The 144,179-nt window shown below is 33.3% G+C and overlaps 2 protein-coding genes across 2 annotated transcripts; both read right to left on the reverse strand.

Moving 5' to 3' along the window:
- Positions 1 to 106,456: 106,456 nt before the first annotated feature.
- Positions 106,457 to 107,612, reverse strand: LOC139863538 (uncharacterized). The gene is made up of 4 exons (XM_071852161.1): positions 107,504 to 107,612; positions 107,180 to 107,233; positions 107,026 to 107,090; positions 106,457 to 106,930 (listed from the first exon to the last, which is right to left on the reverse strand). The coding sequence occupies exons 1-4, from the start codon at positions 107,610 to 107,612 to the stop codon at positions 106,457 to 106,459; spliced, it is 702 nt and encodes a 233-aa protein (XP_071708262.1).
- A 217-nt stretch (positions 107,613 to 107,829) lies between these two features.
- Positions 107,830 to 109,393, reverse strand: LOC139863539 (uncharacterized). The gene is made up of 2 exons (XM_071852162.1): positions 108,962 to 109,393; positions 107,830 to 108,573 (listed from the first exon to the last, which is right to left on the reverse strand). The coding sequence occupies exons 1-2, from the start codon at positions 109,391 to 109,393 to the stop codon at positions 107,830 to 107,832; spliced, it is 1,176 nt and encodes a 391-aa protein (XP_071708263.1).
- Between the last annotated feature and the right edge of the window lie 34,786 nt (positions 109,394 to 144,179).

Genomic DNA, 144,179 nt, shown 5'->3' on the forward strand with positions numbered 1-144,179 from the left:
TTTATATAATTTGTACCCTTTGTATAATCATCTTAATAATACACGCAAACCAACGTGTACGCTTCTCAAATAGCATACGTCCGTTAAAAGGCTAGCGCTCTAGCTCGGATGGGGATGTCAAGCCCTATGGATCCATATACTACTACTCGCGCCCACCAGTTCTTATAACTGGCAGTTACTAGTTACCAAAGCTAAGGGATTTTCGGTTCAAACTCAGTGTAGAATTTAGTATGTACTTGTATCCATTGAGTTTAAAATAAATTGCATGTATTCTCAGCCCAAAAATATAGATTGCAAAAGCAATTAAAAAGGGAGCAAATGAAACTCACGCATATAAATATTGTATATTGGTTAATAAAGCATTTGCATGTATTCTCAGCCCAAAAATGTAAAGGGTAAAAGGGATCTCATGAAACTCACTGTTTAATATTGATATACAATATTGCAGGAAAGCACGTAGACGCATCGGAGATGATAAACACGAGGTTTGATTCACAAAAAAATACCCCCGAACATTACCCATAACCTCTTTGGCAATAACCCATAATTTCCTTAGCTCTAGCTTGCTCGAAAACTCATTTTGAAAATTACTTGGACAGCACTCCGTCGTAATATTTGATGTACATTATTATTTTTGTATCGCAAAAATAATAACACTAATAATAAAAAAAATAATAAGATTAATAATAATCTTATTAATAATAATAATAATAATAATAATAATAATAATAATAATAATAATAATAATATAAATAATATAAATAATAAATAAAATAAATACGGAGTAATATGTATGTGTGTGTTTTTTTTTTTCTTTACTCGACAGAAAATGTTGCAATTTATAGAACCTGGCCTGAAATCTGGAGTCATGCGACTCGCATGGAAATGGCCTTCTGGCCATGCGACTCGCATGAGGACCAGGGACAGCTCACATTGTTTTGGCCTCTAGTTTATCGACATATTTTAATATAATATTTATAATATATAATAATTTATATAATTAATTATATATTATATTAAATTCACGTGCATAGTTGATTTGTAATTTTAGTTTCGATAAGTCGTACGTCATCACTCGACTTATGTCCCGGTTCCGGTTTTTCGAACGTCCTATCGTATACTGAGAAAACTTGTACTTTACGTTTCGTGAATCGTACCTTTGTCAAAATATAGTCTTAAATCATCCATAAACTATACCACTCAAGGTATAACTTATACATTTAAGTGTTTTGGTCATTTACTTCATATCAAAAATGGTTTACTGTAGCAAAGTTACTGTAGCAAAGTCAATTTCACTGTAGCAAATAGTGATTTTCGAAAACACTGTAGCATTTTGGGTACTGTAGCAATTTGAAAATACTGTAGCAAATTAGTGTTTTACTGGTTCATCTTAAATGCTTTAGTTAACTTATCTAAATATCAATCGAATTAATAAACGAATGTTACTATCGTTTACTAAGTAACTTGAAATTATATATATGTATATATCTTTTTAATATATAAATCAGTTTTTAAATACACATTGAAAGTTATATATAAATAAATTTTAATAATAAATATTTCAACTTATCATATATATTCAAATAGATATTTAAACCAATAAGTTTAATGTACGGTATCAAACAATTAATACATTGTTACCTTTTCAAGTTATAGTATATATGTATCTATTTACATATAATTGTTCGCGAATCGTCGAAAACAACCGAAGGGTATTTAAATATATAAAATTAGTTCAAAAATTTTGAGATTCAGTTTTACAGACTTTGCTTATCGTGTCGGAAATGTTAATCATACAAAGATTAAGTTTAAATTTAGTCGAAATTTCTGGGTCATCACATCGGGGGTTGACGATACATATAAAGTTCATCGGGGTTGGAATTAGATTTCTCTATTTTTATGCCCTTTCCCTTATTATTTTCTTTTGCCTTTTTAAATTCAGTTGGGGTAATTTCTATAACATCATCGGAATTCTCGTCAGAATCCGATTCATCGGAGAATTGGTAATCCTCCCAATATTTTGCTTCCTTAGCGGAAACACCATTGACCATAATTAACCTTGGTCGGTTGGTTGAGGATTTTCTTTTACTTAACCATTTTATTATTTCCCACACCGGTTCTATTTCTTCATCCGGTTCCGATTCTTCTTCCGGTTCCGATTCTTCTTCTGGTTCCGACTCTTCTTCCGGTTCCTCTTCGGGAACTTGTGAATCAGTCCACGAATCATTCCAATTTACATTTGACTCTTCATTATTATTAGGTGAGTCAATGGGACTTGTTCTAGAGGTAGACATCTATCACATAATATCAAACGCGTTAAGAGATTAATATATCACATAATATTCACATGTTAAAAATATATAGTTTCCAACAAAATTTGTTAAGCAATCATTTTTCAAGTAAACACGGTCGAAGTCCAGACTCACTAATGCATCCTAACAAACTCGTTAAGACACACTAATGCAAAATTCTGGTTCTCTAAGACCAACGCTCGGATACCAACTGAAATGTCCCGTTCTTATTGATTAAAAACGTTCCATATTAATTGATTTCGTTGCGAGGTTTTGACCTCTATATGAGACGTTTTTCAAAGACTGCATGCATTTTAAAACAAACCATAACCTTTATTTCATCAATAAAGGTTTAAAAAGCTTTACGTAGATTATCAAATAATGATAATCTAAAATATTCTGTTTACACACGACCATTACATAATGGTTTACAATACAAATATGTTACAACAAAATAAGTTTCTTGAATGCAGTTTTTACATAATATCATACAAGCATGGACTCCAAATCTCATCCTTATTTAAGTATGCGACAGCGGAAGCTCTTAATAATCACCTGAGAATAAACATGCTTAAAACGTCAACAAAAATGTTGGTGAGTTATAGGTTTAACCTATATATATCAAATCATAATAATAGACCACAAGATTTCATATTTCAATACACATCCCATACATAGAGATAAAAATCATTCATATGGTGAACACCTGGTAACCGACATTAACAAGATGCATATATAAGAATATCCCCATCATTCAGGGACACCCTTCAGATATGATATAAATTTCGAAGTACTAAAGCATCCGGTACTTTGGATGGGGTTTGTTAGGCCCAATAGATCTATCTTTAGGATTCGCGTCAATTAGGGTGTCTGTTCCCTAATTCTTAGATTACCAGACTTAATAAAAAGGGGCATATTCGATTTCGATAATTCAACCATAGAATGTAGTTTCACGTACTTGTGTCTATTTTGTAAATCATTTATAAAACCTGCATGTATTCTCATCCCAAAAATATTAGATTTTAAAAGTGGGACTATAACTCACTTTCACAGATTTTTACTTCGTCGGGAAGTAAGACTTGGCCACTGGTTGATTCACGAACCTATAACAATATATACATATATATCAAAGTTTTTTCAAAATATATTTACAACACTTTTAATATATTTTAATGTTTTAAGTTTATTAAGTCAGCTGTCCTCGTTAGTAACCTACAACTAGTTGTCCACAGTTAGATGTACAGAAATAAATCGATAAATATTATCTTGAATCAATCCACGACCCAGTGTATACGTATCTCAGTATTGATCACAACTCAAACTATATATATTTTGGAATCAACCTCAACCCTGTATAGCTAACTCCAACATTCACATATAGAGTGTCTATGGTTGTTCCGAAATATATATAGATGTGTCGACATGATAGGTCGAAACATTGTATACGTGTCTATTGTATCTCAAGATTACATAATATACAATACAAGTTGATTAAGTTATGGTAGGAATAGATTTGTTACCAATTTTCACGTAGCTAAAATGAGAAAAATTATCCAATCTTGTTTTACCCATAACTTCTTCATTTTAAATCCGTTTTGAGTGAATCAAATTGCTATGGTTTCATATTGAACTCTATTTTATGAATCTAAATAGAAAAAGTATAGGTTTATTGTTGAAAAAATAAGTTACAAGTCGTTTTTATAAAGGTAGTCATTTCAGTCGAAAGAACGACGTCTAGATGACCATTTTAGAAAACATACTTCCACTTTGAGTTTAACCATAATTTTTGGATATAGTTTCATGTTCATAATAAAAATCATTTTCTCAGAATAACAACTTTTAAATCAAAGTTTATCATAGTTTTTAATTAACTAACCCAAAACAGCCCGCGGTGTTACTACTACGGCGTAAATCCGGTTTTACGGTGTTTTTCGTGTTTCCAGGTTTTAAATCATTAAGTTAGCATATCATATAGATATAGAACATGTGTTTAGTTGATTTTAAAAGTCAATTTAGAAGGATTAACTTTTGTTTGCGAACAAGTTTAGAATTAACTAAACTATGTTCTAGTGATTACAAGTTTAAACCTTCGAATAAGATAGCTTTATATGTATGAATCGAATGATGTTATGAACATCATTACTACCTTAAGTTCCTTGGATAAACCTACTGGAAAAGTGAAAAATAGATCTAGCTTCAACGGATCCTTGGATGGCTCGAAGTTCTTGAAGTAGAATCATGACACGAAAACAAGTTCAAGTAAGATCATCACTTGAAATAAGATTGTTATAGTTATAGAAATTGAACCAAAGTTTGAATATGATTATTACCTTGTATTAGAATGATAACCTACTGTAAGAAACAAAGATTTCTTGAGGTTGGATGATCACCTTACAAGATTGGAAGTGAGCTAGCAAACTTGAAAGTATTCTTGATTTTATGTAACTAGAACTTGTAGAATATATGAAGAACACTTAGAACTTGAAGATAGAACTTGAGAGAGATCAATTAGATGAAGAAAATTGAAGAATGAAAGTGTTTGTAGGTGTTTTTGGTCGTTGGTGTATGGATTAGATATAAAGGATATGTAATTTTGTTTTCATGTAAATAAGTCATGAATGATTACTCATATTTTTGTAATTTTATGAGATATTTCATGCTAGTTGCCAAATGATGGTTCCCACATGTGTTAGGTGACTCACATGGGCTGCTAAGAGCTGATCATTGGAGTGTATATACCAATAGTACATACATCTAAAAGCTGTGTATTGTACGAGTATGAATACGGGTGCATACGAGTAGAATTGTTGATGAAACTGAACGAGGATGTAATTGTAAGCATTTTTGTTAAGTAGAAGTATTTTGATAAGTGCATTGAAGTCTTTCAAAAGTGTATAAATACATATTAAAACACTACATGTATATACATTTTAACTGAGTCGTTAAGTCATCGTTAGTCGTTACATGTAAGTGTTGTTTTTAAACCTTTAGGTTAACGATCTTGTTAAATGTTGTTAACCCAATGTTTATAATATCAAATGAGATTTTAAATTATTATATTATCATGATATTATCATGTATGAATATCTCTTAATATGATATATATACATTAAATGTCTTTACAACGATAATCGTTACATATATGTCTCGTTTAAAAATCATTAAGTTAGTAGTCTTGTTTTTACATATGTAGTTCATTGTTAATATACTTAATGATATGTTTACTTATCATAGTATCATGTTAACTATATATATATCCATATATATATATCATCATATAGTTTTTACAAGTTTTAACGTTCGTGAATCACCGGTCAACTTGGGTGGTCAATTGTCTATATGAAACATATTTCAATTAATCAAGTCTTAAAAAGTTTGATTTCTTAACATGTTGGAAACATTTAATCATGTAAATATCAATCTCAATTAATATATATAAACATGGAAAAGTTCGGGTCACTACAAAGTTGACTTTTGTTGACTTTTGCATGTCGATCTCGAGCATTAGGATTGTGATACACTACGACTTGACCTAAATTGTTAGACAGATATTGACCAACATATAAATATATATACTTATTATAGGTTCGTGAATCCGAGGCCAACCTTGCACTTGTTAAATGACGTTATATGTATTTTTACTATGAAATACAGTATGGTGAGTTTCATTTGCTCCCTTTTTAATTGCTTTTGCAATATATATTTTGGGCTGAGAATACATGCGCTGTTTTATAAATGTTTTATGAAATAGGCACAAGTACTAAAACTAATTCTACGTGGGTTTAAACCAGAAATATACCCTTAGCTTGGTAACATTAAACTACTTGTCTATGTACGGTAGGCGCGAATCCTAAAGATAGATCTATTGGGCCTGACAAACCCCATCCTAACTATGGGATGCTTTAGTACTTCGAGGTTATTTTAAACACACCTGATCTGGTGTACTTCAGAGGGTAAAACATGAACGTTAAGGCTTGTTACCGGGTGCCTACAACTTATAGAATACTTTTATACACTTGCGAGTGTATATATATTTATAAACGGAAATCTTGTGGTCTATTAATATATTGAAATGATTGATATGATAAACCTATGAACTCACCAACCTTTTGGTTGACACTTTTAAGCATGTTTATTCTCAGGTATTAAAGAAATCTTCCGCTGTGCATTAGCTCATTTTAAGGATATTACCTGGAGTCATTCATGACATACTTTGAAAGACGTTGCATTCGAGTCGTTGAGTTCATCAAGATTAATATTAAGTCAATTATAGTTGGATGTAATATGAAATGGTATGCATGCCGTCAATTTTTGATGTAAAGAAAGTTTGTCTTTTAAAAACGAATGCAATGTTTGTAAAACGTATCATATAGAGGTCAAATACCTCGCGATGTAATCAACTATTGTGAATCGTTTATAATGTATATGAACGGGTCCTTTCAGTTGGTATCAGAGCGGTGGTCTTAGCGAACCAGGTCTTGCATTAGTGTGTCTAATTGATAGTTGTTAAGATGCATTAGTGAGTCTGGACTTCGACCGTGTCTGCATGTCAAAAGTTTTGTTTATCATTTTTAGTCGGAAATCATCTACTTACCATCCTTAGGAAATTACCTGCTTATCATTCTTAGTCTAGACACGTCTTGCTGCATTGATTGCATGAATAGTGTATAGACAAAATTCATATCTTAGCGTATCTGCTAAATCATATCTTATCGTATCTATTACCGTAAACTTTGCCTGACATATTCCGTAAATTCCTCCGTAATCTATGAAATCTTTTGATCTATATATATATATATAGATATTCTATGTAGTTAGAATACCACTCGATAGCCGGAAAATCATTTCGTATCAAAAAAATCCTTTATCAAATCGTACGAAATGGAATTCGTCATCAGTTCAAGTTCCTCGGATTCCGAAATGGAATCCCACTCAAGCTCCGAAAGCAGTGTGACTGGAATGGATCAACCAATCAGCCATCATCTATTCTGGATGAATTGGGGATGGGTCCGTAGCCTCCTTAATCATTGGAGACAAGAAGAAGGCGATCCTTTCCATCCACCACATTGCCCTCTTGGCAATGAACCTGAAGCACTTACCGGCGAACCTGTCCGAAACACCATTTTCTCTCTCATTTCCAGAGTATCTCGTCATGATTATATACTCCACCAAATTCTAGATCTTATTTATCCGCTCGTTCGAACCGACAATCACCCCGGTGCAATAGAAGAAGTCAACGAGCTTCGCGCTCGGGTAGTGGCTTTGGAGAATATGGTGCAAAGGTTACAAACACCAGCAGCAGCACCAGCAGCATAACCAGTACCACCATCAACAACATCAACAGTACCATTACCACCACCAACAACAACCGCATCGCAAACCTCAACTTCACAATCTGTCCCACGAGCATCGACGTCATACGCCATGTAGATACCAAGGAATACCACAACGATGAAGTACTGATTCATAACTTCATTGGGAAAACATTCTATGACGATTATGTAATTTCTAAAGTTTAGAAATTAACCATAAATCAAATGAGTTTAATTTAATATTAACTCATTAAATCTATATTACATCTGAAGAAATATACACATATATATTTCCATAAAGACTGTAATAAAATTCTTTTGTACAAAATATTAATTGTGAAATTTTTTTTTAACGGGTAGGTAATACCCGAGAGATATATAAATTCACAATTAATATGTTACATTCTTCGAATCTGATTCAGCAAATCATCCATTATACTCCCTACTTTCACAACAATATACATTCTTTTATAGAAATCAAAACAACCATACTCATTCAAAATCTAATTACATATTCTGATTTTGAAATCTCAGAAATTCGATTCAAGATATAACCGAAATCATCACTCTTATATTTCTACATCTTTCAAAACTATACTTTGACTTCAAAACTGTCCTAGAACCTCATTTCTATTCATGGAACTCACAAAAATATTTGTATCATTCAAAATCTTAGAACATCATATGTATATTAACAATTACAATATGTGTTCAAACACTTCGAAATTATTAAAGACATGCGAGATGATGATCCAACCACACATTACCCACTGCCATGCACCTGAAAAGCTCTCGAAACCAAAGTTATAGTTTAACACGTATCCGTGTCAGATCCTTTGATATTTATTACCAAATATAATTTTTCAATCTCTTTCCAAAATAGACAGTTTTGTCATAGCTTCAACAAATCACCTTCATTTGTTTATACGAATAAACCTTATTATAACAATTACCCCTTCATCATTGTTACCGGGGAACCTTTCATATCTCGCCACATTAGCAGTAAACTTATCAACAACTTCATTAACCTTCGACTTAAGCCTCTCCGAAAAGCCACTATACTTATTCATTAAAACCCCATCATGTACTCACCTACATCCTGTAACAATAATTATCACACCAACTACTGGGAATTAGCAATCAGTATTTTGAATTTCGCGACAATTTTACGTCAAAAGTTATATGTATACATATAACGTCTATCTCCTAGACTTACATATTTCGAATGTGAATTTTCTGAAAAACATCCCAAACTATGAACTAGTTCTCCGAAATTGGAAAAATGCTGATGAAGCAGCAAAAACTGTAAATGACTTTAACAGTCAAAAGTTTGATGATAAAGAATAGTATGGTGGTAAAGCTGAGAAAAAGAGAAGGTTTGAAACTGGAAAACGGATTGAGCAGACCATGAAGGAGGCTGTGGACAAATCACAAAGACTAAACCTGCCTTCAAAGGATTCAAATGATTCAGTGTCTACTGAAATAGTTAGCAAACACCTTACTTCTTATTCTAAACCTTCACAGACAAATCTTCTTCATCATCCATCTATGTTAAGAATTATAAGATATTATCGTATCTTTTATTATAAATATCTTCGATATTCCTGAAGATATTTTCACAACTATTCTTATCCAAAATCTTCTATCTATTCGCAATATATGCGTTACAACATAAAAAGAAACTGTGTTAGTTTCTAAATTCTGAAGAAAAAAAAAATTCGAATTTAAAATAGGAATGTTTTTGAAGTAGTATTGGGAACTGAAGCATGAGTTAGTATAATATAATGACACTTGATCAATGTGATTATATTACAGTAAGTCATACTGAGTTTCTAATGGAATGTGATGATTCACAGAACATACCGTCATCATGTACTATTTACACGACTCTTACATTCTACCCAATTTCCAAACATATTAAGAACATATCATCTTGATAGCTCTATATTTTAGGATATTCTGGTAATTTGCCAAATCAAGATCGTGCCATTACGATTTTCTTCTTGGAACATTAACTATGTTCATCCAAAAATTCATATCTACAAATTATGGACCATTATCCGCTTGACTTAAGATGGGGAAGAGAAAACGAAAGCATGAAGCTCCGAAATATAATGGAGAATATAAAGCCCGATAACAACCCCGAAATTACAAACCTTGTATATCAATGCGTATAGCAATATAAAGAAACGGGAGAATGAAAAACACAATAACCCCAAGGTAATGGTAGAAGAAAATAACTTCCTCCGGTGGTAGATGAAAAAGAAGAATGACAGATATGAAAGTTAAGAGTATATCAAGAATCAATACTGGATGAAGCATATTAACGAATGCTTTAAAGTATAAATTGGGGAGAAAGACTAGAAGGTGTGAGCTGTGGAAATAAAGAAACGAAGGGGTGGATTTATAATAAAATATCAGACAGAGAAATCGAGACAGATTATCGCATTTAATCAAATAAGATCCTGATTTCCTTAATCGCCAAAGAACCAGATCTTATTGCAAAGATTTTCTTTAAATTCCATGAATTCCGAAAATCAATCATAACTACGTCATCGGTTAAAACGAATATACGTTTACTCATTTCACTCTCTTGCGATAGCTTCACTTATACTCTTCGCGTAATCAAATTGTTTTATCTATATTACTCAATGGTGATAAAACTCTATTTATCAACTCATATTCGTCATGAAAATATTTTTAAAGTTAGCCATGACGACCTCGATCAAATTTCGGGACGAAATTTCTTTAACGGGTAGGTACTGTGACGACCCGGAAATTTCCGACCAAATTTAAACCTAACCTTTATATGTTTCCGACACGATAAGCAGAATTTGTAATGTTGAATCTCAAAAAGTTTGGAACTACATTCATGTAATCAATTACCCTTTGACCGTGTTCGACGATTCACGAACAATTATGTGTATATAGATATGTATATATAATATATAATAACTGAAAAACATTAACAAAGTATTTGATATATATGATGCTTTACATGAATGTATTTGTTTCGATATATTTATCGACAGAATTAAGAGATAATATAAAATGATTGAATTATCAGATACATTATGATATGATTACGGGCCAATGTTATGAGGTTCACTGTGATTTAAGAAATCTATTCTTTTTGACAATATTCGGAAAATGGTAAAGTGATCTATAAGTAAGAACGTGGAGTGTAAATAACTTAGATGTTGAATATCAACAAGTTAAGTAACTCGACATTTTTCATTAAGATGATTTCATACGTTTATTAAACCTTTGGACTTTATCCCATGCTTCACCAACAGACTGTAATTTAAAATTTTGAAACCTATTATGAATATATATAATTCTACTTTTCTAAAATGTTTTATGATATAACGATTTAAATTAATATTAAATATATTTATACGCGTATTATACGTACATAGTTTTATACTTTTACTATACTTTAACTTTACTTTTACTTTACTTTTACTTTACTTTAACTTTAATAATTCATACTTTAATAATTCACTTTAATAATTCATACTTTAATAATTCACTTTAATAATTCATACTTTAATAATTCGCTTTAATAATTCATACTTTAATAATTCACTTTAATAATTCACTTTAATAATTCATACTTTAATAATTCATTTTAATAATTCATACTTTAATAATTCACTTTAATAATTTAAAAATCTATTATAAATAGAATTCAATAGGTTTCATTATTTCATAGAAACTGAAAAATATATTTCTCTAAACTCTCTCAATCGAATTACATACATATATATATATAAATATATTTATATATATATATATATATATATATATATATATATAAATATATATATATATATATATATATATATATATATATATATATATATATATATATATATATTTACTTAGTATTATTTCAAGATATTATTAGTATACATAAAATACTACGATGGAGTTATATTCAGACGATTTCAAAATAAGTTTTCAAACGGGATAGAGCTAAGGAAATTATGGGTTATAGCTATGGAGGTTATGGGTATTGTTCGAGGGTATTGCTCGTGAGGTCAACCTAACGTTTATCATTTTCATTGCGTCTACGTACTTTCCTGCAATATTGAATCACAATATTGATACGTGAGCATTCATATCTTATCTTTTATATATTAATAGTGTATCCCTGACTAGTGCTCGAGTATATATGATTATGCATGTTTGTATGCTTAGTTTCGTCGTTAAATAGTTTATGATAAATCACAAATTTGATACATATGCTACTGAGATAAGGTATATGATATGCATGTCGTTGAAAAGCTAAAGAAAAATTAATAACTTTTCATTTAGAAATCGTGTGGGTTCGATGAACGGATTAAAAGATATGGTCAACTGAATTATTATTAATTTTAATATTATTATTAAAACGATTATTATAATTGTTATCAGTTGATGTTACTACTAAAATTATCTTTATTACTAAAAATTAATATTTTTATTGAAACTATCATTTTATTATTTTTATCATTATTATTATTATCAATATTATTTAATCAAATAAATATGCGTACAAAGATATTTTTACCACACGTAATATAATTACATTAATAATACATACCATTATATTTTTATGATATTAAGTGAATTTTATAAATTTTATTACTTGAGATATATAAAAGTATATTTTTATCATATATAAATTTAAATATAAATTTTTATTTATTAATAAATGACTGGTATTATTTAGTATAATAAGATCTGATAAATATATTTGAATATATAAAACGACTATATATAAGTTATATAATAAATATGTATAGATTTTGGAAGTCATTTTGGGTCAAGTTGACTTTTGTTGACTTTTGCATTTCGATCTCGAGCATTAGGATTGTGATACACTACGACTTGACCTAAATTGTTAGACAGATATTGACCAACATATAAATATATATACTTAATATAGGTTCGTGAATCCGAGGCCAACCTTGCACTTGTTAAATGACGTTATATGTATTTTTACTATGAAATACAGTATGGTGAGTTTCATTTGCTCCCTTTTTAATTGCTTTTGCAATATATATTTTGGGCTGAGAATACATGCGCTGTTTTATAAATGTTTTACGAAATAGGCACAAGAACTAAAACTAATTCTACGTGGGTTTAAACCAGAAATATACCCTTAGCTTGGTAACATTAAACTACTTGTCTATGTACGGTAGGCGCGAATCCTAAAGATAGATCTATTGGGCCTGACAAACCCCATCCTGACTATGGGATGCTTTAGTACTTCGAGGTTATTTTAAACACACCTGATCTGGTGTACTTCAGAGGGTAAAACATGAACGTTAAGGCTTGTTACCGGGTGCCTACAACTTATAGAATACTTTTATACACTTGCGAGTGTATATATATTTATAAACAGAAATCTTGTGGTCTATTAATATATTGAAATGATTGATATGATAAACCTATGAACTCACCAACTTTTTGGTTGACACTTTTAAGCATGTTTATTCTCAGGTATTAAAGAAATCTTCCGCTGTGCATTAGCTCATTTTAAGGATATTACCTGGAGTCATTCATGACATACTTTGAAAGACGTTGCATTCGAGTCGTTGAGTTCATCAAGATTAATATTAAGTCAATTATAGTTGGATGTAATATGAAATGGTATGCATGCCGTCAATTTTTGATGTAAAGAAAGTTTGTCTTTTAAAAACGAATGCAATGTTTGTAAAACGTATCATATAGAGGTCAAATACCTCGCGATGTAATCAACTATTGTGAATCGTTTATAATGTATATGAACGGGTCCTTTCAATCTAACTGTGGACAACTAGTTGCAGGTTACTAACGAGGACAGCTGACTTAATAAACTTAAAACATCAAAATATATTAAAAGTGTTGTAAATATATTTTGAACATACTTTGATATATATGTATATATTGTTATAGGTTCGTGAATCAACCAGTGGCCAAGTCTTACTTCCCGACGAAGTAAAAATCTGTGAAAGTGAGTTATAGTCCCACTTTTAAAATCTAATATTTTTGGGATGAGAATACATGCAGGTTTTATAAATGATTTACAAAATAGACACAAGTACGTGAAACTACATTCTATGGTTGAATTATCGAAATCGAATATGCCCCTTTTTATTAAGTCTGGTAATCTAAGAATTAGGGAACAGACACCCTAATTGACGCGAATCCTAAAGATAGATCTATTGGGCCTAACAAACCCCATCCAAAGTACCGGATGCTTTAGTACTTCGAAATTTATATCATATCCGAAGAGTGTCCCGGAATGATGGGGATATTCTTATATATGCATCTTGTTAATGTCGGTTACCAGGTGTTCACCATATGAATGATTTTTATCTCTATGTATGGGATGTGTATTGAAATATGAAATCTTGTGGTCTATTGTTACGATTTGATATATATAGGTTAAACCTATAACTCACCAACATTTTTGTTGACGTTTAAAGCATGTTTATTCTCAGGTGAATATTAAGAGCTTCCGCTGTTGCATACTAAAATAAGGACAAGATTTGGAGTTCATGTTTGTATGATATTGTGTAAAAACTGCATTCAAGAAACTGATTTCGATGTAACATGTTTGTATTGTAAACCATTATGTAATGGTCGTGTGTAAACAGGATATTTTAGATTATCATTATTTGATAATCTACGTAAAGCTTTTTAAACCTTTATTTATGAAATAAAGGTTATGGTTTGTTTTAAAAATGAATGCAGTCTTTGAAAAACGTCTCATATAGAGGTCAAAACCTCGCAACGAAATCAATTAATATGGAACGTTTTTAATCAATAAGAACGGGACATTTCAGATATCAACCTTAAGGTATAACGTTTGATTAGTTAATGTCTAACTTGACATAAAGTATGTTTATTAATATAGCAACTATGTTGACAGTGACGATTTTCGAGAAAAGTTCCTATTTCTCAAAAGTTTCTATTTTTGGAAACCTACTATTTATGAAAAACTTCCACTTATGGTAAGCTTCTAGTTTAAGAATGTTCGGGTTATAATTCTTAACAAAGATGTTGTACAATCTCGCCCAAACTTCGTCGCTGACATGCAAGTCACTCGAATGATCTATTGTTACCGAGCGGCCCAGGATCTCTTGACCAGAATCTAAGTCTTGGCATTCGAGATCCACAAGCGTCCCATAATGGTAACAAGGATCACCCTAGGTCACAAGTAGCGGTGATGTTTGTAGTCTTTCTACGCTATCTTTAATTATAACCTTTACGTTAGGTGCGTATATACATATATATTCATTAATTCGATTTTAATTATAACTCCTATATATTAATTCATAAAAATACTTTTATAATTTTTAGTAACATATATTACTAATTATAACATGTTATTTATTTTAATTTTAATTGCATTAATTTATAACATTATTTACATGTTTCGATAAAAAAATAATAAACTGAAGTAAATAGTAAAAAGTAAAAAGTAAAAAGTAAAAAGTAAGAAAAAATACTTACTATTAGTAATTCTTCAAAGAGAGAATGAGAGAAATTTTGGTGTGAGTTTGAATGAGAAATGAGGGGTATTTATACTTGAAAAAATTAGGTAAAAAGAATAAAATAATTAAAAGAAAAAGAAATATTTTAATTTTTAATGGGATTTTAAAATTCAAAAGTATTAAATGTTAGGTCATGGGATAATGCACAAAATAAAATAATAAAAGTAGTTTTACATTATAATTTTTAATTAAAAAGTAATTTATTTATTTATTTTATTAAAAAAATCATTTATTTTAAGGATTTTTTTTATATTTTTTTTAAAATAAACAAATTTATTTACTACTTTTCCAAGAATATTTGTCAATATTTTTTTTTAATTCATAATAACAATACTGATAATAAAGATATTAATTATTGATATCTTGTTTAAAAAGGATATTAATAATAATAATATTAATATATCAAATTAATGCGTAATTATTTACAAATAATTGTTCGTGAATCGTCGGAATTAGTCGAGGTTAAATGAAATCATATAAAGATTTTTGTTTAAATTTTGCCGAAAATTTACGGGTTGTCACACTATAAATAACCATATACACTCAATCAGACACGATGGGCGGGATATTTATATGTACGAATAATCGTTCATTTAACTGGACACGAGAATGGATTAATAGTCACTAGAATTATTAAAACAGGGGTGAAATTATGTACAAGGACACTTGGCATAATTGATAACAAAGTATTAAAACCTTGGGTTACACGCAGTCGATAACCGGGTGTAATTATTAAACAAAGTATTAAAATCTTACTACAGTTTAACTCCCCAATTAGTTGGAATATTTAACTTCGGGTATAAGGATAATTTGACGAGGACACTCGCACTTTATATTTATGACTGATGGACTGTTATGGACAAAAACCAGACGGACATATTAAATAATCCAAGACAAAGGACAATTAACCCATGGGCATAAAACTAAAATCAACACGTCAAACATCATGATTACGGAAGTTTAAATAAGCATAATTCTTTTATTTCATATTTAATTTCCTTTATTTTATATTTAATTGCACTTCTAATTATCTCACTTTTATTGTTATTGTATTTAATTGCACTTTTAATTATCGTACTTTTTAATTATCGCAAGTTTATTTTATCGCACTTTTATTTATCGCAATTTCATTATCGTTATTTACTTTACGCTTTAAATTAAGTCTTTTATTTATTTAATATTTTATATTTTGTTTTAACTGCAACTAAAGTTTTAAAATCGAAAAATCGGTCATTAAACGGTAAAAACCCCCTTTAAAATAATAATATTACTTATATATATATTCGTATTTTTATAAAATAAAACTAATATAGCGTTAAGCTTGTTTAAAAGATTCCCTGTGGAACGAACCGGACTTACTAAAAACTACACTACTGTATGATTAGGTACACTGCCTATAAGTGTTATAGCAAGGTTTAAGTATATCCATTCTATAAATAAATAAATATCTTGTGTAAAATTGTATCGTATTTAATAGTATTTCCTTGTAAAATTTAATAGTATTTTATACCACTTAGCTTTGACATCAGTCGCCATGTGGTCAGACTTATCCTAACCATGAGAGGATCTGTCTCGTAAAATGGGGAGGGCGCCGTGCAAATTAGCTTGATAAGACTAATGAATCAGACCCCCAGTAAGGATAATCTCCTTAAAGATTAAAAATCAGCTTTTAAGCCTGATATTACTCAATCCTTGAGATTGACTTTAAAGATTGAGAATTACAAACTCATGGAATTCGATGATATCTAAACTCGAACTTGAACGAGAAAATATTTTGATCAAATTACAAACCGATTTGTTTTCTGAAAACCTATTTTCAATGCGTTCATTACCATTGAACGAAAAATCCAGAGAATTCATCAGAATTCATTAGGTCACCTGAACCAAATCGGGTGTCAACCGTAAGAACAGTGGTTGCATAGCATGGTCGAAGACAGGACCTTGTGCCAGACCAGAAAAATTATAGGATGATCTTTACTATTGCTCCTATAAAGGATAGTAATAGCATCCGACACATTTTAGACCATGAACAAATGCATGTCATTAGACATTGCCTTAACAGTTTCTTGTTCATCGCTTTCCTTTACAAACGGAAGGTAGTTTACCGAAAGGTAATATACGGGACAAGTAAACTGGACGTGTTGCTTTCCTAATACAAGGTTAGCAAGTGGGTGACACAAAATCGTAAAGTTTTGAGCTAAAATTTTAAAATCGAAAACCCACAAAACCCACAATAACATTTTGCAACACTGGTGAAGGGTTATTCCGGAAAACTTATCTAGGATAAAAACTAGATTGAATTTTCAAAAGATCAAATGTTTTCATAAAGATCCAATTTCCTAACGGATCTAAATTTTTATAGTCATGTGAGACTGTAAACCACATCGTTACTATCATTGTTCATAACCGTCGTATTGAAATCACTGATGTACAAAGTGTGAAGAATAAAGAAGTGATTCAAGTATGTTTCTATTTCAAGACTATATTGCTTGAGAACAAGCAACGCTCAAGTGTGGGAATATTGATAATGATAAAAACGAACACATATTTCATAGCATTATCCCTCAAGAAAGACAAGATTTTAGTTGCAATTGTTCTATTTACAAGTGATATTCGTTTAAATAATAAAAGGTGAAGACAAAAGGCAGATTCGACGATTTGAAGACGCAAACGACCAAAAAGCTAAAAAGTACAAAGTACAATCCAAGTGGTTCAATATATTGATGAGAAACGTCTAAAAATTACAAACGTACAAGCCGCAAAACGCAAAGTACAAGATATTAAATTATACGAAAAGGCGTTCGAAAATCCGAAACCGAGACATGAACCAACTTTCAACGCTCGACGCAACGGAGCTGAAAGTACAAGTCAACTATGCACAAGAATATAATATAATATTTAAATAATTCATAATAAGAATAATAATAAATAATAAAAAGTTGTTAATTGATCATAGTTAAGGGGTCATAAGTGAAAATTTCAAATCAACATTTGCCTATAAAACGAGACTACGGAGAATGAAGAAAGACACACCTTTTTCTCTTTTCTTTTCTCTGTAAACATAATATATATATATAATTTTAATTATAATTTTAATTTAAGTTTAATAATAATTGGGTTATTGTAAGAATGTTTTACGGGTTTTAAGTCGGAATTCTGTCCGTGTAACGCTACGCGATAAATAATCACTGTAAGCTATGTTTTTCCTTTTTAAATTAATGTCTCGTAACTAAATTATTATTATGCTTATTTGAGCCGAAGTAATCATGATGTTGGACTAAATATTAAAGATTGGGTTATTGGATTTTGTACCATAATTAGGGTATGGACAAAAGACCGACAATTGTGGATATTGGACCATGGACCATTAATAGATGGGGGGTATTGTCTAATCGAATGACAACTCTTTGGAGTCTGTCGAACCTATCTTCAAATTAGTTAATCTAATAATTATTAAATGATTATGCATGTCCTATTTAGTGACGTTTATACGACATCTTTTACAATCATTTAATTAATCAATTGGGTTGGGTAATTTATTATTCATTCTGGCCAAGTGGGTAAATTAATAATCATGGACTAATTAAAACAAGGGTGGATTACACACAGTCGATAACCTGGTGTAATTATTAACAAAGTATTAAGACCTTGTTACAGTTCGAATCCCCAATTAGTTACAATATTTGACTTCGGGTATAAGGTTAATTTGACGATCATTTTATAATTATGATCGATGAACTATTATGGGCAAAAACCAGATAGGTATCAAATAAATCCAGGACAAAGGACAATTAACCCAGCATAATAAATTAAAATCAAAACGTCAAACATCATGATTACGGAAGTTTAAATAATCATAATTCTTTTATTGTATTTCTCATCGTACTTTCATTTACTCGCAATTTTATTTATTGTCATTTTAATATTGTTATTTATTTTACGCACTTTAATTATCGTCATTTATCTGTACGCTTAAAATATAAAATCGACGAACCGGTCATTAAACGGTAAATCCCCCTAAAGTTACCTATAATTACTATATCTAGTTTAACTACTTAATTAACTAATTTGACCTAGTAAGACACCCAATAATAGTGTCCACGGATCGACCTCCCGGACTTTACCTTAGCTATATTATTACACGATAGGTATACTTTCCTTTTGTGTTTAATTTAATTTAGGTGATTTCCTATAGTAAATAAATACAAAACTGATAGCCGTTTCATTCATACCTTCTAGAACACATCACGGGCCGATGAGGATTAATCCCGCGACGGCACCTTCAAAGCTTGCCGCGCCATCGGTATAGAGCTCCCACATTTCGAGTGGTGGCGCGGGAAGTTGTTCAGGGTCGTCAATTGCCGGCATGTCGGGGGCCGTTTAGGCCAAATAGTCAGCCATCACTTGCCCCTTGATAGCGCTTCTAGCGCAGTATGAGATCTCATGTTCACCTAGCTCTATGGCCCATTTGGTCAGCCTACCTGATATCTCGGGCTTGTAGAGTAACTGCCGAATAGGTTGATCAGTGAGTACCGTTATCGGATGCGCTTGGAAGTACCTGCGCAGGCGTCGAGTGGTGACGACAAGCGCGTACACAAGTTTTTGATGGGGTGATAATTCAGTTCGCTTCCTGACAGTGCTTTGCTGAAGGAGTAAATTGGCATCTGGGCGTCCCCTCGTTCAGCAACTAAGACGGAACTAACAGCCTCCCTAGATACCGCAAGATAAAGTATCAGAGTTTCTCCTGCAATCGGCGCTGTTAGTGTTGGGAGGTCTTTGAGGAGCGCCTTCATCTCCTGGAACACCTTTTCTGCCTCGTCAATCCACTAAAAATCTGACTTCTTAGTGCAGTCCTTCAAAGTGTTAAAAAACGGTAATGATCTTTCAGCGGCCTTGGACAAGAATCGCGTTAATGCGGCTAACTTCTCATTGAGGCTTTGAACTTGCTTCTTTGTTTTAGGAGAGGGAATTTTTTCAATCGCCTCTATCTTCTTCGGGTTAGCCTTGATTCCGCGCGGAGTCACAATGTGCCCCAAAAAGTTCCCTTCTTCTTCTCCAAAGCTGCACTTGGCCGGCTTGAGCTTCATGTTGATGCTTCGCAGCGTGTTAAATGTTTCAAGTATGTCGGCCAACAACTGTTCCTCGGTGTTGCTCTTAATGACGAGGTCGTCAACATACGCCTCAAGGTTGCTCCCTATCTGCTTAGCGAATTCTGTATCGATAGTGCGTTGATACGTAGCGCCCGCATTCTTCAATCCAAAGGGCATCTTAGTGTAACAGTAAATCCCTTGGTCCGTGTGGAACGCGGTTTTCTCTTAATCCTCTTCCGCCATTTGTACTTGATGATATCCTTTGTAGGCGTCTAGGAAGCACTTGAACCTAAAACCAGCAAGCGACTCTACCTTCCAGTCGATTTCTGGTAAAGGATAGTTATCTTTGGGGCAAGCTTTGTTGATGTCTTTGAAATCAATGCAGAGCCGCCATGTTCCATCTGACTTTGCTACCAGCACAGGATTGGCTACCCATGTCTGATAGTTTACTTTTTCCAGTATGTTGGCTTTAACCAGCTTATCCACTTCTCTGTGCAGCCACTCGCTTCTTTCTGGGGCCATTGGCCGCTTCTTTTATTTAATTGGGGTCAAGTTGATGCTGGCGCGGAGGTGATGCTGCGCTATCTCTCGTGGTACTCCAATGATGTCTGCATCGCGCCAACAAAACACATCGAAGTTAGTGATGAGGTTATTCCTCAGCTTTTCCTTAGTCTCCTGTGTGAGGCTTCCCCCTATTTTTACCTTCTATTCTGGATACTCGGGATTGACTATAACCCACCATTCATTTGCGCCCTTTTCTTCGGGAGTAGCACTACCCTTATCATTAACAGATGTGCACAAAGCGTCCAGTGGCGTTGACTCAAGTGTGGCGACTCCTTGATCAGTCAGGAATCGGACCATCCCATGAATTGTAGATGGTATGGCGCCAAATTTCTGAATGGAAGTCCCTCCCAGTATAGCATTATACCTAGAGTACGAGCGTACAACGCAGAACTGTAGGCTCTCGGTGCGCCTCTTTGATTTATCCCTGCTGTCTCTCAACTCTAGCTTCAAATCCAAGATTCCGATGGGCCACGCTGACTCTCCGGAAAATCCGGACAAGGCTGTAGTCGGAGGTTTAATGGTTCTCCTCACTATTGTAGGTAGCTGTCGGAAGCAATGCTCGTACATGATATCGACACTACTGTCATTGTCTATGTGAAGGCGCTTGATGGCGTGTCCTGACTCTGGCAGATATCCCTGCACTACAATTGGTGCGCAGGAAGTGTTGAACGCCTGTATGGCAGGAAATGATATCTCCATCGTGGTCGAGCCTCTGGCAGCGCTAGCTTTGCTCTTTATTCCTTGCAGCGGTAGGTAGTTGGCCATTGAATGCACTTATTTTTTCGTGACAGGTGCCTGTGTAGAAAAAATAAATGAGAAGTGGACATATAGAAAAAAGATCAAATCAAAACCTTTTAACTTGTATGTCCCACAGATGGCACCAAATGATCAAGCATAGAATAATCGGGTCGGGTTCGGTCCATGCTTGACATCAATAAGGGGGGATTAAAGGATCAATTGAGTTTAACTCTCCGGTCCGGAGTACCGTGAATAACCCCTTGCGAGATGATGATTTCAACAGGGGTGGTTAAACATCAGACCCACCATCAGCGGGTAGTCCGGTCCTTGATGGCTCGCGATATAGTGTAGGATTTATGTTCGAGGAACGTCACCTGTGTATCAAGGATGTCTAGTGCAATGCTATGAATCTGGTAGCGCGGGTAAGAGTGGCGCGATATAGATAGCGCACCTGATCCGTACGAATATACTAAAAATAGTATGTGTTTAATTTCCTGAAAAGAATCAGCCCCCAACCTTGTGATTGGAGTCCGTTATTTATAGCTACAGTGTTGTTCGTTCATTGGAGCCACGTATTCTACGTTACTTTTGCATGTTCTGCCTGGTAACCTAGTGGAGGGGACCAGGGAATAGTACTACTACCTTTTTTCCTGCCTGTCGGCCTTTCGTACAGAGGCCGGGGATAAGTACAAGACACATCATCTTCTTCCAGCGCGCCATCATCCAACTGGCACCCATAGTTCACATTTACTTGCGCCAAGAGCGCAATAGTGTGGAGGGTATGTGCATGGTGCAAGTGTGATGCGCAACACGAGCCAATCGGGTATGCGTATCATTAGTTAACTAATCCACCTTAATCTACTCCTCGATTCACTAATTGAGAGTTTTGCTTCACTAAGCCTTTTCTCCAAACCCGGTGGAGATCCAATTTACAAGTCTTGTACTCTTTGTAGACAACAAACCTAATCTTTCTATCCCTTTGAAAGATTACCTCTTACTTAGATCAACTTGTCTTCACCTTGGATAAGTATTAATCCCCAATGGAATTAATCAACTTCCTAGTTCCCTTTAAGGAAGATGATAGCTAAGCTAGCTTATGCTTCTAGTTACAAAGTACAAGACTCACCATTTTAGTGATGAAAATCCTAAGACAATTCAAAGTATAATACAACACTAAGTAAACTCACAAAGATTGTAATTTTATAGTAAGTTTACAACACTTATACAATCTATGAGATCATAGAACTTTTCTTGCTAATCACAAATATATATGAATTTTGATCTTGTGATTCTTTGATGAATTAGAGTCGAAGCATGCAAGAGGGTCAAATCTTCAAAGCTCTCCAAGTCTTGCTATTTATATAGAGAGACAAAAAAAATAGCCATTGCTTCGGCTCAGCCCATGGTCGACCGTGGGTTAATCACACGTTGTCAAGTCATTTTCACATAGCCATTGTATGGCCATTTGAATCCATTCAAACCTGATTCTTTGGCCTCTTTACTTCATTTAATACATGCGAAAGATACCCAACATCCTATACAAGTACTATATGCATTAAGTGCATGATTCTCCTTGGTTGTATTCTTTTGATAGTGACTTGTCATAACCAAAGAGGGAAGTCCAACATTCTTGGATACATGTCTTGATAACCAATTGAAGTAATCTCAGATTTGTCATAATCTTTTGTTTGTTTTTAACACACTTGCTTAAGTCCTATTGGTTGGTCAACATGTCACTGATGACTGTTAGAACCCTAGGAATTACATAGATAGTATGCCAAACCTTAGAGTGGTGGGATATGACGAGGACTATAAATATCCTACCAAGGCATCCTTAGAAGTGAGGCATCACACATAGCCGAAGTACCTAAGAGAGTTCAAGAGAGTTGTAGAATTAGTCAATCTTGACGCTTTGACTAATTCTCTCAACATTCATATCAATATACACGATATTTATACGTATTTGGACCTAACACGTGGTATCAGAGCGGGACCTTCAACGAAACGAAGGAGATCCTTAAGAATATCGTGTGTATCTTCAAAACACCTTCATTCTCGTATTCAAATCTTCAACCGAATCTTCATCCAATCTTCAAATCTTCATCGAATCTTCATACTCATCTTCACAGCAAAGTGTTAATCGCTACATACAGTTACTAATCCATTTGTTTTTTGTGACTTATTTGATCGATTCATGAATTTTGTATTCATAGCTACTTGAGGAAGATGATTCGGTATATGCATATGATTCGGTATATGGTTCCTGTTTTGGTTTTGCTTTGAATCACATTCGGTATTTGGTTGACACATACTTGAATCGTATTCAATAACTGATTCGGTTTATTGTACTGGTTGTTTCACTCTGATTCTAATTCAGTTCATCTGATTCAGTGTTCATTCAGTATATAATTCGGTATCGATCTTTATCTGATTTGAGAACTGACAGTTACAACATTCGGTATTGGATCACATTCGGTACGAGTAGTTATTTGGCCTGATTTACCTAGTTGGACTTACTGAATCTGGGCTTACCGGATATTCTAAGACCAACAAGCAACTTTCAGCCCATTTACCGAATCTGAGTGCAAACTTATCACTTTTAGTCCCTGACATGTTTCAAGATTTTGCAACAGTAGTCCTTTACCGAATCTGACCACAATTTTGTCAGATTTAGTCCCTAACAGATTATCAAAATTTACAAGAGTGGTCCCTTACTGAATCTGGACTAATTGTGCAACATTTTTCACTAGTTCAAAGTTAACGAAAGCCAACAAAACGTCCAAAAGCAAAATTTGATTCACGAGAATCATATTTTGAGGGGTAGAAAAGGCGATATTATTCGATATTATTCGACTTTTCGTATACAATGACAACTGATTCAGTGATTTCAAAGCTTCAAGCTCAAATTTCAAAAATGAGTCTACTTCTTTCTCAAAGCAAAGTGAGAGAAGAGAAGCTCGAAGCAAACGTGTGTACACTACAACGAAAAGAAAGAACGTATAAAGAACATAGTGCTTGTGTCATGCTAATCATCAAAGGACTCAAACAAGAAAAGGAAGATTATCTTTCTGAGATTTCCTAATTGAAAGATCAAATTTCAAAGATGGAGTTCAAATCATCAAAGAATTCTTCATAGGAAGAATCATTACCACATCTGAGACCCGAAATGGTGTCAATTGGAGTTAATACTGATACGATATCAGTAGTGGATGAACAAATGACTACGATTCTGGATTCTCCTCAAACGGTTGAGAAGAAGGTCATCAAAAAGGAATCAACTCCTCCTACAGTTTCTAAACCCAAGACAACATTTTCCTCAAGCAAAAAGATATATTCAGGTTACGAGCCCAACGTGAATCGTTCGTTTTTGAAAAACACGTATGGGAATAATGGAGAGATTACGGGTTATCGCGATCATTATGGTTTGTTTTCACACAAACCCAAGAAGCCATTCATAGGTCCGAGAAAAACCCCTCGTACCAAAATTGATCTTGTTTCCAAAATTTCAAAGTTTCAACTTCCGAAACAAGTGTAAAGTGATAAAGGCGCAATCAAAAGTTACACCACACCAGATTCTTCAACAACAACCAAATACTCTTTTCAAGAGTTGCTCAAGTTTAAGCCACGGTCCATGATTATGGCTAAAACTTCATTCTCTTCAGTACCACCGGAATTACTCTCTCAAGCTAAACCAAGTATTCCATCAAAGTGGAGTGAAGAATCCATAGATGCAATCGATGATACCTATAAGTGGTATTTTAAACGACGATGATTTGACTTCACTACGGTTTCTATATACTTCTGTATGGGACCCGCTATTCAAAGAGATGTTAAACATCACATTTACCTTGACTGCCGTAACTTGTCAAGGGGGAGAAAGTTTTCTTACTTCTAGGGGAGCACCAGTTTTTCTTTCTAGGGGGAGTGAACACATGCTTACCACGATTCCTGACTCTGATACCCTAATTAAGTTTTCGCATTAGTCCAGGAGGAGCTACGCATTAAGATTCAACGACAGTTACCTTTCATAGGCTCTGATACCTTTTCCTTCTTAGATTAAAATATGCTTAAGAGTTAATCACATTTTGAGGGGAGATATAAGGGAAAGTGCGAGGTCTTCAGCAATTTGCAAATTTAAAGAAGATTCTCAAGAAGTCCGTTAAAGATTCAAGAATTCAAGAAATTCAAGTTCGTCAACAACGACAACATACATAAATCGAAGACTAGAATAGTAGTTTTATTTTTTTTGTATGTAATTAGTAAGGATGCTAAATTTTTGCACAATATCGATGCAAAGGGAGAGATTGTTAGAACCCTAGGAATTGCATACAAGCCTTAGAGTGGTGGGATATGACGAGGGCTATAAATATCCTACCAAGGTATCCTTAGAAGTGAGCCATCACACATAGCCAAAGTACCTAAGAGAGTTCAAGAGAGTTGTAGAATTAGTCAATCTTGACTCTTTGACTAATTCTCTCAACATTCATATCAATATATACACGATATTCATACGTATTTGGACCTAACAATGACAATAACCTAATCAATTACTAAGCATGATATTATTTATCCTTAAGCTTACACATGGATTAATTAGATGTGTTTATGATATCTTACTTAGTGAAACAAATAAGTTCAATTAAACATGTTGTAAGACATTATGTTAATCAAGACTAAACCATTCTTAGACATGTTGCTAAACTTAAACATGTCTTCTTTTGATATCTTATGTGTGACAACCCGAAAATTTTCGACCAAATTTAAACTTTAATCTTTATATATTCCCGACACGATAAGCAAAGTTTGTTAAGTTAAATCTCAAGAATTTTAAACTGTGTTCATACATTCATTATAACCTCGACCAAATTCTGACGATTCACGAACCGTTATATATAAATAAATATATATATATATGTATATATATATATTATAACTTGAGAATATTAATAAAGTATTAAACGTATAATACTGTACATGAACGTATTTATTTCAATATGTTTATCGATGGATTTAGAAGATAATATCAAATGATTGATTTATCAGATACATTGTGATATGAATACGGGTCTATGTTATGAGGTCCACTGTGATTTAAGAAATCTATTCTTTTTGACAACATTCGGAAAATGGTAAAGTGATTTATAAATAACTTAGATGTTGGATATTGACAAGTTAAGTAAATTAACGTTTTACATTAAAATGATTTTATACGTTTACCTAACATTTAGACTTTATATCACGTTGCACCAACAGACTGTAATTTAAGAAAAAACTTGAAACCTATTATGAATATATATGATTCTACTTTTCTAAAACGTTTTATGATATAACGATTTCCATTATTTTAACCTTTAAACAAAATGATTCTTAAATATATTTAGTTTTGGAAAATAAAATTATCATATTTATTTGATTTAGTTTCAAACGTACAAAAATGTTTTCAGTTTAAAAAGAACTTTATTATTAAAACATATATAACTTTTATAAATATCTAGAACCACTTTTGACAACTTATTACTTAACCAGTATGATAAAGATAATGATATTTATATTTTATTTTATTAAATATATATAACGATTTAAATTAATATTATATATATTTATACGCGTATTATACGTATATAGTTTTATACTTTTACTATACTTAAACTTTACCTTTACTTTATTTTTACTTTACTTTAACTTTAATAATTCACTTTAATAATTCATACTTTAATAATTTACTTTAATAATTCATACTTTAATAATTTACTTTAATAATTCATACTTTAATAATTTACTTTAATAATTCAAAAATCTATTATAAATAGAACTCAATAGGTTTCATTATTTCATAGAAACTTGAAAATATTTTTCTTTAAGCTCTCTCAATCGATTTACATATATATATATATATATATATTTACTCCGTATTATTTCAAGATATTATTAGTATACATAAAATATTATGACGGAGTGCTATCCGAGTGATTTTGAAATTGTTTTTGAGCGGGATAGAGCTAAGGAAATTATGGGTTATAGCTATGGAGGTTATGGGTATGGTTCGGAAGTATTGCTCGTGAGTCAAACTAGTGTTTATCATCTTCGTTACGTCTACGTACTTTTCCTACAATATTGAATCTCAATATTGATACGTGAGTACTCATAATTTAACTTTTACATACTAATAGTGTATCCTCGACTAGTGCTCGAGTATATAGGATTATGCATGTTTGTACTTTTGATATTGCCTTTAGTTAGGTTATGTTGAATCCTGAATTAGTTATATATGCGGTTGAGATAAGATATAACATATGCATGTCATTGGAAAGATAGCGAAAAATTAAGAACTTTTCCTTTAGATATCGAATGGTTTCGATGAACGGATTTGAAGTTATAGTCAATCGAATTTTTGTATTATTATTAAAAATGATTATTATTATCGTCATTATTATCGTCGTTCTAGTTTAATCTTATTATTATTATTATTATTTTTATTATTATTATTATTATTATTATTATTATTATTATTATTATTATTATTATTATTATTATTATTATTATTATTATTATTATTATATTTATCAATAAAAGGATTTATCATTAAAAATTGTTATTTTTATTATTATTACTATCGTTATTATCGTTAAAGTTATAATTAGTATTATTATTATTACCTAATAATTATTATTATTATTATTATTATTATTATTATTATTATTATTATATTTATCAATAAAAGGATTTATCATTAAAAATTGTTATTTTTATTATTATTACTATCGTTATTATCGTTAAAGTTATAATTAGTATTATTATTATTATCTAATTATTATTATTATTATTATTATTATTATTATTATTATTATTATTATTATTATCATTATTATTATTATCATTATTAATATATATATATATATATCATTATTTAAATGGTTATTGTTATTGTTATTATTATTATTATATTATCATTAAAATAATTATCAGTATTATCGTTAATAATGTCATAGTAATTATCATTATTAGTATTATTGTAATTAAAACTAATATTAGTAACACCTAATTATTTTGATTACTATTATTATCATTATTATGAACACGATATAAAAGACGATTAAAAACTATTAAACGAAACGATTAGGAAATAATGAGTAAGAGTATCATGATGAAATTAAAATATTATAAGATATTGATTTAGATAAAATTATCATTTTTATTATTTTTATTATTACTATTATTATTAAAAGTATCGTTAGTATTAAAACTATCATTTTAACAAAAACTATCATTTTAATAGAAATGTCATTGTTACTATAAAATATCATTATTATTATCATTTTAAATAGAATTATTATTTTAAAAATAATATTAAAAAGTATCATAAATATTAAAGTTATCATAATTAGAATTATCGTTTTATCATAATGCATCTTAGTAATTATAAATATTGATATTTTTATAATAATAATTATAATTACTAAATAATACAACTTTTACTTACTATTATTATAGATATTATTTTATCAAATAAATAGGTGATACAAACATATTTTACTACGTGTAATAAAGTACTTTAATAATACATATCATATTATCTTTATGATATCAAATGAACTCTATAAATTTTATTACTTAATATATATAAAAGTATATTTTATTATATAAATTTTAATATAAAATTTTATTTATTAATAAATAAATTATGTTATTTACTCTAATAAATCTTTTAAAAATATAAAAATATATATATATATATATATATATATATATATATATATATATATATATATATATATATATATATATATATATATATATATATATATAAGACGACGATGTTTAAACTATATAATAATCATGTATAAATTTGAAATCATTTTGAGTCAAATTGACTTTTGTTGACTTTTGCATATTAGTCTCGAGCATTAGGATTGTGGTACACTATGACTTGACCTATTTTGTTAGACGAATATTGACCAATACATAAATATATATAATTAATTTAGGTTCGTGAATCCGAGGCCAACCTTACACTTGTTCAATGATGATATATGTATTTTTACTACAAAATACAGTATGGTGAGTTTCATTTGCTCCCTTTTTAAATGCTTTTGCAATATATATTTTTGGGACTGAGAATACATGCGCTTTTATAAATGTTTTACGAAATAGACACAAGTAATCGAAACTACATTATATGGTTGAATGAACGAATCCGAATATGCCCCTTTTGCTTGGTAGCCTAAGAATTAGTAAACCGATCTACTAATTGACGCGAATCCTAAAGATAGATCTATTGGGCCTAACGAACCCCATCCAAAGTACCGGATGCTTTAGTACTTCGAATTCGTTTATATCATATCTGAAGGATTTCCCGGAATGATAGGGGATATTCTTATATGCATCTTGTTAATGTCGGTTACCAGGTGTTCACCATATGAATGATTTTTGTCTCTATGCATGGGACGTATATTTATGAGAACTGGAAATGAAATTCTTGTGGTCTATTAAAATGATGAAAATGAATGATTATGATAAACTAATGAACTCACCAACCTTTTGGTTGACACTTTAAAGCATGTTTATTCTCACGATTGAAAGAAATCTTCTGCTGTGCGTTTGCTCATTTTCAAGATATTACTTGGAGTCTTTCATGGCATATTTCGAAGAACGTTGTATTCGAGTCATTGAGTTCATCAAAGATTATTATTAAGTCAATTTATAGTTGGATAATGGATATTATGAAATGGTATGCATGCCTGTCAATTTTCGATGTAAAGAAAGTTTGTCTTTTAAAAACGAATGCAATGTTTGTAAAATGTATCATATAGAGGTCAAATACCTCGCGATGTAATCAACTATTATGAATCGTTTATAATGTATATGAACGGGTCCTTTCAGTTGGTATCAGAGCGGTGGTCTTAGCGAACCAGGTCTGCATTAGTGTGTCTAACTGATAAGTCGTTATGATGCATTAGTGAGTCTGGACTTCGACCGTGTCTGCATGTCAAAAGTTGTGCTTATCATTTCTAGTCAGAAATCATCTGCTTATCATCCTTAGGAAATTACCTGCTTATCATTATTAGTCTAGACACGTCTTGCTACATTAATTGCATGAGTAGTATAAAGATAAAAATTCATATCTTAGCGTATCTGCTAAATCATATCTTATCGTATCTGTTACTTTAAACTTTGCCTGACATATCCCGCAAATTCCTCCGTAATCTACGAAATCTTTTGTTCTACATCTATGGATATTCTATGTAATTAGAATGCCATCCGATAACTGAAAATCATTTCATATCGAAAAATCCTTATTCAATCGTACGAAATGTAATTCCTCATTAATTCAAGTTCCTCGGATTCCGAAATGGAATCCCACTCCAGCTCCGAAAGCAGTGTGACCGGAATGGATCAACCAATTAGCCATCATCTATTCTGGATGAATTAGGGATGGGTTCGTATCCTCCTTAATCATTGGAGACAAGAGGAAGGCGATCCTTTCCATCCACCACATTGCCCTCTTGGAGATGAACCTGAAGCACTTACCGGTGAACCTATCCGAGAAACCATTTTCTCTCTCATTTCCAGAGTATCTCGTCACGATTATATACTACATCAAATTTTAGATTTTATTTATCCGCTCGTTCGAACCGACAATCACCCCGGTGTAATAGAAGAAGTCAACGAGCTTCGCGCTCGGGTAGTGGCTTTGGAGAATATGGTGCAGAGATTACAAACACCAGCAGCAGCACCAGCAGCAACGCCAACAGTACCATTACCACCTCCAACCACAACCGCGTCGTAAACCTCAACTTCACAATCTGTCCCATGAGCATTAACGTCATACGCACCATAGATACCAAAGAGTACCAACAACAATAACTGACGAAGTATTAATTCATAACTTCATTGGAGAAACATTCCGCGACGATTATGTAATCTCTAAAGTCTTAGAGATTATCTAATCTAGCCCTAACCATAAATCAGTTAAGTGAACCAAAATGATAGAAGGAAAAGTAGAAACCCTGACCAGAATGGTGCACGATTTACAAACCAGATTTGTTTTACCAACAGCATCAACAGTACCGTTAGCATTACCATCACTGTCAGTGCCGTCAGCATCATTAGAATCAGCAGAACCTGTAACATCACAAAACTCCGTCAGTTAAAGAATCACTGTGGAAATCATTACGAATCAATAACACGTATACTGTATCAACGAGTTATGAATAATTAACTCATTCCCTCTGAAGAAATTATATGTATATTTTATATATATATTTTGAAATAAAAATAAATCTTTCCGTGCTAAGCTATTGTGTGTGAATCTTAACTACTCGGTTAATTCATATTACAAATATGCAATAATGTACGTCCTTCGCTCGTAACTTAACCATCGTTAACTACAATCTCTGTCTCAATTCAACAATTTTCAATTCCTAATAAATCAAGTATATATTTGATTTTACACTTTCATCATCGATGTAACCGAAACTTTTCAGATAACATCATTCGTACTTTGCGAAGTTCACAATAATTTAACGAAAACCAACCTCACGCCTCAACAAATAACGAAGTATTATAATTTCAATATTATTGAAGAAATACTTATGTAATCTCTAAAGCCTTTAAGTGATTATTCAATTCTAGTTCCAACCGTAAATCGAATGAGTTTAATTTAGTATTAACTCATTAAAATCTATGTTACATCTGAAGAGAATATATACATATATATTTTCATAAAGACTATAATAAAATTCTTTTGTACAAAATATTAATTGCGAAATTTTTTTTAACGGGTAAGTAATACCCGAGAGATATATATATTCACAATTAATATAGTACATTCTTCGAATCTGATTCAGCAAATCATCCATTATACTCCCTACTTTTACAACAATATACATTCTTTTATAGAAATCAAAACAACCATACTCATTCAAAATCTAATTACATATTCTGATTTTGAAGTCTCAGAATTCAACTCAAGGTATAACCAAAATCATCACTCTTAAATCCTTACATTTTTTTTAGTTATACTTTGACTTCAAAACTCTGCTAGAACATCACATGTATATTAACGATTACAATCTGTGTTCAACCCTTCAAAATTCTTGAAGACACTTCAAATAATGAGCAATCGAGATGATGATCCAACCACATATTACCCACAGTTATATACCTGAAAAGCTCTCGAAACCAAAGTCATAATTTAACACGTATCCGTGTCAAATCCTTTGGCATTTATTAGGAAAATAACCTTGCCATTTTGTTTCAAAACAGCAAATTTTGTCACAGCTCCAACAAGTCAACTTCAACTTTTCAGTCAGACTAACCTTATTATAACCTTGAGATATACACCATCGTTACCGGGAAACCTTTTACATTCCACCACATTATCAGCAGATGTACCAACAATTTCATTACCCTTTGACTTTAGCCTCTCCAAAAAGTCATTATAGTTATTCATTGAAACCTCATCATTTACTCATCTGTATCTTGTAACGAGAATTGCCATACGAATCAGCGGGAATTAGCAATCAGTATTTTGAAATCTCGCAGCATGTCCACGCTAACAGTTATATGTGTATATATAACGTCTATCATCTGGACTTAATTTGAATGTGAAGTTTCTGAAAAACACTCCGAACTACGAACTGGTTCTTCGAAAATGGAAATATGCTGATGAAGCAGCAAAAACTATAAACGACCTTAACAGTAAAAAGTTTGATGATAATGAATAGTGTGCTGGCAAAGCGCAGAAAAAGAGAAGTCTTGAAACTAGAAACCGGATTGAGCAAAGTATGAAGGAGGCTGTGGACAAATCACAAAGACTGAACCTGACTTCAAAGAATCCAAATGATTCAGTATCTGCCGAAGTCATTAAAAAATACCTTGCTTCTGACTCTAAATCCCTTCGGACAATATCCTTCATCATCCTCTGATATTAGAAATCCTAAGATATCATCGTATCTTTCATTATAAATATCCTCTATATTTCTGAAGATATTTTTATAATTATTCTTATCTAAAATCATTTATCTCTTCACGCTATCTATATTACATTGTAAAAGAAACTATTTTAGTTTCTAAATTCTGAAACATTCGAGTTTAAAATAGGAACATTTTTGAAGTTGTAACATCCCGCGTTTTTCCGTTAAATTTATTTTTAACACTATCTTTTTTTTTTTAAATAATACCTTTCGTTATTTAAATTCGTAGTTTCCGTTGACTAACGTTCATAATAATTCCGTCATTTAATTATAACATCACTCGTTTACTCGAGCGTTTTTTTTTTAAATATTCGTTTGGTTAATTCCCGTATCCGCTTTGAAACTTGAGGGACCGAGGTTACCAAGTGGGCAAACTAGTTGACTAGGTCAACTAGTCAACCCACCTCATCCACCCATTCACTTCCACTCACCTCCTCATCTCTTTCGCTCCTTTCTCATCTTCCATTTTTGAACTTAAACACCCAACTCACAAAAATCATCATCTAAATCCGGATCAAGAGGCAAACATCAAAACAAATTACATTTTCGTGATCCTCTCTTCATCCTCTACATTTTGGTACCAATTTCATCTCATTTGGGTAACATTTCTAAAACTCTAGATTTCTCTAAATTCGTGTTTTTGACTTGAAATGGTGTTAGTTAGTGTCTATGGCTCGTGTGTAACATGAATATATATTTTGTTTGCTCGATTTGTTGTTTTGAGTAACTAGTTTGAACATTTGAAATGGGTTTGCTTAATCTTGCATTTTGGAAGATTAAATGTTGTTTGATTGTTAAAGTTCATGTTTTAATTGTGTTACTAGTATCACTAGCTTCGTTTTGATGCCTAGGTTGATTAAGAAAACTTCAAACACATGATTATTGATTTTTGTGAATTTTGGTTAGGGTTTGATAGACTTTGAAATGAACTTTTGATGCGTTGAATGATTGTTAATGTTGTTAGTAAGTGTTTAGATGCAATGTATGCTTAATTACCTTCGAAACGGCATATCGTATGTGTAAATTGGATTCCCGAATCATAAAATACGTTTTACGAACTTGAAACTTTGAAAATAAATCTTTCTTGATCAATTGACGAGTTTTCGGTTATTGTAATTAATGTTTTTGCTTGTGAAAGGTAGTTAATTGTATTCCTTGTCAAAAGAGCTTTCCAATGATATAAGATGCGTATTCTAAGTGTTTACGGTTTGTGTTTTGTGCTAAATTGAATTTTGGATCAAGACTTGAACTTTTGAAACTGACCAGGTACCAGGCCACGCCTAATGTCGCGGCGCGACACCTCTGGCCGCGGCGCGGCAATAGCCGTGTTTGGGTTCTGACCTACTTTGTCAAATTTTGAAAAATGTTTGCTATGCTACGCACCTCTGATTCACATGTAACTTGTTCTAACATGCTTATATATGAATAAAAACCTCAGAAAAATAGTTCGGGACCCGACCCAATCCCGTTAACTTTTTCGTTGACTTTGACCAAGTTTGACTTTTAGTCAAACTTAACAAAACACTTATACAATTGTTCTAATCTTATTTTATACTTGATTCTTGCATGAAACTTGACAACGTGATTCACATGCTATATAATCGAGTCGTAATGAGCCATAGGACTAATTGAACACATTTTGCCCGACCTTGTGTCGTAACCGGTTAATTGATACAACTTACTTGTTTAGGTCAAGGCTAAGCAACAATCATGCACACGTTTACTTTGTGAAGTACTTTTATAATCGTGCACTCGAGGTGAGATCATAGTCCCATCTTTCAACAACTTTTATGCTTTAAACTATGGGATGAGAAACATATACGTATCATACTTTTACACTTGAACACAAGTACGAAAACGAACATTCCACGTACGGGTTTGAACAAAAAGCCTCAATTCAATTATCATTAGTTACACTTGCAGGGTGTAAACGTGAACTTATATTATGTGATCACATGGGCTTGACGAGCCTCATTCGGACGGTTCGCTACCGTTAGCGGATGAAATATATTTTCGGGTCTAGTGTATGTTCTAACACTACGCAAAGGGTGCAAAACAGTTAAGTTTGATAATTGAGTGCCCGGGATACAAACAACAACTTTGGAATGCAAATGATTTTGATAATCATCTTATATTAAATCTTGTGGTTCAAAAACAACGTTTACAAACACCTATGATTTCACCAACGTTTTTCGTTGACAGTTTTCTATATGTTTCTCAGGTTCATACTTGGCTACTTGATACATGCTTCCGCACACTTTGATTACTTGCTTGGAGTCAAGCATACATACATACATACATACATACGCTAGTGATAGCACCTTTGGATTCAAACTTTTGTCTACATACTTTCGCTATTTATAGAAAACCGTGATTTTTCAACTAATTATGTCGCAAGTTATTTCATTTATACTTTATACTCTTGTAAACTTAAACTTATCGTCGAACGGTTTTGTAAACTAAACCTTGCAAGCATGATACGTTTCAAATGAACGCGACATAATATTGGTCAAACGAGTCTCATATAGGGACTACGACCACGTAACGGGACCGAAGTAATCAGCGCCGTCAATGACGATTTGGTCGGGTCGCTACAGATGGTATCAGAGTGTTGGTTGTAGGGATCTAGGATGTGCATTAGTGTGTCTGACAGAGTCGTTAGGACGCATTAGTGAATCTAGACTACAACTGGATAGTTAGCCATTGCATTCTGACATACATTTGCTATAGATAGCACTTACTTGACTACTTGTGCATTATACTTGAATCATTCTTAGGCAAACTTCTTAATGGTAAAAAGTTTTCATCATACGAACTCGTATTCTGCAACTTTCTGGTAACACGCGTAAATTCAGGATTCATACCCGTAAGGATGACGACGACTTCATTAGTCACACTTGTTCGGGAACTCTGTCTCCCAGATTGTTATTCGCCACCGTTTCAACTTACTATCGGTGTCACACCGGTGTACCTTACTATCTACCACTTCTTGTTACTGCCATCACTACTCTAGGTGAGTATCGTCGTCACTACTTATCACTACGATTGCGTACTACTCGTTATCATGATTCGTTGCTCTTTTCGCGCCTAAAGACATTATTGTTTGACTTGAACCGCATTGATGTGAACAATCATTTATACACTTCCCTCAGGGAACGCTTCTTTAGAGTTGCACAAATTCTTTCGATTCAATACGAGTCACGTTAGAGATGCCGTTGCACTTTGTTCATTTTAGATCTTCACGGTTACACGAACTCGAATCTATGGAGTGATGTGGGAATGGAGGTATGAGTTAGCGTAATATAACGACACTCGATCAACGTGGTTATATTACGGTAATTCACACCAAAGTTCTAGTGACACGTGATGGTGATTGGACTCGATCAACCTAATCACCACCATGTGCCATGTAGATGACTTCATTTTTCTTGTTTGAACATCCGACAACTCCGAGAATACTGATAACAACTATACCCGGGACACATCGTCGATTATTATCAAACCATACTTATGCTTCCGAATGAATGAAAAATTCCTTCGACTTCAACCATATGCTATACGTGTATACTATCTCGTTTTCGCACAATTTTATCGACGAACTACAAAATGCTTGGTATGCTCACATCGAGGGGGAAACCTCTCTCGCTTTACACTCGTACTTCCGTTTAAGGAAATATTTTATCTAAATTCTCAATGGAGAGAGAGACTCTTCACACTATACTAGTATTCGCCTCGAGGGTGAATAGTCCTATCGAACATTTTCGGAAATCGATAAATCTTTCGCGGCGCGAAATACTTGAGAAACAAAAACTTGTTCCAACAAACGTTTTCACGTCCTAACAAACTCTTTCAAATATACCTTAAGGAAATGTACCTCGTTTCGGATCGAGATTCTCATTTCACTTCTAGATTTTGGAGTGCCTCACAAAAAGTCTCGGGACCACGTTTAGACATGAGTACTGCACATCAACCACAACCCGACGGACCGAGCAAACATACGATTCAAACCTTGGAAACCGTAATACGAATTTGTGTTATCAACTTCAAATTTACTTGAGAAAAGTTTTTGCCTTTAACCAAATTCTCTTACAACGATGGTTATCATTCAAGTCTTAACGTCACACTTTCGAGGACCCGTATAGCCGTAATTGTCGTTTTCTTAAATTGTTGAACCGAAGTAGGTGACAAGCGAACCACCGGACCCGAAATCGTTCATGAAACAACGGAAAATTTTTCAATTCCAAGAAAGGCTCAAGGCGGATCGTAGTCGCCAAAAGAACTATGCCGATGTTAGACGTGAACCTCTCGAATTCCAAGTGGGTAACCGCGTAACGTTAAAGTCGCACCTTGAAAAGGTGTAATCTGTTTCGGGAAACGTAGATAGCTAAATCCACGATATTTTTAGTCCTTTTAAAATCCTGGGGCGTTTTGGACCCGTTACTAGCCGTTTAGATTTTTCAACTCATTCGAGTCTCCGTTCATCCTAAATTCTACGTATCAAACTTAAAGGCGTGTCTTGCGAAACAAGAACTTGTTATCCTCTTCGACGAACTTACTATCAACGATAAACTTCACTTCCTAGGAGGACCGGTTGAAACTATAAATCGTGAAACCAAACTTTAAATCAACGTAAAATTCCGACTGTCAAAGTTCGTTGAAATGCCCAAGGAAGTACCTTCACATATCCGTAGAATTTGCAACGCAAGGTTTCGAAGAAGAAACAACAACTACTACTTCCAACTAAATTTCGGGACGAAATTTCTTTTAAGGTGTAGGTAATGTAACATCCCGCGTTTTTCCGTTAAATTTATTTTTAACACTATCTTTTTTTTTAAATAATACCTTTCGTTATTTAAATTCGTAGTTTCCGTTGACTAACGTTCATAATAATTCCGTCATTTAATTATAACATCACTCGTTTACTCGAGGGTTTTTTTTTAAAATATTCTTTTGGTTAATTCCCGTATCCGCTTTGAAACTTGAGGGACCGAGGTTACCAAGTGGGCAAACTAGTTGACTAGGTCAACTAGTCAACCCACCTCATCCACCCATTCACTTCCACTCACCTCCTCATCTCTTTCTCTCCTTTCTCATCTTCCATTTTTGAACTTAAACACCCAACTCACAAAAATCATCATCTAAATCCGGATCAAGAGGCAAACATCAAAACAAATTACATTTTCGTGATCCTCTCTTCATCCTCTACATTTTGGTACCAATTTCATCTCATTTGGGTAACATTTCTAAAACTCTAGATTTCTCTAAATTCGTGTTTTTGACTTGAAATGGTGTTAGTTAGTGTCTATAGCTCGTGTGTAACATGAATATATATTTTGTTTGCTCGATTTGTTGTTTTGAGTAACTAGTTTGAACATTTGAAATGGGTTTGCTTAATCTTGCATTTTGGAAGATTAAATGTTGTTTGATTGTTAAAGTTCATGTTTTAATTGTGTTACTAGTATCACTAGCTTCGTTTTGATGCGTAGGTTGATTAAGAAAACTTCAAACACATGATTATTGATTTTTGTGAATTTTGGTTAGGGTTTGATAGACTTTAAAATGAACTTTTGATGCGTTGAATGCTTGTTAAAGTTGTTAGTAAGTGTTTAGATGCAATGTATGCTTAATTACCTTCGAAACGGCATATCGTATGTGTAAATTGGATTCCCGAATCATAAAATACGTTTTACGAACTTGAAACTTTGAAAATAAACCTTTCTTGATCAATTGACGAGTTTTCGGTTATTGTAATTGATGTTTTTGCTTGTGAAAGGTAGTTAATTGTATTCCTTATCAAAAGAGCTTTCCAATGATATAAGATGCGTATTCTAAGTGTTTACGGTTTGCGTTTTCTGCTAAATTGAATTTTGGATCAAGACTTGAACTTTTGAAACTGACCAGGTACCAGGCCACGCCTAATGTCGCGGCGCGACACCTCTGGCCGCGGCGCGGCAATAGCCGTGTTTGGGTTCTGACCTACTTTGTCAAATTTTGAAAAATGTTTTCTATGCTACGCACCTCTGATTCACATGTAACTTGTTCTAACATGCTTATATATGAATAAAAACCTCAGAAAAATAGTTCGGGACCCGACCCGATCCCGTTGACTTTTTCGTTGACTTTGACCAAGTTTGACTTTTAGTCAAACTTAACAAAACACTTATACAATTATTCTAATCTTATTTTATACTTGATTCTTGCATGAAACTTGACAACGTGATTCACATGCTATATAATCGAGTCGTAATGAGCCATAGGACTAATTGAACACATTTTGCCCTACCTTGTGTCGTAACTGGTTAATTGATACAACTTACTTGTTTAGGTCAAGGCTAAGCAACAATCATGCACACGTTTACTTTGAGAAGTACTTTTATAATCGTGCACTCGAGGTGAGATCATAGTCCCATCTTTCAACAACTTTTATGCTTTAAACTATGGGATGAGAAACATATACGTATCATACTTTTACACTTGAACACAAGTACGAAAACGAACATTCCACGTACGGGTTTGAACAAAAAGCCTCAATTCAATTATCATTAGTTACACTTGCAGGGTGTAAACGTGAACTTATATTATGTGATCACATGGGCTTGACGAGCCTGATTCGGATGGTTCGCTACCGTTAGCGGATGAAATATATTTTCAGGTCTAGTGTATGTTCTAACACTACGCAAAGGGTGCAAAATAGTTAAGTTTGATAATTGGGTGCCCGGGATACAAACAACAACTTTGGAATGCAAATGATTTTGATAATCATCTTATATTAAATCTTGTGGTTCAAAAACAACGTTTACAAACACCTATGATTTCACCAACGTTTTTCGTTGACAGTTTTCTATATGTTTCTCAGGCTCATACTTGGCTACTTGATACATGCTTCCGCACACTTTGATTACTTGCTTGGAGTCAAGCATACATACATACATACGCTAGTGATAGCACCTTTGGATTCAAACTTTTGTCTACATACTTTCGCTATTTATAGCAAACCGTGATTTTTCAACTAATTATGTCGCAAGTTATTTCATTTATACTTTATACTCTTGTAAACTTAAACTTGTCGTCGAACGGTTTTGTAAACTAAACCTTGCAAGCATGATACGTTTCAAATGAACGCGACATAATTTTGGTCAAACGAGTCTCATATAGGGACTACGACCACGTAACGGGACCGAAGTAGTCGGCGCCGTCATTGACGATTTGGTCGGGTCGCTACAGAAGTAGTGTTGGGAGCTGAAGCATGAGTTAGTATAATATAATGACACTTGATCAACGTGATTATATTACAGTAAGTCATGCTGAGTTTCTAAATGGAACGTGATGATTCACAGATCATAACATCATCATGTGCCATGTTACACGACTCTTGTATTCTACTTAATCTCTAAAATATCAAGAAAATATTTCTTGATGATTCGGCTTTTTCCAAAGTATTCTGGTAATTTGACAAGTCAAGATCGTGCCATTACAATTTCCTTCCTAGAACAATAACAATGTTCATTCCAAAATTCATATCTGCGAATTCTGTATCATTAAAAGCGGTGATTAATCGCAAGAAGAAGAAACAAAATGTAGTGACCCGAACTTTTCCATGTTTATATATATATTAATTGAGATTGATATTTACATGATTAAATGTTTCCAACATGTTAAGCAATCAAACTTGTTAAGACTTGATTAATTGAAATATGTTTCATATAGACAATTGACCACCCAAGTTGACCGGTGATTCACGAACGTTAAAACTTGTAAAAACTATATGATGACATATATATGGATATATATATATATATATGGATATATATATAGTTAACATGATACTATGATAAGTAAACATATCATTAAGTATATTAACAATGAACTACATATGTAAAAACAAGACTACTAACTTAATGATTTTTAAACGAGACATATATGTAACGATTATCGTTGTAAAGACATTTAATGTATATATATCATATTAAGAGATATTCATACATGATAATATGATGATAATATAATAATTTAAAATCTCATTTGATATTATAAACATTGGGTTAACAACATTTAACAAGATCGTTAACCTAAAGGTTTCAAAACAACACTTACATGTAACGACTAACGATGACTTAACGACTCAGTTAAAATGTATATACATGTAGTGTTTTAATATGTATTTATACACTTTTGAAAGACTTCAATACACTTATCAAAATACTTCTACTTAACAAAAATGCTTACAATTGCATCCTCGTTCAGTTTCATCAACAATTCTACTCGTTTGCACCCGTATTCATACTCGTACAATACACAGCTTTTAGATGTATGTACTATTGGTATATACACTCCAATGATCAGCTCTTAGCAGCCCATGTGAGTCACCTAACACATGTGGGAACCATAATTTGGCAACTAGCATGAAATATCTCATAAAATTACAAAAATATGAGTAATCATTCATGACTTATTTACATGAAAACAAAATTACATATCCTTTATATCTAATCCATACACCAACGACCAAAAACACCTAAAAACTCTTTCATTCTTCAATTTTCTTCATCTAATTGATCTCTCTCAAGTTTTATCTTCAAGTCCTAAGTGTTCTTCATAAATTCTACAAGTTCTAGTTACATAAAATCAAGAATACTTTCAAGTTTGCTAGCTCACTTCCAATCTTGTAAGGTGATCATCCAACCTCAAGAAATCTTTGTTTCTTATAGTAGGTTATCATTCTAATACAAGGTAATAATCATATTCAAACTTTGGTTCAATTTCTATAACTATAACAATCTTATTTCAAGTGATGATCTTACTTGAACTTATTTTCGTGTCATGATTCTGCTTCAAGAACTTCGAGCCATCCAAGGATCCGTTGAAGCTAGATCCATTTTTCTCTTTTCCAGTAGGTTTATCCAAGGAACTTAAGGTAGTAATGATGTTCATAGCATCATTCGATTCATACATATAAAGCTATCTTATTCGAAGGTTTAAACTAGTAATTACTAGAACATAGGTTAGTTAATTCTAAACTTGTTCGCAAACAAAAGTAATCCTTCTAAATTGACTTTTAAAATCAACTAAAAACATGTTCTATATCTATATGAAATGCTAACTTAATGATTTAAAACCTGGAAACACGAAAAACACCGTAAAACCGGATTTACGCCGTCGTAGTAACACCGCGGGCTGTTTTGGGTTAGTTAATTAAAAACTATGATAAACTTTGATTTAAAAGTTGTTATTCTTATAAAATGATTTTTATTATGAACATGAAACTATATCCAAAAATTATGGTTAAACTCAAAGTGGAAGTATGTTTTCTAAAATGGTCATCTAGACGTCGTTCTTTCGACTGAAATGACTACCTTTACAAAAATGACTTGTAACTTATTTTTCTGACTATAAACCTATACTTTTTATATTTAGATTCATAAAATAGAGTTTAATATGAAACCATAGCAATTTGATTCACTCAAAATGGATTTAAAATGAAGAAGTTATGGGTAAAACAAGATTGGATAATTTTTCTCATTTTAGCTACGTGAAAATTGGTAACAAATCTATTCCAACCATAACTTAATCAAATTGTATTGTATATTATGTAATCTTGAGATACCATAGACACGTATACAATGTTTCGACCTATCATGTCGACACATCTATATATATTTCGGAACAACCATAGACACTCTATATGTGAATGTTGGAGTTAGCTATACAGGGTTGAGGTTGATTCCAAAATATATATAGTTTGAGTTGTGATCAATACTGAGATACGTATACATTGGGTCGTGGATTGATTCAAGATAATATTTATTGATTTATTTCTGTACATCTAACTGTGGACAACTAGTTGCAGGTTACTAACGAGGACAGCTGACTTAATAAACTTAAAACATCAAAATATATTAAAAGTGTTGTAAATATATTTTGAACATACTTTGATATATATGTATATATTGTTATAGGTTTGTGAATCAACCAGTGGCCAAGTCTTACTTCCCGACGAAGTAAAAATCTGTGAAAGTGAGTTATAGTCCCACTTTTAAAATCTAATATTTTTGGGATGAGAATACATGCAGGTTTTATAAATGATTTACAAAATAGACACAAGTACGTGAAACTACATTCTATGGTTGAATTATCGAAATCGAATATGCCCCTTTTTATTAAGTCTGGTAATCTAAGAATTAGGGAACAGACACCCTAATTCCAACCCCGATGAACTTTATATGTATCGTCAACCCCCGAAGTCCTTAAGTTGTAACAATGACCCGGGAACCTCTAAACCACCAGGTTTTTCTAAACCAATGTGGAAAACGACGGCTGGTATTAGGGGAACATCATATATCCCTAGAAACTTGGCAAAACAAACCAAAACCGAAGAAGAAGAAACAAGCGAGTCGGAATAAGATAGTTGTATTCGTGTAGTGTAATATATGTAATATAGTGTGCTTATGCTTTATGATATATGTAAAAATTGCTTGTATTAATAAGTATTTTTTTTATGAATCTAACTCTTGTGTATTTTACAGTATAAAAACACAAAATGGATAGACAACCCAATATTTTAAGAGACCTACCCGGAGACATGATTGATGAAATCTTGTCTAGAGTCGGTCAGAATTCTTCGGCACAACTATTTAAGGCGAGATCAGTTTGTAAGACATTCGAAGAACGTTCCAAGAATGCCTTGGTTTATAAAAGGCTTTCGTTCGAAAGATGGGGGATATCACATTGGGAAATCCATAAGTTACGATGTGTTTACTTTGACGCATATATTGCGGGGAATCCAAATGCTATTTTACGCAATGGGTTAAGAAATTATTTTGACTCAATATATTCGAATATTGGACTTCGTGATTTAGAAAAAGCGGCTAACATGCAACATAAAGAAGCATGTTATGCTTACGTATTAGTAATGTTCGCTTCTCACCAAAGTGAGAACAAGAACATCGGCTACAACTATTAAACAAAACGTTCCCACAAGTGACGGAGTCGGTAATTGGGGTAAGAAATGAGGTTTTTAGATTGTTACGGGACTGTTGGACATTACATAACCCTCGTCCCTTTGACGATGTTACAACACGCTGTCTTATCAACGGCCATAACGGTTATGTTCCACAAGACCAAGGATGGGAAGTAGCCCTAGTAAAACCAGAATGCATGACTTGTTTCTGGACGTATGAATTACGTGTCTTTATTGCCTTTGCTGAATGACTTGTGTACTAGCTAGAATTATCTTCACAACCATCTTGTATCAAATTTATTGTGTGCTATATTTCATGCTATATGTAAAATAAGCGGTATTGTAAGTTTGTAAAATATTGTGTAAAAGTTTGAACGCGAAATATTATTATAATCAGTTTTTTCATATAGAATTGTAGTAGTTGAATTGTATATTAGCTACTAAGTATGAACTTAACGGGTAGGTACTACCCGAATTTAAACTTATAAAACGCTAATATGAAGAAAAAGCTTTTATAAATGAGTTCATATTATGCTACGAAATACTATTAACTACTCTTAATATTCTGTATGATTAACTTATTCCATTTGACTATTTTGAAGGAAATGGCACCGACTACTCGACACACCGTGAATATGAATGAAGAGGAATTCCGTACTTTTCTAGCTTCAAACATAGCCGCAGTACAGGCTGCGCTACATACCAACAATAACCTCGGATCTAGCAGTACAGGAAATCGTGTAGGATGCACCTACAAAGAATTCACTGCCTGCAAACCTTTGGAATTTGATGGAACCGAAGGACCGATCGGATTGAAACGGTGGACCGAGAAGGTCGAATCGGTGTTTGCCATAAGTAAGTGTACTTAAGAGGACAAAGTGAAGTACGCTACGCATACCTTCACAGGTTCTGCGTTAACATGGTGGAATACCTATCTAGAGCAAGTGGGACAAGACGATGTGTACGCACTACCGTGGTCAGCATTCAAGCACTTGATGAACAAGAAATACAGTCCCAGAACCGAGGTCAATAAGCTCAAGACAGAACTTAGAGGGTTACGAACCCAAGGATTTGATATTACCACGTACGAAAGACGATTCACAGAATTGTGCCTATTGTGTCCGGGAGCATTCGAAGATGAGGAAGAGAAGATCGACGCATTTATGAAAGGATTATCGGAAAGAATCCAAGAAGATATAAGTTCACACGAGCCCGCCTCCATACAACAGGCATGTAGAATGGCTCACAAACTAGTGAACCAGATTGAAGAAAGAATTAAAGAACAGACTGCTGAAGAGGCCAATGTGAAGCAAGTCAAAAGAAAGTGGGAGGAAAACGGTGATAAGAATCACCAATACAACAACAACAGCAATTACAACAATAATCGCAACAATTATCCCAACAATCGCAACATCAATCGCAACTACAACAAACGGCCCAACAACAACAACAACAACAACAACAACAACAACAACAACAACAATAGCAACTACAACAATCATCCCAACAACAATAATAACCGCAACAACAACAACAATCAGAAGCAGCTATGCCAAAGGTGTGAAAAGTATCACTCGGGGTTCTGCACCAAATTTTGCAACAAGTGTAAAAGAAATGGTCATAGCGCGGCGAAGTGTGAGGTCTACGAACCAGGGGTTAATAGAACGAAAGGAACAAATGGTGTCGGAATGAGTAATGGTGGAGCAAGTAGTGTCGGAGCAAGTTATGCCAATGTAGTTTGTTATAAATGTGGAAAACCGGGCCACATTATTAGAAATTGCCCGAACCAGGAGAACACGAATGGACAAGGCCGCGGAAGAGTTTTCAATATTAATGCGGCAGAGGTACAGGAAGACCCGGAGCTTGTTACGGGTACGTTTCTTATTGACAATAAATCTGCTTACATTTTATTTGATTCGGGTGCGAATAGAAGCTATATGAGTAGAGATTTTTGTGCTAAATTAAGTTGTCCATTGACGCCTTTGGATAGTAAATTTTTACTCGAATTAGCAAATGGTAAATTAATTTCAGCAGATAATATATGTCGGAATAGAGAAATTAAACTGGTTAGCGAAACATTTAAGATTGATTTGATACCAGTAGAGTTAGGGAGTTTTGATGTGATAATCGGTATGGACTGGTTGAAAGAAGTGAAAGCAGAGATCGTTTGTTACAAAAATGCAATTCGCATTATACGAGAAAAAGGAAAACCCTTAATGGTGTACGGAGAAAAGGGCAACACGAAGCTACATCTTATTAGTAATTTGAAGGCACAAAAACTAACAAGAAAAGGTTGCTATGCTGTTCTAGCACACGTCAAGAAAGTACAAACTGAAGAAAAGAGCATCAATGATGTTCCCATTGCAAAAGAATTTCCCGATGTATTTCCGAAAGAATTACCGGGATTACCCCCACATCGATCCGTTGAATTTCAAATAGATCTTGTACCAGGAGCTGCACCAATAGCTCGTGCTCCTTACAGACTCGCACCCAGCGAGATGAAAGAACTGCAAAGCCAATTACAAGAACTTTTAGAGCGTGGTTTCATTCGACCAAGCACATCACCGAGGGGAGCTCCTGTTTTGTTTGTCAAGAAGAAAGATGGTACATTCAGGTTGTGTAACGACTACCGAGAATTGAACAAACTTACCATCAAGAACCGCTACCCACTATCGAGAATCGACAACTTATTTGATCAACTACAAGGCTCGTCTGTTTATTCAAAGATTGAATTACATTCCGGGTATCATCAAATGCGGGTGAAAGAAGATGATATTCCAAAGACTGCTTTCAGAACACGTTACGGTCATTACGAGTTTATGGTCATGCCGTTTGGTTTAACTAATGCACCAGCTGTGTTCATGGACCTTATGAACCGAGTGTGTGGACCATACCTTGACAAGTTTGTCATTGTTTTCATTGATGACATACTTATTTACTCAAAGAATGACAAAGAACACGAAGAACAATTGAGAAAAGTGCTAGAAGTATTGAGGAAAGAAAAACTGTACGCTAAGTTTACAAAGTGTGCATTTCGGTTGGAAGAAGTTCAATTCCTCGGTCACATAGTGAACAAAGAAGGTATTAAGGTGGATCCGGCAAAGATAGAAACTGTTGAAAAGTGGGAAACCCCGAAAACTCCGAAACACATACGCCAATTTTTAGGACTAGCTGGTTACTACAGAATGTTCATCCAAGACTTTTCCAGAATAGCAAAACCCTTGACTGCATTAACGCATAAAGGGAAGAAATTTGAATGGAATGATGAACAAGAGAAAGCGTTTCAGTTATTGAAGAAAAAGCTAACTACGGCACCTATATTGTCATTGCCTGAAGGGAATGATGATTTTGTGATTTATTGTGACGCATCAAAGCAAGGTCTCGGTTGTGTATTAATGCAACGAACGAAGGTGATTGCTTATGTGTCTAGACAATTGAAGATTCACGAACAAAATTATACGACGCATGATTTGGAATTAGGCGCGGTTGTTTTTGCATTAAAGACTTGGAGGCACTACTTATATGGGGTCAAAAGTATTATATATGCCGACCACAAAAGTCTTCAACACATATTTAATCAGAAACAACTGAATATGAGGCAGCGTAGGTGGATTGAATTGTTGAATGATTATGACTTTGAGATTCGTTACCACCCGGGGAAGGCAAATGTGGTAGCCGATGCCTTGAGCAGGAAGGACAGAGAACCCATTCAAGTAAAATCTATGAATATAATGATTCATAATAACCTTACTACTCAAATAAAGGAGGCGCAACAAGGAGTTTTAAAAGAGGGAAATTTAAAGGATGAAATACCCAAAGGATCGGAGAAGCATCTTAATATTCGGGAAGACGGAACCCGGTATAGGGCTGAAAGGATTTGGGTACCAAAATTTGGAGATATGAGAGAAATGGTACTTAGAGAAGCTCATAAAACCAGATACTCAATACATCCTGGAACGGGGAAGATGTACAAGGATCTCAAGAAACATTTTTGGTGGCCGGGTATGAAAGCTGATGTTGCTAAATACGTAGGAGAATGTTTGACGTGTTCTAAGGTCAAAGCTGAGCATCAGAAACCATCAGGTCTACTTCAACAACCCGAAATCCCGGAATGGAAATGGGAAAACATTACCATGGATTTCATCACTAAATTGCCAAGGACTGCAAGTGGTTTTGATACTATTTGGGTAATAGTTGATCGTCTCACCAAATCAGCACACTTCCTGCCAATAAGAGAAGATGACAAGATGGAGAAGTTAGCACGACTGTATTTGAAGGAAGTCGTCTCCAGACATGGAATACCAATCTCTATTATCTCTGATAGGGATGGCAGATTTATTTCAAGATTCTGGCAGACATTACAGCAAGCATTAGGAACTCGTCTAGACATGAGCACTGCCTATCATCCACAAACTGATGGGCAGAGCAAAAGGACGATACAAACGCTTGAAGACATGCTACGAGCATGTGTTATTGATTTCGAAAACAGTTGGGATCGACATCTACCGTTAGCAGAATTTTCCTACAACAACAGCTACCATTCAAGCATTGAGATGGCGCCGTTTGAAGCACTTTATGGTAGAAAGTGCAGGTCTCCGAATTTTTGGAGTGAAGTGGGGGATAGACAGATTACGGGTCCGGAGATTATACAAGAAACTACCGAGAAGATCATCCAAATTCAACAACGGTTGAAAACCGCCCAAAGTCGACAAAAGAGCTACGCTGACATTAAAAGAAAAGATATAGAATTTGAAATTGGAGAGATGGTCATGCTTAAAGTTGCACCTTGGAAAGGCGTTGTTCGATTTGGTAAACGAGGGAAATTAAATCCAAGGTATATTGGACCATTCAAGATTATTGATCGTGTCGGACCAGTAGCTTACCGACTTGAGTTACCTCAACAACTCGCGGCTGTACATAACACTTTCCACGTCTCGAATTTGAAGAAATGTTTTGCTAAAGAAGATCTCACTATTCCATTAGATGAAATTCAAATCAACGAAAAACTCCAATTCATCGAAGAACCCGTCGAAATAATGGATCGTGAGGTTAAAAGACTTAAGCAAAACAAGATACCAATTGTTAAGGTTTGATGGAATGCTCGTAGAGGACCCGAGTTCACCTGGGAGCGTGAAGATCAGATGAAGAAGAAATACTCGCATCTATTTCCAGAAGATTCGTCAACACCTTCAACAGCTTAAAATTTCGGGACGAAATTTATTTAACGGGTAGGTACTGTAGTGACCCGAACTTTTGCATGTTTATATATATTAATTGAGATTGATATTTACATGATTAAATGTTTCCAACATGTTAAGCAATCAAACTTGTTAAGACTTGATTAATTGAAATATGTTTCATATAGACAATTGACCACCCAAGTTGACCGGTGATTCACGAACGTTAAAACTTGTAAAAACTATATGATGATATATATATGGATATATATATATATATAGTTAACATGATACTATGATAAGTAAACATATCATTAAGTATATTAACAATGAACTACATATGTAAAAACAAGACTACTAACTTAATGATTTTTAAACGAGACATATATGTAACGATTATCGTTGTAAAGACATTTAATGTATATATATCATATTAAGAGATATCCATACATGATAATATCATGATAATATAATAATTTAAAATCTCATTTGATATTATAAACATTGGGTTAACAACATTTAACAAGATCGTTAACCTAAAGGTTTCAAAACAACACTTACATGTAACGACTAACGATGACTTAACGACTCAGTTAAAATGTATATACATGTAGTGTTTTAATATGTATTTATACGCTTTTTAAAGACTTCAATACACTTATCAAAATACTTCTACTTAACAAAAATGCTTACAATTACATCCTCGTTCAGTTTCATCAACAATTCTACTCGTTTGCACCCGTATTCGTACTCGTACAATACACAGCTTTTAGATGTATGTACTATTGGTATATACACTCCAATGATCAGCTCTTAGCAGCTCATGTGAGTCACCTAACACATGTGGGAACCATCATTTGGCAACTAGCATGAAATATCTCATAAAATTACAAAAATATGAGTAATCATTCATGACTTATTTACATGAAAACAAAATTACATATCCTTTATATCTAATCCATACACCAACGACCAAAAACACCTACAAACACTTTCATTCTTCAATTTTCTTCATCTAATTGATCTCTCTCAAGTTTTATCTTCAAGTCCTAAGTGTTCTTCATAAATTCTACAAGTTCTAGTTACATAAAATCAAGAATACTTTCAAGTTTGCTAGCTCACTTCCAATCTTGTAAGGTGATCATCCAACCTCAAGAAATCTTTGTTTCTTATAGTAGGTTATCATTCTAATACAAGGTAATAATCATATTCAAACTTTGGTTCAATTTCTATAACTACAACAATCTTATTTCAAGTGATGATCTTACTTGAACTTATTTTCGTGTCATGATTCTGCTTCAAGAACTTCGAGCCATCCAAGGATCCGTTGAAGCTAGATCCATTTTTCTCTTTTCCAGTAGGTTTATCCAAGGAACTTAAGGTAGTAATGATGTTCATAGCATCATTCGATTCATACATATAAAGCTATCTTATTCGAAGGTTTAAACTAGTAATTACTAGAACATAGGTTAGTTAATTCTAAACTTGTTCGCAAACAAAAGTAATCCTTCTAACTTGACTTTTAAAATCAACTAAAAACATGTTCTATATCTATATGATATGCTAACTTAATGATTTAAAACCTGGAAACACGAAAAACACCGTAAAACCGGATTTACGCCGTCGTAGTAACACCGCGGGCTGTTTTGGGTTAGTTAATTAAAAACTATGATAAAATTTGATTTAAAAGTTGTTATTCTTATAAAATGATTTTTATTATGAACATGAAACTATATCCAAAAATTATGGTTAAACTCAAAGTGGAAGTATGTTTTCTAAAATGGTCATCTAGACGTCGTTCTTTCGACTGAAATGACTACCTTTACAAAAATGACTTGTAACTTATTTTTCCGACTATAAACCTATACTTTTTATATTTAGATTCATAAAATAGAGTTTAATATGAAACCATAGCAATTTGATTCACTCAAAATGGATTTAAAATGAAGAAGTTATGGGTAAAACAAGATTGGATAATTTTTCTCATTTTAGCTACGTGAAAATTGGTAACAAATCTATTCCAACCATAACTTAATCAAATTGTATTGTATATTATGTAATCTTGAGATACCATAGACACGTATACAATGTTTCGACCTATCATGTCGACACATCTATATATATTTCGGAACAACCATAGACACTCTATATGTGAATGTTGGAGTTAGCTATACAGGGTTGAGGTTGATTCCAAAATATATATAGTTTGAGTTGTGATCAATACTGAGATACGTATACACTGGGTCGTGGATTGATTCAAGATAATATTTATCGATTTATTTCTGTACATCTAACTGTGAACAACTAGTTGTAGGTTACTAACGAGGACAGCCGACTTAATAAACTTAAAACATCAAAATATATTAAAAGTGTTGTAAATATATTTTGAACATACTTTGATATATATGTATATATTGTTATAGGTTCGTGAATCAACCAGTGGCCAAGTCTTACTTCCCGACGAAGTAAAAATCTGTGAAAGTGAGTTATAGTCCCACTTTTAAAATCTAATATTTTTGGGATGAGAATACATGCAGGTTTTATAAATGATTTACAAAATAGACACAAGTACGTGAAACTATATTCTATGGTTGAATTATCGAAATCGAATATGCCCCTTTTTATTAAGTCTGGTAATCTAAGAATTAGGGAACAGACACCCTAATTGACGCGAATCCTAAAGATAGATCTATTGGGCCTAACAAACCCCATCCAAAGTACCGGATGCTTTAGTACTTCAAAATTTATATCATATCCGAAGGGTGTCCCGGAATGATGGGGATATTCTTATATATGCATCTTGTTAATGTCGGTTACCAGGTGTTCACCATATGAATGATTTTTATCTCTATGTATGGGATGTGTATTGAAATATGAAATATTGTGGTCTATTATTATGATTTGATATATATAGGTTAAACCTATAACTCACCAACATTTTTTGTTGACGTTTTAAGCATGTTTATTCGCAGGTGATTATTAAGAGCTTCCGCTGTCGCATACTTAAATAAGGACGAGATTTGGAGTCCATGCTTGCATGATATTGTGTAAATACTGCATTCAAGAAACCTATTTTGTTGTTACATATTTGTATTGTAAACCATTATGTAATGGTCGTGTGTAAACAGGATATTTTAGATTATCATTATTTGATAATCTACGTAAAGCTTTTTAAACCTTTATTGATGAAATAAAGGTTATGGTTTGTTTTAAAATGAATGCAGTCTTTGAAAAACGTCTCATATAGATGTCAAAACCTCGCAACGAAATCAATTAATATGGAACGTTTTTAATCAATAAGAACGGGACATTTCACAAAAGGACAAAGCTCCGAAACAGAAATTGGGGTATAAATCGCAGCAAATAAAAGAAAACATTAACTGTGAATGACAGTGATTATAGAAGACAGAAGCAGAGACTTTGAAATATAAGGGAAGATATAAAGCCCAACGACAAACCAGAAATTATAAACCATATATATCGATGCATATAGCAATATAAAGACACGAGGGAACTAGAAACACTATAAACCCAAGAGTATAATAGAAGTAAATAGATTCTTCCGGCGGTAGATGAAAAAGAAGAATGACCGATATGAAAGTTAGAAGTATAAAGAATCAGAACTGGATGGAGCATATTGATGAATACTTTAAAATATGAGTTGAGGGGGAAAGAATAGAAGGTGATGAAACATGACTAGGAACTTAGAAATCAACAGATTTAACTCACACAATGGCGGAATAAGTGAATCAAACCTTCTAGTGAATAGGTTAAGTTTTTTTGGATTAATTTAGTCAAACCACAACTAAATCAAGTGTGATTAGATCAACATCTAGAGCTATTATTCACCACTGGGTGATTTGGACTGAGAGAGAATTGGAGGAGCTCACCAGATCTGAGTGTGTGTAACAAATGAGAGGCTTAATCTAAAATGAAGAACATAAGACTTTATTTACCCTTGCTGTTGACTCACCCGTACGATTCATCCATCACACGTACGAGTTGACTTCATCAGTCGTACGGGTGATCACTCACTCGTGTCTTCTCATTTAGGTTGTAATTGTGACTTAGCTCAGCATCAACCGTGCGTATGAGCCTGTCAGCCGTACTAGTGAGGCTTCACTCGTACGTCTGACTAAGTCTAACATAGTCAAACATCCAAATCTCGTTCCTGCAGTTCCTGTAACCACATACAGACATGGATAGGATAATAACGAGCAATCATGGTGGCCTGTAAATTGTTGTACCTGCAATGGACGTGGGTAGATGTCTAGGGACTTGCATAAAATGCATCAACAGAAGGTGTGAGTTGTAAGGAAATGGAGGAGGTGAATTTATAAGAAAATCTCCGACAGAACAATTAAAATGGACGATCGTATTTAAAGTAGATCCTAATTCCCTTGGTTACCGGAGAATCAAATCTTATTACGAAGATTTTCTCTAAATCCCTTGAAATCTGGAAACCAATCATGTATACGTCAAATGATAAGACGAATATACACTTACTCATTTCACTCTTCTATATTAGCTTCATTCGTACTCTTCATATAAATGGATTGTTTATCCAAATTATTCGCTGATGATAAAACTCTAATTTTCAGCCCGTATGCATCATCAAAACATACTTATTATCATTCACGACCTTTCCACTAAAATTTCGGGACAAAATTTCTTTAACGGGTAGGTACTGTGACAACCCGAAAATTTTCGACCAAATTTAAACTTTAATCTTTATATATTCCTGACACGATAAGCAAAGTTTGTTAAGTTAAATCTCAAGAATTTTAAACTGTAAACATTCATTATAACCTCGACCAAATTCTGACGATTCACGAACCGTTATATATAAATAAATATGTATATATATGTATATATATATATATATTTTAACTTGAGAATATTAATAAAGTATTAAACGTATAATACTGTACATGAACGTATTTATTTCAATATGTTTATCGATGGATTTAGACGATTACGGGTTATCGTGATCATTATGGGGATAATGGAGAGATTACGGGTTATCGCGATCATTATGGTTTGTTTTCACACAAACCCAAGAAGCCATTCATAGGTCCGAGAAAAACCCCTCGTACCAAAATTGATCTTGTTTCCAAAATTTCAAAGTTTCAGCTTCCGAAACAAGTGTCAAGTGATAAAGGCGCAATCAAAACTTACACCACACTAGATTCTTCAACAACAACCAAATACTCTTTTCAAGAGTTGCTCAAGTTTAAGCCACGGTCCGTGATTATGGCTAAAACTTCACTCTCTTCAGTACCACCGGAATTACTCTCTCAAGCTAAACCAAGTATTCCATCAAAGTGGAGTGAAGAATCCATAGATGCAATCGATGATACCTACAAGTGGTATTTTAAACGACGATGATTTAACTTCACTACGGTTTCCATATACTTCTATATGGGACCCGCTATTTAAAGAGATGTTAAACATCACATTTACCTTGACTGCCGTAACTTGTCAAGGGGAGAAAGTTTTCTTACTTCTAGGGGGAGCACCAGTTTTTCTTTCTAGGGGGAGTAAACACATGCTTACCACGATTCCTGACTCTGATACCCTGATTAAGTTTCCGCATTAGTCAAGGAGGAGCTACGCATTAAGATTCAACGACAATTACCTTTCATAGGCTCTGATACCCTTTCCCTCTTAGATTAAAATATGCTTAAGAGTTAATCACATTTTGAGGGGAGATATAAGGGAAAGTGCGAGGTCTTCAGCAATTTGCAAATTTAAAGAAGATTCTCAAGAAGTCCGTTAAAGATTCAAGAATTCAAGAAATTCAAGTTCGTCAACAATGACAACATACATAAATCGAAGACTAGACTAGTAGTTTTATATTTTTTTGTATGTAATTAGTAAGGATGCTAAATTTTTACACAATATCGATGCAAAGGGAGAGATTGTTAGAACCCTAGGAATTGTATACAAGCTTTAGAGTGGTGGGATATGACGAGGGCTATAAATATCCTACCAAGGCATTCTTAGAAGTGAGCCATCACACATAGCCAAAGTACCTAAGAGAGTTCAAGAGAGTTGTAGAATTAGTCAATCTTGACTCTTTGACTAATTCTCTCAACATTCATATCAATATATATATACGATATTCATACGTATTTGGACCTAACAATGACAATAACCTAATCAATTACTAAGCATGATATTATTTATCCTTAAGCTTACACATGGATTAATTAGATGTGTTTATGATATCTTACTTAGTGAAACAAATAAGTTCAATTAAACATGTTGTATGACATTATGTTAATCAAGACTAAACCATTCTTAGACATGTTGCTAAACTTAAACATGTCTTCTTTTGATATCTTATGTGTGACAACCCGAAAATTTTCGGCCAAATTTAAACTTTAATCTTTATATATTCCCGACACGATAAGCAAAGTTTGTTAAGTTAAATCTCAAGAATTTTAAACTGTGTTCATACATTCATTATAACCTCGACCAAATTCTGATGATTCACGAACTGTTATATATAAATAAATATATATATATATATATATATATATATATATATATATGTATATATATATATTATAACTTGAGAATATTAATAAAGTATTAAACATATAATACTGTACATGAATGTATTTATTTCAATATGTTTATCGATGGATTTAGAAGATAATATCAAATGATTGATTTATCAGATACATTGTGATATGATTACGGGTCTATGTTATGAGGTCCACTGTGATTTAAGAAATCTATTCTTTTTGACAACATTCGGAAAATGGTAAAGTGATTTATAAATAACTTAGATGTTAGATATTGACAAGTTAAGTAAATTAACGTTTTACATTAAAATGATTTTATACGTTTACCTAACATTTAGACTTTATATCACGTTGCACCAGCAGACTGTAATTTAAGAAAAACTTGAAACCTATTATGAATATATATGATTCTACTTTTCTAAAACGTTTTATGATATAAAGATTTCCATTATTTTAACCTTTAAACAAAATGATTCTTAAATATATTTAGTTTTGGAAAACAAAATTATCATATTTATTTGATTTAGTTTCAAACGTACAAAAACGTTTTCAGTTTAAAAAGAACTTTATTATTAAAACGTATATAACTTTTATAAATATCTAGAACCACTTTTGACAACTCATTACTTAACCAGTATGATAAAGATAACGATATTTATATTTTATTTTATTAAATATATATAGCGATTTAAATTAATATTATATATATTTATACGCGTATTATACGTACATAGTTTTATACTTTTACTATACTTAAACTTTACCTTTACTTTATTTTTACTTTACTTTAACTTTAATAATTCACTTTAATAATTCATACTTTAATAATTCACTTTAATAATTTATACTTTAATAATTCACTTTAATAATTCATACTTTAATAATTCACTTTAATAATTCATACTTTAATAATTCACTTTAATAATTCAAAAATCTATTATAAATAGAACTCAATAGGTTTCATTATTTTATAGAAACTTGAAAATATTTTTCTTTAAACTCTCTCAATCGATTTACACATATATATATATTTACTCCGTATTATTTCAAGATATTATTAGTATACATAAAATATTACGACGGAGTGCTATCCGAGTGATTTTGAAATTGTTTTTCGGGCGGGATAGAGCTAAGGAAATTATGGGTTATAGCTATGGAGGTTATGGGTATGGTTCGGAAGTATTGCTCGTGAGTCAAACTAGTGTTTATCATCTCCGTTGCGTCTACGTACTTTTCCTACAATATTGAATCTCAATATTGATACGTGAGTACTCATAATTTAAATTTTACATACTAATAGTGTATCCCCGACTAGTGCTCGAGTATATAGGATTATGCATGTTTGTACTTTTGATATTGCCTTTAGTTAGGTTATGTTGAATCCTGAATTAGTTATATATGCGGTTGAGATAAGGTATAAGATATGCATGTCGTTGGAAAGATAGCGAAAAATTAAGAACTTTTCCTTTAGATATCGAATGGTTTCGATGAACGGATTTGAAGTTATAGTCAATCGAATTTTTGTATTATTATTAAAAATGATTATTATTATCGTCGTTATTATCGTCGTTCTAGTTTTATCTTATTATTATTATTATTATTATTATTATTATTATTATTATTATTATTATTATTATTATTATTATTATTATTATTATTATTATTATTATTATTATTATTATCAATAAAAGGATTTATCATTAAAAATTGTTATTTTTATTATCATTACTATCGTTATTATTGTTAAAGTTATAATTAGTATTATTATTATTATCTAATTATTATTATTATTATTATTATTATTATTATTATTATTATTATTATTATTATTATTATTATTATTATTATTATTATTATTATTATTATTATTATTATTATTATTATTATTATTATTATTATTATATTTATCAATAAAAGGATTTATCATTAAAAATTGTTATTTTTATTATTATTACTATCGTTATTATCGTTAAAGTTATAATTAGTATTATTATTATTATCTAATTATTATTATTATTATTATTATTATTATTATTATCATTATCATTATTATTATTATCATTATTAATATATATATATATATATATATCATTATTTAAATGGTTATTGTTATTGTTATTATTATTATTATATTATCATTAAAATAATTATTAGTATTATCGTTAATAATGTCATAGTAATTATCATTATTAGTATTATTGTAATTAAAACTAATATTAGTAACACCTAATTATTTTGATTACTATTATTATCATTATTATGAACACGATATAAAAGACGATTAAAAACTATTAAACGAAACGATTAGGAAATAATGAGTAAGAGTATCATGATGAAATTAAAATATTATAAGATATTGATTTAGATAAAATTATCGTTCTTATTATTTTTATTATTACTATTATTATTAAAAGTATCGTTAGTATTAAAACTATCATTTTAACAAAAATTATCATTTTAATAGAAATGTCATTGTTACTATAAAATATCATTATTATTATCATTTTAAATAGAATTATTATTTTAAAAATAATATTAAAAAGTATCATAAATATTAAAGTTATCATAATTAGAATTATCGTTTTATCATAATGTCATCTTAGTAATTATAAATATAGATATTTTTATAATAATTATTATTATTACAAAATAATACAACTTTTACTTACTATTATTATAGATATTATTTTATCAAATAAATAGGTGATACAAACATATTTTACTACGTATAATAAATTACTTTAATAATACATATCATATTATCTTTATGATATCAAATGAACTCTATAAATTTTATTACTTAATATATATAAAAGTATATTTTATTATATAAATTTTAATATAAAATTTTATTTATTAATAAATAAATTATGTTATTTACTCTAATAAATCTTTTAAAAATATAAAATATATATATATATATATATATATATATATATATATATATATATATATATATATATATATATAAGACGACGATGTTTAAACTATATAATAATCATGTATAAATTTGGAATCATTTTGAGTCAAATTGACTTTTGTTGACTTTTGCATATTAGTCTCGAGCATTAGGATTATGGTACACTATGACTTGACATATTTTGTTAGACGAATATTGACCAATACATAAATATATATAATTAATTTAGGTTCGTGAATCCGAGGCCAACCTTACACTTGTTCAATGATGATATATGTATTTTTACTACAAAATACAGTATGGTGAGTTTCATTTGCTCCCTTTTTAAATGCTTTTGCAATATATATTTTTGGGACTGAGAATACATGCGCTTTTATAAATGTTTTACGAAATAGACACAAGTAATCGAAACTACATTATATGGTTGAATGATCGAATCCGAATATGCCCCTTTTACTTGGTAGCCTAAGAATTAGTAAACCGATCTACTAATTGACGCGAATCCTAAAGATAGATCTATTGGGCCTAACGAACCCCATCCAAAGTACCGGATGCTTTAGTACTTCGAATTCGTTTATATCATATCCGAAGGATTTCCCGGAATGATAGGGGATATTCTTATATGCATCTTGTTAATGTCGGTTACCAGGTGTTCACCATATGAATGATTTTTGTCTCTATGCATGGGACGTATATTTATGAGAACTGGAAATGAAATTCTTGTGGTCTATTAAAATGATGAAAATGAATGATTATGATAAACTAATGAACTCACCAACCTTTTGGTTGACACTTTAAAGCATATTTATTCTCACGATTGAAAGAAATCTTCCGCTGTGCGTTTGCTCATTTTCAAGATATTACTTGGAGTCTTTCATGGCATATTTCGAAGAACGTTGCATTCGAATCATTGAGTTCATCAAAGATTATTATTAAGTCAATTTATAGTTGGATAATGGATATTATGAAATGGTATGCATGCCTGTCAATTTTCGATGTAAAGAATGTTTGTCTTTTAAAAACAAATGCAATGTTTATAAAATGTATCATATAGAGGTCAAATACCTCGCGATGTAATCAACTATTGTGAATCGTTTATAATGTATATAAACGGGTCCTTTCATTAAGTATGTCAAAATACATTTTAGGAGTACAAGTTATCCTGTAACACTTATGTGTTATTCTTAATCAAGGCTAAAATGTCATTAAGGTGTCATTAGGTGTGATTAACCAAGATTGGCGTTCTAGTGACCAAAAATCTTTTGGATATGAAGAGGGCAACTATTCTAAGCATGTTAAAACAGGTTTCATGAATTATAAATGCCCCGAAGTGGTCAAACTTTATTTGATCAAGAGATTTGGATAGAACGTTATGCGGTCGATCCACGATCATCCATGGAGTTGACCGTGTACCTGGTTTCATAAACCAGGGTACACGACTTCCACGGCCTGACCTGCGATCGACCGTGGAACCAAACCGTGTGGAATCTGTTTTTATTTTAAGCTTCATTTGGTTTGGTCTTTTGATAGAGTAAGTGTGGATTAGTGAACTTGTATATTTATGTCAAGATGTCTACCATCACTTTTGGTTATGTGCATGTATCTTCATCAAAACACTTATTATTGTTGGTTAAGATTAATATTATCGTTAAGCAGAAACCAACATTCTCCCCCTTTTTGATGATGACAAACACATAAGTGATGGTGGACATTTATCTATAAATACGCACAAGTGTTAACATCACTTACCAACTTTCTCCCCCTTTTGTCGAAGCAAAAAGGTTAGCTCTCCCTGGAACTAAGCGCACCCTAAGAAAAATGCTCCCCCTTGAATCTTACATGGTGGAAATTAACAACCACAACCAGTGGCGGTACCAGGATTTTTTTTCACCGGGGGCAAAAACAAATTTGAAACTGTAGCAATTTTTTTGGACAAAATATGGAACTTTTGGGACAAAAAATTGAGATTTTTAGGCAAATTATGGAGGTTTTGGGGCAAAATTTGAAAGTTTGTGGGCAAAATTTGAAGGTTTTGGGGTAAAATTTGGAGATTTTAGGGCAAAAATTGAAGGTTTTAGGACAAAATATTTAAGCTTTGGGGTAAAAAAATTCCACCGGAGACAAAGTCGAAAAATCCAAAAATTTTACACTGAAAATTGCAAATCCACTGGGGGCGGCTGCCTTCGGTTGTCCCTTCATAAAATCGCCCATGACCACAACACATAAAACATCAAACACCCAAATTTAAAGCATTTATTCATTCTTAAGATAGAGAAGTACACAATAGGAACATGCATGCACAGTATCTCACTAGAGATTTGCATGGTAGTGGCATAGATCTAAGTGTCGTGATGAGAGAAGTGACGACCACCCTTGATGATGATTTCAAGATTGGTTAAGAATCGTCCAATTCTCATAGTGTTTCTATGAATCACTTTTTGTTGTTTTCGAGGAGAAAGAAAGTTGAAATTTTGAGGATCATCAACTTCAGATTCATAGAATGGTCTTGTCGAGGCTCTGCTGATTGGGTGTGAGGAGATCTGTGTAGCATGATGAAAGGAGATGTTAAGTCCAATATATGCAAATAGTTTGTTTAGATGAAGACCATAAGGAAGAAGCAGATGAGAGTTTTGAGCAGCATTTTGCATTTTTAAAGCCATAAGATATGCAACGTTTACCTCAAAAGATCTCAAAAGACACCAGAGAAGAGTAATTTCATTGGCGTTTAGTCTCAAGATTTGTTCTCCCTTTCCGTATCCATTTATGGTAATGACTTGCTGCCAAAGATCATATGTTTATGGGAGGTTAAGACATAGAAGTTCGTCATTGTTGATAGAATTTGGTTGGAGTGATCCATCATACAACGTTTCTAGGACACTGAAATGTCCCGTTCATATTGATTATAAACGTTCCATATTAATTGATTTCGTTGCGAGGTTTTGACCTCTATATGAGATGTTTTTCAAAGACTGCATTCATTTTTAAAACAACCATAACCTTTATTTTATCAATAAAGGTTTCAAAAGCATTACGTAGATTATCAAATTATGATAATCTAAAATATACTGTTTACACACGACCATTACATAATGGTTTACAATAGAAATATATTACATCGACATATGTTTCTTGAATGCAGTTTTTACATAATATCATACAAACATGGACTCCAAATCTTGTCCTTATTTTAGTATGCAACAGCGGAAGCTCTTAATATTCACCTGAGAATAAACATGCTTTAAACATCAACAAAAATGTTGGTGAGTTATAGGTTTAACCTATATATATCAAATCGTAACAATAGACCACAAGATTTCATATTTCAATATACATCCCATACATAGAGATAAAAATCATTCATATGGTGAACACCTGGTAACCGACATTAACAAGATGCATATATAAGAATATCCCCATCATTCTGGGACACCCTTCGAATATGATATAAATTTCGAAGTACTAAAGCATCCGGTACTTTGGATGGGGTTTGTTAGGCCCAATAGATCTATCTTTAGGATTCGCGTCACTTAGGGTGTCTGTTCCCTAATTCTTAGATTACCAGACTTAATAAAAAGGGGCATATTCGATTTCGATAATTCAACCATAGAATGTAGTTTTGCGTACTTGTGTCTATTTTGTAAATCATTTATAAAACCTGCATGTATTCTCATCACAAAAATATTAGATTTTAAAAGTGGGACTATAACTCACTTTCACAGATTTTTACTTCGTCGGGAAGTAAGACTTGGCCACTGGTCGATTCACGAACCTATAACAAATATGTACATATATATCAAAGTATATTCAAAATATATTTATAATACTTTTAATACATTTTGATGTTTTAAGTTTATTAAATCAGCTGTCCTCGTTAGTAACCTACAACTAGTTGTCCAACGTTAGATGTACAGAAAAAATTGATATATATTATCTTGAATCAATCCATGACCCAGTGTATACACATCTCAGGCTAGATCACAACTCAAAGTATATATATTTTTGGAATCAACCTCAACCCTGTATAGCTAACTCCCACATTACTGCATATAGAGTGTCTATGGTTGTTCCAAATAATATATACACATGGGTCGATATGATATGTCAAAACATTTGCATACGTGTCTATGGTATCCAAAGATTACATAATATATTAGAATAAATGTATAATACAATATAAGTTAGCTAGGATATGATTAATATAGATTTGTTACCAATTTTCACGTTGCTACAACAAGAAAAATTATCCAATCTTGTTTTACCCATAACTTCTTCATTTTAAATCTGTTTTGAGTGAATCAAATTGCTATGGTTTCATACTGAACTCTATTTTATGAATCTAAATAGAAAAAGTATAGGTTTATAGTCAGAAATATAAGTTACAAGTCATTTTTGTAAAGGTAGTCATTTCAGTCGAAAGAACGACGTCTAGATGACCATTTTAGAAAACATACTTCCACTTTGAGTTTAACCATGATTTTTGGATATAGTTTCATGTTCATAAGAAAAATCATTTTCCCAGAAGAAAAACTTTTAAATCAAAGTTTATCATAGTTTTTAATTAACTAACCCAAAACAGCCCGCGGTGTTACTACGACGGCGTATGTCCGGTTTTACAGTGTTCTTCGTGTTTCCAGGTTTTAAATCATTAAGTTAGCATATCATATAGATATAGAACATGTGTTTAGTTGATTTTAAAAGTCAAGTTAGAAGTATTAACTTTTGTTTGCGAACAAGTTTAGAATTAACTAAACTATGTTCTAGTGATTACAAGTTTAAACCTTCGAATAAGATAGCTTTATATGTATGAATCGAATGATGTTATGAACATCATTACTACCTCAAGGATCTAGCTTCAAAGGATCCTTGGATGGCTTGAAAGTTCTTGAAGCAGAATCATGACACGAAAACAAGTTCAAGTAAGATTTCCACTCGAAATAAGATTGTTATAGTTATAGAAATTTAATCAAAGTTTGAATATGAGTATTACTTTGTATTAGAAAGATATCTTACTGTAAATAATAAAGATTTCTTGAGGTTGGATGATCACTATACAAGATTTGAAGTAAGCTAGCAAACTTTGAAGTATTCTTGATTTTATGAAACTAGAACTTGTAGAATTTATGAAGTACACTTAGAACTTGAAGATAGAACTTGAGAGAGATTAATTAGATGAAGAAAATTGAAGAATGAAAGTGTTTGTAGGTGTTTTTGGTCGTTGGTATATGGATTAGATATAAAGGATGTGTAATTTTGTTTACATGTAAATAAGTCATGAATGATTACTCATATTTTTGTAATTTTATGAGATATTTCATGCTAGTTGCCAAATGATGGTTCCCACATATGTTAGGTGACTCACATGGGCTGCTAAGAGCTGATCATTGGAGTGTATATACCAATAGTACATACATCTAAAAGCTGTGTATTGTACGAGTACGAATACGGGTGCATACGAGTAGAATTGTTGATGAAACTGAACGAGGATGTAATTGTAAGCTTTTTTGTTAAGTAGAAGTATTTTGATAAGTGTCTTGAAGTCTTTAAAAAGTGTATGAATACATATTAAAACACTACGTGTATATACATTTTAAGTGAGTCGTTAAGTCATCGTTAGTCGTTACATGTAAGTGTTGTTTTGAAACCTTTAGGTTAACGATCTTGTTAAATGTTGTTAACCCATTGTTTATTAAATCAAATGAGATGTTAAATTATTACATTATCATGATATCATGATGTATTAATATATCTTAATATGATATATACACATTAAATGTCGTTACAACGATAATCGTTACATATATGTCTCGTTTCAAAATCATTAAGTTAGTAGTCTTGTTTTTACATATGTAGTTCATTGTTAATATACTTAATGATATGTTTACTTATCATAATATCATGTTAACTATATATATATCCAGATATATGTCATCATATAGTTTTTACAAGTTTTAACGTTCGTGAATCGCCGGTCAACTTGGGTGGTCAATTGTCTATATGAAACCTATTTCAATTAATCAAGTCTTAACAAGTTTGATTGCTTAACATGTTGAAAACATTTAATCATGTAAATATCAATTTCATTTAATATATAAAAACATGGAAAAGTTCGGGTCACTACAGTACCTACCCGTTAAATAAATTTCGTCCCAAAATTTTAAGCTGTTGAAAGTGTTGACGAATCTTCTGGAAATAGATGCGGGTATTTCTTCTTCATCTGATCTTCACACTCCCAGGTGATCTCGGGTCCTCTACGAGCATTCCATCAAACCTTAACAATCAGTATCTTGTTTTGTTTAAGTCTCTTAACCTCACGATCCATTATTTCGACGGGTTCTTCAATGAATTGAAGTTTTTCATTGATTTAGATTTCGTCCAACGAAATAGTGAGATCTTCTTTAGCAAAATATTTCTTCAAATTCGAGACGTGGAAAGTGTTACGTACATTCGAGAGTTGTTGAGGTAACTCAAGTCGGTAAGCTACTGGTCCGACACGATCAATAATCTTGAATGGTCCAATATACCTTGGATTTAATTTCCCCCGTTTACCAAATCGAACAACACCTTTCCAAGGTGCAACCTTAAGCATGACCACTTCTCCAATTTCAAATTCTATGTCTTTTCTTTTAATGTCGGCGTAGCTCTTTTGTCGACTTTGGGCGGTTTTCAACCGTTGTTGAATTTGGATGATCTTCTCGGTAGTTTCTTGTATTATCTCCGGACCCGTAATCTGTCTATCCCCCACTTCACTCCAACAAATCGGAGACCTGCACTTTCTACCATAAAGTGCTTCAAACGGCGCCATCTCAATGCTTGAATGATAGCTGTTATTGTAGGAAAATTCTGCTAACGGTAGATGTCGATCCCAACTATTTCTGAAATCAATAACACATGCTCGTAGAATGTCTTCAAGCGTTTGTATCGTCCTTTCGCTCTGCCCATCAGTTTGTGGATGATAGGCAGTACTCATGTCTAGACGAGTTCCTAATGCTTGCTGTAATGTCTGCCAGAATCTTGAAATAAATCTGCCATCCCTATCAGAGATAATAGAGATTGGTATTCCATGTCTGGAGATGACTTCCTTCAAATACAGTCGTGCTAACTTCTCTATCTTGTCATCTTCTCTTATTGGCAGGAAGTGTGCTGATTTGGTGAGACGATCAACTATTACCCAAATAGTATCAAAACCACTTGCAATCCTTGGCAATTTAGTGATGAAATCCATGGTAATGTTTTCCCATTTCCATTCCGGGATTTTGGGTTGTTGAAGTAGACCTGATGGTTTCTGATGCTCAGCTTTGACCTTAGAACACGTCAAACATTCTCCTACGTATTTAGCAACATCGGCTTTCATACCCGGCCACCAAAAATGTTTCTTGAGATCCTTGTACATCTTCCCCGTTCCAGGATGTATTGAGTATCTGGTTTTATGAGCTTCTCTAAGTACCATTTCTCTCATATCTCCAAATTTTGGTACCCAAATCCTTTCAGCCCTATACCGGGTTCCGTCTTCCCGAATATTAAGATGCTTCTCCGATCCTTTGGGTATTTCATCCTTTAAATTTCCCTCTTTTAAAACTCCTTGTTGCGCCTCCTTTATTTGAGTAGTAAGGTTATTATGAATCATTATATTCATAGATTTTACTCGAATGGGTTCTCTGTCCTTCCTGCTCAAGGCATCGGCTACCACATTTTCCTTCCCCGGGTGGTAACGAATCTCAAAGTCTTAATCATTCAACAATTCAATCCACCTACGCTGCCTCATATTCAGTTGTTTCTGATTAAATATGTGTTGAAGACTTTTGTGGTCGGTATATATAATACTTTTGACCCCATATAAGTAGTGCCTCCAAGTCTTTAATGCAAAAACAACCGCGCCTAATTCCAAATCATGCGTCGTATAATTTTGCTCGTGAATCTTCAATTGTCTAGATGCATAAGCAATCACCTTTGTCCGTTGCATTAATACACAACCGAGACCTTGCTTTGATGCGTCACAATAAATCACAAAATCATCATTCCCTTCAGGCAATGACAATATAGGTGCCGTAGTTAGCTTTTTCTTCAATAATTGAAACGTCTTCTCTTGTTCATCCTTCCATTCAAATTTCTTCCCTTTATGCGTTAATGCAGTCAAGGGTTTTGCTATTTTGGAGAAATTTTGGATGAATCTTCTGTAGTAACCAGCCAATCCTAAAAATTGACGTACATGCTTCGGAGTTTTTGGGGTTTCCCACTTTTCAACAGTTTCGATCTTTGCCGGGTCCACCTGGATACCTTCTTTGTTCACTATGTGACCGAGGAATTGAACTTCTTCCAACCAAAATGCACACTTTGAAAACTTAGCGTACAGTTTTTCTTTCCTCAATACTTCTAGCACTTTTCTCAAATGTTCTTCGTGCTCTTGATCATTCTTTGAGTAAATAAGTATGTCATCGATGAAAACAATGACAAACTTGTCAAGATATGGCCCACACACTAGGTTCATAAGGTCCATGAACACAGCTGGTGCGTTAGTCAATCCAAACGGCATAACCATAAACTCGTAATGACCATAACGCGTCCTAAAAGCAGTTTTTGGAATATCATCCTCCTTTACTCGCATTTGATGATATCCAGAACGTAAATCGATCTTCGAATAAACTGACGAGCCTTGTAGTTGATCAAATAAGTCGTCAATTCTCGGCAGTGGATAACGGTTTTTGATGGTAAGTTTGTTCAACTCTCTGTAGTCAATACACAACCTAAATGTACCATCCTTCTTCTTGACAAACAAAACAGGAGCTCCCCATGGTGATGTGCTTGGTCGAATGAAACAACGTTCTAATAGTTCGTGCAGTTGGCTTTGTAGTTCTTTCATCTCGCTGGGTGTGAGTCTATAAGGAGCACGAGCTATTGGTGCAGCTCCTGGTACAAGATCTATTTGAAATTCAACAGATCGATGTGGAGGTAGTCCCGGTAATTCTTTCGGAAATACATCGGAAAATTCTTTTGCGACGGGAACATCATTGATGCTCTTTTCCTCGGTTTGTACTTTCTCGACGTATGCTAGAACAGCATAACAACCTTTTCTTATTAGTTTTTGTGCCTTCAAATTACTAATAAGATGTAGCTTCGTGTTGCCCTTTTCTCCGTACACCATTAAGGGTTCTCCTTCTTCTCGTACAATGCGAATTGCATTTTTATAACATACGATCTCTGCTTTCACCTTCTTCAGCCAGTCCATGCCAACTATTACATCAAAACTCCCTAACTCTACGGGTATCAAATCAATCTTAAATATTTCGCTACCCAGTTTAATTTCTCGATTCCGGCATATATAATCTGCTGAAATTAATTTACCGTTTGCTAATTCGAGTAAAAATTTACTATCCAACAGTGTCAATGGACAACTTAATTTAGCATAAAAATCTCTACTCATATAGCTTCTATCCGCACCCGAATCAAATAAAACGTAAGAAGATTTATTGTCAATAAGAAATGTACCCGTAATAAGCTCCGGGTCTTCCTGTGCCTCTGCCGCATTAATATTGAAAACTCTTCCACGGCCTTGTCCATTCGTGTTCTCCTGTTCGGGCAATTTCTAATAATGTGGCCCGGTTTTCCACATTTATAACAAACTACATTGGCATAACTTGCTCCGACACTACTTGCTCCGCCATTACTCGTTCCGACACCATTTGTTCCTTTCGTTCGGTTAACCCCTGGACCGTAGACCTCACACTTCGCCGCGCTATGACCATTTCTTTTACACTTGTTGCAAAATTTGGTGCAGAACCCCGAGTGATACTTTTCACACCTTTTGCATAGCTGCTTCTGATTGTTGTTGTTGTTGTTGCGGTTGTTATTGTTGTTGGGATGATTGTTGTTGTTGTTGTTGTTGTTTTTGTTGTTGTTGTTGTTGTTGTTGGGCCGTTTGTTGTAGTTGCGATTGAGGTTGCGATTGTTGGGATAGTTGTTGCGATTATTGTTGTAATTGCTGTTGTTGTTGTATTGGTGATTCTTATCACCGTTTTCCTCCCACTTTCTTTTGACTTGCTTCACATTGGCCTCTTCAGCCGCCTGTTCTTTAATTCTTTCCTCAATCTGGTTCACTAGTTTGTGAGCCATTCTACATGCCTGTTGTATGGAGGCGGGCTCGTGTGAACTTATATCTTCTTGGATTCTTTCCGGTAATCCTTTCACAAACGCGTCGATCTTCTCTTCCTCATCTTCGAACGCTCTCGTACACAATAGGCACAGTTCTGTGAATCGTCTTTCGTACGTGGTAATATCAAATCCTTGGGTTCGTAACCCTCTAAGTTCTATCTTGAGCTTATTGACCTCGGTTCTGGGATGGTACTTCTCATTCATCAAGTGCTTGAATGCTGACCACGGTAGTGCGTAAGCATCATCTTTTCCCACTTGCTCTAGATAGGTATTCCACCATGTTAACGCAGTACCTGTAAAGGTATGCATAGCGTACTTCACTTTGTCCTCTTCAGTACACTTACTTATGGCAAACACCGATTCGACCTTCTCGGTCCACCGTTTCAATACGATCGGTCCTTTGGTTCCATCAAATTCCAAAGGTTTGCAGGCAGTGAATTCTTTGTAGGTGCATCCTACACGATTTCTTGCGCTGTTAGCTGCATTGCTAGATTCAAAGTTATTGTTGGTATGTAGCGCAGCCTGTACTGCGGCTATGTTTGAAGCAAGAAAGGCACGAAATTCTTCTTCGTTCATATTCAAGGTGTGTCGAGTAGTCGGTGCCATTTCCTTCAAAATAGTCAAATGAAACGAGTTAATCATATAGAATATCAAGAGTAGTCAATAGTATTTCGTAGCGTAATATGAACTTATTTATAAAAGCTCTTTCTTCATATTAGCGTTTTATACTCTTTAATTCGGGTAGTACCTACCCGTTAAGTTCATACTTAGTAGCTAACATACCATTTCAACTACTACAATTCTATATGAAAAACTAATCACAAAAAAAAAAAAAAAAAAAAAAAATCATATTCAAACCTTTATACAATAACTTGCAAACTTACAATACCGCTTTTTTTTTACATATAGCATAAAATATAGCACATAAAACTTTGATACAAAGTAGTTGCGAAGATAATTCTAGTTAATAAATAAGGCGTTCAGCAATGGCAATAAAGACACGTAATTCATACGTCCAGAAACAAGTCATGCATTCTGGTTTTACTAATACCACTTCTCATCCTTGGTTTTGTGGAACATAACCGTTGTGACCGATAGTAAGACAATGTGTTGTAACATCTTCAAAAGGATGAAGGTTACGTAATGACCAACAGTCTCGTAATAACCTAAAAACCTCATTTCATACCCCAATTACCGACTCCGTCACTTGTGGGAACGTTTTATTTAATAGTTGTAGCCCGATGTTCTTGTTCTCACTTTGGTGAGAAGCGAACATTACTAACTCGTAAGCATAACATGCTTCTTTATGTTGCATGTTAGCCGCTTTTTCTAAATCACGAAGTCCTATATTCGGATATATTGAGTCAAAACAATTTCTTAACCCGTTGCGTAAAATAGCATTTGGGTTCCCCGCAATATATGCGTCAAAGTAAACACATCGTAACTTATGGATTTCCCAATGTGATATCCCCCATCTTTCGAACGGAAGCCTTTTATAAATAAAGGCATTCTTGGAACGTTCTTCGAATGTCTTACAAACTGATCTCGCCTTAAATAGTTGTGCCGAGGAATTCTGACCGACTCTAGACAAGATTTCATCAATCATGTCTCCGGGTAGGTCTCTTAAAATATTAGGTTGTCTATCCATTTTGTGTTTTTATACTGTAAAATAGACAAGAGTTAGATTCATAAAAAAAATACTTATTAATACAAGCAATTTTACATATATCATAAAGCATAAGCACACTATATTACATATATTACACCATACGAATACAACTATCTTATTCCGACTCGCTCATTTCTTCTTCTTCGGTTTTGGTTCGTTTTGACAAGTTTCTAGGGATATATGATGTTCCCCTAATACGAGCCATCGTTTTCCACATTAGTTTAGAAAAACCTGGTGGTTTAGAGGTTCCCGGGTTATTATCACAACTTAATAAATACGGGTGTTGACGATACATATAAAGTTCATCGTGTTTGGAATCAAATTTCTCTATTTTTATGCCCTTTCCCTTATTGTTCTCTTTTGCCATATTAAATTGTGTTGGGGTAATTTCTATAACATCATCAGAATCCTTGTCGAGATCCGATTCATCGGAGAATTGGTAATCCTCCCAATACTTTGCTTCCTTGGCGGAAACACCATTGACCATAATTAACTTTGGTCGGTTGGTTGAGGATTTTCTTCTACTTAACCGTTTTATTATTTCCCCCACTGGTTCTATTTCTTCTTCCGGTTCTGATTCTTCTTCCGGTTCCGATTCTTCTTCCGATTCCGACTCTTCTTCCGGTTCCTCTTCGGGAACTTGTGAATCAGTCCACGAATCATTCCAATTTACATTTGACTCTTCATTATTATTAGGTGAGTCAATGGGACTTGTTCTAGAGGTAGACATCTATCACATAATATCAAACACGTTAAGAGATTAATATATCACACAATATTCACATGTTAAAAATATATAGTTTCCAACAAAAATGTTAAGCAATCATTTTTAACGAAAACACGGTCGAAGTCCAGACTCACTAATGCATCCTAACAAACTCGATAAGACACACTAATGCAAATTTTCTGGTTCTCTAAGACCACGCTCGGATACCAACTGAAATGTCCCGTTCATATTGATTATAAACGTTCCATATTAATTGATTTCGTTGCGAGGTTTTGACCTCTATATGAGACATTTTTCAAAGACTGCATTCATTTTTAAAACAACCATAACCTTTATTTTATCAATAAAGGTTTCAAAAGCATTACGTTGATTATCAAATAATGATAATCTAAAATATACTGTTTACACACGACCATTACATAATGGTTTACAATAGAAATATATTACATCGACATATGTTTCTTGAATGCAGTTTTTACATAATATCATACAAACATGGACTCCAAATCTTGTCCTTATTTTAGTATGCAACAGCGGAAGCTCTTAATATTCACCTGAGAATAAACATGCTTTAAACGTCAACAAAAATGTTGGTGAGTTATAGGTTTAACCTATATATATATCAAATCATAACAATAGACCACAAGATTTCATATTTCAATATACATCCCATACATAGAGATAAAAATCATTCATATGGTGAATACCTGGTAACCGACATTAACAAGATGCATATATAAGAATATCCCCATCATTCCGGGACACCCTTCGGATATGATATAAATTTCAAAGTACTAAAGCATTCGGTACTTTGGATGGGGTTTGTTAGGCCCAATAGATCTATCTTTAGGATTCGCGTTAATTAGGGTGTCTGTTCCCTAATTCTTAGATTACCAGACTTAATAAAAAGGGGCATATTCGATTTCGATAATTCAACCATAGAATGTAGTTTCACGTACTTGTGTCTATTTTGTAAATCATTTATAAAACCTGCATGTATTCTCATCACAAAAATATTAGATTTTAAAAGTGGGACTATAACTCACTTTCACAGATTTTTACTTCGTCGGGAAGTAAGACTTGGCCACTGGTCGATTCACGAACCTATAACAAATATGTACATATATATCAAAGTATATTCAAAATATATTTACAACACTTTTAATACATTTTGATGTTTTAAGTTTATTAAGTCAGCTGTCCTCGTTAGTAACCTACAACTAGTTGTCCAACGTTAGATGTACAGGAAAAAATTGATATATATTATCTTGAATCAATCCACGACCCAGTGTATACACGTCTCAGGCTAGATCACAACTCAAAGTATATATATTTTTGGAATCAAACTCAACCATGTATAGCTAACTTCTACATTACTGCATATAGAGTGTCTATAGTTGTTCCAAATAATATATACACATGGGTCGATATGATATGTCAAAACATTTGCATACGTGTCTATGGTATTCCAAGATTACATAATATATTAGAATACATTTATAATACAATATAAGTTAGCTAGGATATGATTAATATAGATTTATTACCAATTTTCACGTTGCTACAACAAGAAAAATTATCCAATCTTGTTTTACCCATAACTTCTTCATTTTAAATCCGTTTTGAGTGAATCAAATTGCTTTGGTTTCATATTGAACTCTATTTTATGAATCCAAATATAAAAAGTATAGGTTTATAGTCGGAAATATAAGTTACAATTCATTTTTGTAAAGGTAGTCATTTCAGTCGAAAGAACGACGTCTAGATGACCATTTTAGAAAACATACTTCCACTTTGAGTTTAACCATGATTTTTGGATATAGTTTCATGTTCATAAGAAAAATCAGTTTCCAGAAGAACAGCTTTTAAATCAAAGTTTATCATAGTTTTTAATTAACTAACCCAAAACAGCCCGCGGTGTTACTACGACGGCGTATGTCCGGTTTTACAGTGTTCTTCATGTTTCTAGGTTTTAAATCATTAAGTTAGCATATCATATAGATATAGAACATGTGTTTAGTTGATTTTAAAAGTCAAGTTAGAAGGATTAACTTTTGTTTGTGAACAAGTTTAGAATTAACTAAACTATGTTCTAGTGATTACAAGTTTAAACCTTCGAATAAGATAGCTTTACATGTATGAATCAAATGATGTTATGAACATCATTAATACCTCAAGTTTTCTGTATAAATCTACTGGAAATGAGAAAAATGGATCTAGCTTCAAAGGATCCTTGGATGGCTTGAAAGTTCTTGAAGCAGAATCATGACACGAAAACAAGTTCAAGTAAGATTTCCACTCGAAATAAGATTGTTATAGTTATAGAAATTGAATCAAAGTTTGAATATGAGTATTACCTTGTATTAGAAAGATATCTTACTGTAAATAATAAAGAATTCTTGAGGTTGGATGATCACTCTACAAGATTGGAAGTAAGCTAGCAAACTTAGAAGTATTCTTGATTTTATGAAACTAGAACTTGTAGAATTTATGAAGAACACTTAGAACTTGAAGATAGAACTTGAGAGAGATTAATTAGATAAAGAAAATTGAAGAATGAAAGTTTTTGTAGGTGTTTTTGGTCGTTGGTATATGGATTAGATATAAAGGATGTGTAATTTTGTTTACATGTAAATAAGTCATGAATGATTACTCATATTTTTGTAATTTTATGAGATATTTCATGCTAGTTGCCAAATAATGGTTCCCACATGTGTTAGGTGACTCACATGGACTGCTAAGATCTGATCATTGGAGTGTATATACCAATAGTAAATACATCTGAAAGTTGTGTATTGTACGAGTACGAATACAGGTGCATACGAGTAGAATTGTTGATGAAACTGAACGAGGATGTAATTGTAAGCATTTTTGTTAAGTATAAGTATTTTGATAAGTGTCTTGAATTATTTCAAAAGTGTATGAATACATATTAAAACACGACATGTATATACATTTTAACTGAGTCGTTAAGTCATCGTTGGTCGTTACATGTAAGTGTTGTTTTGAAACCTTTAGGTTAACAATCTTGTTAAATGTTGTTAACCCATTGTTTATTAAATCAAATGAGATGTTAAATTATTACATTATCATGATATCATGATGTATTAATATATCTTAATATGATATATATACATTAAATGTCGTTACAACGATAATCGTTACATATATGTCTCGTTTCAAAATCATTAAGTTAGTAGTCTTGTTTTTACATATGTAGTTCATTGTTAATATACTTAATGATATGTTTACTTATCATAATATCATATTAACTATATATATATATATATATATATATATATATATATATATATATATATATATATATATATATATATATATATATATATATATATATATATATATATATATATATATCCATATATATGTCATCATATAGTTTTTACAAGTTTTAACGTTCGTGAATCATCGGTCAACTTGGGTGGTCAATTGTCTATATGAAACCTATTTCAATTAATCAAGTCTTAATAAGTTTGATTGCTTAACATGTTGAAAACATTTAATCATGTAAATATCTATTTCATTTAATATATAAAAATATGAAAAAGTTCGGGTCACTACAGACACTGTCTCCTTCCATCCAATCAGGGAACTCATCAAAATAGGTGATTCTTATAAGCATTTTGGGCAACACCAAAGCTAGCACACTTTAATGCTTTCTTTCTAATTTGGTGTAATTGAGTCTTTTGATGTGCAAAGCCATATTGAAAGATGAGAGATTATGTTATGTGAATTAATCTCTTTTCTGACTTCTGAAAGCACTTTGATTGAAGTTCGGATTTTCTAGTGTATCTAAAGACATGTTTTCAACATATTGTCCACGATTTTCTATACGGTCGACCGTGGGTGTTGACCGTACAGAGTCTTTTTTATTGTTTTTGTGGTTTAGACTTATTGATCATAAGCACACATAGTAATCGTCATAAACTAACAATCGTTCAAATACATACTTAAGCATAAGTCTCTTAAATAGAAATTTAAACACATTTCTTCTCTTCCCTCTACACTCGTTTGCATGAAAGTGCCTTCATCATATCTTTCATGGCCTTCTTAATTTTGGAGTTGTTCTTTCTAAGCTTCACTTCATTATCAAGAATCTTGTTAACACTTGAATTTCTATTCATGTTCAAGAATTCTTGATAGTTTTCCTCCATGTTGTCCTCCTCACTTTCAGAAGCAATTTCCCTTTCTTCGTATGCCTCACTAGGGTCGTATTTTTCAATATCTTCTTAATCGCTACATGATCTTGCGTGTCTCTTGCGAGATTTTTTGGGTTGATGGCTGCTTTTGACAACAGTGAGTTTGTTGATGGGTCCAAGAGAGGGAGCATGCGAGGTGTGATGGGTGACCTTGAGATGTATGAATAGCAAGATGAGATGTAGACTATAGGGAAGTGCTCTAGTCATTTCAATGAGCACTTTGTTCATTCGAGAGGCTATAAGGAAAGCTACATTGATGGTCTTATCAAATTCAGTAGCCCACATGGCAAATATTTGAGTGGCATTAATATTTGCATGATTTCCCCCTTCGCAATAGATGTTGTGATCTATTATATTGTTTCAAATGTTGAACATAGGTAATAGATCCCTTCCCATCAATCCCTTAGAAAGAATCTCTGAGTGATCAGTGTTTGGTTTACAGAAGTGGCTTAGGAGATCGGTTGGTTTTATGTACTCGGGCAAATTTTCTAGCTTGTGTCTCCTACTATAGAAACAAAGCCCTTCAATAGGGACACATAAAATTGTGCCAAATTCCTCTAGGGTGAGTTCATGCCATCGATCGCTGAGATGAAATTTCACTTTGTCATTTTCAAAACTGAAGTTGGCATAGAACTCCTTCACGATTTCATGATATATCAGTCCTTCCAAAAAAAGGAATGCGGTTACTGCTTCTAGAAATGCACCATAGTTTGTCGTTCTTTCCTGTTTAATTTTTCTGGAACTGATCCATTTCTCGTTATAAGCAATTCTTGTTTTCGCACCTTTGGGTGGATCATAAATGCCTTTATCCCTTGATTCCGCATCATTTGTCCTTGTCATTTCCTATACAATAACACTTTCACTTAATTTAAAGTATACGTATAAATGACTCAATTGTGTAATCAATGTTTTGCAAACTTAGTTAACATGAATACAAGAGTGTTTTGATATTAACTTTCTTCACATGCTCACCCTCTTTTGGTGGAAACATGTTTGCAATTGTATGAATGCTTATTCTCATAATGTTCATATGTGTCATGATTTGCAAACTTGGTTACCATCAATACATAGTGTTTTGATGTTAACATTCTTCACATTCTCACCGTCTTTTGGTCATAATACGTTTGCACTTAGATTAATAATGATTTTCATAAAGTTCACATATGTTAACGTTTTGCAAACTTTATTTTTATCAATACATGAGTGTTTTGATGTCACCATTTCTACATTAATACTCTCTTTTTGTGATAATGTACTTTCCACATGTGAACAACTATTTTATGAAAACCTAATCTAATTGTTTGATGAACCTTAGAATTCATAACTTGAATTGGTGCATTATTAATCATGATCTCAACAATTTTTAGATGTTTTCAAGACTACATTTGACTATTTGCATCAATTTAAAGTTTTAAATCTTCTAGTTAGGGTTTCTTTAAATGATGTTTGAAGATCTCATCATACATCTTACCGAGAGTGAAGATTAAGATTGAGTGAAAGCGAATTCTTTAGTGTGTGGTTCGAAGTCTTGAGCCGTGGGAGAGAATGAGTGAAATATATTTTGAGGGAAATGAAAAGTGAGACTGGAATTTAGATTTAAAAGCTGTCAGGACCAGTGCAGTCGATGGAGGGAAAACAATCTGCGTTTGAGTGTGCGGTCGGCCGTGGTTCGACAGTGCAGCTTCTGAAGGAAGGTTTTGTCGTTATCTTCAAGTCTAGCGTGTTTTGGTGATTTTTCTGTTCTATAGAATACTTGAGGATAAGTTTTCTTTGCTTAACATTGTATGATCACATCCAGCCGATGTTTCATCATCAATGACACGTATGTAGGCACGTTTATATATATATATATATATATATATATATATATATATATATATATATATATATATATATATATATATATATATATATATATAAGGCACTTTGAACTACATCTAGCATGCAATAAGATTTCTCATCTTTTCACGTTAAGCATTTATTCCTAAACTAAGCTAAATCACATTAAGTATATTTTATAATCACTTTGAAGCTGTGCTATTTTAAGGTTGATTATCAATAATGACACTTTTACTAATGTACTTAAGAACCATTAAGTTTTAGAAGCAATATCCTATTACCTTCTTGTTTGATCATACTTCTTGTTTGTAAGAAAATCTTTCACTAGTTTTAGAAAAGTTTTGACAAGATTATCCTTACGTGCATTGTGATCATTGATTCTCATTAATCCTTAAGTTACCCAACCCTCGATTTATCCCATCCATTGAATTACTAGATTGGTTTAAGTTTCCCAAGTTTTCAACTTTCCTAATAATTGACATTTGTCTTAGAGTACTTGTATTGTAGGTACTAGAGTTGTGATAAAATTTCAAAGTAATTTTGTCTTTAAAACATTTTTTGTCATTTAAATATCTTTTTAGATCATTTTTTGTCATTTAAATATCTTTTTAGATCATTGTTTTCATCAATTAAGACTTTGTTGAATTGATTAACCTTTTTTAATTCTTTTTTCAACAATTTTACTTTGTCACGACTTCTGGTATATACAAACTTTACCGCGTTGTACTAATCTAGCAATTCTTCATAATTAGAAGGATATAATACATGTACCTCATCACTTTGAACGCTTGAGTTCTCGCCTTCTTCTTCTTGGAAGAAAGATTTAACTTCATCTTCACTATGATTATCTTGACTTGGAGAGTATCTTGAAGCCATGAGACAAAAATCTTCATCTTCATCCTTTATCTTCATTTTGAGTATCTATTCAATTCCCTCCAAGACATTCAAGTCTTGTTAGTTCTTCCTTGAACTCATTCTTGTTCAAGCAACTTGAGGTCTCTTCAACTTGAGGGTATAGTGTATCCCAACATTCCTTTGCACTTTCATAAGAAAGTATTCCAATCCTTTCTTCACTCAGAATAACTCTATAAAGTAGTGATATAGCATCAAATTGCTTTAGCACTTTGTTCATTACTTCACCACTTTGGAATGTTGAGTACACTACATTTGAAGATTCTTGAGTAACAACGTTTCCTCCCTTGGTGATCTTCCATATGTCATAATCCTTTGATTTAATATAGATCTCAAATCTTAATTTCCACACATAGACATCCTCTTTATCAAAGATTGGTGCTTCTCTAGCTAATCCCTCAAGGTATGCCATAGTTTGAGTTGATCCCAAGAACGTTTGACTCGGGGTTTTGCACAAAATGTTTTTTTGACTCAATTAAAAACATTTATAGAATAAAGGTTCGAGCAGCCAATATGATAGCAATTATAAGTAACTAGAGGATGGGTGAATAGTTACTTAATACGATTTTTAAAATTTTTTCGATGATCAATAAGATTTGATCAATCCTTGATCAACTTAATCAACTCAAACTCAATGTATGTAGTGTTTATGTTTGAAGTAATGCGGAAAGTAAAGTAAAGAACATAAACACAAGGATTTATAGTGGTTCGACTGGATGTTAACTAATCTACCTTAATCCACTCCCCGATTCACTAATCGCGAGTTTTGCTTCACTAAGCCTTTTCTGCAAACTCGGTGGAGATCTGATTTACAAGTCTTGTACTCTTTGTAGACGACAAACCTAATCTTTCTATCCCTTTGAAAGATTACCACTAACTTAGATCAACTTGTCTTCACCTTGGACAAGTATTAATCTCCAATGGAATTAATCAACTTCCTAGTTCCCTTTAAGGAAGATGATAGTTAAGCTAGCTTATGCTTCAAGTTACAAAGTACAAGACTCACCCTTTTAGCGATGAAAATCCTAAGACAATTTAAAGTTTTATACAACACTAAGTAAACTCACAAAGATAATAATTCGATAGTAAGTTTAAAACACTTCTCCAATCTATGAGATCAGAGAACTTCTTTTGCTAATCACAAATATATATGAATTATGATCTTGTGATTCTATGATGAATTAGAGTTAACGCATGCAAGAGGGTCAAATCTTTAATGCTCTTCAATCTTGCTATTTATAGAGAGAGAGAGAGAGAGAGAGAGAAAAAAAACTAATCGTTGCTGCAGCTCAGCCTACGGTTGACCGTGGGTCGATCGAACGTTGTTAGGTCATTTTCACCTAGTCACTGTATGGCCATTTGAATCCATTCAAACATGGTTCTTTTGGTCTCTTTACTTCATTTAATACCTGCAAAAGATACCCAACATCCTATACAAGTACTATATGCATTAAGTGCATGATTCTCCTTGGTTGTATTTGAAGGTATTTCATATGCCCGAGAGACATATTAAATTAACGTGGCTGATATGTTTTGATCCAATTCGGGTCATACCCAATAACAAGCTTGCGAACACCTTATTCGTATTTGATCTTAACGATTGGATCATTGATTAAATACGCGACACTTGAATTTTAAAGAAAATGGCTTTCTAAAATTATTACTTGATGTATATATATATATATATATATATAAATTATGGAATAATTTATATGATATGGATTTAATTATTTATAGGTAAATAATTAATTAATTATGTTACATTTTATAAAATAGGTTTTATAAATGATGTAAACATAATAAATAAAATGTAAGTTTATAAAATGTATTTTATAAAATTCAATTTTATAAAATCAAATTTTATAAAAACCATTTTATTTAAAATGTATATAGTGGCATGGGGACTCTAGTACACATGCTTAGATTCTTTTCTTGGTCAATTACAATTCCCATTCTCCATAAGCATGGTCTAGAGACTTGTAGTAAAGATACACATGCATAAACACATCAAGTAAGCTTGTAAAAAAACAGCAGAAATTCAGCTGCTGCAGCTGTCCAAAACCGTGGGTTTTGGGACTCAAAAGTAAGTCCTAAATTTGTTCTTGCAAGCTTAATTCAAGTGTCATTCAATTCCTAACAAAAGGCTAGGGTGTTGGTGATAAGTTTGGGGTATTATCTCTTGAGGTTTCATAGTTTTGGAGCTCCATTCATCATCACCTTTCAAACTCGCTGCTGTCCAGAAAATTGGGTGTAAGAGTAAAGAGTTTTGAGCTTGTTCAAAGGTGATTAAGGGTCTTAATTCCTAACAAGTTTAAGGGTGGTGTTGGTACACAATAGCTTGAGGTTCTATCATCTTCTTGTTCTTCAATATCACCCTCAATTCACTTGAGGTGGTAATAATCTTCTTCCTTATTCTCATTCGTAAGTATATTTCAAGACTTGATATTTTCATGGAATTTAACTAAATGCATATACATATAAACATGAACTTAACATTTTGCTTCCGCTTGCTTTAACACTAATTCAAATTGGTTTTGTAATTATGTTAACCTTAAGAACATGTTTTATGAACTTGTTAAATTCCATCAATGGTATCTAGAGCCAAAGTCTATGGATTATGCTTCTTTTATGGTCTTTAAACCCACTATATTTGCATTCCATGCACATGCATGAATATGGAATGTAAAAATGTTAGGGTTTGGGTGGGTTTGTAATGGTGGCCGAATTCTTGGAGGTTCCAAGAGGGTTTGGAACTTGCAAATTGGTCATATTTGTTCATATGTTGTTGTTCACAATCATAGCCAAGACCTTGTGGTTGAATGAATGTTTGTTTGTTTGATTTGTTAATTTCAATATGGTTTGTAATAATATTTATTCATTTGGTTTGTAATATTCATTTGGTTATGTAATTTATTTTATATTTGGCATGTAAAATAGATTATGTTGTATTTTCATTTTCTAGACAAAATGTATTAGGATATATTTTGTAACAAGATGAAGATGCATGAAGATCACAAGGAAGAACACAAGAAGCATGTGGATGCAAGGTTAAGTGGGAGGTTAAAAACCTCTTACTTTGTGTTTTACCCATTGACCGGTGGCATTTTGTTTTCGGCTAAACAAAATGTCTACCAAAAGGCTTGATTGTGAACATTTGTTTTGCATGCGTGGTTGTTTTAATTCCTTGTATGATTGTGGATTGTGTATGTTACTACAACAAGTTATCACACAAGTTAACAACAAGCAAAACTACAATTTAATTGGTTAAATTATTAACAACATGAAATTTACCAAACCACAATTTAATCGATTAAATTGAAATGACTAAAAGGACATTAATAAATGGTTATTAAGAACTAGAAACGGATTGCACATATAAAAAGGTTTATATCAAAGTAATAAAATTGGCATTATTACGTGACATGAAAATGGATTTTCATAAGTACCATACACTAAATGCATGTTGGTGTATGGCATAAAATTTTTCTCAAACTAGAAATAATAGAAACTTAAAATCCCTTATACAAGGTAAACAAGTTAAACACCATCTTTTTGTGTGACACTTAGACATATTAGGGAACTCATGATGGGATAAAGGTCACCTAACTGTCATGAACAAACTAATATGATTAAGGTGAAATTCGCATGCTTGTGGGATAAAGGTCACCTAACCACTTGTATGTTAAGTTTACACGTTTACACAAGTCGGACGACTTGATTTGGGAATCATGAACTTAGGGTCACCGAAGCATGATGAACAAATAGGCGTTGATGGGATAATATGCCATGCAAAAGGATTGCATGATCCCATAACTTAGAAGTTGCAAAAGGATTGCAATTGTCATATAATGACTACCTAGCTAAATCAAATGACGGGATAAAGGTCACCTAACCGAAATTTGGTTTACCGTTGGATTCTAAAATTTAACAAATATTAATTGGATTTAAAGGGTATTGATTGTTAAATTAAAATTAATACTTAAACAACTTTGTTAAATTTTGTAGATGGTCGCCAATAACAACAACATTCCAAACGCAACAAAAAACTTTAACAACCTATCGTTGAGGTCAATCCTCGAAAAGGAAAAACTCAACCATACGAACTTCATGGATTGGTTCCACAATCTAAGAATTGTCCTCAAACTAAAGGATAGGGCGTATGTGTTGGAAGACCCCATTCCCGATCAACCGGACGAGGATGATACGGAAGGCATGGCTTATTGGGAGAAATATTGCACCGATTCGTTGCAAGTTTCTTGCCTCATGCTTGGGACTATGATACCCGAACTCCAAAAGGATTTTGAATATCATAGTGCATATGACATGATCACACAGTTGAAGGAGATGTTCCTTTAACAAGCTCGTGTCGAGCGCTTTGAAACGGTCCCAGCGCTTCATGCATGTCGGATGGACGACACCCAATCCGTTTCATCTTATGTCCTTAAGATGAAAAGCCTAATTGATCGAGCAAACCGTCTAAATTGCAATGTGTCTAATGAATTAGCCACGGACCTTATCCTTAACTCATTGTCAAAGAGGTTTGACACATTCGTGTTAAATTATAACATGAATGGTTGGGATAAAAGCATTGGCGAATTACATGCCATGCTTAAGACGGCCGAAGCGAGCATGGGTAAAAGGGCTTCACCCATGTTTATGATCAATGAAGGCGGGTCCAAAAACCATAACACTTCTAAGCCGAAGGCGGCTAAGAGGAAAGGACCCGCCTATCAAGACAAAGGCAAGGGAAAGGGGAAGATGGTTACCCCAACCAACAACAAGAAGCAAAAGGTTGCCGGTAAAGCTAACCCCAAGGAAGATTCGTGCTTCGGTTGCGGTGAAATGGGTCACTGGAAACGCAACTGCCCGGTCTACCTAAAGGAGTTGAAGGAAAGGAGGGATGCAGGGCAAACCTCAGGTAATGTATATATGGTATACATTAAGCTTAGTATTACTTCTTCTAATACATGGGTATTAGACACAGGATGTGGAACTCATATTTGCAATTCTATGCAGGGGTTCAAAAGAAGTGATCAAGAAGTGGGAACAACAAGTCTCTTCATGGGAAATAGAGCAAGGGTGCAAGTGAAAGCTCAAGGAGACTTTGTTTTAAAGCTACCAAGTGGTTTGGAGCTTGTTTTGAAAAATGTTTTGTATGCACCCGATTTATCTCGAAACATTATTTCAGTATCCCGTTTGAAACAATATGGTTTTAATCTTAATTTCATTAATGATGATATCCATGTTTCTTTAGATAATGTCTTCTATTTTAAGGCTTCGCCTTCGAATGGTATTTATGAATTGGTTCATGATGACACATCATACACAAGCTCAATGTTCCATGCAAACACCAAGAAACTCAAAAGGGATTTGAGTAATTCCTACTTATGGCATTGTCGCCTTGGTCATATAAATAAGAACCGAATGCATACACTTCAAAAGAATGGCCTTTTGAAATCAAATGAACTAGACTCGTTTGATGTATGTGAATCTTGTTTACAAGGAAAAATGACTAAAGCACCTTTCAAAGGGACCTATGAAAGGTCTAAGGACTTATTGGGATTAATACATTCGGATGTATGTGGACCCTTTAAGCCCATAACTAGGAATGGTGAAAGATACTTCGTTACTTTCATTGATGACTTCAGTCATTTCGGATATGTCTACTTGTTAAGATATAAGGACGAAACTTTTGAAGCATTCAAAGAGTATCAAAACGAAGTACAAAATCAACTCAATAAGACAATCAAGGTACTTCATACCGATAGAGGAGGTGAATACCTAAGCGATGCTTTCCAAGATCACCTTAGAAGTTGTGGGATTATCTCGCAACTCACTCCTCCTAGAACACCCCAACTGAATGGAGTTTTCGAAAGGAGGAACCGAACCCTAATGGATATGGTTCGATCTATGATGGCTAGAAGCTCGTTACCTCTATCATTTTGGGGTTATTGTCTATGCTCCACGGCTCATATTTTAAATATGGCCCCAACCAAGAAAGTGAAACGAACACCTCATGAGATGTGGTTTGAAAAACCTCCATCTCTATCATACTTAAAGGTATGGGGATGTGAAGCTTACCCTAAGCGTTACGTCCCTAATAAGTTGAATGCTCGATCCACGAAGTGTATCTTCATAGGATATCCCAAGGATAATATGGGATATTATTTCTATGATCCTTCCGAGCAGAATGTATTTGTTGCTCGGAAGGCTGAATTCCTTGAGACCAAGTTCCTATTGGAAGGAAATAGTGAAAGGAAGGTAGATCTTGAAGTGGTTCAAGATCAAGTAGATGATACACAATTGGTTGACACTAGCACTCAACGTAAAAATGTTGAGAATGATCAAATGGAAGATCAAAATACACAAGACGTTCGCAGATCTGGTAGGATTAGTGATCCTCCTGAGAGATATGGGTTCCTCATGGATGGTTGTTATGTGGTTGATTTAGATGAACCAACAAACTACCAAGATGCTTTATCAAGGATTGATAAAGATAAATGGCAGGAAGCCATGAACGCCGAGATGCAATCCATGTATGACAACAAAGTTTGGGAACTGGTTGTACAACCTACTGGCTCAAGGCTGGTTGATTGTAAATGGCTTTTCAAAATGAAAACCGACATACATGGAAACTTAGATACATATAAAGCTAGACTTGTAGCAAAAGGTTTCACTCAAACTCAAGGGGTTGACTATGATGAAACTTTTTCGCCTGTGGCAATGCTAAAGTCTATTAGGATATTATTTGCCATTGCTGATCTTTATGATTATGAAATATGGAAAATGGATGTCAAGACCGCTTTCCTAAATGGATATCTTGTGGAAGATGTCTATATGGTTCAGCCTGAAGGTTTTGTTGATCCGAAATATTCTAAAAAGGTATACAAGTTAAAGAAGTCAATCTACGGATTGAAACAAGCATCTAGAATGCAGAATCATCATTTTAATGAGGAAGCTGAGAAATTTAGCTTCATTAAAAATGGTGATGAAGCTTGTGTATATAAGAAAGCTAGTGGGAGCACTATCATGTTCCTTGTGCTATATGTGGATGATATATTGTTATTTGGAAATGATATTCCAGAAATGCAAGGAGTTAAAACTTGGTTAAGTAAATGCTTCTCCATTAAGGATCTTGGAGAAGCACAATACGTTTTGGGGATTGGGATCTACAGGAATAGATCCAAGAAACTGATAGGTTTGAATCAAAGTGCATACATTGAAAAGGTCTTGAAAAGGTTCAAGATGGAGAACTCTAAGAGTGGTCTGGTACCTATTCAAAGAGGAACGCCTCTCAGTTCATCTCAGTGCCCTACCACGAAAGATGAACAAGAGAGAATGAAGAGAGTCCCTTATGCATCTGCTATTGGGTCAATCATGTATGCAATGATATGCACTAGACTGGATGTGTCATGCGCCCTAAGCTTGACAAGTAGATACCAGAATAACCCAAGAAACAGTCATTGGATTGTGGTTAAAAGTATATTGAAATATCTTAGGAGGACTAAGGATATGTTTCTAATATATGGATCTGGTGAGGAGGAACTTGCTGTAAAGGGTTACATGGACGCGAGTTTCCAAACTGATCGAGATGATCACAGTCCGGTTATGTCTTCACGTTAAATGGAGGTGCGGTCTCTTGGAAGAGTTCAAAACAGGATGTTGTTGCATTATCCACTACAGAGTCGGAGTACATTGCCGCCTCATTGGCAGCTCAAGAAGCTGCATGGATGAAGAAATTCATCGACGACTTAGGAGTAGTCCCTTCCATTCAGGACCCTCTTGAGATCTTTTGTGACAACGAGGGTGCGATTGCTCAAATCAAAGAACCTCGTGCTCACCAAAAGACCCGTCACATTGAGCGGAGATTCAACTACATAAGGGATGAAGTTGAAAAGGGAAAGATATGTATTCGCAAAGTTCACACAGATCTTAATATAGCGGATCCTCTCACAAAGCTCTTACATGGATCAAAACATACAGGACATGTTTGTGCATTAGGGCTTCGATATTCTAGTGATTGGTCATGATCTGTTTTAAGTATTGTAATGGAACGAAATTTGTTCAAACTCATTAATATAATTATGGTATTAATTTATTTTTAGTCATGTTCCTATTTTGCATAATTTAATCCATGAATAAGTAATTATTCTAAATTTCGTAGTCGATCACATTCGTGGGAACAAGTGTGAGGTTTAGACTATTATGAACTCGGATTGGTATACATTCACGGACTAAATGTGGGGCAAGGTTGCTACCAAGGTTCATAGATATTTGTGGGATACAAATATTGGAAGACCCGCCCTCAAGATTTACTAAATGGAGCCTTTGTGGTTGATCACATGTAATCTTGAGTAAAGGCGAATATCATTGTATCCTCTAACCTGAGATACATATTGGGTTTGGATGTTCACTAAGTATTATGCCTTGATTCTTTCCTTCGCTATTCTGAAATATGGTAGTCCATAAGGAAGAGCTCAGGTGTAATACAAAGTATATATATCTAGGACGTATGTAGTCAAGATGGAATTTGTCCCTCTTATTCTTTGAGAGTCAGATGTCTAAGGCCTGATAAAGTTAAATCTAAAAGAGAGTGATCACTCTGTATCTCTTGGATTTAACATGACATCTAGGACGAAAGGATATAATGAAAGATTCACCTATTCATATTCGAGATGGGAACTCGAAAGGGATGACGTTATTGAATGGCACAAAGTCATAACATATTGGGGGTGATGGACGGTCGTTAGGTGGTATCCATCACTTGCATTAATTTCTTATGTTTCTCGTGCAAGTGGGAGATTGAAGGTATTTCATATGCCCGAGAGACGTATTAAATTAACGTGGCTGATATGTTTTGATCCAAGTCGGGTCATACCCAATAACAAGCTTGCCAACACCTTATTCGTATTTGATCATAACGATTGGATCATTGATTAAATACGCGACACTTGAATTTTAAAGAAAATGGCTTTCTAAAATTATTACTTGATGTATATATATATATAAATTATGGAATAATTTATATGATATGGATTTAATTATTTATAGGTAAATAATTAATTAATTATGTTACATTTTATAAAATACGTTTTATAAATGATGTAAACATAATAAATAAAATGTAAGTTTATAAAATGTATTTTATAAAATTCAATTTTATAAAAACCATTTTATTTAAAATGTATGTAGTGGCATGGGAACTCTAGTACACATGCTTAGATTCTTTTCTTGGTCAATTACAATTCCCATTCTCCATAAGCATGGTCTAGAGACTTGTAGTAAAGATACACATGCATAAACACATCAAGTAAGCTTGTAAAAAAACAGCAGAAATTCAGCTGCTGCAGCTGTCCGAAATTGTGGGTTTTGGGACTCAAAAGTAAGTCCTAAATTTGTTCTTTCAAGCTTAATTCAAGTGTCATTCAATTCCTAACAAAAGGCTAGGGTGTTGGTGATAAGTTTGGGGTATTATCTCTTGAGGTTTCATAGTTTTGGAGCTCCATTGATCATCACCTTTCAAACTCGCTGCTGTCCAGAAAATTGGGGGTAAGAGTAAAGAGTTTTGAGCTTGTTCAAAGGTGATTAAGGATCTTAATTCCTAACAAGTTTAAGGGTGGTGTTGGTACACAATAGCTTGAGGTTCTATCATCTTCTTGTTCTTCAATATCACCCTCAATTAACTTGAGGAGGTAATAATCTTCTTCCTTATTCTCATTCGTAAGTATATTTCAAGACTTGATATTTTCATGGAATTTAACTAAATGCATATACATATAAACATGAACTTAACATTTTGCTTCCGCTTGCTTTAACACTAATTCAAATTGGTTTTGTAATTATGTTAACCTTAAGAACATGTTTTATGAACTTGTTAAATTCCATCAGTATTCTTTCGATAGTGACTTGTCATAACCAAAGAGGAAAGTCCAACATTCTTGGATACAAGTCTTAATAGCTAATTGAAGTAATCTCATATTTGTTATAATCTTGATATCGGCTCATTTATACATATATTTACTCGCGATATCAGGTTCCTTTTGGTTATAAAGTGTTGAAGAATGAAGACTTTAGTTGGTATTTTTAAAGAAAATGATAAATCAAGCTCAAGAAATGTTAATGTTAGTTTTTCGAATGATTTCTACAAGTAACAACATCAAACGAGTAAGATCAAGTTAAAAGACAAGAGAATCGGAGAATATGCTGAACAGAGCCCCATCGCGGTCAAGATGGGGGTGTCCTCTCCGCATTAGATCAACAGAATGAGGCAGTATTCGAAGCAGCTACAGGTCGTGGTCGTGATATGTACATCGCGGTCGCGATGGCCTTTTATTCACCATAGTCGCGGTCATGATATGTACATCACGGTTACAATGGCCTTTTATCCAGCATAGTCGCGGTTGCGATGTAAGGGTCATGGTCGCTAAGCGGGGTCGGTCAGGGGTTCGAATTTTAGCCCTATAAATACCCCATTTAACCCCAACTTTGAGGTATCGATTGTTTTACGAATTTTGAGGCCAGGAGGGTCGTTTTTGAAGGTTTTAGAGCCATTCTTTACCAATTTTGAAGATCATAACAACAAGGTTGAATATTGGATCATCTAATAAACATTGGTACTCTAGTTTTTCATTGTTTTAGTGATTTTATGAGGAATACTATTTCTTCTAATTATTAATATATTGTTCTTTCCTTTGTCATGCTAGGCTAAACATATTTGTGTTCACTTTGATGTAAGACTTATGAATTGGGATTGTTCTATCTTTTAATTTTTTGATGTTTTTATGTTAAATTATTCGTGCTTTCTTGAAAGATCCATTGTTGTGTTCATCTATATATCGTTGATTTAATTATAAAGATTATTGAATTTGGTTTATGTGAGTTTATCAATATTCATAGCTTGTTATTCATCTTTTAGATCTAAATAATTGAATGTGAGTACAATTGGTAATGAAATTGATATTGTGATTACACAATCGTGTAGGCTATTCCGAGTGATCCCATTAGCCTAGGTTTTATGTGAGTTTAACCACGAAAGTCTAGATTAATTTTACATGATAATTTGGACCTCTGAATGATAATTAATGTAAGTTAATTTAATTCATTATGCGTTTGGTTCATTGATTTCGTGACACCGATATGTAATTATTACCTAGACCTTTATTAATGGTTTTAATAAAAGAACAATCATACTCATTTGTTGAGCATTAAAGTGGATATTGCTTCTCCTTATCTGGTTAATTCGTTTAATTACTTCGCTACTGTTTTTAATTTATTTAATTCACATTAAAACCCCCCAATTTTTAGAATACTTATTAGTTGTTAAAATCTTGAACACTGCTCTTTGTGGAACGAACTAGTCAATTTGCTCACTAGTTACTGCACGATCGGGTTTTAGTTGCCTGATATTATGTGATAATTGTTAAATTAGTTAATTTTTTTAGACTACGATTTCACATATCAACTTTTTGGTGCCGTTGTCGGGGAGCGATTTTGTTTAGGATTTTAATTTCTTTTAGTTATTCGATCCTTTTGTGGGAACTTGTTTCCGTGGAAGTTAATTTTTGTTTGGATTTACGCGTTTGTGGTTGTTGTGGTGTGATTGCAGGTTAGGTGAAACATAACTCTAGAACCGTAGAGTTTATAATACGCGCATCAAAGATGGGTGACCTTTTTATATTCCGGACTTTGAATATATCAAGGAAGAAGAAAAGATGGGTGACTGAGCTCCAGCTCAAACGATGGAGGCAATGATGAAAGGCACGAGGCCTGGGAATGGTCATGCTATTACACAGCCACGAGTCACGGTTGACATTGAGGTCAAGGGACAGAATCTCCACATGATTACACATCATTGCCAGTTCAGGGGTACACCAAAGGAAGATGCTAACAAGCATCTCCGAACATTCAAGGGAATTTGCAACTTGTTCAAATTCAAGGATGTTTTAGATATGGTGAGCTATTTGCGGGTATTTCCAAAGGATGAAGTAAAGGATTGGTTAGAGTCATTGTCCGAGGGTGAAATTGGAAGTTGGGATGTTATGGAAGACAGGTTTTTACAGCGGTTCTTTCCTACTTGAAAGGCTGCAAAGTTACAAAGCGACATTAATCATTTTGTTCAAAACCCTAACTAAACACTTTATGAAGCTTGGACACGATTTGGTAAAATGCTAAGGAATTGTCCTCAACATGGGTTGAACAATTTTTAAAAGGTCTAGATTTTCTATAAAGGTGTTAATGTTCCGACAAGGAAAGAAATTTATATTGCTGCCGGTGGTTCTCTCAAGAAGAAGACACCGGATGAGGCTCATAACATCATATCCAAAACTGCTACACATTCATATGATTGGAACCAAGAGATGGATATTTCCAGAACATCTAAAGTCGTTATTGTCGAGGCTAGTGAAGAGCTTGCATCGGTTAAAGCTCAATTGTCTACTTTTGGAAGACAAATGGAGAAACTCAGAAAAGATATTCATGCTATTCGAGTTGGTTGTGAAGTGTGTCAAGGGCCCATCTTACTAAAGATTACGATAAGATGATCATGGAGGAGCAGGTGAACTACTTGGGTAATCTGTATAATAATTGGTATCAAGGAGGTAGTTCGGGTTATCAAAGGAATGGACCACCGGGGTACATCAATCGAAATCAGAATCAGTCTTTTGTGGAGAAGGTGCCTTCGTTGGAAGAATTTCTTAGAGGTTTCATGATTAAATCTGATGAGAGTATTTCATTGATGAGGCAAGATAGTGAGTTGACAAAGCAACAATTGAGGAATCAACAAGCTTCAATTCAGAATTTGGAACGGAAAGTGGGTCGAATATAGAAAGTATTTACAGAGAGGACACCTGGTGCTCTCCCATCAACTACCCAAGTGAACCCTAACAACAATGGGTAGCCCCGAACCATTCTAACTACCACTAATAAATGATGTGAAGAACAAAGATCCTCAAGTTTCTAATTATTCTGAAGAAGACTGATATGCCACCAAAGTCAGGTGATCCCGGGCCATTCATAGTGTCCTGTAGGATTGATGATTCTGAACTTTTTGGGTGTTTAACTGATTCAGGTGCCAGTATTAATCTTATTCCTTTGTCTGTTTATTCACTTTTGGGTTTAAATGAACTTAAGTCGACTAATACAGTTGTTAGATTGATTAACCAGTTGATTAGTAAACTCATAGGGATTGCTGAGAATTTGGTGGTTAAAATAGGTGAATTGAAGTTTCCAACTGACTTGGTGGTTGTTGATATGCCAGAGGATAAGGTTGTACTAATTGTTCTAGGTAGACCATTTTTAGCAACTGTAGGTGCATTAACTGACTAGAGAACTGGTAAATTAGTCTTGAGGGGTAGAGGTAAAACTTCAAGTTTTCAAACTAAATATATTGTTAAGCCACCACCCACACCCGTAGAATCTGTTAATGTACTTACTAGTGTTGAAGCTGATAATGATAAAACTGAGACTAGTAAAAGGCCTAAGTGTGGGGGTGGGGTTGTTAAAGAAAAACCCGTAGGTGAGCGCGATGATAGTATTGTTGACAGGTCTAAGAGAAGATTATTCCCGCGGGGGGGGGGGGGGTGTTAAGAAGGTTATGAATGAAAAAGATGAGAATATGAGAATCCGATTAGTGTCAAATTTATCAGAAAACGAGAAAGAGAAGTTGAGGGAGTTGATTTAGGAGTCAAGAGCTGCTGATGATTGGTTATTAGGTATGATTGGTAATGGTAGTTCAAGTGGTGGTTCTCATGGTTTGAAGGATGAAAGAACCCACCACTCAGGCATCAGTTGAGAAGGAGGTGGAGTCTAGTGCAAGACTCGTTAATAAACTTGCACATGTATCCTTGTATCTTGCGTGTGTTTTGAATCAAAATTCCAAAAAAAAATAGAAAAATTTTAAAAACCAAAAAAGATTTTGCATTTTGTATGTTTTGTATTTTTGTTTAATCATTGCAGGTACCATTTGAGGTGAATGTTAGATGATGACAATCGAGGAAGGACCGTCAGTGCGAAGCCGTCTGTCACTCCGTTTCCCTATCTTATGCTCTACATCCGGGTTTTATATTTTCTACACTCTATTTTCCTCTCTAATTTATATTTATTTTATATGATTTCATGTTAATGAGGGAATTACATGATCTTAAGTGTGAGGGGAGAGATATAAATTCTCGCAGATGTATTACACTTGGCTTTATGTCATATTTTTGAGTCATTGTTTGAAAATTTGAGAATTTTTAAAAATTTTGAATATTTCAAAAGCCAAGTGTAGCTGTTTTATTGAGCAAATGTTATCACTATTGTGAGTTATATTGTGCAGGTACCTCAATGATTTTGGCGTTTTGTATTTGCATAAGTGCGTGTGTGTTTAAAGGATGAATCAATTCCATCCTAATAAGGAAGTAAAATCATCTGAATCTTCGTTTCACTTGGTGTAGGAGACTTCCTAATCTACACCATTTCAACCACACATCATTTGCATAAGTGCGTGTGCTAGTGTTGCTTAGACAACACAAGCCATGGTCAAAAGCCATGGTACCTAAACCAAATCAGGCATTTAAAGTTTTAAACTTTAACACTTTAGGCTGATCAAGTCCACCCATTTAAGGAAGTCAAGTTTTCCGAGTTGCGTTCTACTTGGCATTAGGATCTCCCTAATCCATGTTATTTCATACTAAGCATCGTTTCATGATGTGATGGTACCGAGGGGTGAGAAAGTCATGACCTTTCAACCCAAAAATAGGATTGGTAGGGCAATGCAAAGGGATGTGCCCGAGCCAAGGTTCCACCATTTAAAATCCCGATCCCACACATCTCGTGCAAGCTTGCAAGAAAACAAGGCATGCTCAACCAATTCAAGGTCGTTATCACAAATGGGACAACGAACGTTATCTAGATCGATCCCACGCTTATCGAGCTCCACTCTAACCGGTAACCGTTGTTTTAAAGCTCGCCACACAAATAGTTCAACTTTTTTTGGGAACTAGAATATTGCGAAGTGTTGGCTGAGATTCTGCAGGCACCGTGTAGATTGAAGCATCCCCAAACAATTTTTTATTTTCAAAAAAGTAAAAAAAATAGTTGATATCCATGTGGTTGTATAAAAAATATGAGTTTAGTATCTATACTTTATATTTATGTTGTTAGTCCTTTACTATAAATATGTAATCTATCGTTAACTTTCGTTATGTTTTCTTTATTACTAATTTGTTAGTCCTTTAATATATACTTTTAATTAATTTTATTTTCTCAATTATTTGTTCATTTTTAATTTCATCTTTTAAGAGCACTCGTAGTGGTACGCGGTTGCACCCGCCCTTGGTCCCGTCGGCCAAGGGCGCCGATACTAGCAAATGTTTTTGGGTCCGCCGTTGATAAACCGTGAACCCAATATTCGTTGCAAAGACATTATGAAGCACGGACCATTTGAACGTTTACTACAATTTCGAACGGCTATATTGCTTTTGCAACAGATATATCTAAACATATGGAGTATATATACATGCATATAGAAGTGAAACATATTCACTACAACCACAAAACACAAACATAAACACAAACACAAACACACTGCAATTTTATTTACAAACATATACACAAGATGGCGCGTTTAAATTGTTCGATGGATGTGTGGTACAGAGGCCAACTAAGCGAAGATTGAAAGATGTACTTAGATGGGCAGAAAAAGTCGTTCGAGTCACTCGATATCACCTACTGGGACACGGGGCATTTGTTTGACTACATACGCGAACATGTTGACTTTGAGGCCTCAGATTTTGCTTGGTGTGATCCAGAAACCGATAAGTTCGAGTTTATCACGACCGAAAAAGAATGGCATGAAATTGTCGGGAGAGCGTTACTCAAATGCAACCGAATCGAGTTGTATTGTATTGGTATTTGGACCTGACAATTTTGCGATCGTCCTCAGCCTGACTACCCCCACACCAATGAGGGGTACGTGAGTGACGATACGACCGGGTCGTATTGAACGTGTAATGTTTTTTATTTTTAGGAATTCGTAGGTTTTTTTATGTTTAGGAATTTGCAATCTTTTTTTTTTATTTTTAGGAATTTGTAATGTTTTTTTTTTTTTAGGAATTTGTAATCGTTTTTTTTTAGGACCTTGTAATATATTTTTTTATTAATAAAATTTTAATTTTTAAGAATTTAAATGTTATATATAAGTTATTAAATATATAAGTTTAATATAAAAAAATAAAGGTGTGACGATGATGGGCCGTCATGGATGTTAGTAATTTCGTGATGGGTTAGTGATGAGAATGAGGTGCTGATGTGGCAGTCAGTGATCCCATGACAGATGTGACGACCCGGAAATTTCTGACCAAATTTAAACTTGATCTTAATGTGATATCGACACGATAAGCAAAGTCTGTAATGTTGAATCTCAAAATATTGAAACTATTTTCATGTAACCCTTTGACTATCCCCGATGATTCACGAACCATTGCTTGTAAATATGTGGATATTTAAAAATATGTGTATATATACATATATGTATAATATATATAATAACATGAACATTAATAAACTATTATATACATTTATTGTTATAAACAAATATGTAAAACAAAATAGATTGTAATAAAAACTATTATTTTATATGTATATTTCTTGTATATATATATTGTTATATTTAATTTAATTATTTAATATATATTTATTTGCGTAGTAAATTTTGTTATTTAAAATTGTTTATATATACATAGTGTATATTAAATATAATTAATTTTGAGCTTATATGGTAAATGTTTGTAACTTTTGGTTGACGTTTAATTGTTTTTAAAATATGTCTAATATATATATATATATATATATATATATATATATATATATATATATATATATATATATATATATATATATATATATATATATATATATATATATATATATATATATATAAGAAGTTTTAAAATAAAAGTTGTTCCAAAATTTGATTAAAAAGATAATAGTTTTGATAAACAATTTTTTTTACCATTTCAATCTAAGTTTTTGTAGTCCGTACATATAAATTGAAACAGAAAATAAATAATTATCGAATCTTTTTGATCAGGTTTCAAACAGGTAATGACCAAAATAAATAAATGGACATAATTTAAAAATTTGGAATTGTTAGGAACACTTTCATACGTTAACTGTTTAGCAGTGGACACGATATAATTGGATGTCGACACAGAAAAATCCAATCATCCGGCTACTATACTATTTGAATTACTATTTGAGGTTACTGTGCTTTGAATTATTGTCACTAATTGTCTTTGTTTCTTCCTCACAAGTGGAACATGTATATCATATATATACATGCTTATACATGAAATATATATGTATATAAACCATCGGCATCCCTTTGAACAACCACCATCGACCACTTGATCACGCTATTAACTTCGGTTTCGCAGTTGTGAATCACCACCATGAACACCGTACCACCACAACCACCAACACTCGTGTTTATGTTTGAAATCACCACCCTCTTCTATCTCATCGTTCACCACCACGATCCAACATCAAAACCACAACCACTATCACCACCGTACCATTCTTCAACACCACCACAATCGCCAATCACAACCTCCACTCCCTCTCTCTATATTCCTCTCTCTCTCTCTCTCTCCCTTAGAATTCGTGAACCACCATAACAAACCACCTTAGGGACCACCACCGATCACTGTTTGGTTGTTATTTTTGCAGCTGTCGTGAACCACCCACAAACAACCGCTGCTATATATATATATTTTTCTGTTTAATCCATCACAAACCCTCAAAACAGCCACCATTAAATTGCTGCACCTGCTCGTTCTAACTACTGTTCTACTGAAGATGATGAAAAGATGATATAATAACGATGGTGATGATGAAAGGATAGATAACGATGATAGGATGATAATTATGATATATTAGGATGATAATGATGATGGAATAAAGACGATTATGATGATGTTAATCATTATTATGATATGATGATGGTAACTATGATGATTTACGATGATGGAAATGATGATGGATGATGACGATCTGCTACTACGATGATGATCGTAAAGATGAGAGATGACAACGATGATGTTGTTGATGATGATGCAGTAAACATGAAACCCAAGATGTTGAAGATGACCGTATTTTATTATTTTTTTATACCTGTCGTTCGATGCCAGACCCTAACCCACGTAAAATGCTGTTGGGTCATTAATTGTTATATGGGTAGTTCTGATCTGATTATAATCTGTTGGGCCGAAAACAGTTATGATCTATTGGGCCGAAAGTGGTTATGATCTGTTGGGCTGACGAAACAAGAACGGATTATGTTAGAGAGACGGGTTAAAAGAAATTATCAAACTATATAAATAAAAAATGAATGGTAGCATAATGGTTAAGGGTGTTTGCGTGTGAGCGGGAGGTCGTAGGTTCGAGCCCGGTCATAGGCATGTTTATTGGGAAAAACATTTAAAGGTAGTTTTTTTATTATTATTATTTTTATTATTATTACTATTATTATTAATTTTATCATTTTATAAGTATAATAATAATAATTATTATTTTTAACATCATTATTATTAATTTTATCATTATTATTATTACTACCATTGTTATTATTATCAATATTACTATTAATATTATCATAATTGCTACAACAAATATTACTTAGAAAAGAATATATTACCTAGTATTATATTTTAAAATATTAAATAATACTAATTATATAATATTATGCATATAAATATTTTTATGAGAAACTTACTATATTAATAAACTTATTATTATAACAAATGTAAGTACTTAAAATGTATGAAACTAATATATATAAACATATAAAGTATTTAAAATTATATCACTAGCAATAATATACATATACATATATATATATATATATATATATATATATATATATATATATATATATATATATATATATATATATATATATATATATATATATATATATATATATATATATATATATATATATATATATATATATATATATATATATTCAATTACGTACTTTAGTATAAATACTTGATATAGGTTCGTGAATCTGAGCCCAACCTTGCATTGTTCAGTTCCATCGTATGCATATTTCACTACAAATATCGTATTGTGAGTCTCATTTACTCCCTTTTTAAATGTTTTGCAATATATATTATTGGGACTGAGAATACATGCGCTGCTTTTATAACTGTTTTACGAAATAGACACAAGTAATCGAAAATACATTCTATGGTTGAATTATTAAGCCGAATATGCCCCTTTTAGCTTGGTAGCCTAAGAATTAGGGAACTGGCCCCTAATTGACGCAAATCCTAAAGGTAGATCTACTGGAACTAATAACCCCCATTCTGGAATTTGGAATGCTTTAGTACTTCGAGTTTATCAAGTTCGATGGGTGTCCCGGAATGATGGGGATATTCTATATGCATCTTGTTAATGTCGGTTACCAGGTGTTCACCATATGAATGAATTTTTATCTCTATGCAGTTTGCGAAATGTCTGATATGAGAATGATGTTTATGAAAATGTGAAATCTTGTGGTCTATTAAAATGATGGAAATAAATGTTTATGATAAACTAATGAACTCACCAACCTTTTGATTGACACTTGAAAGCATGTTTATTCTTAGGTTTAAAAGAAATCTTACGCTGTGCATTTGCTCATTTTAAAGATATTACTTGAAGTCATTCATGGCATATTTCAAAAGACGTTGCATTCGAGTCGTTGAGTTCATCAAGATTGATAATAAGTCATTCATAGTTTGGATATATTATGAGATAGCATACATGCCTGTCAACTTTCGTTGTAATGAAAGTTTGTCTTTTAAAAACGAATGCCATGTTTGTAAAATGTATCATATAGAGGTCAAGTACCTCGCGATGTAACCAAATGTAATGTATTCGTCCAGATGGAATAGGACGGGTCGTTATAACGGACTGTCATGTTAAGAGTAGTCTAACTCTTTCATAAATTAATAAATAAAATATATTTTATCATAAACTTTTATATATATATATATATATATATATATATATATATATATATATATATATATATATATATATATATATATATATATATATATATAATATGTATAGGGAGGATCTAGAGAGAACCAAAGGTAGAAGAGAACTCACAGTCTTAACTCAATCTGTGTGCAGATTGACTCAATGTGTGGGTAGATTGAGCTCAATCTGTGTGTAGATTGAGCTCAATCTGTATGCAGATTGACTCAATATTTATGCAGATTGAGCTTAATCTGTGGGTTTTATGGGTTCTCTCCCACTCTTAGTTCCCTCTAGATCCCTTCACTATATTTTTATTTATGCATTGTCTTATATTAATTGATTATATATATATATATATATATATATATATATATATATATATATATATATATATATATAAATCAATTAATATTAGACAATGCATAAATAAAAATACGTTAGTTAACATACTCAAGCATGATTTAATCTATAAGAAATGGACGGTTGGCTCACACCAGCAGGGGCGAATGTACAATTAGATGAGTGGAGTTTAAGGACCTCATTAAATTGAAATTTTGTTTTTATTAAATACTACTCAAGTTATATAGGACTTCATATGTTTTCAATTCTAGTGATTTTTTAGATGTAAACAATCATTTTTTAACAAAATTTTAGACAAAATACCACTCAGATTGTATAAGACATTTTAAATTTTGATGATAGAATCGTCATTTATCGACCTATCACTATGCATTATTATTTATTTATTTACTTATTGGATATTTTTTTTGAAACATCAAAATTTTATTAATAACAACCCATCTGGCAAGCAGCTAGATGGACAAAAAACCGGGTATTACACAGGCTTTACAAGCCAATCGTTCCAAGATACATTACATTTAGATCTACTAGAAAACCATAAAAACGACATTGAACAAATATGGTCAAATAAACAATGTTTCTTCATCTCGTCGCCGGGGAAAACGACACTATTTCTGAACCTCCAAAGTAGCCAAAGCAACGCCGCTACAATTGAGTAAAGCTTAATCTTCTAATCTTCATTACATGACCAACTATCGAACCAACTTGTGAAGTCAATCCATGAACTAAACATCGGCATTTGCACATGTAACCAAATCCTGCATTTACGCCAAATATCTACCGCTAGATCACAATAAAAAAATACATGAGAAACCGATTATGTCCCCCACGAGTAACTAACACAGCTCGTATCATCTATAGCAACACCACGACGATCCAAATTCACTCGGGTTGGAAGTCTATTAAGTGCCAAGCGCCAAATAAAAATATTTACCTTTCTAGGAATACAGCTAACCCAACGAGAAGCTATAGAACTAGAAGGTAATAACTTATCATCCAAAAATAACCTCGTGTCACAAACCGTATATTAGGAATTATTATCAAGAGACCATTGCCATGAATCACTCGAATCCGAAAAGGAAATATCACCAACCCTCCCGATCAATTCAGCGACTTTGGCCATATTACGAGACCCAATGTCACGCTTCCAATCACATTTCCAACCCTCTGCATCGAGCCGATCCGCAAGTAAACAATCCTCATTCTTATCTAAATGAAATAGTCGACCGTATTGTTCTTTCAACTTGCCGTTACCGAGCCAATTATCTTTCCAAAATAGAATTGAGCGGCCATTACCAACTTTAGCTCCAAACACGTTAGATGGTAAAAGGCCTTTACTTTTAATTTTATTAAACGAATTGATAATATTATACCACACACCTTTATACAAGATTAAAGAGCCATCTAAACCCGCTTTAGCCCCATATAACGCTTTCAAGACCATCACCCATAACGAATTTGGAGAATTAACAAATCTCCATAACCACTAAAACAAAAGGCCATAATTATACGATCTTATCCTACCAATATCCATCCCTCCTTTTTCATGAGAACTAAGTACTTGTTCCCAAGCAACCAAATGCATTTTTTTTTATCACTTTCAGTGCTTCCCCAAAAAAAACTGGCACGCAAACTTTCTAATTTATCAAGGACCGTTTCCGGGCATTTAAATAACGATAAGTAATAAACTCCTAAACTTCCCAACACCGCTTTTATTAATGTAAGTCTACCACCAATCGTTAAAAGTTTAGCATTCCATCCCGATAACTTTTTATGAAAGCGGTCTTCTAAAGGTTTCCAATTAGCAATAATATTCATGTTAACACCAATAGGTAAACCTAAATAAGTAAAAGGAAAAGTACTTTTCGAGCGCCCCATATCAAGCACACATGAATCAAGTAACAAGTCATCTACCCCAAGACCATAAAGATGCGATTTAGCCACATTTATCTTTAACCCCGACATAGAATGAAATTCATTAAGGGCCACCAATGTATTATCCAAACTACCTCTATTCCATTCCGATAAAATAATAGCATCATCCGCATAAAACAAGCATGAAATATTAACATTCGAATTACCAACTTTCACACCATTAATCAACCCCGCTTCTACCTTAGCTTTTAACAATAAATGTAACCCTTCCATGACAATGAGAAATAAAAAAGGGCTAATCGGGTCTCCTTGACGAAGACCTCTAAATAAACGAAATTCACTAGTCGGACTCTCAATAATAAGAATAGAAGACCTCGCATTATGAAGGCACATCTTTATCCAATTCCTCCAAGTCGAACCACAACCCAACATAACGAACACATGGTCCAAAAAAATCCAATATACCGTATCATATGCTTTTTCAAAATCGACTTTAAAAATCATAAGTTGTTTTTCGTAGCTTTGAACCAATTCAACAATTCGCTTACAATTAAAGGCCCATCTAAAATTTGTCTACCTTTAATAAAAGCCGATTGCTCGTGCGAGATTACCTTATCAATAACTCTCGCCAAAAAATTCGCCAAAATTTTAGAAATAATTTTGTATTGTACCCCAACAAGAGAAATAGGCCGATAATCTTTAATACATAGCGGGTTACTCACCTTAGGGATAAGTGTTATAAAAGCGGAATACGCACCTTTAGGAATTTGAAAATCTGAAAAAGCTCTTCTAATTGAGCTAATCAAGTCCTCTTTAATTGACTCCCAAAACTTCTTTATGAACAAAAACGTATAATCATCCGGACCTGGCGATTTATCGTTACCACAATCCCAAACTGCAGTCTTAATTTCATCTACCGAATGTCGGTTTCCAACAACCTGTTGTCATCAGCATTCAGGCGAGCACAAGCAGCGAACTACTGCTTATTAAACGTGACTGGTTCAGCAGGCGAATTCGAAACAAACTTGGCGGCATAAAACTGTTTAAACGCGTTCTTGATTAACATAGAATCCGTCACCCACACACCATTTAGGGAAATGCCTTTAACCGCTTGTTTATCTCTTTTATGCTTCAACATCACATGGAAATATTTAGAATTCTCATCCCCCTCAACATTCCATTTGATTTTAGCCTTTTGAATGATGTATTTCTCTTCAATTTTTTGAATGTTATTAATCTCGTTCAATAAATCCAATCTTTCTTTTCTATCTTCCTCGGTCACAACATTGTCATCAATCTTTTTCTCATTTTTGCCTATCTTCTCATTCATCACTTTTGATCGAGATTTCATTTCTATTCTTTTTGAATTACCCATGACTTAATCTCTTCTTTTATAACTTTTAACTTATCATTAAATGCCTCTGAATCTTTATACGCTTGAGAGTCGATGATGTTATGAATCATGTCTTTAAACCCGTCCAATTCTACCCACGAGTGGAAGAATTTAAACGGGTTGGACCAAAGTACACTTTTTTATCATGAAACAATAATGGGAAATGGTCCGAATGAATTCGATTTAGAGCTTCCAACTTATAATCATCCCCATTTGGCAATGCATTTGGTGTTACCAATACCCGGTCAATTATACTCATTTTCGAAGCCACTTTATTCATCCATGTAAATCGTCTACCGTTTAGCTGTACATCCACCAACCAGGTATTGTCAATAAAAGAATTAAATACCCTTGCCTCATTACTATTAAAAACAGAACCAAACCTCTCCTCATCCGTTCTGACCTCATTCATGTCCCCGAACAACACATATTCCCCAATATTATTCGATATAAACGAACACATTCTATCCGAAAGACTTGCCTTAGCAATCGATTTGTGCGGTCCATAAACATTAATCATGAAATAACCAACATCTGAGCCTACCCATTTACCTTTAACAATTACGTAATTTTCATCACTCCACACCCTTTTTTAACATAAAAACTAGGGTCCCATATGGAGATAATACCACCCTACATGCCCCTCGATAACGAACATGCAAAATCAAACGAATAATTTCCCCACATTAACTTGATATGAAACAACTCTAATCTTTCCATCTTGGATTCTTGCACTCCTAGAAATTGAATATTATTAGCGTAACACATCTCTTTTATCCACAACCTTTTTCTCCTTTTCTTACACCCCTTATATTAATCGAAAGTAACCTCATTGATTAACCATTGTAATCCTCATCGAACCCATTAATTTCTCATACAACTCACGGGTTTTTACATCATCCATCCCAATCTTCTGTCCAATCGACATAAACAATTGTTCCTCTTCATTAGACCACTTTTGTACACTTTTCTTATAACCTGGAAATGAATGATAGCCCGAGTCAAACTTAGTATAAACGTTACCCACTGATGGCGACGAACCTGTCTTCCTAGATTTTCGTGAGGTACTATCCTCCACTTCAGTTTGCTCCTTTGATTGTTTTGTACCATCATTGTTGTGACCCTCTGTTTTCTTTTCAAATACTGTTTCATCAATAGAGCAGTGCAGAGACATCATCCACATTCTCTTTATTCTTTTCCTCCTCTAACTTGATAGTCCATGAACCAACCTCATGTACATGAACCTCATAACAAACCCCATTAACTTCAACATTAACCCATTCATTGATCCAACTATTTTGTCTCGTTGCGATGCATACTCTACCAAGGCTCATAACGTCACAACTATCTTTATCGAAGAAAATAAATCTACCAAATAATGTGGCAACTTTCTTGAACGTGCTAGATTTCCAAGCACAAAGAGACATACCCGAAATCTCTATCCAAGTTAACCTTTCATCCATGACAAAGTTCTTTACAATCGGTCTAGCAAAAGCATATAACACTCTAAGGTTCGTATTCAGCTTAAAAGCTGTGCAGGCATCGACCGAATCGAACTCGCACCAAATCCATAAACCCCCCACATATTGAATGGAAACATCATGAAAACCTTCTTCTTTTAACACCATCCCAAAAGAAGGTAACGATTGATTGTCTTTCAACTTAACCATCACTGAGTCCATCGGATTTGACATTTGTACGAGATCATGTTCCAACAATAGAGCCTTCTTAACTGGAATAGAATGTTTCTGATTAAATACATTCGCAGTCACATTCGCATATGATCCCGAATTACTATGTTGTGTCCATTCATTTACATGAGGTTTATTAGCATAGCTATGATCAAAGGATTTCGGTTTCGTATGTCTATAATTAACCTGTCCACGTTGAAATCTAGCCACCGTTGCAAACAGTTTCATCTTCTCAACATGGATAGTAGATAACAATTTGGCCAACGTAATCAGATCTTTAACATTATAGAAACGAACGAACCCAAACCTAGTTCCCAATTTTGACTTTTTGAAGGCCACATACGCTGATACGATCGTCCCATAATCCTTACAAACATTCCATAATCCAGTACGATCCATCAAATCAGGTAGATTCGTGATGTGAAACGTAGTCAAATCTTTGTGCTGATTTGATTGATAAGGGTTTTCAATCGATTTTCTAGTCCCGTTACGTACCTTATACGTCCACTCTTCTTCGTCCTTCTGATACCGTTGTCTTCCTCCCATGATTAATCGTCGATGATTGCCTGAAAATTTTGAAAAAAACGACGGCGACGGGTAGGGAACCCTAATCGCCCGAAATATTTGGAGCGTGAATTTGAAATATCTTTAGTAAGGAAATATTTTAAACCTAACTTATTGGATATTTATATTGAAAAACTTAATAAGAATTTTAATTAGGCTTATGATTTTAAAAACTTTAACAAAAATTCTACTATGTATTACTCTGTATGTATTTAGATGATAACGTTTATCATTCAAATGAGTCTAGGTAAAAAAAGTCCCGGTTTTTATATAAAAAAAATATATGAGTTCGGGTAAAAAAAAGTCTTGATAGTTACTTCGTTGGCACGAATTGACATAAATTTAAATTTAATTGTATAATAATGAGTCACGAAAGGTTAAAATGTGAATAAATTGATGTAAAGATAAGATAAAAAACACACTTATTATTATCAAATAAGAAACACATTAGTTAGGAATATACATTTCGAAAGACATTGAACAGGTAAATCATATATAAATATTTAAGTGTGTTAACTTATATATTATAATCCTTTTTATGTATGTTTACATTTATGTATATTGTATTTATTATATTTGTTAAGTATGAAATATATTTAATTATGTATTTTTTAAAGCAAAATTTCATTAATAACCCACAATTTTATCCGAAATACAAACACAAACGTATGCTTGGATATCCAAAAGATCTAAGAAAACTTAAATCGCGTAGCATTAATGGCTCATCAACCCGTCCTTCTACACCTCGGGTCAACAAAGGATGGGCGTAGGCTAATTCAGATGCAATAAGCCCTCCTCGGCTCTTCAAAATTACCGAACACGTCATAATTGTAATTCCTCCATAGATTGGGTCTCCATTTTTCACTTGGTTAAATTGGTAGTGGTGATCAGCTTTGTCATCACATTTGCGGTACTGTTCGATTGCCTCTCCCTACTTGACTTTCAAGTTCCATGGTGTCTAATGGCCCCCTTGCTCATGGTCTTTGTTTGTATTACTCCATTTACACTTCGATAATGTATAGATATTTTTAGGGCTTTTTGTAAATCGCCATTATACTAATAAAATATTTACTTCCTTTTCAAAAAAAAATAAAAATAAAAATTTCATTAATAACCATACCAACAAATATTACAAAGTTACATATGAAAAGCACATGAAAAATGCTCCACATCGAGATTTATGCCTATATCTATATACAAGATTGAGATATTAATACATAAGAGTGAAAATGTAGCTAATATTTAACCTACGCCCGTACGAGTGTTAGATGTAAACACGAAAAATCCCGGATTTATAAACCATTGGTGCCATTCGAGCCTCGATTTTTATTCTCTTAGAAATCCATTGAAAGCTTTTTAGTTGAATATCGTTAAGAATTGTGGATGTATCCCACATGCCTTTGCGGAAAATTTTGCAATTTCGATTCCTCTAAATAGTATATGCGCATACCCATTTTGAAGCTTGCCATATTCTTCTACCGGAGAAAGAGTTTATGTTTTGATGGTCATCTTTAAAACTGTCCTCGATGTTGGTGATGGTATCATTAGTGAATCCCCACCAACGATGAAAAGCATCCCATAATGATTTCGAATATATGCATTTGACAAAAACATGTTCAATTGATTCCAAGTCATTATCACATAGCGGACATCTTACGGTGTCAAGATCAAATCCACGTTTATCAAATTCCAAACGAACCGGTAATCTTTAAGGCGAGCTCTCCAAGCAAAAATACCCACTTTGAGAGGGATTGAAGTGTTACGTAAGATGTTAATCGATTGTGAAGTTGGCAAGAAGAGTTGTAAGTCGATAACATTAGTGAACTTTTATTGATAAAAACACCACTCGGGTCAAGTGTCCATGACCACCTATCCCTTCGATTGAGCAAGGTTACATTGGTCAAAAAATTAGATAACACCTCGAGTTCATCAAGAGCGCGACCCCCCAATGGTCTCTTCCAGTTTCACGCAATTCTTTCTCCATCGGGTGCATTGAATATATCTTTAACTGTGATGTTTTTAATCTCCGACAAACAATAGAGTCTCTTAGATCTGTCTTTGAAACATGAATCTCCAATCCAAATATCATTCCAAAATTGGATTGTATCACCATCTCCAACATCTCTCGAAAAAGAATTAGAAAAGTCCACCCCCAGGCCGTCGATTTCTGCTGTAGTTTTGACAATGTTATTCCACGTGGTGTTGCGGCCTCTGAACCTGCAATTAGATATGAAAAAACCACCATCCCGTCCATATAAACTAGTGATAACCTTAACCCAATGAGTGTTTGTTTCCGTTTTAAAGCGCCATGCCCATTTTCCAAGTAAGGCGAGGTTTTTGGCATGTAAGGAAGCAATATCTAAGCCACCATAATCATAAGGCAAAATAGCTTGATTCCATTTAATCCAATTTAGTTTTTTACCCAACCCGGAACCACCCTAAAAAATGATCGACGAAAAGCTTCGAGTGATTTGATAATACCTGCAGGAGCACGATATAAAGAAGAACAATAAAGTGGAATGCTAGTGAGTACCAATTTGACAACAGTTAAACTCCCATCGAAAAAAGTGATTTCACCTTCCAATCCGAGAGCCTTTTCTTTATTTTATCAATAACCGGTTGCTAGAAAGTTAAATTCTTTGACTTAACCCCAAGGGGCAGACCCAAATACGTGAAAGGGAATTCACCTGCTTTGCATTCACATTTACTAGCCATATTCTCAAGCTCACTTTGTGAGACTCCTACACCGAATATGTTGCTTTTATAAAAGTTAATCTTTAACTCGGATAAGTCTTCGAAGAACTTTAGCAGTTTAATGGTATTGGAAATGTTTCTCCAACTCCACTCACCAAAGAATATAGTGTCATCAGCGTATTATAAATGTGAGATCGAGACTTTATCATTACCAACATCAATACCTTTGATTTTACCTGCCTCGTTTCACGTTGATTTCAGGCCCTCTGCTGCGATTATAAAAAGGAAGGGAGCAATTGGATCCCCTTGGTGCACACCTCTCCACGGATTGAATTCATTTGTCGGAGAACCATTTACAAGAGCCGAGATAGAAGCGGAACATAAACAAGCCTTAATCCATTTATCCCCAAAACCCATACACCTCATTATTTCTAACAAAAAGTTCCAATCGATAATGTCAAATGCTTTTTCAAAATCGACTTTAAAAATGAAACCTTTCTTTTTTCGATTTTTTAAGTCATCAATAATTTTAATGTGTACACTACCGAGTATATATCTACCTTTCAGAAAACTACTTTGTTCAATGCCGATAACCTTATGAATCACTTTCTCGAGCTGAATCGATAAAATTTTGGTTAGGATTTTATAGTAGCTTCCAATGAGAGTGATGGGGCCGATATTCACCAAGTGCCACCGGGTTAGACTTTTTAGGAATTAACGTGATAAACGAAGCATTGCATCCTCGAGATATTTCATAATTGGACCAAAACCAGTCTAAGGCAATCTTTAAATCTTCTTTTATGAGCCAAAAGTACTTTGTGTAGAACTTATGATTGAACCTGTGCCGTCGTGGGGACTTTGTGCTACCACAACATTGAATAACGTGCCAAATTTCCGCCTCACAAAAAGGAGCTTCGAGCATTTCATTACCTTCATGAGAAATCAAGCTAGCATTGAAATTAAGCGAGCCCGTATTAATAGAACTACCACGTTTAAATAAATTAGAATAGTATCGAAAGACCTCGTCTTTTATTTCTTTGGGATCCTCAGACCATACCCCATTGATTGATAACCCGTGAATCGCATTCTTGTTGTTGCGATGTCTGATAAATTTGTGAAAATATTTTGTGTTTTCATCACCTTCGAGAGCCCACTTTATTCTCGCCTTTTTCTTTAACATATTCAACTTTAACTTTTCTTTTTCCAACCAAATTTTCCTCTCGTTCAACCAGAAACTTAACTCAGCATCTGTTAGTGATCTCGATTCAGCAATCAGATCCCATTTTTCAAATGTTTTTGCATGTTCAGTGATGTCAGAATCCAAGTTTTTTAACACAGAACCGCACCAATTTTTAAGTGTCAGCTTCACATTTTTTTCATCTTGTTTCTAAAAGCACAATCAGGTCTAGTGTTAGCAATCCTTAAGTTCCACACATTCATAATAACATCATCGACCCCTTTCAAAGAGAACCAAGCATTGAAGACTCTTGAGGGTTTCAGCCCAAAATCAATTAGATGATCTCTAAGAATGATCGTACAATGGTCTGAATGTTTGTGGTTCAGAACAGAGGCTGAAAGGTTGGGCCAAATAGCAACGAGTTTCTCCAACACCAAAAATCTGTCTATTTTACTATGCTTTATCCCATTGTCACTTATTCTCGTAAATCCCCCCAGAGCGGTATATCAATAAGACTAGAGTTCATAATGAAGTTATTAAAATTATCCGTCCATGTCTTCTTAAAAACACAGTTCAACCTTTCATCTTTGTTACATACCTCGTTAAAATCACCACAAATAATCCACAACATATCTTTAAAGTTTATTAAAGATTCAAGTTCTTTCCAAAATCTCAGCTTTTTCGAATGAGAATGTGGACTGTAAACATTTACAATTGCTATTTCCTCTACAATCCCTACCCAATGACCTTTAATTACCAAATAAAATTCACCCTTGATAGCTTGATTAGCATTAAACGTGTTAGTGTCCCAAATTAAAAACATAACGCCCGAAAAACCTACTGCTTCTTTCTTCTTAAATTTAAATTTAGGAGATAGCCAAACGGATTCCATCCAGGAGTCATCGATCGTTCCACATTTGGTTTCTTGAATGGCAACCACGGCTGGATTGAAGTCTCTACGGATTTGTTGAAACCATTCTTTCTTGTGTCCCCGTCCACAACTATGAATGTTTAAAGGTAATATATCCATAATGAAACAATAACATACCGAATGGAGACGATCCCGTTAGTGATGGTTGTCACCCTATCGAATTCCAATACTTTCACCAAATTCTTTATGTTTCATAGATCTCGAAGATATTGTGCGTGTATTATTCGCCTTAGAGGAAGGTATTTTAGAATTCGAGGATTTTGAAGTCTTTGCCTTCCGATGCACTCCTTTGATATTGATGGATTACGTTTTATGCTTCAAGTGTGAGTTTCTGGCTAAGTGCTTTATGAATAAGAAATGAGATGGTTTACTTGATGTATCGGTCGTGGTACCTCTTTTTGATTTTTTGTTGTTGACAGAATTAACTGATGACAGAGAGTCTTCTCGGGCTACCCGCTTAAAACCTTTCTGCTTATCTTCTCTATAAAGTCTTAAGATATTTGTTTTAGGTTTCGGTTTTAGAGGGTTGTTGTTATCATAGATCAGCTCGGGTAGCACATTATTATTTATGTCATCAACGATCTTATCAGATTGGTCAGGGGTCGACTCTCCAAAAAGAAAAGATCCAAAAAATGGTGAGTCATAGTTGAACGTGTTTGGTTGCGAGATGTTTGGAGATTGAGTTAGGCCAAGTTTGGTAGAAGGTGTATTGATGGTATTGTCAATGGAGCCTAGAGTGTTAGTATCAATGTTAGTGTAAGTAACTAGAGGAGTGAATAGTTACTTAGTGCAATTTTTAAAACTTTATTGATTTAGAACTTGAGATTACTATAGTGTGATAAGAGAACAAACACGAAGATTTATAGTGGTTCGGGAAGATGTTAACTAATCTTCCTTAATCTAATCCTCAATTCTAACGAATTGAGAGTTAGTTTCACTATGATGTTCCAACCTCGGTGGAGTGTCCGGATACAACATTAGCTCCTTGATAAGCCACAACTTATGAACCCTTACATCCCTTTGAAGAATTCACAATACACCAAATGCTCATACCACAAGATACTAATGCTACCTCTAAGTGAAACCTCACCTATCTTCTAGATCCCTTTAAGAAGATAGTTTACAAGTAAACTCACAGCTAAGTTTACAATCACTCTTGCTTGAATCACTCTAAATAGATTACAATAAAATTTAAATGATATCAGTAAATGTATGGAAATGTAAGTTCAAGAGGCGAGTCTTCAAGTGCTCCAAGGTTTGGCTTTTATAGGCAAGAGAATTTCAAACCCGGCTCACTGCGGCTCACCTCACGGTCGACCGTGGGTCGACCGTGCAGGTCTCTGACCTCTGAATTTGTAGCCGTTTGAGATCTTTAACTTTGTCATTTTCCCTTATTGGATGGCTGCAATTAAATGCCAAAAACATCTGAAAAGACCTGCATTACCCCTTTTATCTTGGATGTATTCTTTGAGGTTGACCTTGGCTTAGAAGAGAAAAGTCACATTGTACCAGAGGTGTGTCATTGATTTTCTTTTGTGGTAAATGCAGAATTTTGATCCCATGACAACCACAAGCTTCCAAATTGAGGTCACAAGTCTTCAAGCCTTTTGTCAACATTAGTATTGTAAGTATATGCATTCATTGGCTACTTGCAATCTTCTAAATTAGACCAACTTGTTTTTACATGAATACTTTTGGGAATTTACACTAAACACTTATTAAACATGTAAGTAATGCTAAATGGTTAATCAAGTAGAGAGCATCTCTTTAATCGCGACTTAATGACCATCTTCAGTATTTCATTACTTTTAATTTAGATTTAAAAAGATAACTTTTGAAAAAGAACTTTTAGCCATACTTATGTGCTTAACATTAATCACAAGTGTAAGTAACTAGAGGGTGGGTGAATAGTTACTTAGTGTTTTCTTAAAACTATTTTGAAATCTTTGACGATAAAATCATAAGTTTTAAGGGTGAAAGAATTTGTGTTTGTTAATGCAAGTATGTAAACAATGTAAAGTGCACAAACACAAGGATTTATGGTGGTTTGGGTGGATGTTAACTAATCCACCTTAATCCACTCCTTGATACACCTTATCGAGAGTTTTCTTCACTAAGTTTCTTCAAACCCGGTGGAGATCCTTTTACACCAATTAATCTTCAATAGGCCACTACTTGTGAATTCTTACATCCCATTGAAGAATTCACAATCACTAAACGTTCATATTACAAGAACAACAACTACCTTCTGGATCCCTTTAAGAAGATAGAACGCAAGTAAACTTACAATTAAATTTACATAATGATTCTAGTAACTCAAGCACTCATAGTTCTTAAATAGGTCATACCAACCTTACTTAGATCAAAGTTGTCTTCACCCTAGACAAGTATTAATTCCCACTAGAATTAATCAACTTCCTAGATCCCTTTATGGAAGTTGAATCACTAAGTAAGATTGTGTTTCCTATCACAAGAACTTTTAACTTCCTTGACCTCCTAAGGAAGTATCTCACAAAGTAAACCTAAAGATACAAATGTTAAACATAAAGTTTACAATATAATTCTACTTAGTGTAAGTAGAATCTCTCTTTCTCTCTTATAATCTCTCCATAGATATGTGCTTGAGGCTAGGGATATTAGTTGATATGACTTTGAAAGAATGTTGGAAAGAGGTGGTCTTCAATTTTGGCAAATGTTGGTATATATAAGAAAGAGAAAAATCTCTCAGGTGGTGCACAGTTGACTTCACGATCGACTGTGCATCGACCTTGCTCTTTCTGGACAGCTTTTTAATATATCCGTTGGAGCTCTTTTTTCTTTGAATTTTTAGCTTCTTTACCCAATATAGAGCTTTCAAAAGATGCTTAATACACCTAGAAGTCCTTAACCTTCATCTTATACTTTTGGATGCATTCATTGAAGTGGACATGAGCTTGCTAAAGAGGAAAGTCACATAGTCTTCTTTTGTGTCATTGATTTCCCATTATGGAAAATGCAGATTTTTTATGTTTTGACAACCCACAACACTCCAAACATCATACCCCATTTCTTTAACAATTTGTCAATACTTTGATGGATGTATCTTGCCTCATTGGTTGCTTGCAACAAGTCAAATGAGACTAATTTGAGTCTTGTAAAGACTCTTTGGGAGTTGCATTTATCCTTTGACAAACCACAACAAGCCAAACACCATATCCCATGTCTTCAAACTATTTGTCAACATTTGATTGCAAGTATATGCATTCATTGGTTACTTGCAACCCTCCAAATAAGACCAATTTGTTTTATATGAAGACTTCTAGGAAGTTACACTAATCACAAACAGATAAGCATACTTAAGCATGTAAGTAATGCTTAAAAGTTAATTAATTGGAGAGCATCTCTTTAGTTGGGACTTTAATGACCATCCTAATCATATCTACATTTATTTTAGATTTAAAATGGATGACTTTGACAAATAAATTTTAGCAATACTTATGTGTTTATCATTAATCACAAGCTAAAAGTATCATTAAGACGTCATTTGGTGTGATTAGCTAAGATTAGTGTTTTAGTGATCAAACCTCATTTGGATATGAAAGAGGAAACTATTCTAAGTATGTTGAAATAAGTTTTGTAAATTATAGATGCCCCGAAGTAGTCAAACATTTTTTGATCAAAAATTCAGACAGTGAAAACTGCAATCGACCCACGGCTGACCGTGAAGTTGAATGTGCACCTTGTTTTGAAGAACCAAGGTACAGGGCATCCCACGGTCTGACTTGCGGTCGACCGTGGACCCAACCATGCTTCTCCAGTGTTTTTCATCTTTTGACTTAACTATTTTGTACATTAGTCGATTGCTAGAGATTGTGTAGTTTTGTGAACTTGTGTTGTTCTATTCGTTGTTTAAGCACATAAGACTTGGTGTCATCATCAAAAAAAGTGGTTCACATTTGAATATTATCATTGGATCACTTTCAAACATTCTCCCCCTTTTTGATGATGACAAACCTATGTAAGTGTGCTTAAGCGTACAATACAACACATGTGTTAACATCACTTACCATACACTTTCTCCCCCTTTTTTCGAAGCAAAAAGGTTAGCTTCCCCTGGAACTAAGTGCGCCCTAGAGTAATGCTCCCTCTTGAATCGTACATAGCAGAAGATAGTATGCTCCCCCTTGAAACATACACAGTCAAAAGATCAAGTAAGGAGTGATATGAACTCAGGGATTTGGATAAACCTTCAATCAAGGGTTAGTGCACATCTATAATAATATTGCAAGCATAAGAATCATTGTGCATCATACATAACTAAGGTAGTGGATCTAACACTCTGACCAATATATGTGATCGTTAGAGAGCATGTAAGATCAAAAGTGCGTATGAATTACCACATATCAGAGTTAATGAATTGTATAGCATGAATGTGTGAGATAACATGTAGTGAGTAGAAGACTTAGTATATCATACAAAACTATCATATTACTCTACTAGTTCTACTAATTTCATGTATGTATAGAAGCACGTAGGTTTAAAAAAGCATGTAGAACCATATAGCATAGCATGGTTTACATATTGCTCATAGCACAATGTGAAAACATAAGTGAGAGTAGCAAGCAAAAGCTAATATACATGAGATCAATTTTCAAGCAAATAATCATGCATAACAATCATATTTATAAGCTTGGATGCTAGAGCATGTATGAAAGAAAATAGGTTCAAACAAGCATGCTAAAAAACAAGCATAACATAGCATGGCAAACAAGAGCAACACACGTAATCATATCATGCAACACTATATATACTAACATAGTAGTTTCAACAAGCATGTAGGGACACAAGCATGGCATACATATGGCACATACCATAAGCATAGCATGTCAAGCAATAGTAATCAATAAGGCATATATGATAAGTCGAAACGTTATCCACAAGATAAGTTATCACTGAAAAATCATACACTAAGTTTCAAGTTATTCAACTAAGAGCATATCTCTTTGTATACTTAAAGATGAACATATGTATAACCTAAACATAGAGAGCATGTTAATATTTTACTTATCATGTAAAGATCAAAGCTAGATTGGTGTTCAAATAATCACTTATTAGGTTGACTAGTGAGACGACCCATCCTAATCAATAAGGACGAATACAATAACATATGATTACATCGCGAGGTATTTGACCTCTATATGATACATTTTACAAACATTGCATTCATTTTTAAAAGACAAACTTTCATCACATTGAAAGTTGATGGCGTGCATACCATTTCATAATATATCCAACTATAAATGACTTAATAATATTCTTGATGAACTCAACGACTCGAATGCAACGTCTTTTGAAATATGCCATGAATGACTCCAAGTAATATCTTTAAAATGAGCAAATGGACAGCGAAAGATTTCTTTCATACCTGAGAATAAACATGCTTAAAAGTTTCAACCAAAAGGTTGGTGAGTTCATTAGTTTATCATAATCATTCATTTCCATCATTTTAATAGACCACAAGATTTTCATTTACATTTCTCATAAATATACATCCCATACATAGAGATAAAAATCATTCATATGGATTGAACACCTGGTAATCGACCTTAACAAGACGCATATAGAATATCCCCATCATTCCGGGACTCCCTTCGGACATGATAAAATCGAAGTACTAAAGCAGTTTAAATTCTCTGACTGGGGCTTGTTATTGCCCATAGATCTATCTTTAGGATTCACGTCAATTAGGGTGTCTGTTCCCTAATTCTTAGATTACCAGACTAAGGCATATTCGGTTCGATAATTCAACCATAGAATGTAGTTTCGTTTACTTGTGTCTATTTCGTAAAACAGTTATAAAAGCAGCGCATGTATTCTCAGTCCCAAAAATATATATTGCAAAAGCATTTAAAAAGGGAGCAAATGAAACTCACTATCCAATATTTTATAATAAAAATATTCATACGACGAAACTGAACTATGCAGGGTTGGCCTCGGATTCACGAACCTATATCAAGTATATATATTAACACATATAATGGTAATCGAACAAATTTAGGTATTATTATTAATTGTTATATTAGTAACTTGTATGTTTCATTAATAACTAAATTAACTATATTTATTTTATATACATTAAATAGATAATTAATATTTATTACAAAAATATTAATATAGTTATGCTTTATGTGAATAATATAATTTTATATAGAAAATCTTTCTTTGATATATTAATAATACTAATAATAATAATGATAAAGATAATAATTTTAGTGTTAAAAATAGTAATAAAAATGATAATAAAATAATAATGATAAAAATAATGATAATTCTAATAATAATAATGATGATAGTTTTAATATTAAAAATGATAATTTCGGTAAAAAAAAATGTTAGTTTCAATAACAATACTACTTGCATTAATAATAATATTAATAATAAAAACATGATAAAATTAATAATAATAATAATTATAATAATAATAATAATAATAATAATAATAATAATAATAATAATAATAATAATAATAATAATAATAATAATAATAATAATAATAATAATAATAATAATAATAATAATATCATAATCATAATAATACTAATAAGAATAATGATAATAATAACTTTAAACAAAATGATAATTTTAGTAATCAAGTTAATGATAATACTTTTAACAATCATAATAATTAAAATTATAATTTTACTAATAAAAATGGTACTAATAATGATAACAAAAATTGAATGCATCAACTTTATATCTATATGTTATATAGTAATATTAATAATATTGATATTAATATTAATATTAATATTAATACTTATTTTTAATCACAATGAAAGTAATAATCATAATGTCGAATACTAACTTGTAATTTCTTTTAATATATTACTGTTACAATTTATTGCTTATGTAATGATTACCAATTATTAATTGAATATATATATATATATATATATATATATATATATATATATATATATATATATATATATATATATATATATATATATATATATATATATATATATATATATATATATAAATTATACATAGATATCATATCTATTTTTATATAGATTCATTTTAAATTATAACCTAATTATTTTGTATTTTATTTTACATTTTCAATTCAGATGATTTAACTGTATTTTATAATTTCAAATTATTATATATACTTATATTTGTATTTATATATACATATATATACATATTTATTTACAAACAACTATTCGTGAATCGTCGGGAATAGTCAAAGTCAAATGGTTTTATGTAAAACAGTTCACAAATTTTGAGATTCAAAAATACAGACTTTGCTTATCGTGTCGAAATCATTTAAAGATTAAGTTTAAATTTGATCGGAAATTTTCGAACAGTACCTACCCGTTAAAGAAATTTCGTCCCGAAATTTGATTGGAATGGTCATGACTGACAATAAGTATGTTTTCATGACGCATACGAGTTGATAAATAGAGTTTTATTACCATACAGTAATATGGATAAAATAGTTCGATTACTTGAAAAATACGAGTGAAGCTATCACAAAAGAGTGAAATGAGAAACTAAAGTTTCGTCATATCTTTTGACGTAGATTCGGTTGATTTCTGGAATTCAAGGAATTTAAAGAAAATCTTCTAATTAGAAAGAAAATGTAATAACATGATTTATTAGTAAACTGTTAGAATTACATAAGAACATAAATATCAAGGAAATATTCTCGTGATATGCTTAGAAATTAAGTAGAATGAAAGAGTCGTGTAACATGGTACATGATGACATTATAATTTGTGAATCATCACGTTCCATTAGAAACTCAGCATGACTTACTGTAATATAATCACGTTGATCAAGTGTCATTATATTATACAAATTCATGCTTCAGTTCCCCACACTACTTCAAAAACATTCGTAACTTAAACTCAAAAGTTTACAGAATATAGAAACTAAACAGTTTCCTTTATGATGTAATACAGATAGCGCGAAGAGATAAATGATTTCAGATAAGAATATTTATAAAAATATCTTCAAAAATATTGAGGATAATTATAATGAAAGATACGATGATATCTTAGAATTTCTAATAACAAAGGATGATGAAGAAGATTTGTCCGTAAGATTTAAAGTCAGGAGCAAGGTATTCGTTAATGACTTCAGTAGGTACTGAATCAGTTGAATTCTTTGAAGGCAGATTTATTCTTTATGATTTGTCCATAGCCTCCTTCATGATTTGCTCAATCCGTTTTTCAGTTTCAACTTTCTGAGCTTTGACAACATACTATTCTTTATCGTCAAACTTTTGAATGTTAAAGTCGTTTACAGTTTTTGTTACTTCATTCAGCTTTTTCAAAATTCAGAGTATTGATTCGTAGACTGGTGCTTTTCAGAATTTCAAAATGGAAGATCATAATTCTAAGAGATAAATGTCATATGTATACATATAACTGTTGATGTAGACATGCTGCAAAGTTTCAAAATATTGATTGCTGATTCTCGGTAATTGGTTTGGCAATTCTCGTTACAAGGTGCGGATGAGTATATGATAAGGTTTTAATGAACAGATATTATGGTTCTTCGGAGAGACTTAAGTCAACGAATAATGAAGTTGCTGGTATGTTTACTGCTAATGTGGTGGAATATAAACGGTTCCCCGGTAACGATGAAAAGAGCAAACGTATATATCAAAGTTATAATAAGGTTTATTCGAATGAAAGTCGAAGTTGATTTGCTGAAGCTGTAACAAAATTTGTTATTTTGAATGTAACATCCTGTTTTCCCGTACATGTCTAGAGGTACATATTTAATCGTTTGTACGCTTACAACTCATTCTTTATGTGATGAAATGAAATAATTTGTGTTAGTTGATGTGTGAATATATATATATAGAATATATGCATATATAAGTATATGCAAGGGCTTTTGTTGATGTTACGTCTTGTGAGACTTAATGATGAAGTTTAGACGTGTGTAGGAAGCGAGAACGAAGCGTACAATTCAAATAATTAATTGTTAGTTTGTTGCCTAGAAACTGGTCAGGCCACGCCTTATGGCGCGCCGCGATGACCATTGCCACGCCGCAACACGTCAAGCAAACTAGAGTCAGGAGGCATGCTAAGAAGGGTCGATTTTTCCTTTATATGTCGCGCCGCGGAGAAGAAGGTCGCGCTGCGACCCATAACTAGAATCTGAGTCGGGAGGAGTTTAAACAAATCACATTTTTACGTTGTTCGTTGAGCCGCGGCAATCGGGGTCGCCCCGCGACGTTTTTGGCAGGCTGACTCCGAATCTTATTTAATTTAAAAGAGTTTTAGGGGTAGTTTGGTAATTTCACGTGTAGATCTGATGGGAGCATTAAATCTCCACCACTTATCCATTTTATTCATTTTCATTTCTATTTTCTTTCCCCATTTACTCTCAAAACATAAAACCCATTTAATTTCAAAGTGAGATTTGAGAGTGAGGATTTGTAAATCAATCTTTGGAGCAAGAATTAAAGTTGTTCTCCTTGTTCTTAGCTACGAGTGGATAGTGTTGGTAAGTCTTAACTCCATGTTTTGAGTTTTAGTTAATTTATGGCTATGATTTGGCCATTAGAGGCTTGCAAGACCCATTTGGGGGTTAAATGGGTGAACTTGGGTTATATTGACGAAAGAAGACCATAAATAGCTATAATCTAGGGTTTGGTCTTATGATTTGAGGTTGTAAGTGTTAGATGGTGTTGTTAGTCACTAATACACTTGTAAATGATGAAAGAATTGTTAATGGGTCATGTTTGACTAAAATTGCAAGTGTAAGTGTCAAATGAGTCATAGTTTACATAATTGGGTGAAATGGGTATAAAATGCCCATAGTTCGGGTTAGTTGGTATTATTAGACTTACATCACTTGTTCCTAGTGATTTATGACAAGTCTTGGCCATTAATGGGTGGTTTTGGTGTAGTTGAGCCATTTAATGCAAATTGGGTCATTAAATGCTCAAGAGTGAGTATTGTGGTTAATTCCACTAGTTGTGTATTGAATGTGTACTTATACATTAGGTACTTTACTCGAAGCCTACGGAAGTGTCAAATCACCACCGACGTGATAAGGTGAGTGGAATAATTATATGCGTGCATATATGATGTATTTATTTGTGTGGTATGAGTTGTGAAGTGTTGACGTGTTAAGACACCACTTCTCACATGGCGAGTGAAGTGTCTATGTGTTAAGACACCACTCGGGAGTGAAGCATCGACGTGTAAGATGCCACTCCGAGGGATGTAACGAGTGAAGTGTCGACGTGTTAAGACACCACTCGGGGTGAAGTGTCGATGTGTTAAGACACCACCCGGGGTGAAGTATTGACGTGTTAAGATGCCATCCGTGGGGTTAGTGTACGACGTGTTAAGTGCACTAATGTTTATTGTGAACACTGATGGGAAATTTAAGTACCATTCCTTGTACGATTGGTTAACCATGGTTGTGCGTTGTGTTGTAGCATTTTATATTGTTCGAGTTATATACTATCGTATGCTAGCTCGTGTGATTTGAAGTTTAGTTATTATACTTGCGATGGTATGATTATTTGTATTGCTAGCACGTATGCGGTAAATGCGTAAGTGATTGCAAGTAAGTAGGTTGTATATGTATTAGTATAATTGTTGAACTCACTAAGCATTAGCTTACCCCTCTCGTTGTTTTATCTTTTTAGATGCAGGTGCGGATAGGGGAAAAGGGGTTGTTGGGCACTAGGTGTCCCTTGGTGATGCTTGTTGAAGCTTTTGAAGTTGGCCTAGTATTTTGGGTACTTTAGCCTCAAACCATGCTCGGGGTGTTGTTTGGATTAAAACTTTCATTTGTAAATGGTTCAAACTTGTATTACATTTGTTAAGGGCCTTCGTGCCATTTGTAAACATTTAACTTGTGATATCGTTTCAATGGGTTGCATGTAACCGTTTAATTAGGCGCTAAAGGTTTGTTATTTTAAAAAAGAATTTATCGTATGGAATACGGGTTGGGTTGTTTCAAGTGATATCAGAGCATGGTCTAAGGGATTTAGGCGACTTGATATAGGTGCCTAGACTTAGACTTTATTGTGTGTGCGCTTTATGCGGGACTTGTAGGACTTCGGGTCGGATCGGGAATTGTTAGTGCGTAGGTTTATGTGAACTAACCTTGCGCTATTTGTTTTGTGTTGTATTTGTAATCATCAAGCGATATAGACGTTGTACTAGCGATTTAATGCGATGTGCTCGGGTAGTAATGACTAGCTACCATTATTACGGGTGCGAATCGTGTTAAAAAAGCGATGTACAATGATTGTTGAGCAAGATGGGGCGGTAAGATGTATATTTGTATATATATGTGACATGTCTTTCGTTTCGTTATTTAACCTCTTTCGTTTTATAGAATGAAGATCAGAAACGGACACGACACCGAAAATGGGGGCACGAGCGAGGACCCCGAATTCACGGCCAAGGTTGAGGCCATTTTGAAAAGTCATCATGCATCTTTCTTAGGAGATGTTAAGAAGATGTTTCTAGATACGATTGATGATCAATTAGTCAACGTAGTAAAGGAGCAAATTAAAGTTGTCATTTAAGAGGACAATGTTTGAAGACGAGCCTTGTTCTATAAGAATTTTAAAGACGCTCAACCTCCTACTTTTGAGGGCGAACGTGACCCACTTAAGAGTGCCCGGTGGATCTCCGACATGGAGTGGGCTTTTCGTACTTGTGAATGCCCTCTTAATAAAAAGACGAGGTATGGGTGTAGCATGTTGAGAGGTGACGCTAAATTATGGTGGGATACGAAAATACAAGTTTATGGCGAAGAACAATGTATGGATTTTACTTGGGAAGAGTTTAAGGCGGAGTTTTTCCAAGAGTACCGAACTTCGGCCGATCTTACTTGACTTAAGGATGAGTTGCGTTCCTTGAGAAGAAGGTCGATGGATTTGAACACTCTTAAATCCGTTTTCTTGTCAAAAACCCAATTTTGCCCGGAGTATGTCGGGAATGATAAAATGTTGAAGGAAGACTTCTATCGAATCTTAAATGACAATTATCAAGAAAAGATTAGTGTGAATGTGGTGAAAAGCTTTGATGAGTTGTTTGATATGGCCAAAGGTTTCGAGTCGCTCATCTTGAGAAAGAGTGGCTTTACTTTTGGCAAGAGGAAGTTTGAAGCTACTAGTCATTCGAACTTTTCAAACAAGAAGAACAAGAAGGGCTCTGAGATTGTTGGTAGTGTGAAGAAGGGTGCTTCTAGAGATTTTAATTATACTTGCTACAATTGTGGACAAAAGGGGCACATGGCTCGTGAGTTCCCGAAACCATCATCCACAACCAAGCTCACTTGTTTTAATTGCGGTAAAGAAGGGCATAAGAGGCCGGAGTATCCCGATTTGTGCAATGATAATGTTAAGCGACTAGAGAAAGCGGCGGGTACGGCTAGGGGTCGCAACTATTTGATGACGAATGACGAGGCCAATTAATCTAACGAAGTTGTCTCACGTACTTTCATGGTTAACTCTAATCTGGCACGGATACTTTTTGATAGTGGTGCTAATTTGGCGTTTGTGTCTCCAAGATTTGTGCCTAAGTTAAATAAACCGCTAGCTAAGTTAAGTCATCCGGTAGAAGTCGAAATAGCGGATGGTAAGATGGTGCTAGGGGTTGATGTTTGTAATGATTGTAATATTGTGTTTGCTACCGAAACGTTTAAGATCGATCTCATTCTGATAACTTTGGGTGATTTTGATATTGTTGTTGGTATGAATTGGCTCGATCGTTATAGAGCCGATATTGCATGCCATTATAGATTCATTCGTGTGAAGACCCCAAGTGGGAGAGAGTTAATTATTCATGGCGATAAGCGAAGGAGACTTGTGCCGATATGCACTTACGCACGGGCACACCGTTTCCTTGTTAGTGGCGGCATGGATTTTCTTGCCCATGTTGTTGATACTCGTGATGAGCCACCATCCATTCGTGAAATTCCGGTGGTTAATGAATTTGAAGACGTTTTTTCGGATGAGTTACTGGGTGTTCCGGCGGAAAGACAAGTTGAATTTCGCATTGAGTTGGTTCCGGGGGCTACCCCCATTGCTAAAACTCCTTATCGTTTAGCACCGACGGAAATGCAAGAGTTGTTAAATCAAACCCAAGAGTTGCTTGAAAAGGGTTTTATTCGACCGAGTTCCTTGCCATGGGGTGCTCCGATTTTATTTGTGAAGAAGAAGGATGGTAGTATGCGGATGTGCATCGACTATCGGGAGTTGAACAAAGTGACGATCAAGAATCGTTATCCTTTTCCTCGGATTGACGATTTGTTTGACCAACTCCAAAGTGCAACGTATTTTTCTAAGATTGACTTACGGTCCGACTATCACCAAGTGCAGAACCGTGAGGAAGACATAGAGAAAACGGATTTTCGAACCCGTTACGGGCATTTTGAGTTTGTAGTTATGCCTTTTGGTCTTACCAATGCACCGGCAGCATTCATGGATCTTATGAACCGAGTTTGCCAACCAATGTTGGACAAGTCGGTAATTGTATTCATTGATGACATACTTGTTTATTCTAAGAGTATGAAGGAACATGAGCACCATTTGCGTGAAGTGTTGAAGACGTTGCGGAAGGAGAAGTTGTATGCTAAATTCTCCAAATGTGAATTTTGACTAAGGAAAGTTCAATTCCTTGGCCATATTGTGAATAAAGAAGGTATTCAAGTAGATCCGAGGAAGATAGAAACGGTGAAGAATTGGGGAAAACCGACTATGCCTACGGAAATTCGAAGTTTTCTCGGATTGGCCGGTTATTATCGTCGGTTTATCCAAGACTTTTCTAAAATCGCTTCTCCTTTGACGAAGTTAACAAGGAAGAACGTGAGGTTTAATTGGGAAAACGAGCAAGAAATTGCTTTTCAATTGTTAAAGGAGAAATTGTGTCAAGCTCTGGTGTTGGTATTACCGGAAGGAATCGAAGATATGACTGTTTATTGTGATGCTTCTTTAAATAGAATCAGGTGTGTTCTAATGCAAATAGGTAAAGTCATCGCTTACGCCTCTCGACAATTAAAAGAACACGAAAAGAAATACCCGACTCATGATCTTGAATTGGCGGCGGTGGTGCATGCATTGAAAATTTGGCACCACTACTTGTATGGTGTCAAATGTACGATTTATTCGGATCATAAGAGTTTGAAACATCTCTTTAATCAACGAGATTTGAATTATTGTCAACGAAAGTGGATGGATGTGGTAAAGGATTATGATTGTGAAATACTTTATCATCCGGGTAAGGCGAACGTGGTTGTGGATGCATTAAGTCGAAAGAGTCAACATCCGGCAATACGAGTAGGGTCATTATACATGATCATTACTAACGATTTTCTTGTAAAACTCGGTGAGATTCAAATAGAAGCGTCCGTTCACAACAAATATGAAGAGCGGATTGTGGGGCAAATGGAGTCTATTACTTTAGGCCCGCATGGTTTGTTGTCTTTTCAAGGAAGAGCGTGGGTGCCTAAGATGGATGGCTACCGACAAGTGCTACTTTATGAAGAACATAAGTCAAGGTATTCCATTCATCCGGTTGCGACAAAAATGTACCTTGATTTAAAGAAGGAGTATTGGTGGCCAGATATGAAAGGTGATGTTGTTAAGTATGTTGAACAATGCGTCACGTGTTTGCAAGTCAAAGCCGAACACCGAAAACCGTACGGTAAGTTACAACCGTTGGAAGTTTCGAAATGGAAATGAGAGCGCATTACCATGGACTTCATTACCAAGTTACCAAAGACGGCGAGAACCTAATATGATACGATTTGGGTGATAGTTGATAGATTGACGAAGAGTGCTTTATTTCTTCCCATTCAGGAAACAATATCATCGGAGAATTTGTCTAAGTTGTTTATCAAGGAGGTGATATCGAGACATGGGGTTCCTATATCTATTGTTTTGGATCGAGATACTCGTTTCACGTCTTGGTTTTGGAAAAAGTTTCATGAAGATATGGGTACTCAATTGAAAATGAGCACGGCGTATCATCCTCAAACGGACGGTCAAACCGAACGTACGAATCAAACGTTGGAAGATATGTTAAGGGCGTGTGTTATTGATTTCGGTGGTAGTTGGGATGAGCACTTACCATTAGTGGAATTCTCGTACAATAATAGTTACCACACTAGTATTGGAATGCCACCTTATGAGATGCTTTATGGGCGTAGGTGTCGAACTCCTATTTATTGGGGTGAAGTGGGACAACGAGAAATCGGGAGTACCGATTTGGTACTGGAGATGAATAGTAAGATTGAGATGATTCAGGCTCGACTTAAGGCGGCGCAAAATAGACAAAAATCTTATGCCGATAAAGGTAGACGAACGATTGAATTTCAAGAAGGTGACATGGTGATGCTTAAGGTTTCACCGTGGAAGGGTGTTATTCGGTTTCAAAAATGAGGAAAGTTAGCTCCTCGGTTTATTGGTCCTTTCAAGGTTTTGGCACGCGTTGGTGAGGTTGCTTATAGACTAGAGTTACCCGAAGAGCTTGCGGGGATCGATAATACGTTTCATGTTTCCCATCTCCGTAAATGTCTTGCGGATGACTCGACTTGGGTGCCGTTAGATGAGATTGCGTTGAACAACAAATTAGAGTATGTTGAAGAACCGATTGCAATTCTTGATGAGAAGGTTAAGATGTTGCGAAACAAGGAAGTTAGAACTTTCAAAGTCCAATGGCGTCATCGAAAGGGTTCTGAATTTACGTGGGAATCCGAAGAGTTTGTTTTGATTTATCTTCCGGCTTGTCATGCGGCTTGGATCGTGAGGACGCGCTCCGATTCAAGTGGGGGAGAGTTGTAACATCCCGTTTTCCCGTACATGTCTAGAGGTACATATTTAATCGTTTGTACGCTTACAACTCATTCTTTATGTGATGAAATGAAATAATTTGTGTTAGTAGATGTGTGAATATATATATATATATATATATATATATATATATATATATATATATATATATATATATATGTGTGTGTGTGTGTGTATATATATTTAGAATATATGCGTATATAAGTATATGCAAGGGCTTTTGTTGATGTTAAGTCTTGTGAGACTTAATGATGAAGTTTATACGTGAATAGGAAGCGAGAACGAAGCGTACAAGTCAAATAATTAATTGTTAGTTTGTTGCCGTGAAACTGGTCAGGCCACGCCTTATGGCGCGCCGCGATGACCATTGCTGCGCCGCGGCACCTCAAGCAAACTAGAGTCAGGAGGCATGCTAAGAAGGGTCGATTTTTCCTTTATATGTCGCGCCGCGGAGAAGAAGGTCGCGCCGTGACCCATAACTAGAATCTGAGTCAAGAGGAGTTTAAACAACTCACATTTTTACGTTGTTCGTCGCACCGCGGCAATCGGGGTCGCGCCGCGACGTTTCTGGCAGGCTGACTCCGAATCTTGTTTAATTAAAAGAGTTTTAGGGGTAGTTTGGTAATTTTGCGTGTAGATCTGATGGGAGCGTTAAATCTCCACCACTTATCCATTTTATTCATTTTCATTTCTATTTTCTTTCCCCATTTACTCTCAAAACATAAAACCCATTTAATTTCAAAGTGAGATTTGAGAGTGAGGATTTGTGAATCAATCTTTGGAGCAAGAATTAAAGTTGTTCTCCTTCTTCTTAGCTACGAGTGGATAGTGTTGGTAAGTCTTAACTCCATGTTTTGAGTTTTAGTTAATTTATGGCTAGGGTTTAGCCATTAGAGGCTTGCAAGACCCATTTGGGGGTTAAATGGGTGAACTTGGGTTATATTGACAAAAGGAAACCCTAAATAGCTATAATCTAGGGTTTAGTCTTATGATTTGAGGTTGTAAGTGTTAGATGGTGTTGTTAGTCACTAATACACTTGTAAATGATGAAAGAATTGTTAATGGGCCATGTTTGACTAAAATTGCAAGTGTAAGTGTCAAATGAGTCAAATGAGTAATAGTTGACCTAATTGGGTGAAATGGGTATGAAATGCCCATTGTTCGGGTTAGTTGGTGTTAGTAGACTTACATCACTTGTTCCTAGTGATTTATGACAAGTCTTGGCCATTAATGGGTGGTTTTGGTGTAGTTGAGCCATTTAATGCAAATTGGGTCATTAAATGCTCAAGAGTGAGTATTGTGGTTAATTCCACTAGTTGTGTATTGAATGTGTACTTATACATTAGGTACTTTACTCGAAGCCTACGGAAGTGTCAAATCACCACCGACGTGATAAGGTGAGTGGAATAATTATATGCGTGCATATATGATGTATTTATTTGTGTGGTATGAGTTGTGAAGTGTTGACGTGTTAAGACACCACTTCTCACATGGCGAGTGAAGTGTCTATGTGTTAAGACACCACTCGGGAGTGAAGCATCGACGTGTAAGATGCCACTCCGAGGGATGTAACGAGTGAAGTGTCGACGTGTTAAGACACCACTCGGGGTGAAGTGTCGACGTGTTAAGACACCACCCGGGGTGAAGTATTGACGTGTTAAGATGCCATCCGTGGGGTTAGTGTACGACGTGTTAAGTGCACTAATGTTTATTGTGAACACTGATGGGAAATTTAAGTACCATTCCTTGTACGATTGGTTAACCATGGTTGTGCGTTGTGTTGTAGCATTTTATATTGTTCGAGTTATATGCTATCTTATGCTAGCTCGTGTGATTTGAAGTTTAGTTATTATACTTGCGATGGTATGATTATTTGTATTGCTAGCATGTATGCGGTAAATGCGTAAGTGATTGCAAGTAAGTAGGTTGTATATGTATTCGTATAATTGTTGCACTCAGTAAGCATTAGCTTACCCCTCTCGTTGTTTTATCTTTTTAGATGCAGGTGCGGATAGGGGAAAAGGGGTTGTTGGGCACTAGGTGTCCCTTGGTGATGCTTGTTAAAGCTTTTGAAGTTGGCCTAGTGTTTTGGGTAGTTTAGCCCCAAACCATGCTCGAGGTGTTGTTTGGATTAAAACTATCGTTTGTAAATGGGTCAAACTTGTATTACATTTGTTAAGGGCCTTCGTGCCCTTTGTTAACATTTAACTTGTGATATCGTTTCAATGGGTTGCATGTAACCGTTTAATTGGGCGCTAAAGGTTTGTTATTTAAAAAAAAAAAAAATTATCGTATGGAATACGGGTTGGGATGTTTCATTGAAAAGGGATTGCAAAGTTATTTTCGATAATAACAACGCCAAAGGAGCTAGCATAAATGCGTGTTAACCGTTTACTCATGTTCCGAGTGTTGTCAGGTGCATAACTATATGCATAAATCTTTCCTTCCGTAGACAAGATGCAGTTGGTTCATTCTCTCGATTGAGGTGTTTTCAAGATTCATGAAAGGTTTGAACGCAGATTGTAATCGTTAAAATACAACGAGGTTTAAGATGAAATCAAGTGGCAAACTTGAAGAATTGTTTAGTTTCATATGTTATAATCAATATTTTAATTCATTTTAATTGTTCAATGTTGGTGGTCCACAGTTAGTTGACCACAATTAGTAATTCAATAATTCGTATTTAGTTTAATATATAATATTCGAATTAATTAATATGTATCGTGACCCATTGTATACATGTCTCAGACTCGATCAAAACTCAAAGTATATATATCATTTTAGAATCAACCTCAACCCTGTATAGCTAACTCGATCATTACCGCATATAGAGTGTCTATGGTTATTCCAAATAATATATATAGATGACGTCAATATGATATGTCAAAACATTGTATACGTGTCCAGATATTTAAAGTACGTAAAATAAATAACAGAAATTAAATGATGATAAATAAAATTGCGAGAATTAAAATTGTGATAATTAAATGTAATAAGGAATTAACAGTTAGCTAGGAACAGTTAGCTAGGTTTTTTGTTAGAGTGAATTCTTAACAAAATTTCTCATAATTAATTTATTTGTTTCTAACAAATTTTATTTTGTCCAATGTTTTCTTCATTATGCCACTTGTTGGATTCTGATAAGTCAAAATCCAAATATGAAATTGAATGAAAATGATTATTCTGTGGTGAACGGATTCGTATATATGTGGATGTAAGTAGCATAGTAAATGACCGTTGAATCAGATTCGAAGAATGTACAGTGTAACTTATTACTGTGAAATCTAAATATTCCTCGGGTATTACCTACCCGTTAAAATATTTTCACCATTAACAGTTTGTACAAAAGAACTTTTAATTACACTCTTTATGAAAATATATATATATACGTATATATTTTCTTCAGATGTAATCATGGATTTAATGAGTTAATATAATATTAATCCCATTTGATTTACCGTTAGAACAAGAATATATAATCTCTAAAACATTAGAGATTACACAATCACCATGTCGAACGAAGATAAATGATGTAGAAAGTCATGTAGAACGATGATTATGCTCGAGGTACAGATTGAGATCTTGAGGCATGTGATGTTGAAACTTGGGTTGTTGGTGGTACTGATGTTGATGTTGGTGGTACTGTTGGTGCCGGTTATGTTGCTGAAGCTGGTACGTTTTGTACCATATTTTCCAAGGCTACAAATGTCGGTAGGAACGAGCGAATGAATAAGGTTTAGAATCTGAGTTGTGATATAGTCTTGGCGAGATACTCTGGAAATGAGAGTGAAAATGGTGTTTCGAATGGGTTCACCGGTAAGTGCTTCAGGTTCATCGCCAAGAGGGGAATGTGGTGGAAGAAAGGGATCGCCTTCTTCTTGTCTCCAATGACTAAGTAGGATATGAACCCATTTCCAATTCATCCAGAATAGATGATGGCTAATTGGTTGATTCATTCCGCTCACACTGCTGTCGGAGTTCGAGTGAAACTCCATATCAGAATTTGAGGGACTTGAACTAGTGGCGAGTTCCATTTCGTTCAATTGAATGAAGGATTTTTCTATATGAAATGACTTTTGGCTATAGGATGGTATTCTAATTACATAGAATATCTATATATGTAGAAGAAAAGATTTCATAGATTACGGAGGAATTTACGGAATATATCAGGCATTGTTTACAGTAACAGATACGCTAAGATATGAATTTTGTCTATACATTATTCTTGCAATCCAGGCAGTAAGATATGTCTAGATTAAGAATGATAAGCAGGTAATTTCCTAATAATGATAAGCATGTAATTTTTGACACAAAATGATAAGCAAAACTTTTGACATGCAGACACGGTCGAAGTCCAGACTCACTAATGCATCTAAGCAACTATCAGTTAGACACACTAATGCAAGACCTGGTTCGCTAAGACCACCGCTCTGATACCACATGAAACGACCCGTCCTAATCAATAAGGACGAATACAATAACATATGATTACATCGCGAGGTATTTGACCTCTATATGATACATTTTACAAACATTGCATTCATTTTTAAAAGACAAACTTTCATCAGATTGAAAGTTGACGGCATGCATACCATTTTATAATATATCCAACTATAAATGACTTAATAATATTCTTGATGAACTTAACGACTCGAATGCAACGTCTTTTGAAATATGCCATGAATGACTCCAAGTAATATCTTTAAAATGAGCAAATGCACAGCAGAAGATTTCTTTCATACTTGAGAATAAACATGCTTAAAAGTGTCAACCAAAAGGTTGGTGAGTTCATTAGTTAATCATAATCATTCATTTCCATCATTTTAATAGACCACAAGATTTTCATTTTCATTTCTCATAAATATACATCCCATACATAGAGATAAAAATCATTCATATGGATTGAACACCTGGTAATCGACCTTAACAAGATGCATATAGAATATCCCCATCATTCCAGGACTCCCTTCAGACATGATAAAATCGAAGTACTAAAGCAGTTCAAATTCTCTGACTGGGGCTTGTTAGTGCCCATAGATCTATCTTTAGGATTCGTGTCAATTAGGGTGTCTGTTCCCTAATTCTTAGATTACCAGACTAAAAAGGGGCATATTCGGTTCGATAATTCAACCATAGAATGTAGTTTCGATTACTTGTGTCTATTTCATAAAACAGTTATAAAAGCAGCGCATGTATTCTCAGTCCTAAAAATATATATTGCAAAAGCATTTAAAAAGGGAGCAAATGAAACTCACTATCCAATATTTTGTAGTAAAAATATTCATACGACGAAACTGAACAATGCAGGGTTAGCCTCGGATTCACGAACCTATATCAAGTATATATATTAACACGTACAATGGTAATCGAACAAATTTAGGTATTATTATTAATTGTTATATTAGTAACTTGTATGTTTCATTAATAACTAAATTAACTATATTTATTTTATATACATTAAATAGATAATTAATATTTATTACAAAAATATTAATATAGTTATGCTTTATGTTAATAATATATTTTTATATAGAAAATCTTTATTTGATATATTAATAATACTAATAATAATAATGATAAAGATAATAATTTTAGTGTTAAAAATAGTAATAAAAATGATAATAAAATAATAATGATAAAAAATAATGATAATTCTAATAATAATAATAATAATAATGATAGTTTTAATATTAAACATAATAATTTCGGTAAAAAAAATGTTAGTTTCAATAACAATACTACTTGCATTAATAATAATATTAATAATAAAAACATGATAAAATTAATAATAATAATAATAATAATAATAATAATAATAATAATAATAATAATAATAATAATAATAATAATAATAATAATAAAACATTGCATATTTTGAAAACGATTGAAGGGTCGCTCCCATCATGAAGTCATGGCATTTATTCTACATAAGAGTTATTGAATGCATAATATTGTAACAAATCATTGTAACTGCTGTAGTGATTTCGTAAGAACACAATAAATGCACCTTAACCAAAAAAGTCTTCAAAATTTTATTAAATCAAAAGATAACATATTACAATTGGAGAATATTAAAATCAACCGCTTAGCATAAAAGCGGGACAAATACTGAAATTTGACCTAATATATGTCAATATACGCGATAAGCTAATAAATAAATAAAATAAAAAAAGGGTGGCATTGGCTGGAACGTTTGCCCTACACTAAGGAGAGTATGCCATCCTCGCCCACAGCGATCAGACGCATACTCCGCTGTAAACAGAAAAAGAAAAAATATAATATAGGGATGTGAAACCTACGAGACTGCAAGGCCCATCCCTCGCTGGCAAAAAACAAGCCACCAAGGATGGTTGAAAGTATCCACCCAAGGTAGCTTAACAAACTCAGTTGAATTTGTCATAAATTATCTCCTGTGCGGAGATGGTGGGATCGTTAACAAGAAATTGAAGATGGGGGATCGAGATTTGTTGAAGTTGGGAAAAAGCTTCCTCACATTTTTCCCTGGCTCCATCAACGAGCAACTCAGCAATATTGGGGGGAATCACGGGGGGCATATACAGTTCCTAGCGAATAACATGCCAGAACATGGTTTGCTCATACGCACATGCAGCAACCATGGTTGCACCAAATTGCTGCTCGACGGCTTTGTAGTCGAGAGCATGCTGGACAAGGTTCGGTAAACCCTTGCGGAGAATGTCATACTCTGCCTTTACAGCGTCATGTTTCGCGCCCCATGACTCCTGTGACGCAATCCAGTCACTAAAGCTTTCGTTTAAAAATATGACATGGTTCTCCGACTCTTTGAGCTTTGCAGACAGCGATGTAATCTCCGACTCCATAAACTGTTTCTCAGCAATATGCCGATCCTCCTCCTGTTGTCTTTTATACATCATAACATTGATTCGCTCTTCTGCCTGCTTGTGCGCGGTTACCGCAACCGCAAGCTGAGCAGTTAGTTTTTTGTTTTCTTGCTGCAAGGTAGTCTCTTTGGATGACGGCAGTGGTGGATGTGCGAGCGCAGTAGATTTGAGTTGCAAATGATTGAGGTCCTTGGCAAAGTTGAACAACGTTGCTTGCGTGTCCATGTACAGGTCCTCGGTAGGTGAGAGTGTGGAAAACTTTTGAATCAATTGCTGAGGGGCGCAGGATTGTAGAAAAGAAAATTGTTGGGCGAATACTGAAAAAGGAATCTTCATGAATTAATTGGCATTTGGAATAAGTAGAGAAAAATCTTCTGGATTTGGACATGCACGTTTGGAAGGATGAACTACACCACTTGGACCTGCAAAAGCAATAAGCATGGTGTATAAATATCTTAACATCAAAATTCAACTGAAAGGTCGTCGGATGAAATTCATACATTAGTCGTGTAACCTTTTTTGGTTACCTAACCGTCTTGAACCGGGAGTCTGGTACAATGAAGGTAGTGAATCTGAACGACTAGCTGGTGAACTTGTCTGGTTACCAGAATCGATGGTCGAATTCGGTGTGTAAGATTCCAACTTCATATGCAAAGACAATAATCAAAACAACAAATTAGTGAAAAATAAAATTTGTAACTAGGGTTACATCATGCAGAGCGTAAGAGTATGAGATATACCTTTTTGGGCTTTTTTCAGAGGAGATGAAAAGGGTAGAGTGATTTAAAAAGAAAAAAGATTGTGAGATATGAAAAAGCCAAAAGGCTATTTATAAAGAAAATACAGGAGTCAAAAAGTAATGCGGGTATAATGATAGCCGTACACGTGTATCAATCTCAAGCTAAATACCTTGTTAAAAGTTCTGGTGCACGTTAGCATCAACAGGCGGTTGCATAATTACAATCATTACCTTTTCGGTAAACAGTGGCAGTTGTCACCTCGGGTGCAGGAATTGCAGCCGAAAAGACAGTTTGGTGACTGCACGCATACATTGCATTTAATGCTAATACAATATCCGCTTACGCAAATATATTTAAATAACCTCAGAAGCTATCCGGTTACATTTGAAATCTAACTAGGATTTATATTGGCACTATTAAGAACGCTAATCTGGTTTAAAGGTGTTGTTAAGGTTCATTGTGTATACATTTTTTCTTACTAGTTCGACATCATACCCTATATTTCATTGTATATAACATCGAACTGGGGGGACTTAATGATACGCATATCCGCAGGGTTGTGCGGATGCGTATCCAATACCCTAAAACCACACACAAAGGCATATGTCACGGGTATAGTCGCACCTTGTGCGCCTATACCATCTGATGTGAGTTTCATATAGTTGCTGCATAAGGAGCCAGTACATTCAAGAAGAATGTACGGTATAATCAATTTGGATTCTTTTCCTTAAATAACGAAAGTTAGTTGGGATAAGATTGCATTTAATTAGGGAAGAGATTCTATCAAAACCCTAATTCGTGAGCCTATAAATACATAGCTCATAAACCCTAATATGGGGACATTCACTCGTTTACTCATACGTAAACCACAGCATACAAATCTCTATCGTACGAACAAAGCTTCATACGATCTATAAAGACTTTTAGGTATGTATCGAACTATAAAACCTTCATGTATTTGGGCCACTCAACCTAGTATGCTAGGTTGTTGGTGAACTCTCAAATCGGCCACCCTGTCGAAATCAAAACGATAGGGATATGGGTTATCCACGACTAAGCGTCGGAGGTTCGAATGTTGTTAGTCCTTAAACCCCTTTATGCACTCAAGCGTAGGTTCACCTTGACCCCGTAAAAATATGCTTGATCAATAATAATAATAATAATAATAATAATAATAATAATAATAATAATAATAATAATAATAATAATAATAATAATAATAATAATAATAATAATAATAATAATAATAATAATAATATAAATATCATAATCATAATAATACTAATAAGAATAATGATAATAATAACTTTAAACAAAATGATAATTTTAGTAATCAAGTTAATGATAATACATTTAACAATCATAATAATTAAAATTATAATTTTACTAATAACAATGGTACTAATAATGATAACAAAAATTAAATGCATCGACTTTATATCTATATGTTATATAGTAATATTAATAATACTGATATTAATATTAATATTAATACTTATTTTTAATCACAATGAAAGTAACAATCATAATGTTGAATACTAACTTGTAATTTCTATTAATATATTACTGTTACAATTTATTGCTTATGTAATGTTTACCAATTATTAATTGAATATTTATACACTATATAATATATATATATAATAATTATACATAGATATCATATCTATTTTTATTTAGATTCATTTTAAATTACAACCTAATTATTTTGTATTTTATTTTACATTTTCAATTCAGATGATTTAACTGTATTCTATAATTTCAAATTATTATATATACTTATATTTGTATTTATATATACATATATATACATATTTATTTACAAACAACTATTCGTGAATCGTCGAGAATAGTCAAAGGTCAAATGGTTTCATGTAAAACAGTTCACAAATTTTGAGATTCAACAATACAGACTTTGCTTATCGTGTTGAAATCATTTAAAGATTAAGTTTAAATTTGATTGGAAATTTCCGGGTCGTCACAACTAGTCCAATTTTAGCAATGGGATACACACATATATGAGTTTCGAAAGGATTGGTACCTTAATCGAGGAAGGTTTGTTTCATTTATAAGCCTTGAGCACATGATCTTTCAATTGTTGTATACTCGACTTTGGCAGTTGTGATGACCCGTCCTAATCCATCCAGACGAAGTCCATATCGATTATAAATGATTCATAACAGTTGATTACATCGTGAGGTACTTGACCTCTATATGATACATTTTTACAAACATTGCATTCGTTTTTGAAAAGAAAATCTTTCATTACATCGAAAGTTGATGACATGCATACCATCTCATAATATATCCAACTATAATTGACTTAATAATAATCTTGATGAACTTAACGACTCGAATGCAACGTCTTTTGAAATATGTCATGAATGACTCCAAGTGATATCTCTAAAATGAGAAAATGCACAGCGGAAGGTTTCTTTAATTCCTGAGAATAAACATGCTTTAAAGTGTCAACCAAAAGGTTGGTGAGTTCATTAGTTTATCATAATCAATCATTTCCATAATAGTAATAGACCACAAGATTTCAGTTTCCATAAATATTCGTACACTAGTAAGTGTATAAAAGTATTCTATAAGTTGTTGAGCACTTCAGTAACCATACTTAACCATTAATGTGGCATATTCCCTTTATTATGAAATCTCCCTACACTGTACCAAGTGTAGTAAAAACGAAGTACTATGCAACCGTTTACGATACTAGAGCGACTAGCACGGTTGGGGTTGTCAAACACGATAGATCTATCAATAGGATTCGCGCTTACATGCTCTTACAACATGTAAATATTAGTTACCAAGCTATTAGGGAAAAATATGCAAAGTGGTACAACTCAACGTAGAATATGTTTTTAGTACTTGTGTCCATTTCGTAAAACAGTTATAAAGCAGCGCATGTATTCTCAGCCCAAAAATATATATAAAAAGGGAGTAATGAAACTCACCATATTGTATTTTGTAGTAAAAATACATATGACGACATTGAACAATTGTAGGGTTGGCCTCGGATTCACGAACCTATATCATTTGTATATATATTAAAATATATAATCATAATCAAACAATTGTATATCTATTATGTTATGTATTAAGATTAATGTTCTTATATATATAATTTTATTTATACTTACTCTACATTATGATACTTATTTGATAATTAATTAATGTTACTAGTTAAAATGAAATTTTATGTAGTATTAATATACTTTCTTTAGTAAACATATCTGTATTTATATATATATATATATATATATATATATATATATATATATATATATATATATATATATATCGTTTGTTTTGTGAAATTATCAATTGTAATAATACTAGTTTAAGGATAATAATAATACTGATAATAGTAATTTTAGTAAAAATGGTAATTCTATTAATAATGATAAAGTAAAAAATAATAGTTTTAGCAAAAATAGCATTTTCAATAGTAATGGTAAATTTAATAATAATTATCATTTTTAAATAGAAATTTTTATTGTTCATAACTAATAATACTAATAATATTTCTAATCGTATCTAATAGTCTAATAATGATAATAAATAATAACTTTTATAGATATACCCATTTTAGTAACAATAATAATTATGATAATACTTTTAATGATAATAATAATTAATATCAACAATAACAATTAATAATAATAACAATAATAGTAATAATTAATAATAATGATAAATTTAACATAATAAAAAGAAATCTACCTTCAATAAGCTTCTTAAAAAAAAAATTTGCCTCAAGCGAGGCTCGAACCCCCGACCTCTCGAACACCCGAAACACTTCTAACCATTCAACCGTCCACACATTTTTCTGATTTAATATCAGTTGAAAAACAATTTAACTCGTTTTTGTTTATTATCACTCTTCCTTCTTCTTCATACTACTCGAACGACCAGAGGACCCAAGGCAAACGAATTCGTGATTTAATTTAGGACTTGTAGACAACTAGAAAATCAGTAATTGATGTTTTAGATAAATAAAAAAAAATAAAACGAAAAAAAAATGAATACAGCACCATTCAGCGTTGCTGTTTGGAATGAAAAAAAAAATTGATTTTGCTTTTGATCGCCTATTAGACTATGAATATAACATGAAATAGTTTAGAAAAAATTCGTGAAAACATTCTAAATCATCAATTTAACTTGAACCGAAATAGATAGTACGAATTTGATCGAAGAACTAATGTTTGACTTTTTGAAATCTAAACTTTGACTCTGAAATTTGATTTCAATTTAGAGAGATGAAGGCTGAAACTTTGAAGATAGAATCACAAGAGGATTACTAAGCTAGCTGCAATATTAGATTTTGCTTAATGATACAATTTCGATTTATGAACAACATGGTTACACGACAGAGGTTTTATTGTTGTTTTTAAGTTTCTGGGTTTTGTTTTCCCCTTAGCAGATGCAAAAATAGTGTATATATATATATATATATATATATATATATATATATATATATATATATATATATATATATATATATATATATATATGTGATAATAAGGATTGAAATCAAATAATTGCAACAGAAATTGAATTGACCAGAGTTGTTTTCTTGTGTCTATGAGGTCGACAGAGAACCTAATCAAGAAAAGGGATACAGAAAAATGAATAAAGGAAGACAGCGATGTAAAATAGATATGTACCCTTTCTCTTTATTTTAATCATCTATATAATTAATATATATAATTAATAATTATTTTAGTAATTATAATAATACTGATTAATAATTATATTAATAATAATAATAATAATAATAATAATAATTATAAGGATAATAATATGATAATAACAATAAGGATAATATTATATGAAGTAAAAATGATAATAATACTAATTTGTATCATTTTTATAATAAGCATAATGATATCTTTACTAATGATTTTTAATAATAATAACATCTAACCATAATACAATTAATAATGAAAATATAACAAATTATATGTTTCATTTTTCATATCTATATAGTATATAATAATACTATTAGTAATACTATTACAATAATTTATATATATCTTAAATTCGTATCTATAAATCATATATTTAAATAATATAATTAATAATACTGATTTTAATATTATTAGTACTAATAATGAAAGTATTTAGTATAACAACTATATTGTTAGTTTGTAATTACTTTTAATATATTAATGTTACAATTTACCACTTATGTAATGTTTACTAATAATGTGTAATATATGTACACTATATATATATATATATATATATATATATATATATATATATATATATATATATATATATATATATATATATATATATATATATATATATATATATATATATATATATGTATATTACAATCTACATTTAATAATAGATATACATAGAATTTATATCTATTTTTATATAGACTCATTTTAAATTACAACATATATATATATATATATATATATATATATATATATATATATATATATATATATATATATATATATATATATATATATATATATATATATATATATATATATATATATATATATATATTCACATATTTACAAAGAATGGTTCATGAATCATCGGGAATGGTCGAAGGTCAATTGAATATATGAAACAGTTCAAAATTTTTGAGACTTAACAGTACATACTTTGCTTATTGTGTCGAAATCATATAAAGATTAAGTTTAAATTTGATCGGAAATTTTCGGGTCGTCACAGTACCTACCCGTTAAAGAAATTTCGTCCCAAAATTTGAGTAAGGTCGTCATAAATAACTATAAAAATATTTTCATGACGAATATGAGTTGATAAATAGAGTTTTATCATCATTGAGTAATATGGAATAAACAATTCGATTATTCGAAGCGTACGAGTGAAACTATCATGGAAGAGTGAAATAAGAAGGACATGTTTCATCATAACTTTTGACTAGTCATGGTTGAATTTAGAAAATAAGGTGCGTCTTAGCTTTTGACGTTGTCTTGTTTGAATTCCGAAATTCAAGGGATTTAAAGAAAATCTTGGAAATCTAAAAGATTTGATTCTTCGGCGAATAAGGAAATTAAGATCTCTATCATTAAATGCAATGATCCACCTTGATTACTCTGTCTGATATTTCCATTATAAATTAAAACTTTTTTCGTTCCATTTGTTTCACCGTTCCTATACTTTCTTTCTCAGTTCATATATCAAAAGATTATAATAATGCTTAATCCGGTTCTAATCCTTATTCTCATTCTGACTATCGCAATGATCGTCCTTCTTTTCCAACTACTTCCGAAAGAATCTGTTTATTTCTACTATGCTCTAGTGATTATTGTATTTATAATCCTCCCGTGTCTTTATATTGCTATACGCACTGATATCCACGGTTTGTAATTTCGGTGTTGTTGTTGGGCTTTGTATTTTCCCTTATATATCGGAGTTTCATGCTCTTGTCTTCTTTTCCTGACTTTAAGTCAAGCAAATAATGGTCTAGAATTCGTAGATATAGAGTTTCAGATGATTATAATGTTCTAAGCAGGAAGGAACGTAATAGCACGATTTGACTTGGTAAATTACCAGAATCACAGAGGATAGAATTATCAAGAATACATTTTTCTTGATATGTTCGGAGGTTAAGTAAAATGAAAGAGTTATGTAACATGACACATGATGACGGTATGATCTACTGTGAACCATCATCACGTTTCATTAGAAACTTAGCATGACTTACTGTAATATAATCATGTTGGCCGGGCGTCATTATATTATACTAACCCATGCTTCAATTCCTAACACTTCTCCACAATTCATTCATAATTTATACTTATCTTTTACAGAAATTTCCAATATAATGTATTACAGATAGCACAAAGGAGGTATATAATTTCGGACGAGAATATTTATGAAAATATCCTCAGAAATATCGAAGATATTTATGATGATATTTTGGAATTTCTAAGTTCGATGGTTGATGAAGAAAGATTTTCCGCAAGATTTTAACATGACCTCGGAGCAAGATATTCTCTAAAGATTTTATCGGATCCAGAATTACCTGGATCCTTTGAATATAGGGTTTGGTCCTTATATTTGTCCTTGGTCTCCTTCATGGGTAGCTCAATCTTTTTTTCAGTACCAAATTTTCTATCGAGCGTTCCTAACACTCCTTTCTTTATCATCAAACTTTTGGCCGTTTAGACCATCTTCCATTTTTGTGTTTCCTCTGCATTTAATGCTACAATATCTAAATCATCGGTTATTAATCCGAGGTGGTTTCAGGAGAATTGTGTTTTTAAATGATTAAACGCTGATGGTAATATGGTGGAATATAAAAGGTTCCCCGGTAGCAATAAAGAGCACGCATATATATCAAAGTGATAATAAGGTTGTTTCGAACGAAAAGTCGAAGTTGACTTGCTGGAGCTGTGACAAAAATTGCTACTTTGAAAAAGAACTGCAAAGTTATTTTGGGTAATAATAACACTAAAGGAATTAGCACAGCTACTTGTTAAACGTTTACTCAGTTTCCGAGAGTTTTTCAGGTGCATAACTATATGCATAAATCTTTCCTTCCGTAGATGAAGTGCGGTTGGTTCATTCTCTTGATTGAGGTGTTTTTAAGAATCATGAAAGATTTGAATGCAGATTATAATTGTCAAGGTATAAATGAGGTTTAAGATGAACTCAAGTGGCAAACCTGAAGAATTATTTAGTTTCATATGTTATAATCAATATTTTAATTCATTTTTAATTGTCCAATGTTGATAGTCCAATAATCGGTTTATATATATATATATATATATATATATATATATATATATATATATATATATATATATATATATATATATATATATATATATATATATATATATATATATATATATATATATATATATATATATATATATATATATATATAATCTTAGAATTACCCCACGACGTATTGTATACGTATTGTCTTTGCATCAACCCAGAGACGTATTGTATACGTATTGTCTTAGAATTAACTAAGACGTATTGTGTACGTATTGTCTTAGGATTTATCAAAACCTATTGTATACTTATTGTATTAGGATGTATCAAGAATATTATTATACATATATACAATTACAGAATTCGTGTACATGTCTCAAACTCGATCACAACTCAAAGTATATATATTATTGTAGAATCAACCTCAACTCTGTATAGCAAATTACAGCATATAGAGTGTCTATGGTTATTCCAAATAATATATATACATGCGCCGATATGATATGTCAAAAATTTGTATGCGTGTCCCGATATTTAAAGTGCGTAAAATAAATAACAGAAATTAAATGATGATAAATTAAATTGCGAGAATATAAATTGTGATGAATAAATTGCGATAAATAAAATGTAATCAGTTAGCTAGGAACAGTTAGCTAGGAACAGTTAGCGTGGATACTTATCAATATTTCAATTAGTTAATTCGTTTGTTTCTAACAAATTTTATTTGTCTAATGTTTTCTTCATTATGCCACTTGTTGGATTCTGAGGAGTCAAAATCCAAATATGAAATTGAATAAAATTGGTTATTTTGTGGTGAACAGATTCGTATATCAGTGAATGTAAATAGGATAGTAAATGACTGTTGAATCAAATTCGAAGAATGTACAATGTAACTTATTAATGTGAAATCTAAATATTCCTCGGGTATTACCTACCCGTTAAAATATTTTCACCATTAACAGTTTGTACGAGAGAATTTTTAATTACAATCTTTATGAAAACATATCTACATATATATTTTCTTCAGATGTAATCATAGATTTAATGAGTTAATATGATATTAAACTCATATGATTTTCGGTTCGAGCTAGAATAAGTAATCTCTAAAACTATTAGGAACTACATATTCTTCGCAGAATATCAATGAAGTTATGGATCAATACTTCATCGGTTATTGTTGTTGGTACTCCTTGGTATCTATGGTGCGTATGATATTGAAGTTCGAGGTACAGATTGTGATGTTGAGGTGTGGGATGCGGATGTTGTTGTTGGTGGTACTGGTTATGCTGCTGATGTTGCTGCTGGTGTTTGTAACCTTTGCACCACATTCTCCAAGGCCACTACCCGAACGCGAAGCTCGTTGACTTCTTCTATTACACCGGGGTAACGGATAGATAACATCTAGAATTTGGTATAGTATATGATCGTGACGAGATACTCTGGAGATGAGAGAGAAAATGGTGTTTCGAACAGGTTCGCCGGTAAGTGTTTCAGGTTCATCGTTAAGAGGGCAATATGGTGGGTGGAAGGGATCACCTTCTTCTTGTCTCCAATAATCAAGTATACTACGAACCCATCCCCAATTCATCCAGAATTGGTGATGGCTAATTGGTTGTTCCATTCCGGTTACACTGTCTTCGGAGCTTGAGTCGAAATCCATATCGAAATATAAGGAATTTGAACTAGTAGCGAGTTTCGTCTTGTACGGTTAGATAAATGGTTTTTGATATGAAATGATTTCTGGATATCGGATGATATTCTAATTACATAGAATACCTATGTATAGTACAGAAGATCCCGTAGATTACGGAGGAAATTAAGGAAACGTGTCAGACGAGATTTAATGTGATGGGATGTGAATTTGTCTATACATCATCTATGCAATAATTGCAATAAGACGTGTCGAGACTAAAAATGATAGGTAGATACTTTTTGACAAAGAATGGTAAGTAAAACTTTTGACATGCGGACCAGATTCAAGTCCAGACTTAAATATATAACCTAACAACTACTAGATCGAAGTCCAGACTCACTAATGCATCCGAACAACTACTAGTTAGACACACTAATGCAAGACCTGGTTCGCTACGACCACCGCTCCGATACCAACTGTGATGACCCGTCCTAATCCATCCAGACGAAGTCCATATCGATTATAAACGATTCATAACAGTTGATTACATCGTGAGGTACTTGACCTCTATATGATACATTTTTACAAACATTGCATTCGTTTTTGAAAAGACAATCTTTCATTACATCGAAAGTTGACGACATGCATACCATCTCATAATATATCCAACTATAATTGACTTAATAATAATCTTGATGAACTCAACGACTCGAATGCAACATCTTTTGAAATATGTTATGAATGACTCCAAGTGATATCTCTAAAATGAGCAAATGCACAGCGGAAGGTTTCTTTAATTCCTAAGAATAAACATGCTTCAAAGTGTCAACCAAAAGGTTGGTGAGTTCATTAGTTTATCATAATCAATCATTTCCGTAATAGTAATAGACCACAAGATTTCAGTTTCCATAAATATTCGTACACTAGTAAGTGTATAAAAGTATTCTATAAGTTGTTGAGCGCTTCGGTAACCATACTTAACCATTAATGTGGCATATTCCCTTTATTATGAAATCTCCCTACACTGTACCAAGTGTAGTAAAAATGAAGTACTATGCAACCGTTTGCGATACTAGAGCGACTAGCCCGGTTGGGGTTGTCAAACCCGATAGATCTATCAATAAGATTCGCGCTTACATGCTCTTACAACATGTAAATATTAGTTACCAAGCTATTAGGGAAAAATATGCTAAGTGGTACAACTCAACGTAGAATATGTTTTTAGTACTTGTGTCCATTTCGTAAAACAGTTATAAAACAGCACATGTATTCTCAGTCCAAAAATATATATAAAAAGGGAGTAATGAAACTCACCATATTGTATTTTGTAGTAAAAATACATATGACGACATTGAACAATTGTAGGGTTGGCCTCGGATTCACGAACCTATATCATTTGTATATATATATTAAAATATATAATCGTAATCAAACAAGTGTATATCTATTATGTTATGTATTAAGATTAATGTTCTTATATATATAATTTTATTTATACTTACTTTACATTATGATACTTATTTGATAATTAATTAATGTTACTAGTTAAAATGAAATTTTATGTAGTAATAATATACTTTCTTTAGTAAACATATCTGTATTTATATATATATATATATATATATATATATATATATATATATATATATATATATATATATATATATATATATATATATATGTATATATATATATATATATATATATATATATATATCGTTTGTTCTGTGAAATTATCAATTGTAGTAATATTAGTTTAAGGATAATAATAATAATACTGATAATAGTAATTTTAGTAAAAATTGTAATTCTATTAATAATGATAAAGTAAATATAATAGTTTTAGCAAAAATAGCATTTTCAATAGTAATGGTAAGTTTAATAATAATTATCGTTTTTAAATAGAAATTTTTAGAGTTCATAACTAATAATACTAATAATATTCCTAATCGTATCTAATAGTCTAATAATGATAATAAATAATAACTTTTATAGATATACCCATTTTAGTAACAATAATAACAATGATAATTATGATAATACTTTTAATGATAATAATAATTAATATCAACTATAACAATTAATAATAATAACAATAATA

The sequence above is a fragment of the Rutidosis leptorrhynchoides genome, chromosome 8, assembly GCF_046630445.1.
Source record: "Rutidosis leptorrhynchoides isolate AG116_Rl617_1_P2 chromosome 8, CSIRO_AGI_Rlap_v1, whole genome shotgun sequence".
NCBI lineage: Eukaryota > Viridiplantae > Streptophyta > Magnoliopsida > Asterales > Asteraceae > Rutidosis > Rutidosis leptorrhynchoides.

Coding starts and splice junctions, on each gene's coding strand:
- LOC139863538 (XM_071852161.1), bottom strand. CDS start 107,612: ATGAGGTGTATGGGTTTTGGGGATAAATGGATTAAGGCTTGTTTATGT. Junction 107,234..107,503: donor TGAATTCAATCCGTGGAGAG/GTGTGCACCAAG, acceptor TATTCGGTGTAG/GAGTCTCACAAAGTGAGCTT. Junction 106,931..107,025: donor GTTTAACTGTTGTCAAATTG/GTACTCACTAGC, acceptor ATCATTTTTTAG/GGTGGTTCCGGGTTGGGTAA.
- LOC139863539 (XM_071852162.1), bottom strand. CDS start 109,393: ATGGATATATTACCTTTAAACATTCATAGTTGTGGACGGGGACACAAG. Junction 108,574..108,961: donor TTTGTGGTGATTTTAACGAG/GTATGTAACAAA, acceptor TTGTGCTTTTAG/AAACAAGATGAAAAAAATGT.